The 101,289-nt window shown below is 37.4% G+C and overlaps 1 protein-coding gene across 1 annotated transcript; it reads right to left on the bottom strand.

The window, feature by feature from the left end:
• Positions 1-38,780: 38,780 nt before the first annotated feature.
• TMPRSS11A (transmembrane serine protease 11A) lies at positions 38,781-101,056 on the bottom strand. Its single transcript, XM_060090534.1, has 10 exons — positions 101,013-101,056; positions 71,804-71,922; positions 69,674-69,792; positions 56,825-56,892; positions 54,410-54,570; positions 50,069-50,107; positions 47,973-48,144; positions 44,905-45,164; positions 40,725-40,867; positions 38,781-38,942 (listed from the first exon to the last, which is right to left on the bottom strand). Exons 1-10 carry the CDS (start codon positions 101,021-101,023, stop codon positions 38,781-38,783), a joined length of 1,254 nt encoding a protein of 417 aa, XP_059946517.1. The 5' UTR covers positions 101,024-101,056.
• Positions 101,057-101,289: the final 233 nt, after the last annotated feature.

Below are 101,289 nucleotides of genomic sequence, written 5' to 3'. Positions count from 1 at the left end.
AGTGTAAGACTTTATATATGCTTATTGCCTATCTTCATAATAGTCTTGTAAGAAGGGTATTATGATCCCTATTTGGAAGATAGGAAAACTGAGGTTCAGAAAGTAACTAACTCAGGAATGACAGAGCTGGAAATGGAATCCAGGGTGGTTAGAATAAAAGAACATTGACTTCCTCTGATGTAGACTTCCTCCCTCACACTAAAAGAGAACGGAAAAAATTTTGGGACTCCTATCTCTTGTGACATCACTTGGAGGAAGCAAAGGGAATCAACATCTATTGAGTGCTTATTAAATTGAGTGCTAGGATTTTGTTCTTACACATAGTAAATGTGCAATAAAATAATTGTTGATTTAATTTTAATTTGAAAGTGCACCTTACATTAATATATCAGATTTATGTAGGAGTACTAGTTAACTTCTGCCATTGACACATAGATAGAAGCAATATATGGTTGTGGATTAATAGAATCACTTGGCAATAACTTTCCATTATTTGTAAGAATAGAGGAAAACAGCAACAGGGTAATTGCAAATTCAGATATACATAGTATGTCTGTAGAGGACTTTTAGACAATTTTGTGTCCATTTAAATAAGATTTCAGGTATGATAGTAACAAAGATTTGGTCCACGGTTGTTTTCTCCTGATGTATATTCTTCCTCAGTGATCCCATCCTATGCCCTGGTTTCAGCAAACATATAATCAGGTAATATTTTCTAAGATAGATCTTCAGCCCAGACTTCTGTCTTTGAGCTCTACATCATTATTTTCAATTAGGCACTGGACATCTTATGGATGTTTTAGAACCTCCTTAAATATAACAGTTCAGTTCAAAACTGAACTTGTTATCTTTTTCTCCAGCCTGCACTCACGTCCCACTATTTCTAATATTTGTGAATGTCACTACCATCTATCTGGTACCGTTAAAGATCCAGGAATTAGCTGTACCTGTTCCCTCTTGGTAAGTTCCCACATTCGAGAGGTCATTGGTGCTTATACCTACTGCCTAAATCTTTCTGTCCATCACCTCTATCTCTTTCTTAATTCTGGCTGCTATTATTTTGTATTATGTGAAATACCTCTTAAATGTTCTCCCTTCTTCCATTATCAAGAGACATTTGGTGAGTGCCTGCAATGTTCTAGGCAAAATGTAATTTCTGGGAATACAATGAAAAGAATCATAGCGCTCCTAATAATGGGGGGAGAGAAATGAGTAAGATAAATAAATAAAATAAAGGGAAAAAAAAGCAAAGGAGTAGGAAGAAGTATAAGTACGGGGTGCTGAAAATTTAGATAGAGTGGCCAGGAAAGACTTTGCTGAGGAGTTGACATTTGAGTAAAGATCAGAAGGAGGTGAGTGAGCAAGCCATGAAGATACCAGGGGGAGAATTATCTAGGCTGATAAACAGCAGTTTGAAGGCCCTGAGCAAGGAGCTCATGTGGTAAATTTGAGGACCAGCAAGAGAGACAGCTGAACTGGAGTGGAGTGAGAAAGTTAGGGGTGGCGGATACTAGAGGAAAATAAAGTCAGAAAGATAATGATCAGGCAGTCAGTGGTTTGGGGAAGATCACTTAAGGCTTTGAAAATAAGGACTTTGGTCTTTATTCTCAGTGAGACAAAGTCTTTGCGGGTTTTGAGCAAAGACTGACCTCAGATCTATTTCTTCAATAGGATCACTCTGGGTACTTTATGGGGAATAGTGGGCCTGGATGGTGTGGGAGACCACTTAGGAGGTCATTAAATAATCAAAGTGAGAGACGATGGTAGTTTAGACAAGGGTGGTAGCAGTGGATGTGGTAAGATGTAGTCAGAGTGTGGATATACTTCGAATTTAGATCCTAGAGGATTTGCTGATGATTCACTTATGAGATGTGGGAAAAAGAAAAATCCAGATCGAATTCAAGATTTTTGCCTCTTTCCAATGAATTCAAGACTTCTGCCTCTTTCCAATCAACACTTTAAAATCCTTCAAGGGATTTTAAAAAATGTAGATCTTAGGGTCTGACATCCTCCCCTTCCAATACCTCATTTGAAATTTTTCTATAGCTCATGAAAATCCTCAGATGGCATTCAGATCTTCCATGGCATTTAAGGCCAATCATACAACCCCTGCAGCTTCATCATCTGCCACATCCTCACCTGCCCACTTGACCCCAGCCAGATCAAATGTCACAGCCCCTTCTTTATGTGATGTATTTTGCGTGGAAAATGTCATACCTGGTTAATTCTCATTTTATCCTTAAAATAATTTAAACGTCTTTCATTTCCCTACAGGTAGTTACCTTTTTCTCCTCATCTGATCTCATAATGCTCAATGAATTTCTCTGTTGCAGTCCCTTATCCCCTCATGTGCCTGCATCCATATCTAGGCTGTAACTCATGAAAGGTAGTGATGCATCTTGTCTGCCAGGATATGCCCCATTCCTACATAATACCCATTACAGAGTCCACACAGGCATTGCTATGGAAAAATTTATGACCAACTGTGCAAAGAGGGTTTTAAAAAATAATTTTATTGTAGTTTGGAGGGACTTTATGTAAGATTGTATGCTGTGCATTCTTATTTTAAATACTGACAAAAACATAGATCAGAGAATAATCTCTGCCATCTGTTGAGTGCTTACCATGTACTGGCTGAACTTTTCTACATCACTTAATTTAATCCCTATTAAAAACCCTTGTTTACAGGTAAGAAACAGAAGCTTACTCAGCTCGTAAGAGAGCTGGAATGCAAATACAGGTCTGTCAGGCTCAAACTACAAATGGCCACTTCAGATGGGAGGAAGTTTTCTGTTAATCATCACGTTGTTGTTATTAATTTCTGTCACACTTACTACCTTATTGTTGATACTAAGAAATGGAAAGTTCAAAAATATTTCTATAGCCCTTATATTACAGGATATACAAACACATATATTTGAGTGTGTGTATTTACATTTTATGTTGGGGTTATGAAGAATATGAGAAATGGTTCCAAAGTAGAAGAACTTACTCTATTTTAGTCCCTTTCATTAACTTTGGATGGTGTCACGAGGCAGGCAATAGAGACTATCCAATTCAATGATTTAATTTTTTAAGTTGAGACATACTTTGTTCAAACAAGGTCTTGAAAGGCTTGGAAGCTTAATGATTAAAACAGATGAAAATGGAGTAGCTTCTCTGTTTGATTTTGAGTTATGGGAAAAGGACCCCTTCCTATTTCCAGCAAATCACTGATCTAGTACAACACTTTTATTTATTTATTTCTTAACTTTTTTTTTGATTAATCTTGATAACCTTAGGTGTGCTCCGAAAGAAGAGACACAGGATTATTCAGGATTGCACAACTGGATGATGGTAGAGTAAGTGCCATAATTTTAAGACTTCTTGAATATGTTTGTTTTATTAAAACATGATGCATTCTGAAAACTCTGGGTTCATATGGAAGATAAGTTTCCTGTCCTTGAATCACAAATCCACAACATTTTATGTGCATGTACCTTTGGAATGCACTACATTACTTTCATTTAATTCAAAGGTTTACCTTCCAACTTAACTTTATCTTGGGTAACGTTTAAATAAGTTTATATTCCTTGAGGATATACAGCACTTTATACCAGTTGAGGATACAGAGACTGTGCAAGTGGTAACGGACCTGAGCAAGTCTATACAATGCTTTTGTGAGAATTTGGAAAAGGCAACTTCTCTGGGAAACAGAGACAGTGGTGTTTCTTGGTCTGCATGCAGCTCTACTCTGGGGTAGACAGCTTGTCAGGGAGCATAGGCACCATCTAGGCTTCCAGTCTCTCCCTGAACCAGCATTTCTGTGCATTGCACAAACTGCACAGCTGTGTACAAAAGACCTGAAATGATGTGTCAAAGCTTTGGAATCTGCTGCTAGTGGGAAAAGCCAATCTAGGATTCATTTTTTTCTCATAAAGTTTGCAAATTGATATGGAAAAATGACTAATAGGTATTATGTAAGCATATGCCTATGTTTGCATGTATGTAGTAGTTGAGTTAGGGGGTTGATGATGGTTCAGGGAAACCTGCTGCCAATGAAGCTAAGAGTGTGGGCTCAATAGCTTCACAGGCTAGTTAAGTTCTTTCTTTCTTAGGACTCAGGCTGTATCCTGGAACTCAGGCTCTTTTTAACAGATCCAGGCCACAGAATCACCCCCATGAGAGAGTGTGGCTATAATAAGGCAAATCCATCCTTATTGCTGGGGGAAAAATTAATTCCTTCCCTATGATGCTCTATTCATACTTTGTCTAATTGGTTCTAAACTTGAAGGAATCAATTTTTCATATACTCAAAGTTCATGGACATTCCTTTTTCTTGGAGCAGGAAAAGGTTTATTTCAGGGCCAAGCAAGGAAAATGGGCAGCTCATGTTCAAAAGCCCAGAACTCCCATGGACATTCTTTCCCCAGTTCATTATTATTATATCATTGGAATATATTTTAAGATGTTTTATAGCAATTGTTACTTGATTAAAAAAATTCACTGAGTTCTAGTGTTTGAGGATAGATCTTGGGCTGCATTAAACAATTATTGGAGAAGGGAAAAATTATAGATTATACTTCAGCGTAGTATATCAAGTTTTAATTTACTTGGACCCAGCTACATTGAAAAATAGTTCCAGTTTTGTAATACATTCTTTGTTAATAACGTTCACTTTACATTTCTGCAATAAGTAATGAAATTAAAAATTAATTCTTTTTGAGATTTCCTTCATTCTAATATCAGTCATGTTTTTGAAATGAAAGACCTGAGATATAAAAGATTCCTTTCATTGACTTTAAACTTCTGAGCATAGTGTTTAATTCCTGCATTGTAAAAGACTTCTAAGGTGATGTAGAAAGAGAACTGGAGTTAGGAGATGTGGATTCAGGTTCTCTTTCTGTCAAATCTAAGCTATAAGGTCTCATGTAAATCATAATTTTTTCAAACTTCAGCTGTCTTATTTTAAAAATTGATAAAACAATACCTTCCCTAACCAAAGAGAACAAAATAAAATGTATGTGACAATTATTTGTAAAATTCTGAAAAAGTTTTTCAGAATATAAGGCATTATTATAGGGACAACTGAAGTATACTAGAAAGATCTCAAGAACTGAAGATTGTTATTCCAGTAACTGTTGAGTGATCCTGAATGAGTTCTTCTAACATGGTGGAGTCTCAGTTGCCCCAGCTGTACCATGGTGATAACAATACCCACCACACAGTATTTTGTGAGAATTAAAGCAGATAATATGCATGCTATATAAACTATAAAGTGCTAAAGAAGCACAAGGCACCTTTGGAGTAAGAAGAAATTGTTTTCATTAATCAATTTAATCTTATTTATTACCCTCTGTTCATATTTAATTTATACTATCAAGAGAAGAAAATGTATTTCATTTAAAATATTCAGTTTTACCTATTTACCTATTCTACTCTATCTCCACTTTTTTCAAGCTTACTTTATACACATTCTTTTTCAGAGATGACTTCTAATTTATATCTTTAGTTGTAATGTTTTTCATGAGCTCCAATTTCTTCCAACTGACACCTGGGTGTTATCACATATATATATACCTTAGACCAAAGGAAAAGAACATGTCCAGAGCTGCCTCTACTGAAGTCCTTTTTGTAGTAGAAGAAATTTAATATTAGTTTTCTACTCTTCTTATATAGTCATTAATTCCTTTATTCAGAAATATTTATTGGTTTTACATGCCTGTTATTTTGCCAGACATGTAAAAATGAATAAAATTCCTTAAATAACTAGAGTGATAGGTAAAAAGTGGTACATAAGCACTCCAAATGCTATAGAAATTGAGAGGTCAGAGAAGTAACTTTTGGTTAAAGGAAAGATAAATTGTTTCCAGTCTTCATGGGAGATATGGCATGTGAGCTATGCTTTGCAAGATGGGCAGGACTTCTGAGTAGATGAAGAAACAAGAACAAAGAAAGTGCAAAGTGTGCTTGGGGAATAGTAATTGGCCCTGTATTGTACTTATAGATTAGTAAATGGAAAATAATCTGGAAAACTAAGTCAGTCAAGATTATAGAAGACACTAAGTGTGATGGATTTGGAGTCTTTGCTTGCTTTAGGACATCACTGAGGTTTATGAAATGAGTAGTTACAGAAAAACAGTAGTGTTGTAGAAACGCTAATCTGGTGGCCTGATTGGGCCACAATGGGAGGGAGTTGGGAGGCAGGAGGTCTTACTGGGGAGACTAACTCATTAGTCTGTGAACGGGATAGGATGGGCCTAGGGCCTTGCAGAGACTGTGGGATGGAAAGGGAGGGATGGAGGGAAATATGGAAGATGGAAAACTAGGATCAGTCCCTGCTAGAGAATTCAGTGCCAGAGGCAAGAGGAGCAGCCCAAGATGAGGCTGAAGGCTCAGCCTGAGTAACTTAGGAATTAGTTATACTAGTTATATGAATAGACAATTTGAGTTTTTTCAGGTATTTTAATAATATTTAATTTTAGTAACTAGCAGTACTTGTATGATATTGCCCAGCAGTTAGCTGGAAAGGTATGTCTAACCTAAGAAAAGATCTTGGGACTGGAGGTATCCTTTCTGAAGCCATTATCTGAGAGAGAGTAATTTAAAGCTCTGAAAAAGAGAGCGTGAAACAACTCATTTCATTAAATTTGGATTAAAAAAAAATACAATGTAAATGTCTAGGCAGATATGAATTTGATTTCATAAAGAACTTCCCAGTACTACAGCCTTAGGTATGCAGTAATAAGTGAAAGCACTTGGCATTATGAAAATCAGTATGTGTATATAATTTAGGCAGCCATCAATTAATATTTACTAAATACATATAACTACACCATTGACCAAAGTGAAATAATTTTTACATATGAGACTAAAAATACAATGAACCATGACCCAGGGAAAATGAACTTTTATTGTGGCTTAAAAATAGAACAGAAAGAAATACAAAATTTTGTCTGTACTTCTTTAACTAGCCTACACTTTATTTATTTAGATTTTTTGTTTTTGGCTGCACCGCATGGCATATGGGCTCTTAGTTCCCCAACCAGGGATCGAACCCACACCCCCTGCAGTGGAAGCATGGAGTCTTAACCACTGGACTGCCAGGGAAGTCCTAGCTAGTCTAAAGAGGCACGAATAGTCAAATGAATTAAACAACATAAATGACTACTCATGCTGGGTGCTTGGGTGTATGGTTATTTAAACAGTTGATTGATGGTTTAATGAAGTCGGAATTGTCCTTCAGTAGCTGATTATTTTGTGTACTTATGGCATGATATAATGAGACCAAGGTCAAAGGTTTCATCGCAGATAGATTTTCCCAACCAGTTCAGAGCTATAGGTTGAGCTTTTGTTCCTATTTGCTATTTTGCTGGTGTGTTCCTTTTGTAGTACAGAGCTGGCCCCCTCACCCCTTAAAGAGTAAGGAATTGGAGCATCTAATTAAACAAAATGGTCTTGGCACAAGCTATACCACCAAGGTGGCACATTGATCACCCCAATAAGGGCTTCATGCTGAATGCTATGTGCTTTTCTTGTGTGGGCAATACTGTTTTTGTATTTTTAATACTTTCTTACATCTTCAAGATTAAGAATGCTGATGCTGAAATGTTTATCAGACATCCAAGATAACCCTGGATATTTATCTTGTAATATTTTGTCTCAATTTCTTGGTGCTGCATGGTGATGCTACTTCCATGTATTTCTAATGTGATTCCATGTTTCTTTATATTTTTGACCTTATCTCTTACTTCTTTCTACCTCCGTGTTGTGCTCCAAACATCCTGGCACTCTCCATCTCAAGGATTTTGTGCTTGCTGTTCCCTCTCCTTGGAACACTTTTCTTAGGTTTCCCCAGGGCTCCCTCCCTCCCTCCCTTCCTTCCTTCAAGTCTTTGCTAAATTGACACCTTCTCAGTGAGGCTTCCCTACTTAAAATTGCTCCTCCTCCCCTAGTAATCTCTACCCTCTTTTCTTGCCTTATTATTTTGCAGAGCACTTAGAGTCTTCTGATATACCATATTACTTATTTAGTTTGTTGTCTGTCTCCCCTCATTGATTTAGAAGCTCCAGGAGGGTGGGGATTTTCCCTTCCTTCCTTCCTTCCCTCCTTCCTTCTCATGAGTAATGTATTTATTTTAAGAAGGCTGGTCCCATTACTCTGGTTTCTCTATATTCAACATATTCAAGAACTGTTCCAAGAAAGACATTTACTAGAAGCAGGAATTAATTCTGATATTGAAAAGACTGTAAAGGAATGTGACATATACCAAAAACAAGAGTCTTTGTTCATGAGTCAGGCTGATTTCATAGGCCTTTTCAGGGGAAGAAATTCTTGACTGTGGAAGACTTATCCAAAGAAAATCAAAGTTCTTCCTTTTCAAATCATAGCCCTAATACAGCCTTGCACCCATTGTTTTAAAGTAAGCATTTCCAGATACTTGTTTCTGATCTTTCTTTGATATTTATCTTATTTTAGACTAAGGCAGGAGATGGTACATCTGAATTGTCCCACTCATGCTCATTTTCCTCAAGCAGATGGTCTGGTTAAGAGAATAGAATGTACTGCTGAGGAGGGTTTGAGGAATGCTGCTGGACATAGATCAGTAAAGCTTGCCAGGTTTCGTTTACTCAGTATATACCTCCAAATTCAATAAAAGGGTTAGCCTTGCATAATTATTAATAGAGGATATTTGAAGACTCCTAACTGACATAGAGTCAGTTAAAGACTTAAAGGCATATTCTGGTTACTGCTCTGCTAAACTTAATATACACTTGCTTTTATAAGGAAGGCCAACTTTGCTGGAACTATATAGCTGCCTAAAGGTGGGTCCTGATTCTGTAACTGAGATTATGGAGTCTTTTCCATGTGCAAATAGGCACAGTGGCACTATGGTACATGGTGGCACTGTCTGCAAAGGTGAACCTGCGTGGGTGATCTGAAAACTACAGAACAGTTGAAATACTTCTGGAACTTGACAATGCTGATATTTTAAGAATATTTCTTAGGAATCACCAAGTCCACAAAGTCATGGGAGCAATGCTCTCTTGACTCTACCACTGTCAAAAAATGTGTACCTAGTGTTTCAATACCAACAACTGTAACAGAGAAAGTCCTCACAGAGGTTACCTATCTCCTTGCTGATTAATGTTAGGGAGAGCTTAGCATGTACTCTAGAACAGGGGTCCCCAACCTCTCGGCTGCAGACCAGTACCAGTCTGAGGCCTGTTGGGAACTGGACCACACAGCAGGAGGTGAGCAGTGGGCAAGCGAAGCTTCATCTGCTGCTCCCCATCACTCTCCATTGCTTGTATTACCACCTGAACCTTCCCCTCCCCTCCACAATGTTCATGGAAAAATTGTCTTCCACAAAACCAGTCCCTGGTGCAAAAAAGGTTGGGGACTGCTGTTCTAGAGGGCACTGCTCTTCTATGTTAGTTTTCCACCTGAGTTCTAGAAAGTGTAGCTAGCTATTGACAGAACCATTGAGCCCAGACTAATTTCAGAGCAAGAAATAACTATTTAGTTGAACATTTTCTTCCTTGTCTGTTTTCCTCCAAATAGTATGTTTTTCCTATATAGATTTAGTTTTCAAAAACTAAATTTTTTGTTTTTTTTTTTCAAAAACTAAAGAGATTTTTTTCCTCTTTCCTTAAAAAAAATTTTTTAAACTAAAGATAGTGTTTAACCTTTATCGGCACCAACATTATTTTGCCATCTTTCTGCACATTACAAAGGCATATTCTTGACACTATAAACATGTGATAGTTTATTGTCAAAACACTCTTTTAAAAATGTGTATTTGAAATTAATTTTTAAAATTAAATATATCTATTGGGATGATGAAAATGTTCTGAAAGTAGGTTTTGGTGATGTAGAAATCTATAAAAATACTAGAAACCACTGAACTGTACACTTAAACAGGTAAACTTTATGATACATAGTTACATTTCAATAAAGCTGTTAAAATTGTTTATCTTTTAATGATTCTTAACTTACTGCAATAACAAAATTACCAAACTTTCAAAGAGTAATTGACAGTGAGGGTGGACTTGAACTCACAGAGACAGAAAAGGATTCAATAACCCGTTCAGTTCAAGTTTCAGTGTCATTTCCTTAAAGCAATTCTCATCTAGGTATTGGAATACAGTGGTGTGTTATTGTTAATAACAACAACAATAGCAAACACCTTGTTACAAATAATAGTTAAAGCATCAGAGTTTTGAAATGATTTACTTCTTACACAATTTAGAGCAGATAATTCTAGCATAACATTCCTCTCACTCATTTGTATTTTCTTCCTTCCCTTTTTTTTTTTTTTTGAGTGGAGTTACAAGGAGTGCATTAGGAATTGCTTATAAGCCTGGTTAGATCCAGGGGGGTGTGTCACACATATTACTGTTACTTGTCAGGGTGGAAAAAAATAACAAGAAGTCCTAGAGAAAGACTTATATTTAAATTTCAGCTGCTAAATGACAAAAAAGCGATTCATTTTCTGTGCATTCCTCAATTCTCTTGGGGAATTCTCAATTCCCCAATTTCTTCCTTTCTTAAGCAGCCTGACCTGCCGAGATAGCAGTGTCTCCCAAACTTATTTGAGCTCAGAAACATTTATTTCCAAAATACCTAACATTCTGAGGAGCACAGTGTTCCTGGAACTCAGGTAGGAAAATGCTCCTCTGTGAGTTGTGACTTGCCCAAGGCACTAAAGTGTTTCTGCAGGAGAGGAATGGGAAATCTATTGCACACGCAGGTTAGAGGGCATGCTCATTCATATTTAAACACACAAAGATACTTCTTGCTGTACCTCTCTCTCCATTTCGAATACTTGGGAGACTACCTTGTAGCTGTTTAGTTTAGTTGAAGTTGTTTTGTTTAGTACTTCTTATATTTTAATGTATGTATCAGTTGCCTATTATGTAAACTTAAACTTAATGAATCTGGGGTTGGGCCCAAGATTCTGCATTTCCAACAAGCTCCCAGGTGATGCTGATGCTATTGGTCGCAGTACCACACTTTGTGGAACAAAGGTTTTGGATACATTTAAATCAGAGTAGCTCCAAGACAGAACAGAGTGATTTCTACTGAAGACATCCTAGTTTCTTCTCTGTTTCCTAAAGTCCAAGTACGGAGACAATCCTTTTCTGCTATAAGATCATTATGAAATGTCCAAAACCTTAACTTACTGCTTTGTCAAAATAAAACTAGATACATATTTGCTTTCTATAGAAAATAAATGGGTGAAATATTTGGGGGCCCTTACTCCTAGCTCATTGTGACCTGATTTGTAATACTAAATTGAAAGTATCAGGATATTCCCTGTTGTACTGTTTCTACAAAGTGTGTCCCAATGAGGTGAGAAATTTGGTACATCACACTCTGGAGAAGCACAAGGCAGCATTTTTTGCCCCAAATGTGCTCATCTTCTAATATTTGATTTGATTGTTATATATAGACCCAAATATTAAAAAATTCTAACAATTACCAAGGAGACAATCCTGTTTAATTTGTATAGAGAGATATATACCAGATTTTTAACATTGTTTACTTGGGGTGGGTGGGGCAGGGAAGCAAGAAAGGAGGTACAATGAAAAATGGGGTTGAAGAAAGAAAAAAGAAATGTACAAGTTAAGTAAAAATGTATTAGTTAAGGGTCTAAAGCAAGAAAGACATTTCAGCACAAACTAGATGAAATGTTAGTAGGAATGATAGAATAGAGAATCTAGAAATTTACTGAACTATTCTCTCAGAGCTACTAGTTAAGGGTTATTACCAGTAACTGGGAAGAAGTGGAGACTGAAACCAGAACCCCATATGTATTTATCATGGTTAGTTCTATTTAACTATATCCAGTAAATGATGATTGTTCTCATAGAAAAAAAGTAGCTTCTAATGAATCATGGACCAAACCCAAGATTAGTTGTTTCAAATGCTCTTGAGTAACATTTAGTTGTATCAGTATATTTTTAAAAACAATATCTTGTACTCAAACCCATCTGAACTTAATCCTAGTGGCTTCTTGCCCAGATTTTCTAAAGAAGCAGGGGAAAGAATTGAGATTCTCAGTATCATTTTCCCAGGATGATTTTATGTCATAATGAAATTAGCAGAGTTCCAAGGTCTGTGACACTAGTATTTCTGGAGCCTACGTAATAAAATATATTCCTCAGAACTTAGTAAAAATGCTGCAGATATATCTCTCACCTTGGGAAGCAGTATACAGAATGGGGTGGAAACACTGTTGAAGAGATCAGAAAAGCTACTTGACATTAGGCAAATCCCTTCTCTGGACTTCAGTTTTCTCCTTTTTCATTGAATGAGGAATCACTGAGTTTCCTTATCACCTTCACAGTGTTCTTTCCTTTTCCCTGCTTCACATGGATGGTTCCTTCCCTCTCCATGACCACTCTATTAGATAGATTCTCTCATGTCTACTACACACTCTCAATTTTTGCAAACACTTTATTCCCTTAAGAATGTCTGCTTACATGTTCCTTATCTATCTCCCCATCCCCACATCACCTCTCTCCCCTCCCCAGTAGACTAAGCTCTGTGAAAGAGGCTGCAGTTGAGAACACAGATTCTAAAGTGGACTCCATGGGTTCAAGTTCCACTTTTGCCATCTACTTGCTGTGCGAACCTGGGAAGTTACCTTACTTCTCCTCATTTCCTTATCTGCAAAATAGATGTGACAATAGTACCTACCTCAAGGTTGCTGTGAGGATAAATAAATTAAAAATTTGACATTTGACCCTATATCGGTGTGTGGTCAATCAAATAAATGAAGGGAGGGACTGATTGTGATTGGTTCTCCATTGTATCTCCTGAAGTTTTTGATGGTCTGTGTGTAAGTGTATCTGCACAGAGAGAGGGTGGATTAGGTGATGGAAGTGAGACCCTGTCTACTCTGTGAGCATTGCCATGGCTTCTAACATGGGCATGAAGAGCCATACATATAAGAGATTCCTTTCTGTCTCGTGAACAAATGTATCTATTTATTCAGGTTTTTAAAAAATTTTTTTACAAGTAATATAGAAAGATAATATAGTACAATAATGACAGTCACAAGTTTTGTATTCAGACAGACACAATGTGACCATGCAAGCAACAAAAGCCGTAGTTTCCTCATTCATAAAATGGGGATAATCACATGCTTCAGAGGGTTGTGAGAATTAAATGGGGTCTTATTTGTAAAGTATTTAGAACTCTGGCCTGTATTCAGTAAGTGGTAAATTCTACATTCCTCTTTTAGGTAGAACCCAGCTTTGGCTGCAAATAGTATCATTTTTTGTAATGGCATTTTATAAGAGTAATAACATTCTTCAGAATCACAGAGTGTTAGCAGTAGAAGGGAACTTCAGGAATATCCACTCCATCTTATCCATTATCTAGATGAATCGACTGATCTAAAGAGAGATTAAGTGGTGGTACAGAGATGCCTCTTCATTTTTTTAATCTGTGGTTTTTTTCTGAAGTCTTATTTATTTATTTTTCAACCCAGACATGGTGGGCACTGTATTAACACAGTGTTTATTGAATGAGTGGTGGAAAAATCAATAGATATTGGGTACTTATTATGCCATTCTGCTAGACACTGGGGACTTTAAAACAATGGCCAATTGTCCTTGCTTTAAGGCACTCATGACTTTCTGAGGGAAGATAAGATATAGCCTATTAACAGGATTTCACACCCTTGACCACTCCTTTTTATTGAAACACTCTCTTTCTATTAATTTCCATGATTCTACACTCTTTTTATCCTTTTGACTCTTCTTTTAAATGTCTTTTGCTGGTTGCTTCTCCTCTATTCCACCTTAAGAGTCTAGTGTTGCTCCATGCTCTATCTTTGGGTGTTCACTTTTCTCTGTAGTTGATCTCATTCAGTCAACTTCAATTACCATCTTAGCTAACAGTTCTCAAGTTTTTGTGTGTGTAAAAATGAGTTGAGAAGTTTGTAAAAACCATGGAACTGGATGAAATCACACAGAAAGTAAGCAGAGCTACAGAAGAAAAGAAGTTATACCTCAAATTACTTAGAATTTGGACAACAGTAAAATGAGAAGGATCCAGTAACATAAACTCAGAAAGTTTGACCAGTGGGATAGGAGAAAAATCAAGAGAGAATGATGTTTTGGAAGCTTTGTGAAGACTGTGTTTCAAGGAGGGAATGATCTGTTGTGAAGCTGTTAAGTAAAATGAACTCTGAGATCTGACCACTGGATTTTGCATGATCACTGGAGAGCTAGACAAGAGCAATTTGAGAGCTGTGGAGATGAGAATCTGTTTGTAATGGGAAAAGAGAGAATAGGTAAAGATAAACATGCATACACTCTATGGTCCAGAAAATTCATTTGCAGGAACATACACAAGAGAAACTCTTGCACATTTGTACCATTGGACCCATTCAAGAATGTTCAGAGCTGTGTTATTTGTAATGGTAAAATCCCCAAACAGTGGATATGTAGGTTATATTATACTCCTACAATGGGATATCATATAGCTGTGAACATGAATAAGTTATTACCATACATCTTATAAAACCTAATTTTGATCCCATGTAATGAATTTAAAATATAGGTAGAACTAAGCAGTATGTTCTTTAGGGAGATACACACACACACACACACACACACACACACACACACACACACACATATATATACACATATATGTATACATATGTTTTTATATATATATATATATATATATATATATATATATATATATATGTATCATAAAGATAATCAAGGAAATTTAGATACCACAACAGATAACAGTTACAAGGGCAGTGTTGGGAGAGGGCAGTTTAGTGAACAAGATGTAATTGGGGAGGGGCCCAGAGGGTCTTCTAAAGTACAGTGATACTATTTTTCTTAATAAATGCTGAGTACTCAGAGATTCATTTTTAAATAAGGCTTTGTGTGTGATATATTTCATAATTAAAAAAATTTAAGTAAAAAAAGTGAATGGGAGAAGAAAACAGAAATGGTGGCAGTGGGTCTAAACAAACTTTTACAAGAGTTTTGCTGTTAAGGGGAGAAGATGAGAAATGAGGCAATAGCTAGAGAAGAGTTGTGGATCAGGGAGGAATTTTTTTTTTAAAACTGAAGATAGCATGGTATGTCTTTATACTGATAGAAATATTCCAGCAGAGAAGGAAACTATATGTTTTAATTTGTTTAATTCAGAATAAAAAAATATCCAGGTTAGAAAAATGTTCGATGGATCTATTTATCCACTGACTTGAAATTTGATATCACATATCCTTTTTTTTTTTTTTTTTTGCGGTATGCGGGCCTCTCACTGTTGTGGCCTCCCCCGTTGCGGAGCACAGGCTCCGGACACGCAGGCTCCGGACGCGCAGGCTCAGCGGCCACGGCTCACGGGCCCAGCCGCTCCGCGGCATATGGGATCCTCCCAGACCGGGGCACGAACCCGTATCCCCTGCATCGGCAGGCGGACTCTCAACCACTTGCGCCACCAGGGAGGCCCCACATATCCTTTTATTAATCATTGATACACTTTTTTATACTTCTGGCACATAGATATTGAAAATATTATATTGAATCTGCCATTTCTTTCTGCTAAGTTATTCATCAGTGTAAACTTTTCCAAAGTCAGTTTTATTTTCAATGATCTTAGTTACCCAGTGAATGGTTTTAGACTTGGGATGGTACTTTAATTTTATATATCATGAGCACATGCTAAATTTAGACTTAAAGAATACTATGAAAAACTGAAATTATGGCAAGTTTTCTTTGCTCAGGAGAATGAGATCCTTCAAGCTGGAGCAATACCTTTTAAGGAATTGGATTGGGTATCTTTAGGTTCCCGTACAACAACAGATACAGATTCTTGTCCTCATGACTTATTTTAGGGGTGTCAACCGTAGCAAACCCTATGGTGGCATGCAGTGGCATAAGTCAGATAAGTAACAAATTTCTGAGGAAGTAACTTGAGTTCCTTCTGGAGGACAAATTGGCAGTGGATATAAGAGAATTTGCTAGAAAATACATGATTCTAGGGGACTGATTGCAGTCACCATGTATTATAATGCCATCACCACTCCCCAGCCTGTACCAACATTAGAAAAACAGTCTGGCCAAATGGGCAACTGGTTTAGCATGTGGCTTGAGGCTTTTATGGGTAATACCTTATGCTTTAAATGTACCATTTTGGGCTCCATGACTGTAAAGGTAAGTTGGTATCCACTTGTCTAATTTCTATTAAGAAATATGTCCTTTGCCTACTGATTTACAATTTTAAGCATGGTTTTTGAAAATTAAAATAGCAATTCATAACCCAGAATTGAAGCAATAGGAAGAATTTGGAATACATTTTTGACAGTTACATCCTTTTTTTTCCCATGGCATTTGATTGGCTTTGGCATGTCTCTCTGGTCAGTTAATCATATCAAGAGCACAAACAAAGAGGAAGAAAATGGAAATAAGATTTGTTATGGTGGAAAAAAAATTTAAAAAAAAGAAAAAAGATTTGTTATGGTGGGAGGAGTCCTGCTAAGACCTGTCTGTTCCTGAGCTGAGATATGCTCATTTGCCTTAAATCTTTCCTTAAATTACATTCTGAATTCCAGCTTTTAATCTTCATCCTGTTTTCCAAACTTCATCTCATACTTTTTATGTAATCCAGTGCAAAAGGCACTCTCTTAGAGGACCTAAGAACATCTGGAATACTTAAGGATTTGAAATGAATAATAATTATATCACAATAACAGAGCTACCCGGGTTCCTGGGTCCTCTGATAGGATTTCCCTCTTCAGAGAGGGGTGAACAGATAGGTAAAGAAAGAAACACACCATCTTTGCAAGCTTCAGGAGAAGACAACCTAAAAGAGGTCTGGAAGTTTAATTTATACATAAAAGTAATTAAACCATTCAAGAGACCCCATTCTCAACAAAAGGTATCACAGAATTACCTGGAGATTTACCTAAAATTACCTAAAAATGACATAGAATTACCTAAAAACATATTACTTTCATTTCCCTTCCCCTACCCAATTTGGATACCCTGCTCCCTCAGAGCATATGGAGGAACTGGAAAACAGTGACATTTGAGTTTTTTTCTTTTAAATTGAAGATAGTGAGGTGTGTCTTTATGCTGATGGGAATATTCAAGTAGAGTAGGAAACTATGTTTTAATTCATTTCTTGCACTATTAAACTCAGGCATGTGTCCTGTCAAAATAAAAATTTGGGACTTCCCTGGCAGTCCAGTGGTTAAGACTCTGCACTTCCAGTGCAGGGGGTGCGGGTTTGATCCCTGGACAGGGAACTAAGATCCCACGTGCCTCGAAGTGCGGCCAAAAAATAAAAAATAAAATAAAATAAAAATTTGTCTATTTTTAAATTACGCAAGCCATTTGAGTATACTCTCCTCTTACCACTAAAAATTCTACTCTTTACTCATGTTGACAGAAGGCATTGTTTTCTAGTCATGGGTCCTCAAATTGATGAACAAGGTCCATAAGTTATTTTCAAAATTTCACCAATTTGGCACAGTGACTCTGATTATCTTGTTCCGATAAAAATCAACCAACCAACCAACCAATGAACAAACCTAATTGTGAGTTATATATTTTTAGGTTAATAAAAAAGGAAAAACTGATTATATGTAGATGCAGCTTATTTTTAAGAGATAAAATATTTCAAAGTGTGATCCATAGAAACCAAATTGCAAAGAAGAGTTCTTTGTAATTATAAAATTTGGTTCTGATTGAGTGTAAGGATGGATCAATTTAGAAATTAGATTGATTCAAGGCATTCTGAAATTGTACATCACTTTCATTATTTCCATTATTTCCATGTTTCCCTTTATTGTCCTTTGATTGACATTTAGCTGTTTATGAGATTCAATTTCTTTAAAAAAATCAGAGAAATTTCTTTGCAAAATTAAAAATGTTTCAGCAAAATACATTTCAAACTCTATTGTGTTTACCGAAACAATACCAGATTGTTATAGGAGGTTTAGGAATAATGGGAAAAGTATAATTCATAAGCTCACCACTATAATACAACAATCACGATTAGTGTTTTATATTTCTCATAGACTTTTTCACATATATAGTTTTACAAAGTGTTAATCAATGAGTGAATAAAATTTTCTGATTTATTTTCACTTAAAATGAGAATACATAATATATAAATTATTTCATAGATTTTAACCTATTTTAATGGGTTATTAAACCTATCCTTTCTATGAATATGAAATAATTTATTTTTATTATTTTCTTATATTATTACTTGTTAATTATCATTTATTTTTGGAAAAATAGATTGCTATCCATTTTTTATTCTTTTATATATATTCAAATGCACATAATTGTACATATATTTTATTAAAATTATTTGAATTTTGATTGAGTTTTCTAAAGTTCAGGAGATTTAAAATAAACACAACTACACTTAACATGGCCAATAGATTGTCCATATTTTATTTATTCCTCTTTTAAAATGACTTACCAATATCATACTTTTCTTTGTTCATGGGAAAACAAAATGAACAATATACTCATAGATGCAGACACAAACACATCAAATTATGTAATTTTGAGATTGCACCATCTAACTCTAGATTGTGCTACAATTTGTTGCTTTTTTTATGTTAAAGTGTATGATCATAAGTAGCTATTAATTGAAAAGAAAACTAGGCAAATACTATTTTTTTCTTAAGTATCAGCAAGAACTTGAAATTAATGATATCATAGTATATAATAGGTAGACAAATATAGTCTTTGCTTTCCTAAAGAGGACTTCAGGATTCACTGCATATTTACTAGCTAGTAATAATATTGCAACAGGAGTAAAAATAGAAAATCCTTAAAAAACTTTAAACAACAGAGGAATTTTTTACTGATTACATTTTAAAAGCCACACATCAGCTTTTTGAAAAATTAAATATGAGAAAACAAAAACACTTACTTATTCAAACATGTTTTCATAACGCTAAGCCATCTTTTTAGGTTTATTCATTTTGTTAAAAATTCAGTCAAGCAGTCAAGCACCTTATTTAAATGATATCAAGCATGTTATCTAAACAATATCTAAGAGTTTCAATGAAGTTTTGAGAAAAGTAACTAAAAGATTGCTAGACACAGCCAAAATTTCTTAAGCTTCTGTACATTTTTCAAATGCTTTATGATCTAGTCAAAATTTCAGAACTACAGTGGCAAAAATAGGACTTACCTAAACATTTTAATCCTGAGTAATAAAGAGGTCCTTTTTTCTGCCTGTCCAACTGCTCTGAGATTTCCACTCAAATGAATGACTCTTGTGTGTTATATGTGATCTATGAAAGAACTGAAGACAAAGGAGGAAATCCCACACAATTAAAACCTAACTTGTTAAACAAGTCTGAAGGAGTCAACTTGAACCAATCATGTGACTTGTGGAATGGAATCAGAAGTAGACAGGAAATTTTACAAATCAGTAAAAATTTTATTTATACTGGTAAATTGTGATTACACATCATAACAGGTGATAGGTATTTTGTGAAAGCTTGAAACTACTCCACAGGCTGTAGTGTCATAGTTTTTCATTTAAAAAGGATGTGACACTCGCCCATATTATCATGTTGTCATACAACTTATTCTTTGCCACAGCAAGCCAAAGACTATCAGAAAATACTTTCCAGATATTAATTGGTAGTACTACCTTTGAATTCTCCCTTCTCTGTAATAAAATTCTGTTTTTCTCATAGCACTTGAAACAGAGATTCAGAGAAGTAATTGATTACATATACAAAATTGTGGGATAAGCAAGTAGAACAGTTGGAACTAAAATTCACTTTGTCTTTTTCACTATGCCTTTTTAAAAAAATATTCTAACTCAATACTGCTAGTGGATGAGTGGACAGCAGAGTGTAGTACGAATATTCCATGTAGAATAGCATGGAAGTGAGAAAGGACATTCCTGTTTATTGTGTTGGGAAGGACAGGAGATAAATTTGGAAGGTTATGCTGAGGTTACTTTGGGAGAAATAATGAATGCTAAATAATTGGAATGTGTAACAGAATTAGGAAATTTGAATTTTGGTATCAACTTTTTCATCAACTAGTTGCAAAGCCTAAGCAAAAAATCACTTATTACTCTATGAGTCTCATTTACTTACTGAGACAATGAGAAGGTGAATCACGTGGTTTTAGAGGACATTTTTATTTCTAAAATTCTATGACTTTATCTTGTAAATCAGTGATAGCTAATGTCTAATGGATTCACTCCAGTACTTCAACTCCAGAAGTGTTCAATTACTTATGCATTTTTTATATAATGTGCATACCATACAACAGGAAAAGGAATGCATGGGCTTCTCCCTGCCCTTCCCCCCTATATATTTTCATCATATCCTGTATCTCATGCCTGATATTCTGACCTTTTTTTTTTTTTTAGTAAAAAGAATAAAACAATATATTAAAAACATGTGAACAAAGTTACCTAAACAAACCATTTTCATTTTATATGTTAACCTTTAAGTACTTTTCAGATGTACAGCTCTTTTTCACACGTTATATCATAATATATAGCTTTGTATTGTGCTTTTTATTATGCTCAATGTTATTTGATAAGCATATTCTTGTGTTACTAATTTTTATTTCTAGTAGCTGTATATATTATTTCTGGTAGCTGTGTATCTGTCTAATGGCTGCATAAAAAGTATAACTTTTTATTTTGATATAATTTCAAACTTACAGAAAACTTGCAAATATAGTACCTAGATTCATCAATTATTAAGAATTTTAACAGCTGCATTTTAAAGGGTGAATCCTATCACACTGAACAGATTCATCATAAAATACTGAAACCACCTCCTAATGTGAAGTATTTTGACCACCTTCACGAACGTAGTCTTTTTTTTTTTTTTAACCTGCTGCTGAATTTTTCCTTGAAATAAATGAAAAAGAAAAAATAGCGTACTGGGGCAAATTATTTAAATATTTTAATGACCTTTAAAAATTTGCTTTTATTTTAATAATTTTTTTAAAGATGAGAAGTATATTGTCTTCTGGTTTTTGTTGACAGTACTTTCCCCCAACTATGTGTGCTCTTTCTTCTCCATCTTTGTATTTCCTGGAGCAATCAGCAAAGCCCTTTTTAATGAGAAGGTACTTAGCACACATTATTTGAATGTCCAGTAACTGAATGAATTAATGCAGTTCCTGGTTTTGCAACACTGTTCACAGCAGAACTTGGGAATGAGTCAGGGGAGAGGCATGGGGTAAACTGCATTCAGTCTGAAAGCAACTTCCTGCTCTCCTGTGATGAGCTCAACACAGGAAGAGAGGTGGGGCATGAAATTATGGTTTGTGAAAGCAGAAATAGAGTCACAGATGTAGAGAACAAACTTATGGTTACCAAAGGGGAAAAGGGGGCGGGTAGGATGAATTGGGAGATTGGGATTGACATATATACACTACTATGTATAAAATAGGTAACTAATGAGAACCTGCTCTATAGCACAGGGAATCTACTCAATGCTCTGTGGTGACTTAGATGGGGAGGAAATCCAAAAAAGAGGGGATATATGTATATATGTATAGCTGCTTCAGTTTTCTGCACAGCAGAAATTAACACATTTTAAAGCAACTATATTCCAATAAAAATTAATAAAAAACAAAAAAAAAGTATGGTTTGTGAGGCAAAGGAATTGCTCTTAACAAGGACTTATTCAGAAGATGTTGACTCTTAATTTTCAGATCCTCAGGGAGTGGCAGGATAGGCCTTGACCTTTTCTATTCTATAGGGGAAGCCATTGCAAGAATAAGGAATGTAGAATGACATTGTACAAAAAAATATCAGAATCCTCTTCTTCCCTGCCATAGGCTTGATTTTATTCCTCCAGCTGTACATTCACAAACCAAGACAATGTGACCTAAGACTGACAGGAACAAGCTTCAGGGAAATATCAATAGAAGAGATCATTTGTTTTGATGGAGGATAAATCATGTAGTGTAAACACTATCAAGATTGGTTCTTTTGCCTGCCTAGACTGAGTGGGGAGATCATGGTAAAGACAGTATCTCCAAATACACAAATGTCTGAAAATAGACCTAGCTTTAAAAGAAGTATGAGTCATTCAGTGGAACCCGTCACAACAATATGAGCAGAAGAAAACAACCAAAAGGCAGATGATGTAAGAAGGCGTGGGCCAGAGTGTTTTCTTTGAATTTGGAGATTGTTTAGTCATCATGTCCAGGGCAGCACTGTCGTATGGCTATGGCTGGTAATGAATTTGTCATGATCTCCTTCACAGAGTTATTATATAGATAGAAAAAGAAAGATAATGGATGTGCCCACCATTTGAAAGTTGTAAATGTTGTTTAAATAGAAGTGTTTACATTTAGTATAAGTGTAAATTTAAAAGTGGGGTAGTAATTGGATTTCCTAAGTGTGGCCAAGTCTATTTTATTTTATTTCTTACTATGTGCAGGTTCTTTTTTTTAAATTAATTTTTATTGGAGTATAGTTGCTTTACAATGTTGTGTTTCTGCTGTGCAGAAAAGTGAATCAGCTATACATATATACATATATCCCCACTTTTTGGATTTCCTCCCCATTTATGTCACCACAGAGCATTGAGTAGAGTTCCCTGTGCTATACAGTAGGTTCTCATTAGTTATCTATTTTATATATGGTAGTGTATATATGTCAATCCCAATCTCCCAATTCACCCCATCCTTCTTTCCCCGCCTGGTATCCGTACACTTGTTCTCTATATCTGTGTCTCTATTTCTGGTTTGCAAATAAGTTTATCATTTTTCTAGATTCCACATATAAGCAATATTATATGATATTTGCTTTTCTCTTTCTGACTTACTTCACTCTGTATGACAGTCTCTAGTTCCATCCATGTCTCTGCAAATGGCACAGGTTCATTCCTTTTTATGGCTGAATCGTATTCTATTGCATATAGGTACCACATCTTCTTTATCCATTCTTCTGTTGATAAACATTTAGGTTGCTTCCATGTCCTGGCTACTGTAAATAGTGCTGCAATGAACATTTCAAGTGTCCTTTTGCATTATGGTTTTCCCAGGGTATATGCCCAGGACTGGGATTGCTGGGTCATATGGTAGTTCTATTTTTAGTTTTTTAAGGAATCTCCATACTGTTCTCCATAGTGGCTGTATCAATTTACATTCCCACCAACAGTGCAAGAGAGTTCCCTTTTCTCCACACCCTCTCCAGCATTTATTGTTTCTAGATTTTTTGATGATGAACATTCTCACCAGTGTGAGTTGATACCTCATTGTAGTTGTGATTTGCATTTCTCTAATGGTTAGTGATGTTGAGCATTCTTTCATGTGTTTGTTGCCAATCTGTACGTCTTCTTTGGAGAAATGCCTATTTAAGTCTTCTGCCCATTTTTGGATTGGGTTGTTTGGTTTTTTGATATTGAGCTGCATGAGCTGTTTGTACAGTTTAGAGATTAATCACTTGTCAGTTGCATGATTTGCAAATATTTTCTCCCATTCTGAGTGTTGTCTTTGGTCTTGTTTATGGTTTCCTTTGCTGTCCAAAAGCTTTTAAATTTCATTAGATCCCATTTGTTTATTTTTGTTTTTATTTTCATTACTCTAGGAGGTGGGTCAAAAAATATCTTGCTGTGATATATGTCAAAGAATGTTCTGCCTATGTTTTCCTTTAAGAGCTTAATAGTGTCCGGCCTTACATTTAGGTCTTTAATCCATTTTGAGTTTATTTTTGTGTACGGTGTTAAGGAGTGTCCTAATTTCATTCTTTTACATGGAGCTGTCCAGTTTTCCCAGCACCACTTATTGAAGAGACTGTCTTTTCTCCATTGTATATTCTTGCCTCCTTTGTCATAGATTAGGTAACCAGAGGTGCGTGGGCTTATTTCTGGGCTTTCTATCCTGTTCCATTGATCTATATTTCTGTTTTTGTGCCAGTACCATATCGTCTTGATTACTGTAGCTTTGTAGTATAGTGTGAAGTCAGGGAGCCTGATCACTCCAGCTCTATTTTTCTTTCTCAAGATTAGTTTGGCTATTCAGGGTCTTTTGTGTTTCCATACAAATTGTAAAATTTTTAGTTCTAGTTCTGTGAAAAAGGCCATTGGTAGTTTGATAAGGATTACATTGAATCTGTAGATTGATTTGGGTAGTATAGTCATTTTCACAATATTGATTCTTCCAATCCAAGAACATGTTATATTTCTCCATCTGTGAATGTCATCTTTGATTTCTTCTGTCAGTATATTATAATTTTCTGCATACAGGTCTTTTGCCTCCTTAGGTAGGTTAATCCCTGGTATTTTATTCTTTTTGTTGCAGTGGCAAGTGGGATTGTTTCTTTAATTTCTCTTTCTGATCTTTCATTGTTATTGTATTGGAATGTAAGGGATTTCTGTGTATTAATTTTGTATCTTGCAACTTTACCAAATTCACTGATTAGCACTAGTAGTTTTCTGGTGGCATCTTTAGAATTTTCTATATATAGTATCATGTCATCTGCAGTGACAGTTTTACTTCTTTTCCAATTTGGATTCCTTTTATTTATTTTTCTTCTCTGATTGCTGTGGCTAGGACTTCCAAAACTGTTGAATAATAGTGTTGAGAGTGGACATCCTTGTCTTGTTCCTGATCTTAGTGGAAATGCTTTCAGTTTTTCACCATTGAGAATGATGTTGGCTGTGGGCTTGTCATATATGGCCTTTATCATGTTGAAGTAGGTTCCCTCTATGCCCACTTTCTGGAGAGTGTTTATCATAAATGGGTGTTGAATTTTGTCAAAAGCTTTTTCTGCATCTATTAAGATGATCATACAGTTTTTATTCTTCAGTTTGTTAATGTGGTGTATCACATTGATTGATTTGTATATATTGAAGAATCCTTGCATCCCTAGGATAAATCGCACTTGATCATGGGGTATGATCCTTTTAATGTGCTGTTGGATTCTGTTTGCTAGTATTTTGTTGAGGATTTTTGCCTCTCTGTTCATCAGTGATATTGGCCTGTAATTTTCTTTTTCTTTTTTTTTTTTTTGCTATCTTTGTCTGTTTTGGTAGAATCTTTGAGCATCTTTTTATGTGTTTCTTGGCCATCTGTATATCTTCTTTGGAGAGATGTCTATTTAGGTCTTCTGCCCATTTTTTTGATTGGGGTGTTCGGTTTTTTTTTATTTTGAGGTGCATGAGCTGTTTATATATTTTGTGGATTATGACTTGTAGGCAGCGGGAGGTAAGGGAATAAGTATGTCCTACTATGTTTCAAAGGCTTTTATCTATTCAGAAGGCATGTAGTAGAAACAGTACACTCTTTGGAATTAGAATACACCTGGAATCAAATTTTGGTTCTTCTATTGGGTGCACCAAAACGTTCATTTTTTTTCCATAAGATGGCTCTAGTAGCACTTAGTGTGTTTAATGTCATTCGAAACAATTTTGTTAGGTTGTATGTGACAGCTGTCATATCAACATGCATTAAAAAAAAGACATCAAAATTGGTGAATTTTTGTGTAGCCATTTTAATATTGAAGATGAAAAAAAGCAACATTCTTGGCATATTACTCTATATTATTTCAAGAAAGGTAAAAATGCAACTGAAATGCAAAAAAAGATTTGTACAGTGTATGGATAAGGTGCTGTGACTGATAAAATGTGTCAAAAGTGGTTTGCGAAGTTTTGTGCTGGAGATTTCTCACTGGACAGTGTTCCACGGTCAGGTAGACCAGTTGAAGTTGATAGCAATCAAATCAAAATATTAATTCAGAACAATCAATGTTATACCATGAGGGAGATAGCCTACATACTCAAAATATCCAGAGCAAGCATTGAAAATCATTTGCACCAGCTTGGTTATGTGAATTGCTTTGATGTTTGTGTTCCACATAAGTTAAGTGAAAAAAACCTTCTTGACCTTATTTCCACATGCAATTCTCTACTGCAACGTAATGAAAACGTTCCGTTTTTAAAACAAATTGTGACGGGTGATGAAAAGTGGATACTGTACAACAATGTGGAATGGAAGAGATTGTGGGGCAAAGGAAATGAACTACCACCAACCACACCAAATGCTGGTCTTCATCCAAAGAAGGTGATGTTGTATATATGGTAGGATTGGAAGGGAGTCCTGTATTATGAGCTCCTTCCAGGAAACCAAACGATTAATTCCAACAAGTACTGCTCCCACTGAGACCAACTGAAAGCAGCACCCAACGAAAAGCATCTAGATTAGTCAACAGAATACGTATAATCTTCCATCAGGATAACGCAAGACCACATGTTTCTTTGATGACCAGGGAAAAACTGTTAACAGCTTGGGTCGGAAGTTCTGATTCATCTGCTGTATTCACCAGACATTGCACCTTTGGATTTTCATTTATTTTGGCCTTTACAAAATTCTCTTAATGGAAAAAATTTCAATTCCCTGGAAGACTGTAAAAGGCACCTGTAACAGTTCTTTGCTCAGAAAGACAAAAAATTTTGGGAAGATGGAATTATGAAGTTGCCTGAAAAATGGCAGAAGGTAGTGGAACAAAAGGGTGAATATGTTGTTCAATAAAGTTCTTGGTGAAAATGAAAAATGTGTCTTTTATTTTTACTTAAAAAGCCAAAGGCACTTTTTGGCCCACCCAATATTTACTACCAAGTGGGGTCCAACAAAATTGTTTATCTGTGTATGCCTCAGTTTTCTTATACATACAAATGAAGTTAAAACACTATTCTCATGGAAAAATGAAAATTCAGTCAAATCCAATCAAATGAACTAACAAATGTAAAGCACCTGGCAATGCAACAATTTATAATGTGGTCACTCTTTCAACACTGATTCTCGAGGCAGTGTGTGTGTACATGTGTAGAAGTCACAATTGCTGAGAGGTGGAAAGCACATACAGTTTGAAAATGTCCCTGGGTGTTTCTAAAATACCCCCTCCCTAGATTCACATATGTGACCATGCTTCTCCAAAGTAATCTTATTCCTACAGCATTCCTTCAAACATGGTTTAAGAAATCCAAAGAAGCTTATTACAATCTGTGATGGCTTTTATGTTGAGAGCCAACTATTTTCTTGTGCTTTCCACGTGTAAAGTTTTTTAAGCCAGTTTCTAATACTAAGAGGTCAAAGAAGCATCTTGGTTATAGATACCTTTTTATCTTGTTAGAGGAGGAAGCATGTATCCTTTACCCCTCTCCTAAGTTCTCCACATCAGTCTCCCTTGAGCTGCGTAGAGTCATTTTCTCCTATAAAGGGTAATTCCTATATACATATGAAAGTTTGACTCTTGCTCTTTTCCCTCCACATTCAGAGAGGCAATCAGGGCAAATAAATATAGTACATATTAATATACAACATGAGTCATCTGATCAATTGAAAGGTCTGGCTGGTAAATTCAAATTAAAATTACCCAATATATCCACAAAAGGCTTTAAGTGATCTTTTATTTGGTCGATAATGAGAACAGTATGAATATACATAACTGTTGTAAGTATCTATTTTAAGATTGATCCCATTATCAATTTATAACTGCTGGTCTTATCTGGCTCTTCACTACTGCCCAGCAATATAGTTAGGTTTCCATGGTCGGTGTTTAGTGTTTACAAAAACCGTTTCATATCTTATCTACTCTTCCCCAAATGTTTATTTTCTATCCCTTACTCTCTGCATTTGCTTTCAACAGATGACTTACAGTTCTACTGTTGGAGAAAAAGATAGAACTTTTTCTATCAACAGGTGAAGATAGAACCACCTTCAGATGGACACTCCCTCAACTACTTGTTATTGTATCTGTAAATTTTATGCATCTGCCTATATCCTTCTTATTATAGTGGAAGATGTTTTTGTCCTCCCTTGGGAGGCTAATCTTTTTACTTGTTCTTTACATGCACATCTTTATGCTTCCTCTTCCTAATATGCTTCTCCAGTATTTCCTATCTCTATAAGTCACCTTCCATTCACCCAGTTTCTCACACCAGAAATCTGAGTGTCATCCTTGACTCCATCTCTTTTCTTAATGTTTTATGTGCATAAATATTTATTGAACCCATTTCCCCCTTGTCCTAATACCCACTGCCACTATATGACTCCAGGCCACTCTGAACTTCTAGCTGGATTACTGCCCCAGTCTTCTGATTAGCTTTTCTGCCCATATTTTTTTTTCCACTCTAGTCTTTTTTTCATACAACAAGAGTGATCATTACACATTGAGTTATGTCACTACCCTCTTAAAAACTCTTCAGTAGCTTCCCTTGCATTTAAGAGAGTTCACTCTCCTTAACATGGGTGGCAGAGCCCTGCAGCATCTAGACTTTGCCTACCTTTTCACCCTCCTTTCCCACCCTGCTTCTAGAACTCTACACTATACACTGAATTTCCTTTAGTTACTTGAATATACTGCCCTCTCTGTCTCCTCCAGCTCTGTTCCCTCAGCTTTCCTATTGTTTCATACCTCTTTCAACAAATTTCTTTTTAGTGTCCAAATCTGAATAGTCTTTCAGGAATGCTTATATGCTTTTCCATCCATGAGGGCTTCTTCACACTTAGGAGAGGTTGGTTCCTCTTCATTGTGATCCCACATCTGTTTGCTTCTCCTCTCATACTCATTACAGTGTTCAGCACACCTTTTGAAATTATTCTACAGTAGACCATAGGGCCCATGGGGGAAAGGACTGCTATGTTTTCAGAGCCAGTCATCCCTAACTGGTATGTGGTTAATTTAAAAAAGTAGTGAATGAAATAGTGAATAAAAATTCACTGCTTTCTGAAGTATTACAGCTATGATTGATCCACTTTAAAAAAATCGCTCCTGTAGGACACATGGAGGTAGCCTTCAGATCATCCTTCAAGACAAACTGCTCAACTGCAAAGAGTATGAGTACCTATATTTTAAAACATAGATTTCATTTTTATTTAGGTAAGGTGAGACTAGCAGATCAGGAGATGATTGCCATTGATTGAAAAGATAGTTTATTATTTACTGTTCCCAAGAAGGGGACATGTCACACCATGCAGGGTCACATGGGGAAGCAGAGTCAGGAGGCAGAGGGAAAAAGAAGGAACTATGTGCAAGAGCCTTTGTTGTGATTTCCATCAGAAGGACAGATGAGTCAGGGTAAGCAGGCTGATTATTGGCTGGTTGAAATAATTTCAGTGGGCTCTGGGGCATAGGGGCTGTCGCCAGTTGTCTGGTACCTGGCCCTGGTGTGGGTACACTATAATACTGCATACACTATTCCCTGGCAGAGGAATGATGGCCCAAAGTATAAGAGCTCAAAAAAAGGAGATGGTTGGGTTATAAACTCTGGGTTGGTTGGTTTGCATATCGAGGACATGCTCACAGTGGAGTCATTTGCCATCTCTGGGAATTAGCTGGCCCTGGAAGAGGCATTCCCTCCAGGGTCAGCAAGACCTCAGATATCAAAGTGTCAGAGTAAAAATATATGCTTAATACAACCTGACAGACTGTAGCTGTTAGCTTTGTCAAGGTTTGCCTCAGTTTTCAAGCTCAGGGCATTTTCTTCTCTGGGTAGCCCTCAGCCAATGACTGAGCAAGGTGGTGGTATAAAGGTTTAGTCATTTCCACCCAGTGTGGATTTCTCTAACACATTATTTACTCCATAGTTCCTAGTTGGTCTGGAAGAGACTTTTGTCAGATTGGCGTTGCTGTCTGATAGCTTTCCCTGCCAGATCCTGCTTCCTCTCTTTTCCTTTAACAAGTGTTACTTCTCAATAAACCTTTGCACATTTACTTTGTTTAAGTGTCTGACACCCAGAAAGCCCAATTTGCAGTAGGTAGTAGGTAGTACTGAAAGAGCTCCAAGAAAACTGATGTCAAGATGAGATTTGGGGGCTGGATCAGTCACCACTCAGCTGGTGCTTGTAATGAGAACTTGGTGGTAGGTGGTATGCTGACAGCTTCTAGCTCAGGCAGTGGTGTGATTGTTAAAACTTTCACCACTGGCACTGGTAGTAGAGGTGAGTGCACAGGTCAGTGCCAATTCATACATTTTAGGGTTAGAGGTGATAAACATAAGGACAGTGGAATTGCATGGTTGCTACTAGTTTGCAATTATGTGCAAGAGGTGGATAATGAAAAGTGGAGGGCAATTAACATAATTGAAAGCTGAGTTTGAGATCCAGAGATTCTCTTTGGTAGACTATTAAAAAGCTCTCATCTCATGCAGTGGGTGAGCAGGAAAAGCTGAATACCAAACACAGGACTGGATAGAGTGGTTGAACTGCATTGATGGTTGGATGCTCAACATAGATCTGGTGATACAAAGTCAGAGCCCTAGTTGATAAAACTTGGGACCTGACACATGGGATGTGGCTATTGGGCTAGATAACCTGAAATTTTTGACTCTGCAAACTTTTTTTGTTTGAGCCTTCTGAGTTTGCAGAAGTGGGTTCTCTCTCTCCGTTGAGCTAGCATTGTGCAGGGATATTGCAGAAGCTTCTTCCCCACAAGGCAATAGCTGTCCTCTCCAGGAGCTGCATGCCTTTTCTCTCCTGGCTGCCAAGCCTATTAACAAAGTTAAATCACAATAGCGGGGAATTCACTGGAGAGCTAGGACAAGTAGGGGTGTTTTGGGAGATAAAATTACATAAAGTATTAGTATAAAACATTTTTTTCATTTTTGTTTTTAGATGCTTTAAAGGAAACAAAGCATATTTGTCTAAAACAGAATGATTAGACTATTATGAATAAGATGTAGAAAATCTCCCACCAAGGGAGGGAAGTACCTAGAAGTATTTACTGAGGTCTTTATTGCTCTGGGGATGGGTGTGTGTTTGGGGAATAAAATAAAGATAATGAAGAAATTAGTCATAAGAAACATAAGAAATAAATGGTAGAAAGAAAGGTGACAGAGTTATACCAAACATAAAACTTATGCTAATATACATGAGTAGTTTTAACAGATGGAGTAAAAGGCAAAGACTCTTTGATGGTTTTAAAAAGAAAATCCAGTTTTCAGAAGCCTGTACATTGTCAGATATACAACTAAAACAAAAAGTTAAGGAGAAGGAACAAAGATAGCAAGCAAATATACGGAGATAGTAAGGATAGAGGTCCAAAGCAATAACAGTAACCAGGATAAAGAGGGTTATTTATATTGATTAAAACACACAAATATATAATACAGCAATTTAAAAACAATAATAAGGTAACAGCTGATGTAGAAGAGATAAGAATATGTGAAACTCTACCAAAAATATTTAGTCTCAAGAAAATAAATTTCTGAAAAAAATAAAAATTATTGAAATTGACTCAAGAACTAGGAAACTTGGACAGAAAGATAACTAACTGTGGAAGAAATAGAAAAGATTATATAAATTTTTTTTCCTAAAAGCATCAGGACTCATAATGTTTTCAAGAAACTGTTATTTCCTATGCTCTCTTAACTGCTCCCAAGGACAGAACATGCTGAAAACTTTTCCGTGAATTTTACACTGCTGACATTATCTTGGTTAATAAAATTCTTGATAAGACACTAAGAAATGTATCAGTCTACCCCTGAAGAATTATTAACATATTTGAATTAATAAACCCCTGGCTCTATCTTTTCTAGATAAGCTACATAGGGTTGCCTATGTAGACTACACACCAAACACGTGTAATTTAGAGTGTTTGCCCTTATGATCTTCGATTTGGGGTGGGTATTTGAAAATCCCGTATACATTTTTGGTTTTACTTGCAATATACATGACATGTCCTACTAGATCTTCAGTTACATAGACCTTTTTTTTTTTAACATGTATCCGTAATAGACTTATTTATTCTATTTTATTTTTTAACATCTTTATTGGAGTATAATTGCTTTACAATGGTGTGTTAGTTTCTGCTTTATAACAAAGTGAATGAGTTATATATATACATATATCCCCATATCTCTTCCCTCTTGCATCTCCCTCCCTCCCACCCTCCCTATCCAACCCCTCTAGGTGGTCACAAAGCACCAAGCTGAACTCCCTGTGCTATGCGGCTGCTTCCCATTAGTATTTTACATCTGGTAATGTATATATGTCCATGCCACTCTCTCACTTTGTCCCAGCTTACCCTTCCGCCTCCCCGTATCCTCAAGTCCATTCTCTAGTAGGTCTGGGTCATTTTATTTTTTTACATCTTTTTTGGAGTATAATTGCTTTACAATGGTGTGTTAGTTTCTGCTTTATAACAAAGTGAATCAGTTATACATAAACATATGTTCCCATATCTCTTCCCTCTTGCATCTCCCTCCCTCCCACCCTCCCTATCCCACCCCTCTAGGTGGTCACAAAGCACCGAGCTGATCTCCCTGTGCTATGCGGCTACTTCCCACTAGCTATCTATTTTACGTTTGGTAGTGTATATATGTCCATGCCACTCTCTCACTTTTTCACAGCTTACCCTTCCCCCTCCCCATATCCTCAAGTCCATTCTCTAGTAGGTCTGTGTCTTTATTCCTGTCTTACCCCTAGGTTCTTCATGACTTTTTTTTTTTGGCGGTACATGGGCCTCTCACTGTTGTGGCCTCTCCCATTGCGGAGCACAGGCTCCGGACGCGCAGGCTCAGCGACCATGGCTCACGGGCCTAGCCGCTCCGCGGCATGTGGAATCTTCCCGGACCAGGGCATGAACCCGCCTCCCCTGCATCGGCAGGCGGACTCTCAATGACTGCGCCACCAGGGAAGCCCCATGACTTTTTTTTTTTCTTAAATTCCATATATATGTGTTAGCATATGGTATTTGTCTTTCTCTTTCTGACTTACTTCACTCTGTATGACAGACTCTAGGTCCATCCACCTCATTACAAATAGCTCAATTTTGTATTTTTTATGGCTGAGTAACATTCCATTGTATATATGTGCCACATCTTCTTTATCCATTCATCCAATGATGGACACTTAGGTTGTTTACATCTCCTGGCTATTGTAAATAGAGCTGGAATGAATATTTTGGTACATGGCTCTTTTTGAATTATGGTTTTCTCAGGGTATATGCCCAGTAGTGGGATTGCTGGGTCATATGGTAGTTCTATTTGTATTTTTAAGGAACCTTCATACTGTTCTCCATAGTGGCTGTACCAATTCAGATTCCTGCCAGCAGTGCAAGAGTGTTCCCTTTTCTCCACACCCTCTCCAGCATTTATTGTTTGTAGATTTTTTGATGATGGCCATTCTGACCGGTGTGAGATGATATCTCATTGTAGTTTTGATTTGCATTTCTCTAATGATTAATGATGTTGACCATTCTTTCATGTGTCTGTTGGCAGTCTGTATATCTTCTTTGGTGAAATGTCTGTTTAGGTCTTCTGCCCATTTTTGGATTGGGTTATTTGTTTTTTTGTTATTGAGCAGCATGAGCTGTTTATAAATTTTGGAGATTAATCCTTTGTCAGTTGCTTCATTTGCAAATATTTTTTCCCATTCTGAGGGTTGTCTTTTAGTCTTGTTTAGGTTTCCTTTGCTGTCCAAAAGCTTTGAAGTTTCATTAGGTCCCATTTGTTTATTTTTGTTTTTATTTCCATTTTTCTAGGAGATGGATCAAAAAGGATCCTGCTGTGATTTATGTCATAGAGTGTTCTGCCTATGTTTTCCTCTAAGAGTTTGATAGTTTCTGGCCTTACATTTAGGTCTTTAATCCATTTTGAGCTTATTTTTTTGTCTGGAGTTAGGGAGTGTTCTAATCTCATACTTTTACATGTACCTGTCCAGTTTTTCCAGCACCACTTATTGAAGAGGCTGTCCTTTCTTCTCTGTACATTCTTGCCTCCTTTATCAAAGATATGGTGACCATATGTGCCTGGGTTTATCTCTGGGCTTTCTATCCTGTTCCATTGATCTATATTTCTGTTTTTGTGTCAGTACCATACTGTCTTGATTACTGTAGCTTTGTAGTATAGTCTGATGTCAGGGAGCCTGATTCCTCCAGCTCTATTTTTCGTTCTCAAGATTGCTTTGGCTATTTGGGGTCTTTTTGTTTCCATATAAATTGTGAATTTTTTTGTTCTAGTTCTGTGAAAAATGCCTGTGGTAGTTTGATAGGGATTGCATTGAATCTGTAGGTTGCTTTGGGTAGTAGAGTCATTTTCACAATGTTGATTCTTCCAATCCAAGAACATGGTATATCTCTCCATCTCTTTGTATCATCTTTAATTTCTTTCATCAGTGTCTTATAATTTTCTGCATACAGGTCTTTTATTTCCTTAGGTAGGTGTATTCCTAGATATTTTATTCTTTTTGTTGTAATGGTAATAAATAGGAGTGTTTTCTTGATTTCACTTTCAGGTTTTTCATCATTAATGTATAGGAATGCAAGGGATTTCTGTACATTAATTTTGTATCCTGCTACTTTACCAAATTCATTGATTAACTCTAGTAGTTTTCTGGTAGCATCTTTAAGATTCTCTATGTATAGTATCATGTCATCTGCAAACAGTGACAGCTTTACTTCTTTTCCAATTTGGATTCCCTTTATTTCCTTTTCTCTGATTGCTGTGGCTAAAACTTCCAAAACTATGTTGAATAAGAGTGGTGAGAGTGGGCAACTTTGTCTTGTTCCTGATCTTAGTGGAAATGCTTTCAGTTTTTCACCATTGAGGACGATGTTGGCTGTGGGTTTGTCATATATGGCCTTTATGATGTTGAGGAAAGTTCCCTCTATGCCTACTTTCTGGAGGGTTTTTATCATAAGTGGGTGTCGAATTTTGTTGAAAGCTTTCTCTGCATCTATTGAGATGACCATATGGTTTTTCTCCTCCAATTTGTTAATATGGTGTATCACATTGATTGATTTGCATATATTGAAGAATCCTTGCATTCCTGGAATAAACCCCACTTGATCATGGGGTATGATCCTTTTATTGTGCTGTTGGATTCTGTTTGCTAGTATTTTGTTGAGGATTTTTGCATCTGTGTTCATCAGTGATATTGGACTGTAGTTTTCTTTCAAAAAAGGGCTTTGATCAGAAAAATATAACTATGGATATCTAACAAGGCTTTTTGGAAGTACCCAGACCTCTTTTGTGAGGTCCATGAACGAAAAAGGAGGAAAGTCTTTGTAGATCAAATAAAAACAAAAAAAAAGGAAATGGGAGATTTGCTTTTTGGCCTTATTTCCAAATATACCTATGGGTTTGGAATGTGCTCATTTAAGGGATACAGGGAAAAGTTTTTTTTTAGAGGGGGTCCTGAAATGTCAGAGACTTGCCTTACTGTATTTTCATTGCTTCTGGTGTAGGCAGACAGCAGGAGATCTTTAGAAACATTCAAGAATGTGCAAAGCAGGACCAGCACAGATTGTAAGGCAGTGTAAAAGAAGGTGACCCTGTGGAGGGAGTTAACAACTGAGAACTGAGGTGTCTTACCTTCATCGAAATCATAATTAACCTCTATTAATTTATTCTTTCACTAAACACAATATATACAGCATATTGTCCTAAATACTGTAGGGAATACAAAAATGAGCAAAGCAGTCTTTAATGGAACTTAAAATGTTTGCAGACATAATAAATTTACATATAAGCTGTAATACAGAGTAAAGTATGAGAAATGCTCTAGGGAAGAACAAACACATTCAAAAAGTGTAATTTTGTCTGGGATAATAAACGTATTCTCAGTAGAGGTGATATTTGAGCTAGATCTTGTAGAGTGAAGAGAACATTGCATGCCCCACTATATATGTGTTCAGGAAATAAAGAGTAACATTCACTGTTATAAGAGCACTGAGTACAAGTGAAACAGAAATTTTATTGGTTGTTGGCAGATTGTAAAGAACCTTACAAGTTATGGTGATGTGGATTTAGACTCTATTTGTCAGGCAAAGGGGAAATCAGTGAAGATTTGAGTGCATGAGAATAGCATTATTGAATAGCATTATAATCTAGCTACAATTTGCTAAATGTAGTAGAGAGAGGTTGAAGGTGGGGAACGCAGTGGGAAGAGGTGAGATCATAACAATATGGCGTTAATAATAGTGAATGATCATTCCAGAATGTGTTATAGGAACTGCAGATTCACAATCTAACTGACTTGTTATATTGTGAAATCAATTTAGTTGGTGGGGCAAGCATTTAAAAAAAATGAAATAGAATAGAATAGAAATATTAGATTTTATTGTATTTCATAAGGTAGGTATTGTTTTTTGAAACTTGTTTCATTTTTTCATACATAGAATTTTGTTACATATTTATGGAGCTGTGATGTAAAATATATTTCTTGCTGTGGATTGTGGTCAAGATAGAGAAACTCTACTAGAGGGTATATTCATAGAAAACCTATCTTCACAGCAGTGGTTGATGGTTCTCTATTATTATACTGTAGGCAGGAGTATGAGAGAAACCCTAGGCACATTGTGTGTGGGAAGATCACTCTGTATTTGAAATAGCCACTGACTAAAGCATCAGTCACTTATTCTGCTGTTTCTTTTAGGAACATGATAGTTAACATACAGTTTGACCCGGAGACTATAGTTTTTGAATGCTCAGTGTCATAATTTTGAGATATCACTGGCATTTCTGAAAATAATCAAATGTCTTTGGAACAGTAGTTCTCAAAAAGGAACAAGTTCACCCCTTAGGAGACATTTGCCAATGTCTGGAGACATTTTTGGTTATCATAATTTGGGGGGAAGGAGTGTATTTCAGGCACCTAGAAGGCAGAGGTCAGGGGTGCTGCTAAAATTCTACAACGCATGGAGTAGCCTCTTAAAACAAAGAACTATCCAGACCAGAAGGTCAAAAGTGCCAAAGTTGAGAAATTCTGCTTCAGAGTGACCCAAACTAGTTATTTAAAAGAAGTGTAATTTTTAACAGAAGTTGAAAGAAAGACTCATGTTATTGGCCTAACACAGATTCAATGATATTATTTGTAGAATGCTCTGATCACCAACTTTATTATTAGATTTTAAACAATATATCAGTATTTGTTTACATGTGACTCAGGATTAAGTGCTTCACAAAACAGTTTAGAAATATAAAGTTATAACTCTAAGATCATTTCTTGAACCTTAACACTAGAAATCAGAATTATATCTTGCCACCATAATATTGAATAATTTATATGCCTATGTATATTTTTATATAAGAAAAAGCAGCTTTATCTTGAAGTGAGTTCAGAGAATTGGCAGCCAGCCACCTAAGTGAATCACATGGTTTAAAATTGAATTTAAAACAGATTCAATAGAACTCACTGAAATTTTTATACAGCTGATGATTCAATAAATATAGACAATCATAAAGATATTTTGTAAGAAAAGGGCCTGTGAAATTTGTACCTGGGTTTTAGGCCCCCTGGGGATACAAATTACCTACAGCTTTACAAAGTTATTTACTTTTCCTGGCTTCACTTCTCTGAACCCTAAGTGTACTGGCCCACATGACATGTAGTCTCTCCTAAGCTTTAAAATTCTGTGAGTCTAAGTTATGGATCAATTTTTATGATGAATAAATTTTAAATCTCTTTTAGATTATTTTAGGATTTAAAAAAATATATATTTACTTTATTTATTTTTGGCTGCGTTGGGTCTTCGTTGCTTTTAGGATCATTTTTATGCCTTATTAATAGCACATGGGGGAGATTGTTATAAAATCACTCAATTTTCTAACAGTTTGGCTTATATCTGGACTGCATGAGTAAACGACGCCCCACCTATAAACCCTGATGTTTAGTCAGCATTGTCACACAGAGTAAGTTTACACAAAATCTTCACTTAATTGTATCATGGAATACATGAGCCTGACTCACCTAATGTCTTCATGAGACACTTAGGGGGTTCATTTAATCACTTTGTTCATGTGTTCTGTATGCTTGGTCCTCAAATTTTATATTAAATTAAAACAAAAACTATTGTTTCATGGTTGCAATAGTCAGGCTGTTGATGCAAGCCTTAGGAGATAATTGGCTGCAGAAATACACAGGAATAAACTTTTTCTTTCTGTGTGGAAGGATAATGCTCATTAATTCTTCAACATATTAACAAATTCTCATTTTTTCTAGGCATTTAAGCTTACAACAATAATGTACAAAGCTGCCTCCTGGTGGTCCAAGCATGTAAACGCATCTATAAAATATCCAATTTTTGTGCCATTTTTTTCGGACTGCTCATGAAGTTACTATTACCTTCCCCCCAATTTTTGTAACAAAAATACATCTTTGATTAGCTAATTACTGTATATATTCATTAAGCAGGCTTTTTCTAGGTATATCTGAAGGTAGGGATATTCTCTGTGTGTGTGTGTGTGTGTGCGTTTGCGTGTGTGTGTGTGTGTGTGTGTATGTTAAAGAATCACTGAAAAATTAGGGAGATTTTGCAGCAGACAAAGGTTATAAGATCTCTGGCTTGATTTATCACCATACTTTGTTTCCTAGATATAACTTTTAAAAAAATTAGGATCCCTCCAATGGATTTATAAATTGAAAGTATGGAAAATTTCTTTGGAAAATCTGTAAGAACTAGAAAAATGTATTTGTGACCTCTGGAGAAATGATAGAAATTATGTAAGGGTTTCCTAAACTCAGAGTTCAAAAAGTTTCTCACTTGAGGGAAAAAGACATTCTAAAAATCTTACAGATTATCCTCAAAAATTTGCATTGCTCCTCTTTTATACTCTAGCTTGCTGATTTAAAGAGCTCAGTATCTCTGCTGTATTTTTCAAGCCAGGCTAAACTGACCCACTACCTTATAAATTTAAATCCTTTACAAATTGGCTATGGGGTTTTGATTGATTAAAGTGATTCTGAAATAAATCATATCATTTAATCTCACTTCATTGTACTACAACCACAGAATATATGGATTCTCATACATGTATGACCTGCATACAGCTCTCAATGTTTAACTTGTATAGTGAATTAGAGGCCTGTTCTTGAAGTAATCCAGTTTCGGTAATAAGCCACTTTTGTGTAGACTCCAGGTTTGTTCTTTTGCCCACAGTTATCTCCCCAGCTCACAATTCCAATGAGATACCAGGTATCTTTAAGATCCTTTCCAACTAAAGGTCCCCCAGAATCACCCTGAAAAGAAAAAAAGAAAAAAGAGAAAGAAAATTAGCTAAATGTAAAACTTATTACTTAAGATATTTTGATGAACCACATATTTTATTATTAGACAGTATATGTATAGATTACCAATTCTAGGATAATTAGTTGAAACATGGGTTTCAAAAGTTATAAAAGCCTTAAAGTTCAATTTCCACATTTTATTTTTTTTATTTTTTCAACTTTATAGATGTATAATTCACAAATAAACATATATATTTAAAGTGTACATCATGATAATTTGACATATATACTTTGTGAAATGATTACCACAATCAGGTTAATTAACACATCCATCACCTCACAATACTTTGTGTGTGGGTGGATGTATGTGTGTAGTAAGAATGCTTAAGGTCTACTCTTAGCAAATTTCAAGTACACAACACAGAAAGTCAATCTGATGTTAGTTTTTTCTGACTTCAACTAAGGTGCCTGGGCTTCTGTTTTATCAGACAGATGAAGCACCTCCTGATGTACCCCAGTAGCAATCCCTGTATTCCTGCTTAGACCCCTATGCCTGAGTCACTTCCTCGATAACTTCCCCAATTTTTCTATGACTAGAGCTTTGCCTTATTATGCACTGAACAGTCATGGGGAAGGAATCTTACCTCTGCTCCCCTGTCCATGAAAGCTCTTTATGACCACCAATCTTTCCAGAGGCGTATCACTGATCTCACTGTTCATCTAGATTCCCATTTTCAGTGTGTTCCTGTCACCACCTCCCACTTGCCTGTCATGGCATGAACCTCTCTTTGGCTTCCCTGAATTCTAGATGCCTCCTCCACATTCTCAGCAACCAGGGCTAGATTCTGCTCTTGCCCAGCGTATATGCTGCAAAACTCCCTGCTATTTTTCTGACAGAGGTTGTCTATGTTGTGTAATTTGTGGGACTCTGGGCAGGGCTTTCTGCCACCTGATAACAATACAATTCCCATCATTTTAGCATGTGGAATCACCTCCTTGGAGTTTTCAAGAATCTCACATTATAAAGCAAGTGCCTCCAGGAAGAAACACACTTTACTCCTTTGTCCAAAAATATACATGCAGGATAGATGCTAGACAACAGAGTAGGCCACTGGAAAGGGGACTAGATATTCACACCTTGGCCTAATCCACCTTCTCAGCATCAACAGCTTCTCATCTCTCATCCTCCTTAGGCTGAGACCCAATAGATTACTTGGAGTTGCCTCAAATATGAATTATAATTTCACACCTTCAGAATTTTAGCTATGCTTTTTCTCTTTTCTATAATATTCTCCTCTTATTCTGTAGAGTAAGTGCTTTTATCCTTCAGGCCTCATTGAAGTATCATCTCTCTAATACTTGTTCCAGAAATGTTCCTTCAAGCTAAAAATGTTTGTTCTCCACACTTGAAACTAACACAATATTGTAAATCAACTATACTTTAATAAAAAATTTTGTTCTCTGTTATATAATTTATAACATTACATCATAGTTCATTGTTCATAATTGTTTCCTTTCTAAATGTGAGCTTTTTAAGGAAAGAGACTCTGCTTTATGAACCGGTGGATTTCTGGTATTAGAAAATTTAATTTTGTTGGTTGTTTGATAGCATCAAAGAAACTCTTTGCTTATTTTGTATTGCTTAATAAAACATTTAAAAATATGTTTGTGTTTGAGATTTGCATTTATAAAGTTTTGAACAGACAAGATCTCGTATTTTACTAAAATAAAGAGCATTTTGAGCCAGATAAATTTTTTGAGTTCATGATATCAAAATAATCTCTCTCCACCTACCATACAGGCATCATAAATTCCTTCCAGATAGCCAGCACAAAACATTCCAAATTTTATATCTCTGCCATACATATGTGGCTGCTTGCACACATCATCACTTATGATTTTCAGTCTGGCTTCTTGAAGATCATTTTGGGATTCCCCTTAAGGAAAAACAAAGTACTTTTAGTGTTTACAATAAACATCCTTAGCTAGAATGTAGTATGGACATTTTCCCGATTTTTTTTTCATACTAAAATTGTTGATACAGAATGAGGTTAATGTAAGCAGTTCCTAAAGAAAAAAATTCTGTTTAATATCTGGCATATGTAAATGATAATCATCCTTATCTCATTTTTATAAATACCTATACTAGCAAGGAAAACATTTTGTTTCTTTTTCTGGAAAACCTTTGTACCTTAAAAAACAATCAGTTAATGTATTTAGAAAGACATTTAAAAAAAATAAAGTTTGTATTTGTAGATTCCAGACTGTTCCCAGAAACTTTTCAGGCCCAGTTTGCTCCCCTGGCTTGATAAAATAACTATATGCATTTATTTTATCCTTTACATTTTATGAAGAACTTTCACATACATAATGACATTTAAAGGCAATGATTTCATTACCTCTTACAATTTTGGGACTCCAGATCATAAACTAGATGCTGAGTTATAGAAACCAGTATTAATGCAGAAGACAACTATTTATGATGGAAAACAATAATATCACAAGCATTCAGGGTTTCGTTATATCAACCATATGCTGATTGGGAAACTGACCATGTAGTAGACAGAATTCTACTATGATCCCCAAGATTCCTATGTGATCTCCTTTCTCTGAGGTATGGGTGGGATCTGTGAATATTATGGATGTCATTCTTATGATTAGGTTATGTTCTGTGGCACAGGAGAGGGAATTTTGAAGCTTAATTAAGATGTAGTCAGCCTGACAGTGAGTTCACACAAAGGGAGATTTTCCAAGGTGGGCCTGACCTAATCCTGTAAGCCCTTTTAAAAAGGGCTTAGGCCTTCCCTAAGTTCAGAGAGTTTTTCCTAATGGTTTTGGAGAAGCAAGATGCCATGAGCTCTGCAGCTGCAAGAAACTGAGTTCCATCAGCAACCAGCTTGGAAGAGAACTCAGAGCTGTAGATGAGACCACAACCCCAGCCAGCACTTTGATTGCTGTTTTGTGAGACCCTGAGAAGAGAACCCAACTAAGCTATGTCTGAACTTCTGACCCATGGAAACTGTGAGATAATAAATGTGTGCTCTTTTAAGTTGTTAAATTTGTGGTAATTTGTTACACAGCAGTAGAAAACTAATATAGACACTAATTTCTGTAGAATGCCAATTCAGGATTCATTTCTGTACAGGTGTGTTTGCTAAAATGTTTAAAAAATGCTCAAATTATTCTGTTCTTTGAATATAAATGGTGTAAATTTTTTTGCCTACTACATTATCAATTAAAAATAATTCATGTCGGGCTTCCCTGGTGGCGCAGTGGTTGAGAGTCCGCCTGCCGATGCAGGGGACACGGGTTCGTGCCCTGGTCCAGGAAGATCCCACATGCCGTGAAGCAGCTAGGCCCGTGAGCCACGGCCACTGAGCCTGGGCGTCTGGAGCCTGTGCTCCGCAACAGGAGAGGCCACAACAGTGAGAGGCCCGAGTACCGCAAAAAAAAAAATAAATAAATAAATAAATAAATAAATTAATTAATTACTTCATGTCCAGTGCCGGGAAGGGTAAGATGAAATGCATATTGTAGGTGACAGAGTAAATTCATAAATCTTTCATAAAACTAGTTGGCAAAAAGTTATAAAAAGTATAGTCTAACACAACATTGTAAATCAACTATACACCAATAAAAGTTAATTAAATTAAAAAAAAACCCATAAGAAACAAACAAACAAAAAGTATAGTCTATAAGTCCTATACATCCCTGAACTGTTTCTCAACTATTGTGGGAATGCTTAATGACATTTCTCAGAAAGTATTGATTTTTTTCAAAGAATCAGCTTTTTATTTCATTAATTTTCTCTATTTTTTGCTTTTGATTGAATTCACTTTCACTCCTATCTTTATTATTTCCTTCTTCCTGTTTATTTTAGGTTTATTTTGCTCCTCTTTTCTAGTTTCTTGAAATGAGAACTTATGTTATTGATTTGAGACCTTTCTTGTTTTCTAATGTATGCATTTGCTATGTTTCCCTCTCTCTTTACTGTCTTAGATGCATCCTGCATGTATTGATATTTTTTCATTTTCATTTTATTCTATGTATGCTTACAAATTTCTTCAAGATTTTCTCTTTGACCTATGAATTATTTAGAAGTGTATTGCTTAATTTTTAAGCATTTAGAGATTTTCCTGTTATCTGTTACTGGTATCTAGTTTGATTCCATTATCATCAGAGAACATACTATGTGTGATTTCCATTCTTTTAAGTTTGTTGAAGATTGTTTTATGGACCTAGATATAGTCTATCTTGGCGAATGTTCCATGGGTGCTTAAAAAAAGTAGGTATTCTGTTGCTCATTATAGTGTTCTACACAAGTTAGATTCTGTTGCTACTCAAAAACTATTATGGCAGGTGTATTTCTACGCCAACCTCAAACTCCAGGCCAGAAGTGATTCTTTCCATCAAGCCAAAGGGAATCTGAGGTGCCCTTCCCATCAAGCAAAGAATGCAACTCTATCTTAGGAGAAAATCCATCAGAGAGAGTGAACACATGGTGGTGTCAGGCTCACAGCTCTACTAAGTTAACCCTAGGATTATTAAGCTATGGATAATAATTTCTGTGGTTGGTAATATGACCTTAAAGAAAGCAATACATATCTCAGCTTGTATAATATGGAGTGAAACCAAATGGGACATCTGGAGAAAATCTAGAGACCATCAAGCCCATTCTCAGCCACATTAGTGAAAGGTATTCCTGGTTCCTTAGTGGAGAATGAGAATTAAAGGCTTATTCTTTAGAGTTTATTGTATATAAATTGTATAGAGCTCTGTGAATGAATTTTTTCATTCTCAAAAAGTCCTTTCTTACCTTCTCAAGCCCAGAGTTAAAGAAACCCTCTCGCTGTTGTTATATGTATGCCCCTGGACCAGATTTTAGAATCCAGAGTATATCTGACTAAATATGCCCCTAAAACATTAAAACATGAAGTCATTTTTATTTCTTAGGAGATTAAGTTAGTATATCAAGTTAAATCATCTTAGAGAGGTCAATGGAAGCTTTATTATGAGAGACGACTTATCTCTATACAGTATTCTTATCCCTGATAACACCTAATTAGCCGCTTTAGTTCTGAAGCAGATTTTGCTGCAACTGAAGATCGTAGCTGAGCAAAGAAAACATTTTTGAGGTGATTGAGGAAACTGAAAAAGTGATGGAGCAAACTAAGGGGAAGAGGAGATGAAAAAAAGGAGAGGAGGCTGACAGAGGTGGGGCTCAAAGTGAAAGAGTCTTGGAGTGAAGGTGGGCATGAGGGTTATAGCATATCTAGTATATACCTGGCATTGCATAGAGAATGGTACATAGAGATAGATTTTAGTGTTGCTGAAGGAATCTTCTTTTCCTTTATCTTCCTTGAAGCTTTCCCTTTTGGAGCTGTCTTTCCCTTGTTCCATGTGATTCTGACTAGGCTGCCAATCACACACCTACCTTTCTTGCTATAGGCGTAGGAGTGAGTATTTGAGTCAGCCAGTCAATCTGGTACTCCTGGACACAAGCTGGGCCAAAAGAGACCTTTTCAGGGATTAATGTAGTTCTGACAAAGAGAAGGCACATGCTCTTTCCTGGCATCGACTAAGTGAAGACGTACACCCTGAGCTGCTGTTGGCTACCTTTACCACTAGGGAGCTAGAATCCCTCTATATGAAGGTGACCTGGGGAAAACAGAACCAAGTAATGGAAAGACTCAGAGATTCAGAGCCTGATGACATCATACAAACTCCTGAATCCAACTGTATCTGAAGCCAGACTCATCTCTTGAGTTCCAAATGACAAGGGCCAAATTTACTATTTTATTATTATTTTTTACTTTAGTTAATTTGAGTTGAGTGTCTGTCACTTGCAAAATAAGAGCCCTAACTAATCCAACCAAACTGTGTGGAAAAGTCTGACAGAATAGTATTGATGGACATTAAATCACACTGCCATAAATAGGGCTTAGTGCTCCATGATTCATTTTGGGATACCCACCACCATGAAAAAGTGCTCCAAATCCTGTGACATAGACAGTTGAATTTGGTTGGAAGGACACAGAGGCTTCTGGCAAACAAACTCTTCGGATCTCATCAGTAAAGGTGACGCTGGATGATAATTGCACAACAGCAATGTCATATTCTCTTGCTGGGAAGTGGTACCCCTCATGGACAATAATTCTTTTGATATTTCTTTTCATTAATGGAGGGTTGATTGTTGTTCCAAAGCTAACAGTCCATTGATGTGGATTTTCTTTACTGGAAAAGGTTAGAAATGAACAGAATATATGAACTGTATTACAATAATTGCATGCAGGCTAATAAAGGAGAAAATTCCACCCTAAAACACTTGGTTGCAATGATAGTTTTCTTTGGCCATATAGTCTTTTGCTACTGTTTTGAAAGATAAAATATATACAAATGGCATCTTTGAGCTGAAATTCAGTATAGAATTATTGAATTTTAGAACTGTAAGGCACATTAAATATTATTCATTTATTTCTTCAGCAAATATTTATTAAACATCTACATGTTGAACCTTATTTGAAATGCAGGGGATAAAGTGGCAAACAAGATAGAAAGGTCCCTGCTGGTGGGTGTATTTGATTTCAGTGGAGGAAAAAGAGCAAAACAAATTAATGAATAGATAAATAATTTCCCACAGTGATAAGGACTATGAATAAAATAGGGCAATGGAATAGAGTACAAGGGGGTAGTTAGATAAGTCTCTTGAGATCATGGCATTTGGGTTGAGACATGGTTGATGAGGAGTCAGCTGTGAGAAGATGGGGTGACAAGTTTTCAGGCAAACATCTCAAGGACTTAGACCAGACAGGCTGCAGTTCAGGACACAAGGGAATTAGGATGAGGTCGGCGAGGTAGGCAGGGGCCAGATTTTAGAGTGTCTTATAGGTCATGAATAAAGTGATTAGATTTTATTCAAGTGATATGGCAATTCACTGGATGATTTTAAGCCAAGCATAATGTAGTCTCATGTTAAAAAAAAAATCACGTTGGTTCTTTCCAGAGAATAGATTGTTAGAGGGCAAGAGTGAATGAGGCAAAGCTGTCATAAGTCCTATGAGAGATGACCAAGTGTGGGTGACTTCTAGCTTATGGGCTTGAGCAGCTGGTAGATCATGGCACATACAGGGACTGGGAAGGTCATCTAGTAATGAAAGGTCCTCTAGTAAAGGCTTTGTTTTATACTTAAGGAAAATAGGGCCTATATGGTTTAAATTATATGCCTAGTATCACATGGCTGCTTGTCTCTCTTTGTTCTTTATAGGATACCATCTCCCACCAAAATGTATTATTAATAATGAGATTAATTTTCCTTAACTAATTAATTGAACTAACATCATCCAAGAGGGGTAAGCAAAGAGACAGGTACTGCCGATATAGATACTTGTTTCTGAACCCAATTATTTCTTTTTTTTAAAAATTGAAGTATAGTTGATTTATAATGTTTCAGGTATACAGCAAAGTGATTCATTATATATATATATATATTCTTTTTCAGATTCTTTTTCATTAGCGTTAATTACAAGATATTGATTATAGTTCCCTGTGCTATACATAGTTTCTTGTTGTTTATCTATTTTACATATAGTAGTGTGTATCTGTTAATACCAAATTCCTAGTTTATCCCTCCTCCCTTTCCCCTTTGGTAACAATAAGTTTGTTTTCTATGTCTGTGAGTCCATTTCTGTTTTGTAAATAAGTTCATTTGTATCTTTTTTTTTAGATTCCACATATTAGTGATATAATATGATACTTGTCTTTCACTGTCTGACTTACTTAGTATGATAATCTCTAGGTCCATCCATGTTGCTGCATATGACATTATTTCATTCTTTTTTATGGCTGAGTAATAGTCCATTGTACATATATACCACATCTTCTTTATCCATTCACCTGTTGATGGACATTTAGGTTGTTTCCATGTCTTGGCTACTGTAAATAGTGCTGCTATGAACATTGGGGTGCATCTTTCCGAATTAGAGTTTTCTCTGGATATATGCCCAGGGGTGGGATTGCTGGATCATATGGTAGCTCTATTTTTAGTTTTTTAAGGAACCTCCATACTGTTTTCCATAGTGGCTGCACCAATTTACATTCCCACCAACAGTGTAGGAGGGTTCCCTTTTCTCCACACTCTGTTCAGCCACAGTTTCTTTATTTAAAACCTTAAGGACCTGATACTAGGATAATGACTACTACCCCTACTGACTTTCCAAATAAGTGTAAGTGTAACACAATTTTAGAAAAGAAACTGACATTTTTTTTCTTAAATTCGATATATATGTGTCAGCATACAGTATTTGTCTTTCTCTTTCTGACTTACTTCACTCTGTATGACAGACTCTAGGTCCATCCACCTCATTACAAATAGCTCAATTTCATTTCTTTTTATGGCTGAGTAATATTCCATTGTATATATGTGCCACATCTTCTTTACCCATTCATCTAATGATGGACACTTAGGTTGTTTCCATCTCTGGGCTATTGTAAATAGGGCTGCTATGAACATTTTGGTACATGAAAAAAAATGTCATGAAGAACATAGGGGTAAGACAGGAATAAAGACACAGACCTACTAGAGAATGGACTTGAGGATATGGGGAGGGGGAAGGGTAAGCTGTGACAAAGTGAAAGAGCGGCATGGACATATATACACTACCAAACGTAAGGTAGATAGCTAGTGGGAAGCAGCCGCATAGCACAGGGAGATCAGCTCGGTTCTTTGTGACTGCCTGGAGGGGTGGGATAGGGAGGGTGGGAGGGAGAAGCAAAAGGGAGGGGATATGGGAACATATGTATATGTATAACTGATTAAATTTGTTATAAAGCAAAAAAAATAAAAATAATAAACATATCTTAAATAAAAAAAAAGAAAGGTAAAAAAAAAGAAAAAAAAAGAAAAGAAACTGAAAGAAGTTTTTCTCATTTTACCTCAGTAATATTTGGGGACATTGATTATTACTCAGAAGATAATAAAACTCAGAGGTTTTTTTTTTAAGCAGTAGTAGTAGCAGTAGTCGTAAGTTAACGTCAATCACTTACTTCCTAAAGCAGTGCGCTGCGGTAACAAGCCACGTATTACTAATCAAGGTGGCCCCACATTGATGTATGTTATTATGCTGAAGGGAAGCTTGCCAAGGCCAGTCAGACTTGCCCACAATCTCTCCGGACATTATCCTGTTCACTATTAATGGAACAACTCGTTTACCACAACCTGAAAAAGATGAGATCATTAAGTTGTAATAAACATCTCTATAATCCCTGATACAGAGAAACTAGTAGAGTACTGCAGTGCAATATTTGCATGTCATTATATAAACATGTACAATATTAATATCCATCCTCTGTATTTCCTGATAGTTGATGTTTTGCTCACTCCCTCCCTTTATAGATGTGGATATATATTGCCTACTGAAGCTATGTAAGGCTGTAAAGTGTTGACACACCACAAAGTGTATGTCCTGAGGACCTGCAGTGTCAATTATCCAGATGTTCTGGGAGCTCCTACTAAGATTATTGTTTCCCAGTTTTAGATGCTCCCACCATGTTACTTTGACATGAAGCCCTCACCAAAAGAACTAGTCAGAGAAGTAATTGCTAATTCCTTGGAACTCCTACCCCCATACATTTTTCTGAGTGACTAGTTCCTAAAGTGAGCACGGGTTAATGTATCATGACCAGTCTCTTACTCTTTGGGATGGAGGGTTCTGTGTTTCCACATAAACATCACATTCACTATTGGTAGGAATAAATATGTACTTTATTATGTGCATCAGATCAGAGATTAGTTTGATGCTTAGGGTTCCTGCTAAGAATTAAGCCTGTTTAAAGCATGGTGCTCATAAAGAAAACATGGTAGGTTCAATTCTTGTTCCAACAAATTATGTATCAAAAAGGAAATTCACTTTACTGGTACTGATTACACTCCTTCTGTGGCCAGTCATTTTAGAAATCCCCATCACTCTGCCATCTCTAGTTTAGACTACCATTTTTCTCACCTGAAGGACTGCAATAGCTTGCCTGTTCATCTCCCTGCCTCCAGCTTTGCTCTTCCAGTCCGTTCTCCACACTGAAAACTGAGTGACCTTTCTGATGTGTGTAAAACCCTTCAGTGACTTCTCGTTGCCCTCCAAATAAAGTCGAAATGTTTCAGCATGGTTCTGGTCCTTGATCATTATTAATCACACCCCTTTCCCATGCCCACCCCATTCTATATTACAGCCACACTGACATTCTTCAATGACAAGAAATGACCGTGTTCTTGCTTTTCTGAAGACATTTTTACATTCTGCTCCCCCTGTCCGAGACACTCATTCCACCTGTCACTTGATTTTCTGTCCTTCCTTTCTCGTCAAGGATCACTTTCTGACCCCACAAAACCAGGTTAGCTGGCTCTGATTGACTCTCATAGCACTGTGCTCTGTCTCTGTCATAGCGTTTATCACACTGTTTTAACATTTCCTGACTTATTTATGTCTTCTCCTACCTTCAAACTCCTAACTTTAGAGGAAGATCATGTCTTATTGACACTTGTATTCACTTTCTGGCACTTGGTAGATGTTAAAAAATTATTTATTGAATGAATGAATAAAATGTATAGTGTGTTTGCAAGAAACAGATGAAAATGAAAGAACAACTTTCCTATAATTCATCACTGCTATTATAAAATCTTTCAAAATTTAGGTCACAGTGATATAAAGTGAGTGAGTGGAGCTGCTGTCAACCATCAGGATGGGTATAATAAGTAAATTTTATAGGTCAGTCACAAATTATGGGGTCTATCTCTTTCCCATTTATCACTTTCTCATTTTATTTCTCAGTAGAAAGTGGTTTGCAAAGTTTTGTGCTGGAGATTTCATAACAGTCAAAAAATTAGCTAGGCAAGTTCATTTATTCCAAACCAGAAATATATAATTTCTTCAAACTGCCCCCAAATTCCCACCATGTAAAATATTTTTCTTGAACATTACAAAAAGATTGGTCTTAGGGAAAAAAAAATGTTTTCATCTCTTACTCAATTGTTATTCTCTCCCAAAGAAAATGTGGGACATGGGTGGGAGATTATGAGCTAATATTTGAAGATATTATCCTCCCTGATATGGAACTTGAACTTGTTTTTATAAGCTAACCAGACTTACATGATTGGACAGTTAGTTTCCCTGTCGATGAGCTCATTGCTGAAAAACAAAACAGAGCAAAGAATGATAATTTGATATTCTTCTGGTTGGTCTCAATGACCAGAAATTATCAGAGGATACTGACCGCATATGGATTCTAGAAACTTGAGCATATAGATCAGTCAGGAAAATGGTTATCCAATATAACAGAATATGTGTACAGTTCTTGTAGAGATTTATAGGCAACCACTAATTAGCTGGGTAATACAAGCAGTAGGTGATTAAGGCACAAATAATGGATGATCAAAACCCACAAATCATTTGTATTAATACAGAACAGTGGTTTTCCAATGGTGCAGGATAAAGCTTCTTTGGATTTTATTTAAGGAAATAGAGAAAGTGGGGAAAGAGGGAGCAACTAGATGGGGTCTTCAGGTCAAACCCAGGCTCAACCAGAACAGGTCTGCTTTTATCTCTTCTCTTTATTTAAGATTTCACATAAGCCTTTCTTTGGTCAAAGGGTTTGGGAATGGAAAAAAAAAAACTTTGAAAACTACCACATAAACTATATTTAAAATATTTCTAAAACACTGTTCCTAAATTATTAAAATGATTTTTTTCTGAGGAATAAACTACTGTATATTCTTATCAAACACCAGCTGGATATTGGTAAAGGCCAATTATTGGACAGAATCTAAGATTAAATTCTGTCATTTCCAACAAAGTTAGGGATCTGATAAAGGAAATACAAACATTTAAACTTAAGCTGATGGATGGTTGCATGAAAACTGTGATGGTTTTCAAAATAAAAGGGCTTAATGAGTAGAATGAGGGTAGATTGGTTTTACTTATTTCTACCAATGCCATGTTTCTCAGACTCATATTCTTTGTATCTAATTTCTCATTATACACAATAAGAATGTTTCTTTCTACTTATCTTCTATAAATTTCACTTGGGAAACTAGTGATGATGAACTCTACAAAGTGGGATCTCTTGAGAATATCCAATTCAGGGATACCCTTAAAGGCATACCTAAATCATTATATGGTGAAGAATAAATTTCTCAAGTAGATTCTCAGTATTTACTTATGAAAGGAACTCAATTTTCAGTCAAATATAGTTTTAAGGTAATAAATTTCTTATTTTATGTTTGTAAATGTAGGCATACCTTGGAGATATTGTGGGTTCGGTTCCAGACCACTGCAATAAGGTGAATATTGCAATAAAGCAAGTCACAAATTTTTTGATTTCCCAGTGCATATAAATGTTTACTTTTACACTATACTGTAGTCCATTAAGTGTGCAATAGCATTATGTCTTGAAAAAAACTATATATATATATATATATATATATAAAATTAAAAAAACTTCATTGCTAAAACATGCTAAAGATTATCAGACACTACAGGTTTGCCACAAACCTTCAATTTATAAAAACACAACATCTCTGAAGTGCAATAAAGGGAAGTGAAATAAAAAGAGGTATTTTAATATGCCACATGTTAGTAATAAATTAAAATGGAAAATAGTATAATGTTAGACTTCTTCAGTTAAAACTTCTTCAGCTTAGTTTGAGCAAGATGCAAATCACCCCTTTCCAGGAATGATACCAGGGTGAGTATAATAGTTGGGAGTGTAATTGGATTTTTAAGGAAAGAGTTTTAGAGAGAATGATTACACCTGAAACTAAACTACCCATACACAAGTAACTAGCTGTTTCACATTTCTAGTTTTGACCAAACACTTTTACTTTCCACATCTAGAAGTGAAAAGAAACATTAAACCTTAGTTTTGAAAGTGACCCTCTAACACACTTCTGAGTTGGGAGTAATCATATTCAGGTCAGTACATGCTACAAGTAACATGATGATAACTGGAACCCACATCAACAACATGTAGGCGGTGAGCCGCTCTTCCACAGCCACGGTGTTTGCAATTCAAAGGAGCTGATTTTAATTTTGCTGTGACACATTACATCACGTGAAAAACCCACACCACACACTTATTTGTCAAGCCAAAACACAGATTCTTGACAAATTATGGATAAATCTTGGGCTGCAGGGCTGTTTCTAGACTTGGTCTAGAATTTCTGCAGTTCTCCATTCATTTGAAGTCCACCAAATTAAGTTTTGCTGGAGAGCAATGTTTTTGTCTGTAAGAATTGCCTTGAGGATTCTACTGAGCTTTCTACTAAATGGGCCTTTGCTAAGTGCTAGTAAACACTGCTCTTTTTATATTTGGAAATTTGGAAAACTTCAAGGTTATAGCTTTTTCTACCACCAGTTACTCGCATTAATGCTTTCAGGTTTCCAACATATATGCACAATTTGCTAGCTTTCTAAGAGGTAATGACCTATATGTTCCATATTCTATTTTCTATTTCCTTGTGTATCTTCATGGTATTTCTGTGACTTCAGGAATAACAAACATTATCATTGCAAGTTTATAGTTGAGAAGATGGAGGCAAAGGCATGGGCCAATTACTTGGGTGTTCCTGCAGTGACTCAGTGGAGTTAGAATTAGGTAACTCTCAAATCAGGTTCTCCAGCAGCACATCCTGCCCTTTAATCTACTATAGTCATTAAAATAAGCTGCAGGTCACAAACTGAACCTATAAGAAACAAAGAGCCCAGAAAACTGATGACCATTTCATACTTCATTTCTGGTTTCAGATAGCTCAGGCTTTTAAGTTCCTGGCAAATTAACTGGCTGTTGGAAATTACATAGAACACATCATGTAATTTATCAGAGCTTCCACTATTTCACAACCTCGATTCATTTGTTTCCCCACAAACAAGAAAACAATGAAGGTGGATTAAGCCCTTGACAGGTTCTTCCCTCTTGGGTTGGGAGAGGTCCCCAGGTTTATTCCCTGACTAGCTGACTCTTTGTCTCATCAGCAAACTCCTGCCCATCCCATTCCTGCAGATTTTCACTTCCTGGTCAGGTTTCCTCTTAAAGGGTCAACCAGACACTTGCAAGGACAGGGCCTTCTGTTTCACATCTGATATTAATCACACTTACTCTGAATCTCTTCTGTGACTCATAAGTCTGGTGTCCCCTGGAATTTGTATGGGAAATCTTCACTTGTCTTCCAGAAATAGATGCTTGTGGAAGCAGCTTAATGTACAGGGTTAAACAGGTTTCTGTCTAGCTGGTCTCCTCAGAGTCTTTAGTATGCTAATATAAGGGATGAATTTCCAAGAGGTGAATATCATAGACTGAATTTCTGAAGTGCGTTTGACCAGACCCTTTTTTCACAAGCTTCTCAAGAAAGTAGTAATCTAGATTTGAATGTTTGCTCCTTTTTAAAAAAAAAAGTTATTTATTTATTTTTGGCTGCACTGGGTCTTCGTTGCTACACCTGGGCTTTCTCTAGTTGCAGCGAGTGGGGTTTACTCTTCGTTGTGGTGCACGGGCTTCTCATTGCAGTGGCTTCTCGTTGCTGAACACGGGATCTAGGTGCACGGGCTTCAGTAGTTGTGGCATGCGGGCTCAGTAGTTGTGGCTCGAGAGCTCTAGAGAACAGGCTCAGTAGTTTGTGGTGCACAAGCTTAGTTGCTCTGCGGCATGTGGGGCCTTCCCGGACAAGGGCTCAAACCCATGTTCCCTGCATTGGCAGGCGGATTCTTAACCACTGCACCACCACGGAAGTCCCGAATGTTTGCTCCTTTTAATTATTGGAATCCTTAGCCTTTTTTGCGCCTCTTTCACATCTATAAAGGTGAGTTTGCCTAATTCATAAGAATATAGAAATTAGATGCTGCATGTAAATGATATAGAGAAGGGCCTTGATAAAGATTACCTCTCTTTTTAGAGAAGCAATAATGGTATAATTATTCCTATGATTTCTTTTCTAGTTTAGTGATTTTTAAAGCATTACTTACAAGAAGGCTTTAGTGGCTCCAAAATTGATTTACCATTTTCTCAAATGCCCATAGGAAAAAAAGTTAACATAAACTTCATAATTTCACTGTTTACAGAAATGATTCATATTTTAAAAAGGCAACAAATGAGTTTATGTTTTAGAAACAGAAAAACTGTTTTTGCTAAACACTTGGTATTTTCACTTGCTTAGACATGGAGGAAGTGGCTGGCTCAGATTGACTATGTTAGTGGTAAAGGTTTGATTTTATTTCTGGCAGTCAATTACTACAGAAAAAATCACTTGACAACTAACTTCAGACATGCTTTCATCAGAGAATAATAACACCTTTAAAAGTCACTTTTTTAACTTGAAATTTTTTCCATCTGAATTCTTGCTATAATTTGGAATGGAAATAATGGTAAATAAGTTTATGATTAGACATAAAATGGACTTAATAGAGAACTTCACATCACATAGAAAGATACCTACTTACCATTAACTTCAACTGACGAGGCATTTATTGACAAAGCTCTGGTGTTACTTATCTTCTCATTTAAGATGCTACGGATTTTCCTTTTTCTCACTGCCCTTGACTCAGCAGAGCGGAACTGGAACACCATAATGACATGTACTGTCACACCATCTTCCTCTGGACTGCAAGAGAAAGGTACTTGTTCAAAGAATACATCCAGTATTATCTAACTCTCTTTTCTGTATTGTCTTCTTCTGAATTATGCCTCAGTTGTTGAAAGTGTCAAGAGCTAATCATCTCACATTGATAACTCATATATGTCACTTTCTGACTCAAGATCATTTCATATGTTCCCTCTTCAAGTTTTCATTATGTTCTGGGTGGATTTTCCCCATTAATTTGAAGGCTTGTTATAACATTTGAGTTAGACACCAAAATTTTATCATCAAAATTATAAACCCTGAGGATTGGAAAAAACTTTAATGGTGTCTTTGGCCAGTCCCTTGTGTGATACCTTCATCAGCTCTACAGCCTCCATGATACATGGTCATCTAACTCCAGCACAGTAATTTAAAAGATTTACTTCTCTAAAGAGGGTATTCCTCTTTGGTCGGCTCTGACTTTAAGAGAGCTCTTCACTTGGAGTTGAAATATGTCTCCCTAAAGCTTACATTCTATAGGCTTAGGTCTACCATTTGGGACATACATAAAACATCAGTTCCCTCTTCCACATAAAATATTTGAAGACAGTGATATTCTTGGTGTCTGAGTCTTCTCCAGATTACACATGTCCAGTTCCTTGAACTTTTTTCATATACACAAGTTCAAGCCCCTTCACTTGTGGGGTTGAATTTTTCCATACTCTTTAAGTAGGAAAACCAAACAATTAAAGGGCTTTAAGAAAAATGGAAACCTATGTGTTGATCTGCCATGTGTTTTATTTTTACATTTCAAAAGATCCAAGCTCTGGGCTTCCCTGGTGGCACAGTGGTTGAGAATCTGCCTGCCAATGCAGGGGACACGGGTTCGAGCCCTTGTCTGGGAGGATCCCACATGCCACGGAGCAACTAGGCCCGTGAGCCACAATTGCTGAGCCTGCGCATCTGGAGCCTGTGCTCCGCAACAAGAGAGGCCGTGATAGTGAGAGGCCCGTGCACCGCGATGAAGAGTGGCCCCCACTTGCCGCAGCTAGAGAAAGCCCTCGCACAGAAACGAAGACCAAAACACAGCCATAAATAAATAAATAAATACATTTTAAAAAAGATCCAAGCTCTAAAAAGCACTGAAGCCCTATTTTCCTGAATTCTTCGATTTAAAAAAAGAGGGAATCATATCAGTTTGAAGGCATTTTATATATTGTGGTTCATTTAGGCTTTGGAATGTGAAGATATAAATAAATAGAATTTTATGTCAAATTGGTAAATATACAATCTAGTAATTTTCCCTCTTTTTAAATCAGAGGGAAAACATTGTTTACCAAGTGGGATTTCTCTGGACCCACACAAAAGCTTACAAAATGATAGTGGCTACAAATTCAAAGGAGTTCATAAGACTATGATAATTTTGCTAGGATGCTATGGCAAGTCAGAATTTAAAAATGGAGGGCATGAAATCTAGAAAGTTTCAGCAAATACATGCTTTTTGTCTCCTAAATATTATAAAATTTATCTAATATATATTGTAAAATCCTTCTGGAGGTCACTAGTTACTTGATAAAGGTCTAAGGAAATTGGGGTAAGTCTGCCAATAAAGCATTAGCCTATTGATGAGAAAACCGATTATTATTTCCTTCAGATAGATCTGACTATATTCATTTTCTTTAAGAAGATGAGTCACACAGGCCCATATGTTTGTATCTGTTATGTATATGTTCTGCTATGAGCTTTCCAAATAACACAATTGAAACCTCTGAGCAATTTCTGCAAATGACAGGAGTCTTCCCTCTCCACCACAACAAGCAGAAATTCATTAAAACAGTAACATCTTTTTGTTTGGGTATGGCTCCTGTAACTAGCTAGGCTTCATTACAGGTAAGACTTATGATCCCATTTTGTAGTCAACTTTGCCTTCTTAATACTTTTGAAATGACATGTGTATTGAAAGAATACAACTTGGTGCATGCAGTGGCATGCAGCTGGGTTTTCCCAAAGCTATGGTTTCTGGTAGTCCCAGGCCTTATAATCAGTTGATGGGATTTGAATCCTGGTTCTGTCACTTGAGGAATTTTGAACGTATCACTTAACCTCCCAGAGCCTTAGTTTTTGTGTTTACAAACTGGTGGTCGGCCCTGTATCTCGAGACTGTTGTCGAAATAATATTTATAAGAAATCCTAACCAAAAGCCAAGCTCATAGAGGCAACAGTATATGAGGGTTCCTATCTCTTTTGCCCTTTGTCATTCCAGGATGTGAATCCACCTTTGCCCAAACATACATACGTCAGTCTGACTACTTGGTTCTTGATATAATGCTTGTTCAAGGCCGAATCTATAAATATATCATCCACCTGTTATTACAATAAGAGAGAAACTATGTGTTAATATTTTACAAGAAGAATATACCCCTGATTAAATGTTAAAGCGATAGAAAAATGTTTTAACATGAGTAATATCATGATTTAAACCAGTGGTTCTCAATTCCAACTGTGCAACAGAATCATTTGCAGAATTAAAAAAAAAAAAAAAAAGACTTAAGATGCTGGGGCCCCTCTCCCAGAATTTTGGTTATAAATCGTCTGGACGGAACCTAAGCATTTGTATTTGTAAAAATCTCCCCAGGTGACTCTAATGTGCTGACATAGGTATCTGGGGTAAAGGTTATCTTCCTAAAACTCCACAGAAGGTGAAGCAGAAAGTTGCAGAGCAGAGATGGGACATGGAGGGAGGCCTTGAGAAGTGGTGGAGAGAACCACTCAGTGCTGGATTTGAAGCCTGCTTATCCTGCTGCTCATGAACTAGGTGACCTTGGAAAAGTTGCTGAACCAAGCTGAGCCTCAGTATCCTAACCTCTAAAACAAAGATATTGCTATGCTACTCATAGGGTGGTAAGGATTAAATACATATAAAATGCTGGGTATATTTTGGTAGTAGACTGCTGGTGGATCAGGTTAGCCCCCATCCTGGCATCACAGGTCTCAGATTTCTCTGCAGGTCTTTGGCTGTAAGTACAGGGAAGAGGCATTAGAGATTTAGGAATGAGCTAACAATTTTCTAATTGTTGTTGATTCTGAGCCCTAGGGTAGGCCAGGAAGGAAGAAAGAGTAAGGTGGTTTTACAGGTTTAGGTCAAAGTTGTGTTCCTCAGTTTATGTCAACAGGGGAGGAGAACAAAAACTACTGTTTGGGGTCCATTTGCACAGAATTTTAATTGCCTGCCAAGACATGATGCTGTGACTTATCACACCTAGATTTTTGCTTGCAGTATCCCCCAGTGACCACTTGGTGGCAACAGTGTCATCTGAATGCAGGTACTGCATTTCATATTTGATAGTAGATGAGCCAAATGTGCTCATCTATTTAGCACAAAAATTATGTCCTAAATCCTTAAGAAAGAGACAAGAAAACCACCTCTCATTTTGAAAAACCCAAAGAATGGAAATAAAAAAGAAGACTTTCAGAGATCAAGGAACAAGTTGTGACTTCCTTAGCAGTATCAGGCATTCGTAAAAAGCTTAATTGGGAAACAAAATATATATCCCCCTTACTCCTTATAATAACTGTATGAAATAAGAATTATTTTGATTCTTATTTCATTTGAAAAGGAAACTGACACTCGGAGACATCATTTGAATTTCCCTAGCATCATGTGGATTAACAAACTGGGTCTTAAATCTAGGTCTTCTGTCTCTAGGTCCATCTCTTATCAATCACACAACCTCCTTGTTAAATATGATGTACATTTTACTTCAATTTCTTTCATAGAACATACGACAATAAGTTATAACATAAACAGTCGATTGACTTAAAGTATAAAAGTTTTAAACATATATTTGGTAATATATTTTTAAACTTCAGATCAAAGACAGTATTTAGAAAATAGAGAAATTGCTTGTATCCAGAATATACACTTACTTGTATTTAAATAAGAAAAGCTTAAATGGACTGAAGAAATGTGGGGTTTATATGTTAGAAATGAAATTATTTTGTAAGATATTTTTTTGCAAGACCAATAATTGTTTTAATCATTTCTCTTCCGACATACACAGCCAGTCCTATTACTCAGTATCTGGGGGAAATCCAAAAGAAAAGAAAAGACTAATCAAAACAAAGGGAAGAAAAATGACCAGTATTAAAAGGAAAAAGGTAAATAGTGTTTGGGTATCTAAAGAAGTTTGGTTTGTAATTATCCTCTGAAATTCTACCTGCAATAGATCCCTTGGCTGTTTGTGACTTGTTGGTGAAGGTACTGGATTAAGTTTTTGACTCTGGATGACATCATTCATCTGGCAAAATGCCTGCTGAGAAGAATATCTAGCCCCAGCATCCATTCCATCTTTGAATAGTTCAGGTGTCTGGGAAGATAGGAGCTAAAAAAATAACATAAGAAGAATCTAGGTAGAAGAAACTTTGGTAATCACAGAAATATAGAAGTCTCTTCTCTATAATTCAAATTCCAGGACCGTGTCCCTATAAAACCTCATTGGTTGGGTCTGGGGTGAAGCCCAGGATCTTTATGTTATCCTAAAAAATGCTGGGGCACAGAAACTAGCTAACAGGGTTCCTACACTAAAGGAATTTAAAACGGGAAATCAGAGAAAACATGAACGTAAACTTTATTGCTGAATGGAGTTTATGTAAGAACTAGCTTTCTAGAGACCCCCCAAAAATGTTTCCTTTACAGATTAAGGCCTATTTCATCAGAAACATTCTGCCAGCACTTTGGCATTCTAATTTTAAATTCTCAGAAGTTTCAAAGGACACTTTTTTTTTTTTTTTTTTTTTTTTTCTTTTTGCGGTATGTGGGCCTCTCACTGTTGTGGCCTCTCCCGTTGCGGAGCACAGGCTCCGGATGCGCAGGCCCAGCGGCCATGGCTCACGGGCCCAGCCGCTCCGCGGCATATGGGATCCTCCCAGACCGGGGCACGAACCCGTATCCCCTGCATCGGCAGGCGGACTCTTAACCACTGCGCCACCAGGGAGGCCCGAGGACACTTTTTTTAAGCTGTGTGCCAGCTTGTTCTAAGTTTATTATTTACATATCTTAATAGAGTTAGTGATTTATAAATCTATCTTGCTCCCATTTGGAGCCAGTTGTAGAGTTTTGTAGTTGGAGTTAGTCCCTCATATTGAACAAAAGACCTTCTTTCAAGGTAGTACCTCTTTATGTTTGATGACTTTGAAATGCTGGAAGTTGCACTGAGACTAAGTTCTAAGAGGGCAATTGAAGGTTAGTTGGGTGTTTAATGGAAGAGTTAGGGAGAAGCCTTCAATTCAAACAAACAGACGGGCCCAGCCATTTAGCTCTCATTCCCAGACTACCTCTGTTCACACATGTAGCCCACCTTTCAGTTTAGATGCTTCCCAGCTTGCTCCTCTCACAGCAGTCTTTGTACTCACATAGGGGCGTTTCAGAGCTGAGACCACTAACTTCAGAGAGATATGCCACTGAAGACTAGCCAATGGAATATGAAGGCAGTTTCTACCAACATCACACCAGATGAGTGCCTGAGAACTAAAAGTTTAGAGCCAAAACATGCCAAGAAAAAAATTCAGATCCTGTTGCTTTCTCCTAGTTATAATACGAGTGGCACACAAAGGAGGGTATAAGAGATGCTTTTTAAAAAACACACCTTTAACCTTAAATAAGGTTTAATTGAAGTTGCTCTACTCCAGGGCTGAACTCAAGGTAGAAATAGAGATTAGAGCACAATTGCATTTGAGTCTCTGGTCACAGAGTCATATGTTCAAGGGCCTCACCATCTGTCATTCATCCCCATACCCACAACCCCCATCAACAACACCATTACCTTTCATGCTTGGTAGTGCTGTTTTCAGGCATGTCCTGTTTCCCTGTGTACTTGCCCTTCTCAGGCTATTCTTTTGGTCTGTAGTCCCCTCTCTGATTCTGCTGGCTCTGCTTTTCTGAATCACAACTCTCCTTCAAAGTCTATTTCAGATAAGACCTACTTTGGGTTTATTCCTTGAACCTCAGAGTAATCTTTCCTCTTCCTGTCCTAATTGTTCTTATTCCTCTTATATCTTCTACTCCTTAATATAGTTATTTATGAAAATATATTATATCCTCTACTAAACTGCAAACCTTTTATGGACAGGGACAATCATTCTTCTTTTCATACTCTACAATATGTAAGAATTCAGCATGCTTTTTTGAATGAATTAATAAAAGGAAGTGAAAATTTATTTATCAGAAAGCCTTGCATTTATCAGGAAGATTTTTATTAGTGTTTTTAATGAGATTTACATCAGATTGAGATCAGTGCTCCTAGAGAAAAAAGAAAACTGCACATGAAGTATTTGAGGGGAATTTTTTCTCCTTGTTGACATTTTCAGTAATTTGATTCCTATGGACTAAGAGCTCCTACCCACTGATATGTACAAGCAACATGTAATGGTTACCCCTCTCCAAAGGCAGCCTATATTCTTTGCCCTCTAAAAATAAAGACCATAATCTTGATCGTTCTTATTGCAATCCTTTAAAGTTGTTATTCTACCTATTTAAAATCCAGATTTTTGGCAAAACCCAAGATTTAAGAAGTCAGCTGTGGGCTTCCCTGGTGGCGCAGTGGTTGAGAGTCCGCCTGCCGATGCATGGGACACGGGTTCGTGCCCCGGTCCGGGAAGATACCACATGCCACCGAGTGGCTGGGCCCGTTAGCCATGGCCGCTGAGCCTGCACGTCCGGGGCCCATGCTCCGCAACGGGAGAGGCCACAACACTGAGAGGCCCGCGTACCGCAAAAAAAAAAAAAAAAAGAAAAAAAAGAAAAGAAGTCAGCTGTGAATCATTATCCTAAGCCTATGTAGAACATGACCAACCTGAGCACTGATGGTGCTCACAGGATTTTGAGGCTTACTGGACTTTTGATCTCGTTACTCCTCAAGGAACCAGAAAAAGAACAAACTAAGACCAAGGCTGGCAGAAGGAAAGAGGTAACAGAGATAAGAACATAAATAAATGAAATAAAGATCAGAAAAATGATAGAAAAGATCAACAAAACTAAGAGCTGTGTTTTTGAAAAGATTAACAAAGTTGACAAAACTTTAGTGAGACTATCTAAAAGAAAAAAGAGAGAAGACTCAAACAAAATCAGAAATGAAACAATAGACATTATAACACAAAAATACAAAGGATCTTAAGAAACTATGAACAATTATAAACCAACAAATTGGATAATCTAGAAGAAATGGATAAATTCCTAGAAAAATACAACCTACCAAGACTGAATCATGAAGAAATAGAAGATCTGAGACCAATAATGAATAAGGAGATTAAATCAGTAATCAAAACCCTCCTCAAAAGGAAAAGCCCAGGACAAGATGGTTTCACTGGTGAATGTTACCAAACATTTAAATAAGAATTAATGCCAATCCTTCTCGAACTCTTCCAAAAAATCAAAGAAGGAACACACCCAAACTTATTTTGTGAGGCCAGCATTACCTTTATACCAAAGCCAGATAAGGACACTACAAGAAAATAAAACTTCAGACCAATATTCCTGAAGCAAAAATTCTCAACAGTGTATTAGCAAACTAAATTCAACAGCACATTAAAAGGATCATATACCATGATCAAGTGAGATTTATCTCTGGGATGCAAGGATGGTTCAACATATGCAAATCAATAAATGTGACACAACACATCAATAGGATGAAAGCTAAAAATCATATGACCATCTCAATAGATGCAGAAAAAGCATTTGACAGAATACAAGCTTCTTTCATGATAAAAACACTCAACAAATCACGTGTAGTAGGAACATACCTCAACATAATAAACTCCATATAAGACAAATGCACAGCTTACAACAAAATTCAACAGTAAAAGATTGAAATCTTTCCCTCTAAGATCAGGAACAAGATAAGAAGGGTGCCCACTCTCACCACTCCTATTCACCATGTTACTGGGAGTTCTAGCTAGAGCAATCAGGCAAGAAAAAGAATAAAAGGCATCAAAATCAGACAGGAAGAAGTAAAATTGCCTTTTTTTGCAGATGATATAATTTTATATATAGAAAATCTTAAATATGCCACCAAAACACTGTTAGAACTGGCCAATGAATTCAGTAAAGTTGCATACATATCAACAGAGAAATCAAACATAGAATCAACATTCATAGTGTATAGAAATTAGTTGTGTTTCTATACAATAACAACAATATATCTGAAGAAGAAATAAAGAAAACAACCCGATTCATAATAGCATCAAAAACAATAAAATACTTTGGGATAAATTTAACTAAGGATGTGAAAGATCCTAACAATGAAACTTCAAGACTTTGGTGAAAGGAGCCCTTGTGCATGGTTGGTGGGAATGTAAATTGGCATAGCCACTGTGGAGAAAGTATGGGGAGTCCTCGAAAAACTAAAACTACCATCTGAGCCAGCAATCCCACTTCTGGGTATAGGTCCACAGGAAATTAAAACAGGAGCTCAGAGAGATATCTGCACTCTCATGTTCATCACAGTATTATCTACAATAGGCAAGATACGGAAACAACCTGTGTCTGTCAAAAAATAAATGGATAAAGAAGATGTATATACATATATATACAGTTGACCCTTGAACAACGTCGTGGCTAGAGGTGCTGCCCCCTGTGCTGTTGAAAATCCCCATATAGCATAACATCCCTCTGTATCCACAGTTCCCATATGGTTCTCTGTATTCATGGTTCTGCATCTGTGGATTCAATCAACCATGGATCAAATCATATAATCCTACTGTATTTACTAATGAAAAAAAAATCTGCATATAAGTTGACCCTTGCAATTCAAGCCCATAGTGTTCAAAGTTCAGCTGTATATTCCTCAGCCAGGAGAAAGAATGAAATTCTGCCAACATGGATGGATTTTGAGGGCATTACACTAACTGAAATAAGTCAGACAAAGACAAGTACTTTATTCCAGTTTTATGTGGAATCTAAAAAGTGGAATCCATAGAAACAGATAGTAGAATGGTACTTACTAAGGCGAGGGGATGGAAAAAATGGAGAAATATTGATCAAGGAGTACAAACTTCTGGTTACAAATTAATAAGTTCCGGTATCCCATGTACATTGTAATGATTATACTTAATGACACTGTGTTATATACTTGAAAGTTGCTAAGAGAGTAGATCTTGTGTTCTCACCACACAAAAAAATAGTAATTATGTGACATGATGGAGGTGTTATAGTGGTAATCATTTTGCAACATAAGTGTATCATATCATCACATTTTACACCTTAAAATTACACAATGTTATATGTCAATTATATTTTAATAAAGCTGAAAAAATTGATACAAGGAAATGTATAAACTAAGGATGAAGACATCTTTATATAATTAGTAATGTAATCCCAATGTATTGGCTAAGTAAAAGTGGTCTGACAGAGCATATAAATTTATAATCCTTATGGATTTAAAAATTAAATGGGAGAAGAATTGATGTAGAACTGAACTTCCTATTATAGCTTAGTCCCTTCCTGACAAATAGAATAATTTAGTGGAGATAGCACTTGTTGGAGTTAACCTATATGGCTTCAAATCTCCCCTCCTTGATTTACGAACTGTGGACCTTAACTTCAGAGGCTTAGTTCTCCTATCTATTTATAAAGTGTGAATAACAATGCCTCCTTTGCAGTGTTATATTGAAGATTAGACATGAAATATACAACAGTTAGCTTTTTCTTTCAGTATTCAAATTTAACACATTGAAGGCAGAGGTTGTGATACACATTTTCCTCTTTTAGTCATACCTAATCTTCAGTTATGAAATGAATGTGAGTTTGAGCTCCCAAGTAAGAACTCAGTCACATTCTACACACAATTTTTGTAACCTCTGAACACAAAGTTTTTTGTTTGTTTGTTTTTTTAATAATTGCTGCTTATTTTCTTCTCTAAGCTTCCAAATAAGCTTTCAAATTCATCTCTTTTCTAGGCATAGGACCATAGGCCTACACCAGGCATTGGGCCTCTTACTTCTCTTACATTATGCAACTCCAAACTTTAGGTAGTCTAATAGCTTTGCTAAGTTGTTTACCTTGACCCAGTTGCCTTTTCTCAAGAGAAGAGCTGCCTGCTTCAGAGAGCCACGTCTCTCACTGGTGTCTTCAAGGTCCTTTAGAGAGTGTTCCTAAACTACATTATCTCCTTACATCACTTCTGTTTCCAAGTCCTTTGTCTCTACAACTCTAGACATATAGTCCAAAGGATAGTTTGAGGATCATTTCAGGCACTGTTTCTGGTGTTCCTGGCACAAAGAAGATAAAATTTAGGAGTGCTTTGGGCACAGGAGAATTGGGTTTTTTTGGAGACAACACTAAGAAAATTCCTAACTGGTGCCATTGTTAATTCAGATGGTGGTCACTGGCACATGCTAATACTATACAGTATTCAATGACCATTGAACCATGTGGGGGGTTGGGTCAAAAATCTGGATATAACTTCATAGTTGGCCCTCTGTATCCCTGGTTCTGCATCTGTAAATTCAACCAACCACCAATCATGTAGTACTGTAGCACATATTTATTTATTTATAGCATGTATTTATTGAAAAGACTGCATGTAAGTGAACCTGTGCAGTTCAAACCCATGTTGTTCAATGGTCAACTGTAACTGAAAGGGAATAATGTACCAGGGATAACTACTTGATTTCTGGTGTTTTGTGGGATGGTAGATGGGAAGTAAAATCACACAGAAGATTCTTATGGATGACAAAAATGTATTAAGAAAATGTAATCTAAAACCCTAACTATATCGTTTACTAGCTGAATGATCTTGGGTAAATTAACTTTTCTGTACCTTGATTTTTCAATTTGTAAAACTGTGGTAATAATTATACTTACCTCATAAGTTTGTTTTTGAGGATTAACTAAAATAATACAGATACAGTGCTTAATGTGCTAAGCTAATTGAGTGCTTGGCATTCAGTATATGTTAACTAGTGTTATTGCCATAGTGTTACAAGTTTTTAACTTTCACATTTGTAATGATCCTATACTTTAAAAATATTTCTGAAATATATTTCTTCAAATAAAGTGCTCGCTCAGTCAGTGATCCTACTCAAACTTATAATAGTAATAAAAATGACCTACCTATTTAGGAACATCATGGTGTCTGGTTACTGGAATATTCTCTGAAGAATGGTATGAAAGATGAGATATGTCTGTGCTACTATCTCAAGGAACTGGAATGGGTTTTAGCAGTATCTAAGCATGAACTCATTTTATTTTTGCATCTCCGTTTCCATTCAAATCAGTAAATCCCCAATTATGAGGAAGAACAGGACCTACAACTTGTATTTCTTGGCTGTCTAATTAGCACACACATAGGTCAGAGAGAAGAATCTGGTTTCACTCATTGGCATTTAGCAACAATAAAAAGGAGTGGCTCAGGATGAGGCATGAACACTTCCTGTAATTCTCCTGAAGGTAAATTGGTGGGGATTGGAGGGAAAGGGACATTGTCTCACTTAAACAGGGCTAAAATAATACACAGCCTTTCCTGACCATGTGAACCCTAGTTGATCTTCCTTTTCTTTGAAGTTCTTCTGCACTTATAGTCCTCAACATACAATATAGTCCTTAATCATATCATGTCATGCTGTTCAGTTTCATGTGTGTTACTATCATCTCTCCAAGGAGATGGGAAGCAGTTTGAAGAGATGGATCATGGTTTTTTTCTGTAAGACTCAGGGGCTAAGAAGTGTCTTAAGCTGAATAATCATACCATATATTGGTGAGACAGATTGTTTAGTTAGTTACACTGGGAAAACTGGATCATTACCTGGGTTGCTACTTAATATCACATATAAAGGTGGACTTCAGATGCATTAAAAACCTTCTGTAGAAGGTAGAAGTATAGTTTTTTTGTTTGTTTGTTTGTTTGTTTTTTTTTTGCGATACGCAGGCTTCTCACTGTTGTGGCCTCTCCCGTTGCGGAGCACAGGCTCCGGACCCGCAGGCTCAGCGGCCATGGCTCACGGGCCCAGCCGCTCCGCGGCATGTGGGATCTTCCCGGACTGGGGCACGAACCCGTGTCCCCTGCATCGGCAGGCTGACTCTCAACCACTGCGCCACCAGGGAAGCCCAGAAGTATAGTTTAATAGAAGAAAATACAGTAAAATAATTTTATAACTTAAAAGAGGAAATAACTTTTTCTAAAAAACTTTAAAAACACAACCATAAGGCTGAGAAAACTGATAAATATGATTACTTTAAAATTATGGATTTTTGTTTTATGAAGGGCAATTTGGTCCAAATTAATAAAAGATGGAATGGATAAGTGCAATGTCTACTACCAACAAACTGTTCCTATCTAGAAATCATAAAAGTCAGAGCAGAAATAAATGAAATAGAGATGAAGAAAACAGAAAAGATCAATGAAACTAAAAACAGGTTCTTTGAAAAGATAAACAAAATTGATAAACCTTCAGCTAGACTCATCAAGAAAAAGAGGAAGAGGGCTCAAATCAATAAAATTAGAAATGGAAAAGGAGAAAGTTATTATACAATGGACACCACAGAAATACAAAAGATCTTAAGAGACTACTACAAGCAACTATATACCAATAAAATAAACACCTAGAAGAAATGGACAAATTCTTAGAAAGGTATAATCGCCCAAGACTGAACTAGGAAGAAATAGAACATATGAACAGACCAATCACCAGTACTAAAATTGAAACTGATTAAAAAACTCCCAACAGACAAAAGTCCAGGACTAGATGGCTTCACAGGCAAATTCTATCAAACATTTATAGAAGAGTTAACACCTATTTTTCTGAAACTCTTCCAAAAGAATTGCAGAGGAAGGAACACTCCCAAAGTCATTCTATGAGGCCAGCATCACCCAGATACCAAAACCAGACAAAGATACCACAAAAAAAGAAAATTATAGGTCAATATCACTGATAAATATAGATTCAAAGATCCTCAACAAAATACTAGCAAACTGAATCCAATAATACATTGAAGGGGTCATACCCCAAGATCAAGTGGGATTTTTCCCAGGGATGCAAGAATTTTTCAGTATCTGCAAATCAGTCAGTGTGATACCCCACATTAACAAACTGAAGAATAAAAACCATATGATCATCTCAATAGATGCAGAGAAAGCTTTTCACAAAATCCAACACTGATTTATGTTACAAACCCTCCAGAAAGTGGGCATTGAGGGAACCTGCTTTAACATAATGAAGGCCATATATGAAGAGGTGCGGCCTTTGGGAGGTGATTAGGTCATGAATGGGATTAGTACCTTATAAAAAAGACCCCAGAGAGCTCTTTAGCTCCCTGCTCTCCACCATGTAAGGATACACCAAGAAGTCTGAAGTCTGCAACATGAAAGAAGGTTCTTGCCAGAACCTGACCATGTTAGTGTCATGATTTCAGACTTCCAGCCTCCATTACTATGAGAAGTAAATTTTTGTTGTTTATAAGCCACTCAAGCTATGATACATTTTTATAGCAGCCCAAACTGACTAAAACAAGGGATTTATAACACAAAGAATAAATTAAAACCATGTGCTCTGCACAAAACAAGAAAGTGCATTTTTGCAAGAATGAATACTAATAAAAGAATATATGTGAAATACAGTATGGTTGTCTGCAGGGGGAGGAGAATGAGAGTGTGGTATGAAAATAAAAGAGAAGAAATAAATAATGACAACTAGAGAAAGGCCTTGTAGGTCCTTATGATGATAATGTTTCATCACGTAACTCAGCCTTTGTACCTGTGGTTCTTTCACACCTAAAAACGTGTGCTTTAGTGAAGCTTCAAAGTCCACCTTCAAACACATAATGTTATAGACGTACCTCTATAAGTGAATTTCTTTCACTTTTTTTTTAAAAGACCTACTTCATTCCTGTCCATTTACTTCAGTAGAAACAATGTCTTAGTTAACCTAAAACAATGCCAACAATGTTGGCTGTAAAGAAAACAAATTTTAAACTTTCCTGTTAAATTATAAATATTTTTTCAAAGTTCAAAAAATTGTATATCTTTTTAACTAAGATTAATTTATTATTAATATTTTTACACTGAGGAAGTTTTGTGGAGTCACTCAGGGTCAGAGGAATAAAAGAGGTACTAGGGTATGTATCCAAGTTTTTTCTGGCATTCCTCAAGAAATGATCACAAATGCTATTTTCTAAGGTGCTCTGAATATAAAAGAATGGAGGATATATATCAATCTATTAATGTAATTATTGATTTGAGGGGATGAGACTGCAAAATAAAAAACATTGCATAATTTAATGAGAATTGAAAATATAGATGAAAAACTCCATTTGTGATGTGGCTGTGAATATGTTGCAACTGGGTATGCATGTGGACAAGATCAAATAGTGGCATGAAAAAATTAAAATGGTTTGAGAAAGAAAGGAAATGTTTTGAGTAAAAAATGATTCTTTGACTAAAACAAACCAACACCTGACATTTCCACCCTTTTAAAATAATTTTATGCTCTGTGCTTCTTTGTCAAGGAAGTTAACTTGACCTTAGTTTTTGAGTGACGGTTCATACACATCGTGAGCAGAGCTGTTATGCAACTGAGTTTACTTTTTTTTGGGGGGGGGGACAGTCTTGTATTTCAGTTTTAACAAAATCGGTAGCAGTTCATTTGAATATTGCACAATAGGTCTGGGTATTTTATCTTAATTAGTGTGTTTTTGAGATAAAATGAACATTTATGATCCTCTTTCCTTTTTTCATGTATTTAAAAAATATTTTAAGTCTTAAAATGTGGTCTAACAAAAAAAGCATGTGGTTTTACAAATAACCACTTCTAGTATGTTTAAGCTTTTCAGTTGGGTAGTATTGTGGTGGAATGGGGGAGCAAAGGGCTGGGATACCTTGGCTTCCATTCTCTCACTTTTAAATCAGGTGGTTTAAAAAGTGGTTTATCAAAATCACCAATTTGCTAGAATGCAGATTCCCTTACTCCCCTCTCCCTACCCACCCACTCCATCAGACACTGATTCAGAAGATTTGGAGTGGGACCTGGGAATCTGCAAGATGATTCTGATGCAAATTATCTGAAAATCATGTTTTAAGAAATAGTGGGGAAAATGATTCACAAAATCCCTTCCTCCTGCAATATTTTATGATAGAAACCATCTTATCTGACTTACCAAGTTTTCAGTCATCTCCTGTAAGTCCTTAAGCTGGTATGGGCTGCTTTGTCCAGAATTACTTTTGACTCGTAGGTCTGAAATTTTAAAGGTGCCATGATAATACTCCATCTTCTGGCCTGTGATGAAAAGAAAAAGTAGGAAATTAAGTGGTTTGAGGGTAGATTTTGGGATCTAAGGCCCAACTATAATGGGACTAATATGAAGTCTTGAATATATCTCTGAGACTTTAGTTTAATAATATAATAAAAATAGGGCTTCCCTGGTGGCGCAGTGGTTGAGAGTCCGCCTGCCAATGCAGGGGACACGGGTTTGTGCCCCAGTCCGGGAGGACCCCACGTGCTGCGGAGTGGATGGGCCCATGAGCCATGGCCGCTGAGCCTGGGTGTCTGGAGCCTGTGCTCCGCAACGGGAGAGGCCACAACAGTGAGAGGCCCGTGTACCGCAAAAATAAATAAATAAAAAATAAAAAATAAAAATAATGATTAATGTATGTTAATAATAGTAGCTGGTATTTATTCAGTGCCTACTATGTGCCAAGCTCTGTTCTGGGCACTTTATATGTATTAATTCATTTGACTCTCACTAAGCTCTCTAAGATTGGCATAACCTTCATTTTACAGATGAAGAAAGTGAGGCAGGAGGCATTAAGTAACTTGCTCTGTGCTATACAACTAGTTAATGGCCTCTCCAAGTTTAAACCCAGACAAGTGTGGCTCTAGAGCTGGAAATATTTAATTACTGTATTGCTTCTTGCTGCGGTGAAATGTATACCACCTTGTACTCTACTGGAAGTAGAGGTAAATAAGTGTTCTTGTAAATTTTGGTTTTTAATGGGAGAGCCAGGCACACTAAGAAAGGTGTGAAAAAAAAGGCAGGGAAAAAACTGCCTGAGATTGGAGGTGAGAACAGTGTGTAAAAGGGATGAATCAATCAGATTTCTGCTCCTCTCTCAGGAAAGGTTATAAAAAACAGAGCAGTGGAGGAATGTAGTAATCTTAGGAGTATGGCCCTGGTGGGGCAAGAAATCTACAAAGAGTTAAAGATAGAAAATGGAGCAACCACAGAAGCACATCTCTCCTTGGGAAGCTGTGGATCTAGGGAAGAAAGAGGACCTCAGAATGGTCTATCTCCCAGGGACATCTCGGGACTCTGTGGTGCTTTTTTGGTCTCTCCAATTACTAATCTATATAGTCCATTTGTAATTGAACCCTCTACTCGTAGTAAAGGGGCTTCTATACATTAAATTAGTCGACCTGAGAATCTTTTGCCATTGGTGTAAGCTACAGATGGGGTCGTTATATGGGCCCCAGAGCTATGTTCTTAAGACCTTTAAAGCTCCTAAAAGAATCTTCACTCCCCCATCAAGTCTGAGGAAAGAGACAACAGATAAGTCCATTCAAGTCCCCTGAACTAGTTGTCTTATCACATACATCTCTGTGAGATTGACATTGTGGATGTTTGTCAAAAAGGTAAATGGTTTGCACTCTGCAGAGTGATGCAATATAAAAAGAGAATTCTGCAGTGAATTTTTGTGGGATTATAAATATATCAGGCAATAGAAAAATAATCTCTCAATATTGTTTTGGAAAGAGTAAAATTTTTTCTCTAAAAATAAGTAATAATATTGTATCATATTTATACTTCACCAATAATTTTAAAATTCATTATTTCATTGGACATGTGCTTTTCTTTCTTCCCTAGAAATGTTAGTGGGCAGAAAATGCTGAGTAAAAGAGCCAATTTTAATAACTAATTCATCATAATTTTTCACTTACATATACATGAGTGATTAGAGTTTATTGTGATTACTAGTAAGTTTTAGACAATTACTATTTTGGTCTTTTTTATAGATTCTGAAAAGAATACTAGATTGTGAGCTTCAAGGAGGTGGGAAATATATCTGCTTTGCTTAATGCTGTTTCTTGAGTGCCCTGAAAAGTACTTGGACATACTAAACATTCAGTAGTTATTTGTTGATGAAATGACTGAATAAATTTAAAAATTCAAAATGTGGACATTTACTGGTGAAAGTACATTATTTTTGGATGGAAATAAATTTACATTTATTCAAATGAAGCTTTATAGAAAACTGAAATCAAACTGAGCAAAATCCACAATTTTACCTACCAGAGACTAAGAAGTGAGCCAGAAGACCAGTGACCACAGTTACCACTGTCAGTAATAACACAATAAGGGCAATCATCCATGGTTTCAAACCTCTGCTTTGGGTGCCAAATCCTACCGATCTGCAAAAAGGAAAAGTTACTCTCATGTTGTAATGGTTACAGGCTTTCTGCTTCTTCTTGGATGAGTGCACGTTGCTTTAGCCCACCTTTCCCAGCAAGAAGACATTTGTCTTCTTTGGTCAAGGTCATCTCAGCATGAAGGGAGGTATTAAAAAGATCAGTATCTGGGAATCCATGCTATTGCTCCGGTTTCTATTTCTAGAGGCATTGGGTGGATCTCTGTGGTGGTCAGTCCTGACTTCTCTTAGCAGTGTGGTCCAAAGTAGCACATATGCTTGAAAAAGAGCCATTCCTTCTTTCTCCAACAATTTCTTAAAAAAAAAAATCTCTTTTACTTATCCTTTTAAAGTTTACAAAGTGATTTCAAATATATTGTCTCATTTATTCCTATCTTTCAATTTTAACTATTATGAAATTTTTCAGACACAGAAATTGAGAAAGAATGGTATAGTAGAACACCTCTATATTCATCACATCATTTTGTCAGTTGTAAACATTTTTGCTATAATGGCTTCATTCATTATTTTCTGCTGTATTTTAATGTAAAATAGGACTTCATGAGTTTTTACCAAATCATTATTATAAGCAATTAGGATATTTACAATATAACCACAATACCATAACACTCTTAAAAAATTAACAGTATTTCTCTAATCTTTTTATCTTCTAATATAAAATCCATCTTCAGATTTCCTTTATTGTCCCTATTTACAGATGGATTGTACAAATCAAGGACCTCATAGTACCTTGGTTGTTATGTCTTTTAAGTCTTTTTTAATATAAAAGAGTCCAGCTTGCTTTTTATTTTATTTTATTATTATTATTATTTTTTGTGGTACATGAGCCTCTCACTGCTGTGGCCTCTCCTGTTGCAAAGCACAGGCTCCGGACGCGCAGGTTCAGAGGCCATGGCTCACGGGCCCAGCCGCTCCGCGGCATGTGGGATCCTCCCGGACCGGGGCACGAACCCACGTCCCCTGCATCAGCAGGAGGACTCTCAACCACTGCGCCACCAGGGAAGCCCTGCTTTTTAATTTTTAATGGCATTGACTTGTTGAAGAGATCAAGCCAGTTTTTCTTTAGAATATCCACCTCCTGGACTTGTCTGAATGCTTTCTTGTGATCTCATTTAAGTTGTTCTATCCCCCTCATTTCTTATAAGCTTAAATTTAGATCTAAAGGTTTGATTAGATTTAAATTCATTTGGCAAAAATACTTCAAAAGTGATGCTATATACTTTATATTGCATCACCTCTGGATTAGAGGAAATTTCCACAGTTTAGGAGAAAAAAAGTAACTCTTTGCTCTTCCTCTAGTTATGCTCAACAATAGTGATAATCACAATGTAGTAACTGTTTATTTTCAAGTATATTAACCTATACTTAACAGTGAACTCAATGGGTTAAACTAGTCATGTTCATCTTTTTATCATTAAGACATAATAAGGTGCCTGGTACAGAGTAGGAATTTTATAAATCCATGAGAATCAGGTATTACACCAACCTTACATATGAAACAACAGAGGCTGAGAGAGAAGATGCCTTATTTGTTAGAGCCAGGAGACTTAAAAGGACCCAGGTCATCTAACTCATTTTCTAGTACTCCTCTGCAACTTGCCATTGTAGTCAACTTAATTTATCCCTTTCAATAGAATTTATCTTTTTGTGTGTCTATTGAAAAGCTAATTCTTTGGGGTCAGAGGTATTTTTCATGTTTCACAATATTTAATGCATTGATTTACTCTAAGTAGACTTTTAATAAATATTGATTGATTTACAGGAATTTTTTTTAATATAAAATACTTTTATACATAAATGCCAGCATGAAAGGTATAAATTGTTTGGACCTAAATAGTTAAGAAGGTAATAGTTTTGGCATAAGTAATACATTTAGCCAATAAACTACTTAATCCTATATGAATAAACTTTCAACTTAATATCAACTTTTATGAATGTGAACAAGCAATGCATGAAAGCAAATATGCATCATCAACCTCCCATTCTGGAGAGGTCCTATTAGTGATTTGCATAATATCACTTCAGATTTGATAGGAAATATACTTAGTAAAGCCTTTGGAATCTAGCCTGTTTGTAGGTAGAGATGCTCAAGTATTCTTTTCCTGTTTTACCTGCACCCATAAAACAAACACTGGTCTATTAATCTTCTGTTGCTTGCTGTGTAAAAATTACCAGTAGTGAAACTTGAGAGACCTGAATTCTGTTGTGTATGGAAAATACTGACAATGCACATTGACTGATTTAAAAGAATCTAGACAACTGGCTGTCGAAAGGCAGTTTTTGATGGACAAGACCAAAGGTTACAGAACATAAAAACAACAAACAGGAGGAGCTTCAAGATGGCGGAAGAGTAAGACACGGAGATCACATTCCTTCCCACAAATACATCAGAAATACATCTACACGTGGAACAACTCCTACAGAACACCTACTGAATGCTGGCAGAGGACCTCAGATCTCCCAAAAGGCAAGAAACTCCCCCACGTACCTGGGTAGGGCAAAAGAAAAAAGAATAAACAGAGACAAAAGAATAGGGAAGGGACCTGAAACAGTGGGAGGGAGCTGTGAAGGAGGAAAGGTTTCCACACACTAAGAAGCCCCTTCGCGGGCAGAGACTGTGGGTGGTGGAGGGGGGAAGCTGCAAAGCCACGGAGGAGAGTGCAGCAACAGGGGTGCGGAGGGCAAAGTGGAGAGATTCCCGCACAGAGGACCGGTGCCGACCAGCACTCACCAGCCCGAGAGGCTTGTCTGCTCAGCCACCAGGGTGGGGCGGGCGGGGGCTGGAGCTGAGACTCGGGCTTCGGTCGGAGCGCAGGGAGAGGACTGGAGTTGGCGGCGTGAACACAGCCTAAAAAGGTTAGTGCGCCACGGCTAGCCGGGAGGGAATCCGGGAAAAAGTCTAGAGCAGCCGAAGAGGCAAGGGACTTTTTCTTACCCCTTTGTTTCCTGGTGCGTGAGGAGAGGGGATTAAGAGCGCAGCTTAAAGGAGCTCCAGAGACAGGGGTGACCCGTGGCTATCAGTGTGGACCCCAGAGACGGGAGTGAGACGGTAAGGCTGCTGCTGTAGCCACCAAGAAGCCTGTGTGCAAGCACAAGTCACTATCCACACCTCCCCTCCTGGGAGCCTGTGCAGCCCGCCACTGCCAGGGTCCCGTGATCCAGGGACAACTTCCCCGGGAGAACGCATGGCGCGCCTCAGGCTGGTGCAACGTTAGCCAGCCTCTGCCGCCGCAGGCTTGCCCCGCACTCCATGCCCCTCCCTCCCCCCGGCCTGAGTGAGCCAGAGACCCCGAACCAGCTGCTCCTTTAACCCCATCCTGTGGGAACGAAGAACAGACGCCCTCAGGCGACCTACACGCAGAGGCGGGGCCAAATCCAAAGCTGAACCCCGGGAGCTGTGCGAACAAAGAAAAGGAAATTTCTCCCAGCAGCCGCAGGAGCAGCAGATTAAAGCTCCACAATAAACTTGATGTACCCTGCATCTGTGGAATACCTGAATAGACAACAAATCATCCCAAATTGAGGAGGTGGACTTTGGGAGCAACGATATATATACTTTTTCCCCTTTTTCTCTTTTTGTGAGTGTGTATGTGTATGCTTCTGTGTGTGATTTTGTCTGTATAGCTTTGCTTTTACCATTTATCCTAGGGTTCTGTCTGTCCGTTTTTTTTTTAAATTACTTAAAAAAGTTTTCTCCTAATTATTTTTTATTTTAATAATTTTATTTTATTTTACTTTATCTTCTTCTTTCTTTCTTTCTTTCTTCCCCCCCCCTTTTATTCTGAGCCCTGTGGAGGACAGATTTTTGGTGCTCCAGCCAGGAGTCAGTCCTGTGCCACTGAGGTGGGAGAGCCAAGTTCAGGACACTGGTCCACAAGAGAACTCCCAGCTTCACGTAATATCAAACGTCAAAAATCTCCCAGAGATCTCCATCTCAATGCCAAGACCCAGCTCCACTCAACGACCAGCAAGCTACAGTGCTGGACACCCTATGCCAAACAACTAGCAAGACAGGAACACAATCCCACCCATTAGCAGAGAGGCTACCTAAAATCATAGTAAGTCAACAGAAACCCCGTAACACACCACCAGATGTGGACCTGCCCACCAGAAAGACAAGATCCAGCCTTATCCAGCGGAACACAGGCACCATTCCCCTCCACCAGGAAGCCTACACAACTCACTGAATGAACTTTAGCCACTGCGGACAGACACCAAAAACAATGGGAACTACAAACCTGCAGCCTGTGACAAGGAGACCCCAAATACAGTAAGTTAAGCAAAATGAGGAGACAGAGAAACACATGGCAGATGAAGGAACAAGGCAAAACCCCACCAGACCTAACAAATGAAGAGGAAATAGGCAGTCTACCTGAAAAATAGTTCAGAATAATGATAGTAAATATGATCCAAAATCTTGGAAATAGAATGGAGGAAATACAAGAAATGTTTAACAAGAACCTGGAAGAACTAAAGAGCAAACAAACACTGATGAACAACACAATAAATGAAATTAAAAATTCTCTAGAAGGGATCAATGGCAGAATAACTGAAGCAGAAGAACGGAGAAATGACCAGGAAGATAAAATAGTGGAAATAACGACTGCAGAGCAGAATAAAGAAAAAAGAATGAAAAGAATTGAGGACAGTCTCACAGACCTCTGGGAAAACATTAAATGAACCAACATTCGAATTATAGGAGTTCCAGAAGAAGAAGAGAAAAAGAAAGGGACTGAGAAAATATTTGAAGAGATTATAGTTGAAAACTTCCCTAATATGGGAAAGAAAATACTTAATCAAGTCCAGGAACCACAGAGAGTCCCATACAGGATAAATCCAAGGAAAAACATGCCATGACACATATTAATCAAACTATCAAAAATTAAATACAAAGAACAAATATTAAAAGCAGCAAGGGAAAAACAAATAACACACAAGGGAATCCCCATAAGGTTAGCAGCTGATCTTTCAGCAGAAACTCTGCAAGCCAGAAGGGAGTGGCAGGACATATTTAAAGTGATGAAGGAGAAAAACCTACAACCAAGATTACTCTACCCAGCAAGGATCTCATTCAGATTTGATGGAGAAATTAAAACCTTTACAGAGAAGCAAAATCTAAGAGAATTCAGCACCACCAAACCAGCTTTACAACAAATGCTAAAGGAACTTCTCTAGGCAGGAAACACAAGAGAAGGAAAAGACCTACAATAATAAACCCAAAACAATTAAGAAAATGGTAATAGGAACATACATATCAATAATTACTTTAAATGTAAATGGATGAATTGCTCCCACCAAAAGACATAGACTGGCTGAATGGATACAAAAACACGATCTGTATATATGCTGTCTACAAGAGACCCACTTCAGACCTAGGGACACATACAGACTGAAAGTGAGGGAATAGAAAAAGATATTCCATGCAAATGGAAATCAAAAGAAAGCGGGAGTAACAATTCTCATACCAGACAAAATAGACTTTAGAACAAAGACTATTACAAGACACAAAGAAGGACACTACAGAATGATCAAGCGATCAATCCAAGAAAAAGATATAACAATTGTAAATATTTATGCACCCAACATAGGAATACCTCAATACATAAGGCAAATACTAACAGACATGAAAGGGTAAATTGACAGTAACACATTCATACCAGGGGACTTTAACACCCCATTTTCCCCAATGGACAGATCATCCATAATGAAAATAAATAAGGAAACACAAGCTTTAAAAGATACATTAAACAAGTTGGACTTAATTGATATTTATAGGTCATTCCATCCCCAAACAACAGAATACACATTCTTCTCAAGTGCTCATGGAACATTCTCCAGGATAGATCATATCTTGGGTCACAAATCAAGCCTTGGTAAATTTAAGAAAATTGAAATCGTATCAAGTATCTTTTCTGACCACAATGCTATGAGACTAGATATCAATTACAGGAAAAAATCTGTAAGAAATACAAGCACGGACCCCGGAGGAAGATGGCAGAAGAGTAAGGCGCGGAGATCACCTTCCTCCACACAGATACATCAGAAATTCATCTACACGTGGAACAACTCCTACAGAACACCTACTGAACGCTGACAGAAGACCTCAGACCCCCAAAAGGCAAGAAACTCCCCACATACCTGGGTAGGGCAAAAGAAAAAAAGAATAAACAGAGACAAAAGGATAGGGACGGGACCTGCACCAGTGGGAGGGAGCCATGAAGGAGGAAAGGTTTCCACACACTAGAAGCCCCTTCGCGGGCGGAGACTGCAGGTGGCGGAGGGGGAAAGCTTCGGAGTAGCGGAGGAGAGCACAGCAACAGGGGTGTGGAGGGCAAAGCGGAGAGATTCCGGCACAGAGGATCGGTGCCCTCAGGCACACACCAGCCCGAGAGGCTTGTCTGCTTGCCCTCCGGGGCGGGCGGGGCTGGGAGCTGAGGCTCGGGTATCGGCTTTCAGTCGGAGCGCAGGGAGAGGACTGGGGCTGGCGGCAGGAAGAGAGCCTGAGGGGGTTAGTGCACCACGGCTAGCCCGGAGGGAGTCCGGGAAAAGGGTCTGGAGCTGCCGAAGAGGCAAGAGACTTTTTTCCCTTTTGTTTACTGGTGCGCGAGGAGAGGGCATTAAGAGGGCTGCTTGGGGAAGCGCCAGAGACAGGCGCGGACCTCGGAGACGGGCGTGGGACGCTGGGGCTGCTGCTGCCGCCGCCGCCGCAGGGCCTGTGTGCGAGCACGGGTCACTGTCCACCCCGCCTTCCGGGGGGCCTGTGCACCCCACCACTGCCGGGGTCCCGGGACCTGGGGAAGGCTTTCCCAGGAAAGCGCACGGAGCGCCTCGGTCTGCTGCAACGTCACGCCGGCCTCTGCCGCCGCAGGCCCGCCCCACACTGCGCGCCCCTCCCTCCCCTCTGCCTGAGTGAGCCAGAGCCCCCGAATCAGCGGCTCCTTTAAACCCGTCCTGTCTGAGCGAAGAACGGACGCCCTCCGGCGACCTACGCGCAGAGGCGGGGCCAGGTCCAAGGCTGAGACCCGGGAGCTGTGAGAGCAGAGACAGGGAAATCTCTCTGTGCAGCCTCGGAGGCAGCGGATTAAAGCTCCAAGGTCCATTTGATGTGCCCTGCGTCTGTGGAGTGCATGAATGGACAGCGAATCATCCCAAATTGAGGAAGTGGACTTTGAGGACAAGATTTAAGACTTTCCTCCCTTTTCCTCTTTTTACAAGGTATTATCCCAAATTAAGGAGGTGGACTTAGAGAGCAAGATTTCAGACTTCTCGCCCTTTTCCTCTTTTTACAACGAATTATCCCAAATTGAGGAGGTGGACTTGGAGAGCAAGATTTTTGATTTTTTCCCCTGCTCTATTTTGTGAATGTGTATGTGTAATCTTCTGTGTAAGATTCTCTCTGTATAGCTTTGCTTCCACCATATGTCCCAGGGTTCTATCTGTCCGTTTTTTTTTCAATAATTACTTTTTAATTTTAATAACGCTACTATATGTCATACTTTATTCTATTTTACTTTACCTGCTCTTTCTTTTTTTCCTACCTTCCCTTCCTCCCTCCCTCCCTCCCTCCGCTCCTCCTTTCCTTCTTTCTTTTTCTTTCCTCCCTCCCTCTCTCCCACCCTTCTTCTTTCCACTTTCTTTTTCTTTCCTTCCTCCCTCCCTCCCTCCTGTCTTTCTTTCTTTCTTTCCTTCCTCCCTCCCTCCCTCCCTTCTTCCATTCACTCTTCCTTTTGCTTTCATTCCTCCCTCCATCCCTCCTTTCTTTCTTTCTTTCTTTCTTTCCATCCTTCCTCCCTCCCTCCTTTCTTTCTTTCTTTCTTTCTTTCTTCCTTCCTTCCTTCCTTCCTTTCTTCCCTTCCTCATTTCTTTCCCTCTCTCTTTCTTTCTTCTACTAATTCTTTCTTTCTACATTTTCTCCCTGTTATTCTGAGCCGGGTGGATGAAAGGCTCTTGGTGCTGCAGCCAGGAGTCAGTGCTGTGCGTCTGAAGTGGGAGAGCCAACTTCAGGACACAGGTCCACAAGAGACCTCCCAGCTCCACATAATATCAAGCAGCGAAAATCTCCCAGAGATCTCCATCTCAACACCAGCACCCAGCTTCAGCCAACGACCAGCAAGCTACAGTGCTGGTCACCCTATGCCAAGCAACTAGCAAGGCAGGAACACAACCCCACCCATTATCAGAGATGCTACCTAAAAACATAATAAGGCCACAGGCACCCCAAAACACACCACCAGACGTGGACCTGTCCACCAGAAAGACAAGATCGAGCCTCAACCACCAGAACACAGGCATTAGTCCCCCCCACCAGGAAGCCTACACAACCTACTGAAACAACCTTAGACACTGGGGACAGACACCAAAAACAACGGGAACTACGAATCTGCAGCCTGCAAAAAGGAGACCCCAAACACAGGAAGATAAGCAAAATGAGAAGACAGAAAAACACACAGCAGGTGAAGGAGCAAGATAAAAACCTACCAGACCTAACAAATGTAGAGGTAATAGGCAGTCTACCTGAAAAAGAATTCAGAATAATGATAGTAAAGCTGATCCAAGATTCTATTTCCAAGATCGAAAATCTTGGAAATAGAATAGACAAAATGCAAGAAAAAGTTAACAAGGACCTAGAAGAACTAAAGATGAAACAAGCATCGATTAAAAACACAATAAATGAAATGAAAAATACTCTAGATGGGATCAATAGCAGAATAACTGAGGCAGAAGAACGGATAAGTGAGGTGGAAGATAAAATAGTGGAAATAACTGCTGCAGAGCAAAATAAAGAAAAAAGAATGAAAAGAACAGAGGACAATCTCAGAGACCTCTGGGACAACATTAAACGCACCAACATTCGAATTATAGGGGTTCCAGAAGAGGAAGAGAAAAAGAAAAGGACTGAGAAAATATTTGAAGAGAATATAGTTGAAAACTTCCCTAATATGGGAAAGGAAATAGTTAATCAAGTCCAGGAGGCACAGAGAGTCCCATAGAGAATAAATGCAAGGAGAAATACGCCAAGACACATATTAATCAAACTGTCAAAAACTAAACACAAAGAAATCATATTAAAAGCAGCAAGGGAAAAAAAAAAACAAATAACACACAAGGGAATCCCCATCAGGTTAACAGCTGATCTCTCAGCAGAAACTCTACAAGCCAGAAGGGAGTGGCAGGACATAATTAAAGTGATGAAGGAGAGAAACCTGCAAGCAAGATTACTCTACCCAGCAAGGATCTCATTCAGATTTGATGGAGAAATTAAAACGTTTACAGACAACAAAAGCTGAGAGAGTTCAGCACCACCAAACCAGCTTTACAACAAATGGTAAAGGAACTTCTCTAGGCAAGAAACACAACAGAAGGAATATACCTACAATAACGAACCCAAAGCAATTAAGGAAATGGGAATAGAACATACATATCAATAATTACCTTAAATGTAAATGGACTAAATGCTCCCACCAAAAGACACAGACTGGCTGAATGGATACAAAAACAAGACCCATATATATGCTGTCTACAAGAGACCCACTTCAGAAAGAGAGACACATACAGATTGAAAGTAAGGGGATGGAAAAAGATATTCCATGCAAATGGAAATCAAAAGAAAGCGGGAGTAGCAATTCTTATTTCAGGCTAAATAGACTTTAAAATAAAGACTATTAGAAGAGACAAAGAAGGACACTACATAATGATAAAAGGATCAATCCAAGAAGAAGATATAACAATTGTAAATATGTATGCACCCAACATAGGAGCACCTCAATACATAAGGCAAATACTAACAGCCATAAAAGGGGAAATCGACAGTAACACATTCATAGTAGGGGACTTTAACACCCCACTTTCACCAATGGACAGATCATCCAAAATGAAAATAAATAAGGAAACACAAGCTTTAAATGATACATTAAACAAGATGGACTTAGTTGATATTTATAGGACATTCCATCCAAAAACAACAGAATACACATTTTTCTCAAGTGCTCATGGAACATTCTCCAGGATAGATCATATCTTGGGTCACAAATCAAGCCTTGGTAAATTTAGGGAAATTGAAATTGTATCAAGTATCTTTTCCGACCACAATGCTATGAGACTAGACATCAATTACAGGAAAAGATCTGTAAAAAATACAAACACCTGGAGGCTAAACAATACACTACTCAATAACGAAGTGATCACTGAAGAAATCAAAGAGGAAATTAAAAAATACCTAGAAACAAATGACAATGGAGACACGACGACCCAAAACATATGGGACGCAGCAAAAACAGTTCTAAGGGGGAAGTTTATAGCAATACAATCCCACCTTAAGAAACAGGAAACATCTCGAGTAAACAACATGACCCTGCACCTAAAGTAATTAGAGAAAGAAGAACAAAAATCCCCCAAAGTTAGCAGAATGAAAGAAATCATAAAGATCAGATCAGAAATAAATGAAAAAGAAATGAAGGAAACGATAGCAAAGATCAGCCAAACTAATAGCTGGTTCTTTGAGAAGATAAACAAAATTGACAAACCATTCGCCAGACTCATCAAGAAAAGAAGGGAGAAGACTCAAATCAATAGAATTAGAAATGAAAAAGGAGAAGTAACAACTGACACTGCAGAAATACAAAAGATCATGAGAGATTACTACAAGCAACTCTATGCCAATAAAATGGACAACCTGGAAGAAATGGACAAATTGTTAGAAATGCACAACCTCCCAAGACTGAATCAGGAAGAAATAGAAAATATGAATAGACCAATCACAAGCACTGAAATTGAAACTGTGATTAAAAATCTTCCAACAAACAAAAGCCCAGGACCAGATGGCTTCACAGGCGAATTCTATCAATCATTTAGAGAAGAGCTAACACCTATTCTTCTCAAACTCTTCCAAACAATATCAGAGGAAGGAATACTCCCAAACTCATTCTACGAGGCCACCATCACCTTGATACCAAAACCAGGGATGTCACAAAGAAAGAAAACTACAGGCCAATATCACTGATGAACATAGATGCAAAAATCCTCAACAAAATACTAGCAAAAGAATCCAACAGCACAATAAAAGGAGCATACACCATGATCAAGTGGGGTTTATTCAAGGAATGCAAGGATTCTTCAATATACGCAAATCAATCAATATGATACACCATATTAACAAGTTGAAGGCGAAAAACCATACGGTCGTCTCAATAGATGCAGAGAAAGCTTTCAACAAAATTCAACACCCATTTATGATGAAAACCCTGAAGAAAGTAGGCATAGAGGGAACTTTCCTCAAAATAATAAAGGCCATATATGACAAACACACAGCCAACATTGTCCTCAATGGTGAAAAACTGAAACCATTTCCACTAAGATCAGGAACAAGGCAAGGCTGCCCACTCTAACCACTCTTATTCATCATGGTTTTGGAAGTTTTAGCCACAGCAATCAGAGAAGAAAAGGAAATAAAAGGAATCCAAATTGGAATAGAAGAAGTAAAGCTGTCACTGTTTGCAGATGACATGATACTATACATCAAGAATCCTAAAGATGCTACCAGAAAACTACTAGATCTAATCAATGAATTTGGTAAAGTAGCAGGATACAAAATTAATGCACAGAAATCTCTGGCATTCCTGTACACTAATGATGAAAAATCTGAAAATGAAATCAAGAAAACACTCCCATTTACCATTGCAACAAAAAGAATAAAATATCTAGGAATAAACCTACCTAAGGAGACAAAAGACCTGTATGCAGAAAATTATAAGACACTGATGAAAGAAATTAAAGATGATACAAATAGATGGAGAGATATACCATGCTCCTGGATTGGAAGAATCAACATTGTGAAAATGACTCTACTACCCAAAGCAACCAACAGATTCAATGCAATCCCTATCAAACTACCACTGGTATTTTTCTTTTTTTTTTTTTTTTTTGCGGTATGCGGGCCTCTCACTGTTGTGGCCTCCCCCGTTGCGGAGCACAGGCTCCGGACGCGCAGGCTCCGGACGCGCAGGTTCAGCGGCCATGGCTCACGGGCCCAGCCGCTCCGCGGCATATGGGATCCTCCCAGACCGGGGCACGAACCCGTATCCCCTGCATCGGCAGGCAGACTCTCAACCACTTGCGCCACCAGGGAGGCCCTACCACTGGTATTTTTCAAAGAACTAGAACAAAAAATTTCAAAATTTGTTTGGAAAAACAAAAGACCCTGAATAGCCAAAGCAATCTTGAGAACGAAATATGGAGCTGGAGGAATCAGGCTCCCTGACTTCAGACTATACTACAAAGTTACAGTAATCGAGACAGTGTGGTACTGGCATAAAAACAGAAAGATAGATCAATGGAACAGTATAGAAAGCCCAGAGATAAACCCACGCACATATGGTCAACTTATCTTTGATAAAGGAGGCAGGAATGTACAGTGGAGAAAGGACAGCCTCTTCAATAAGTGGTGCTGGGAAAACTGGACAGGGACATGTAAAAGTATGAGATTAGATCATTCCCTAACACCATACACAAAAATAATCTCAAAATGGATTAAAGACCTAAATGTAAGACCAGAAACTATCAAACTCTTAGAGGAAAACATAGGCAGAACACTCTATGACATAAATCACAGCAAGATCCTTTTGGACACACCTCCTAGAGAAATGGAAATAAAAACAAAGATAAACAAATGGGACTTAATGAAACTTCAAAGCTTTTGCACAGCAAAGGAAACCATAAACAAGACCAAAAGGCAACCCTCAGAATGGGAGAAAATATTTGCAAATGAAGCAACTGACAAAGGATTAATCTCCAAAATTTATAAACAGCTCATGCAGCTCAATAGCAAAAAAACAAACAACCCAATCCAAAAATGGGCAGAAGACTTAAATAGGCATTTCTCCAAAGAAGATATACAGACTGCCAAGAAACACATGAAAGGATGCTCAACATCTTTACTCATTAGAGAAATGCAAATCAAAACTACAATGAGATATCATCTCACACCAGTCAGAATGGCCATCATCAAGAAATCTAGAAACAACAAATGCTGGAGAGGGTGTGGAGAAAAGGGAACACTCTTGCACTGTTGGTGGGAATGTGAATTGGTACAGCCACTATGGAGAACAGTATGGAGGTTCCTTAAAAAACTACAAATAGAACTACCATATGACCCAGCAATCCCACTACTAGGCATATACCCTGAGAAAACCATAATTCAAAAAGAGACATGTACCAAAATGTTCATTGCAGCTCTATTCACAATAGCCCGGAGCTGGAAACAACCTAAGTGTCCATCATCGGATGAATGGATAAAGAAGATGTGGCACATATATACAATGGAATATTACTCAGCCATAAAAAGAAACGAAACTGAGCTATTTGTAATGAGGTGGATAGACCTAGAGTCTGTCCTACAGAGTGAAGTAAGTCAGAAAGAGAAAGACAAATACCGTATGCTAACACATATATATGGAATATAAGAAAAAAAATGTCATGAAGAACCTAGGGGTAAAACGGGAATAAAGACACAGACCTACTTGAGAATCGACTTGAGGATATGGGGAGGGGAAAGGGTAAGCTGTGACAAAGCGAAAGAGAGGCATGGACATATATACACTACCAAACGTAAGGTAAATAGATAGTGGGAATCAGCCGTAGAGCACAGGGAGATCAGCTTGGTGCTTTGTGACTGCCTGGAGGGGTGGGATGGGGAGGTTTGGAGGGAGGGAGATGCATGAGGGAAGGGATGTGGGAACAGATGTATATGTATGACTGATTCACTTTGTTATAAAGCAGAAACTAATAAAAAAAAGAAATACAAACACATCTAGGCTAAACAACACACTACCTAATAACCAAGAATTCACTAAAGAAATCAAAGAGGAAATCAAAAATACGTAGAAACAAATGACAATGAAAACACAATGGCCCAAAACCTATGGGATGCAGCAAAAGCAGTTCTTAGAGGGAAGTTTATAGCAATACAAGCCTACCTTAAGAAGCAAGAAACATCTCAAATAAACAACCTAATCTTACACCTAAAGGAATTTGAGAGACAAGAACAAAAAAAAAACCCAAAGTTAGCAGAAGGAAGAAATCATCCAAGATCAGATCAGAAATAAATGAAAAAGAAATGAAGGAAATGATAGCAATGATCAATAAAACTAAAAGCTGGTTCTTTGAGAAGATAAACAAAATTGATAAACCATTAGCCAGGCTTATCAAGAAAAAAACGGAGAAGACCCAAATCAATAGAATTAGAAATGAAAAAGGAGAAGTAACCACTGACACTGCAGAAATAGAAAGGATCATGAGAGATTACTACAAGCAACTCTATGCCAATAAAATGGACAACCTGGCAGAAACTGACAAATTCTTAGAAATGCACAACCTTTTGAGACTGAACGAGGAAGAAATAGAAAATATGAACAGACCAATCACAAGCACTGAAATTGAAACTATGATTAAAAATATTCCAACAAACAAAAGCCCAGGACCAGATGGCTTCATAGGCGAATTCTATCAAACGTTTAGAGAAGAGCTAACACCTATCCTTCTCAAACTCTTCCAATATATAGCAGAGGGAGCAAAACTTCCAAACTCATTCTGCAAGGCCACCATCACCCTGATACCAAAACCAGACAAAGATTTCACAAAGAAAGAAAACTACAGGCCAATATCACTGATGAACATAGATGCAAAAATCCTCAATGAAATGCTAGCAAACAGAATCCAACAGCACAGTAAAAGGATCATACATCATGAGCAAGATGGGTTTATACCAGGAATGCAAGGATTCTTCAATATACGCAAATCAATCAATGTGATACACCATATTAGCAAATTGAAGGAGAAAAACCATATGATCATCTCAGTAGATGCAGAGAGAGCTTTCAACAAAATTCAACACCCATTTATGTTAAAAACCCTCCAGAAAGTAGGCATAGAGGGAACTTTCCTCAACATCATAAAGGCCATTTATGGCCTTTATATGGCCATAAAACCCACAGCCAACATCGTCCTCAATGGTGAAAAACTGAAACCATTTCCACTAAGGTCAGGAACAAGACAAGGTTGCCCACTCTCACCACTCCTATTCATCATAGTTTTGGAAGTTTTAGCCACAGCAATCAGAGAAGAAAAAGAAATAAAAGGAATCCAAATAGGAAAAGAAGTATAGCTGTCACTGTTTGCAGATGACATGATACTATACATAGAGAATCCTAATGATGCTACCAGAAAACTACTAGAGCTAATCAATGAATTTGGTAAAGTAGCAGGATACAAAATTAATGCACAGAAATCTCTTGCATCCCTATACACTAATGATGAAAAATCTGAAAGTGAATTTAAGAAAACACTCCCATTTACCATTGCAACAAAAAGAATAAAATATCTAGGAATACACCTACCTAAGGAGACAAAAGACCTGTATGCAGAAAATTATAAGACACTGATGAAAGAAATTAAAGATGATACAAATAGATGGAAAGATATACCATGTTCTTGGATTGGAAGAATCAACATTGTGAAAATGACTCTACTACCCAAAGAAATCTACAGATTCAATGCAATCCCTATCAAACTACCACTGGCATTTTTCACAGAACTAGAACAAAAATTTTCACAATTTGTATGGAAACACAAAAGACCCTGAATAGCCAAAGCAATCTTGAGAAAGAAAAACAGAGCTGGAGGAATCAGGCTCCCTGACTGCACACTATACTACAAAGCTACAGTAAGCAAGACAGTATGGCACCTGCAGAAAAACAGAAATATAGATCAATGGAACAGGATAGAAAACCCAGAGATAAACCCACGCACATAGGGTCACCTTATCTTTGATAAAGGAGGCAAGAATATACAGTGGATTAAAGACAGCCTTTTCAATAAATGGTGCTGGGAATACTGGACAGCTACATGTAAAAGAATGAAATTAGAACACTCCCTAACACCATACACAAAAATAAACTCAAAATGGATTAAAGACCTAATGTAAGGCCAGACACCATCAAATCTTAGAGGAAAACATAGGCAGAACACTCTATGACATAAATCACCACAAGATCCTTTTTGACCTACCTTCTAGAGAAATGGAAAGAAAAACAAAGATAAACAAATGGGACCTAATGAGACTTAAAAGCTTTTGCACAGCAAAGGAAACCATAAACAAGATGAAAAGAGAACCCTCAGAATGGGAGAAAATATTTGCAAATGAAGCAACTGACAAAGGATTAATCTCCAAAACATACAAGCAACTCATGCAGCCCAATAGCAAAATAACAAACAACACAATACACAAATGGGCAGAAGACCTAAATAGACATTTCTCCAAAGAAGGTATACAGATTGCCAGCAAACATATGAAAGAATGGTCAACATCATTAATCATTAGAGAAATGCATATCAAAACTACAATGAGATATCATCTCACACTGGTCAGAATGGCCATCATTAAAGAATCTAGAAACAATAAATGCTGGAGAGGGTGTGGAGAAAAGGGGATCCTCTTGCATTGTTGGTGGGAATGTAAACTGATACAGCCCCTATGGAGAACAGTATGGAGGTTCCTTAAAAAACTAAAAATAGAACTATCATACGACCCAGCTATCCCACTACTGGGCATACACACTGAGAAAACCATAATTCAAAAAGAGTCATGTACCAAAATGTTCATTGCAGCTCTATTACAATAGCCAGGACATGGAAGCAACCTAAGTGTCCCTCAACAGATGAATGGTAAAGAAGATGTGGCACATATATACAATGGAATATTACTCAGCCATAAAAAGGTATGAAACCTAATTATTTGTAGTGAGGTGGATGGACCTAGAGAGTATCATACAGAGTGAAATAAGTCACAAAGAGAAAAACAAATACTGTATGCTAACACATATATATGTAATCTAAAAAAAAATGATAATGATCAGAAGATCCTAGGGGCAAGATGGTAACATAGATGTGGATGTACTAGAGAATGGACTTGAGGATATGGGGAGTGGGAAGGGTAAGCTGGGACAAAGTGAGAGAGTGGCATGGACATATATACACTACCAAACGTAAAATAGATAGCTAGTGGGAAGCAGCCGCATAGCACAGGGAGATTAGCTCCGTGCTTTGTGACCACCTAGAGGGCTGAGATAGGGAGGGTGGGAGGGAGGGAGATGCAAGAAGGAAGAGACCTGGGGACATATGTATATGTATAACTGATTCACTTTGTTATAAAGCAGAAACTGACAGACCGTTGTAAAGCAATTCTACTCTAATAAAGATGTTAAAAAAAAAAGAAGCTTCATGGGATATGACATTATTTATCCTCTTAACTGGCTTAAAACCTAGATTCAGAAGTGAAGCATAATATACAGACTATTTAGTACAATGTAACACATTTTCCAGTTGGGGAAGTTGAGGCCTAGAGATGATTAAGTGCCTTCACCAGTATAATAAAGCTAGTAGTCATCTCAAACTCATATCTTCTAACTTCTAGTATGCTATTTTTTCTCAGTGCCAGAGTACCTCCCCATTGATTGTATTTTAATTCTTAACTAGATTTATTATTTATATATTCATCTCTTCACTTATTCATTCTTCATTTATTTGACCATTTATTTTCTTAGAGAATCTTATCAGTGTGTCTTCAAGTCATTCAAGACCAACAGTGGACCAAAGGAGAAAGGCTAGACCTTAAGCAGGTTTACAAGCTTTTAAATCTATCTTCCCATGATAACATAGTTCCTCTTTGTAGGACAAATGGAGAAAGTAGATGCAAGAAGATCACATCCCCGCCACCAAGATGCACACAAACTCACACTATTACAGGCTGTGAGACACTAGGCAGAAGAGTAGTTCAACACTCACTGATAAACTGCTTCAAGTGCCATGGAAGTCATGTCCACAAATGCAATACAAGAAGCTGTTAACATCTTGCAGGAAATGGTGGCCAACAAACGGGTGATCAGCTGTCAGAGTATTTCTCCTTTTGAGAAAACTTTTGGGGAATGTAACAGGTGTGCAAGGCCAAACTACAAAAGCTGCAGGAGCCATGGGTTAAAGCTGTAACTACTTAATCCTATATGAATAAACTTGCAACTTAATATCAACTTTTATGACTGTGAACAAGCAAGGCATGAAAACAAATATGCATCATCAACCTCCAATTCTGGAGAGGTCCTATTAGTGATTTGCATAATATCACTACAGATTTGAAAGGAAATATACTCAGTAAAGCCCTTGGAATCTAGCCTGTATGTAGGTAGAGATGCTCAAGCATTTTTTTCCTGCTTTACCTGCACCCATAAAACAAACACTGGTATATTAATTTTCTGTTGCTGTGTAACAATTACCACAAAGTTAGCAGCTTAAAACAACAGGCACTTCTTCACTCACAGTTCTGTATGTGGCATGGTTGAGTTCTCTGCTCAGGATCTCAGGAGGGTGAAATCAAGGGGTTGGTTGAGGCTGCAAACTCATCTGACATATGTGACCCTCTTCCAGGCTCACTTAGGTTTGAGGCAGAGCTCAGTTCCTTGAAGCTGAATTGGGGTTCCTGTTCCCTTGCTGGCTGTCAGTCAGAGTGCTCTCAGCTCCTAAATGTCACCCACATTCTTTGCCATGTAGCCCACTCCATCTTCAAAGCCAGCAATGGGGAATCTCCCTCCCATCAAATTTCTTTCACATTCTAAATCTCTTTCTCCAGGTAGAGCCTTGTTCTATTTTAAGGTGTCACCTGATTAGGTTAGGCCTACAAATTAGAATCTCTCCATTTAAAAGTCAACTGACTTGAGGCCTTCATTATATCTGCAGAATCCCCTCACAGCAGCGCCTAGATTAGTGTTTGAATAACTGGGTGAAGGAGTGTATACCCTAAGGGTTGGGAATCTTGGAGGATCTTAGAAGTTTTTCACAACTGAAAATATTATGACTTTCATAAAAAGGGACAGAAATCTATAGCTTTCAAAGAAAAACATGTGAGATTTAAAATCTTCTCTAATTTTTATGGAGTTGGGGCAGAACTATTTCATTAAAAGGGAATTCTGTTTTAAGCATAAAATTAGAAGACGACTGTTTTATTCAAGTAACAACTTGGGAATACAAAGTGAACTCTTCTAAATTAAAGTAGGAAAAAAGCTAAAAGTAATCCCTGATCATGACCTAATTAGCACTTTGCATTCCTTTAAGGAGAGGGCAAGTACAGAAGATATTTATTCAGAGTAACGTAACCTATAATCTGCATGAAATCCAATTTATCATATCCATTACACCTTCATTAACTATGATTATTCAGTCATTAGAAGGATGTATTTATGGCATGATTTTTCCAAAGATGTTATCAATAAAAACATATGATAATATGAATAATTTTGTGACTTTGCTTTCTGCAATCTTGAAGACTGAAAGATATACACCTTGAAGAAAATATAGAGCAGTATGAATTGTTAATGATCAGAGTTGGGATATTCATTTCCTTAGTAACAAAACTCTAAGCTGGGGACTTCCCTGGTGGTCCAGTGATTAAGACTCTGCGCTCCCAATGCAAGGGGATTGGGTTTGATCCCTGGTCAGGGAACTAGATCCCGCATGCCACAACTAAAGAGCCCACACGTGGCAATGAAGATTCCACATGCCGCAACTAAGACTTGGCACAGCCCAATGAATAAATAAATATTTTAAAAAAGAAACAAAAAAACCCCTCTGAGCTGATGACTTCTATATATGTGAGTTCAAAGATGACTTGAGTTAGCAGAAGACATCATGGACCCCCTATTCCACATGGATCTTCCTTTTCCTACAGAGACCTCCCTTGAAGGCAGTAACTTTGTCTCACTCCACAGTCAACTACATGCCCTTTATCATTTTTGCTCTAAGCTCCAAATCTTTCCTTTTCAGGATTATTTTTCTGCTTTCTTGTAGTTACATGTTACAATCATACAAATGTAGATACATGTGATTATTATAAAAATGCCAATTTACAGACAGGTTATGTTCCCATAAATCTTCATAGAGTTTTCTGGTGTTTAAGATGTACTATCTGATTTAAAAAGAAAGTATTGGTTAGTTTCCCAGGCCAACCTACAAGTCTACTGAACTAATATAAACTGTCAAAGGTGCTAAATGCATTGAATTCCTGGGAGACGGTGCAGAAAATTTGCTCCTCTTTTCCTAGCCTGGCTTCCATCCCTGGAGGAAAGTTCTTATAGAACTAAATTGCCAGACTCTCCTTCCACCAATGAAAATTATCATTCCCTTTTAGTGGCTGAACTCAGTCATTTGTTACAGAAAAGCAACTCTTTGTGGTGACCTAATATGCTCTGATATTCCTGTGACTATTTTCGAATGACCATTTAGTACTAAAAGTGATAAGAACAAGAGCTACTATTTAGTAAGTGCTGACTTCGTAGGATATGTTGATTTTATCCTTTAAATGCTCTTCTCAGTAGAATGATTTATCTTCATTTTACGGGTGAACAACTTGCTCAATTCATGCAGCCAAAAGCAGAGGCAGAACCTAGCTCTGGCCACTGTGACTCAGAAGCCCTTTTCTTCTGTAGTATCATATTTTCTTTTGAGAGTGATTTTTTCCCTTTTACAGAACAGGCTTCCTATTAATCCAAATGAATAATATGTGGAATATCAAGAAGCATAAGAGGCAGGTGAGGAGTTTTATGAAGTGAAAGCAGAGGTTGGTTTACTGACCAGAGGGACCACCCATGTCCATTGTGGTCAAGTCTTGAATTTGTTTTTGCTTTCACTTCTTCTTCCTTTCTACTGGCTTTAAATTCTTGTGAACTCTCAAGAAGTTAGTATTCCCTTATCCCTCTCCAGACAGTAGCAGAGGTCATCTAGAAGGAAGGAGGAGGAAGGAAAGAGAGCTGTGAAAGCAGGCATGTACAAGGAGAATTAATTACCATATTTGGGCTTGTCTGTAAACTTTGGAGGCTTTTATTTAATTTGACACTTTTTCCATGCTGCCACATGTTCCCTATAAGTTTTTATTTCTTGAGATATTATGTGTACACCTATCTTCTTGCCCCAAAGTGCAGAAGATCTTGAAGACAGTGAGTAAGTCATATACAGCATTGAGGCATTTCTCAAGAAGTGTTCCCAGGTAGTGGAGTAAAGGGAGGTTTCCCATATTTAAATATGTTTGGAAAAAAAAATGGGTTAAAGAAAGTTAAATAGGATTCTCACTTCTAGAAGTCTTAGAGCCTTTAATGGTTTTAAACGGGAGTAAGGGTGAGGCAGCATTTCTGCTTTGGTTTTTGCATATATCCTGTTCACTGACACAACCCCAGTACCAAATACATTATCTGACTCTTGGTAAATACTTGAATACTATTTAATGAATTGGACTGAAATAAAAGTTTTCCAAATGTGCTCATTAAAAATCATCCTATCTAGTGGTATCTCATGGGAGTCTGATGTTCCACAGAACACAGTTTTGAAAACATGGCTCTAGATGTATTTACACCAGTGTGCTGCTCCATGGAATGCTTTATTGTCAGGAGGTTAAAAAAAAAAAAAGACAAGAAGAAACAAAGAAAACTGCTGGTATTCCTTCTATATTTAACTCCCAGATATGAATGGCGTGAGGGCTGGGACAAAGAGAGAGGGGCAAAATTGAATAAAATACCACTGTGAGTCTAGACCAAAGAACATCTTCTGTAGAAAATAATGAAGAGTTTCAGGCTGAGCTGAATTCAGGGGACTCAGAAAAAGAAAATGAGGATGCCAGAAAAGACAAGACTCAACTTCTTCACGTATCTAGGGAAATGCCTTCACCCTGGTCCCAGGGGTGGAAATTAGGCACACTGGCAAAAAGGGAGCAAAACTGAGAATTTTGAGCTGGAAGAAGAAAACGTGACCTAAAGGGGATTGAGACTACCTCTCCTGGATTCCGCATAGATGTACTTCTTCCTCTTCGAGGGATACTCCCACCCCTGACAGTTCCTGACAAGAACACAATTACTCACTGCTTATCACATCTGACCTGCTGGGCTGGATTTACTACAAATCCTGGCAGCTCTGTCTTTCCTCTAGCATCTACCCAGCCCTAGTGAGTTAAATTAATTTCAGATTCTTATCCCTTCTAGGTTTCCCTGTCCTGGTTCAGTAAGGAGGCATTCTCTAGCCTTATTCTAAGAAGTGACTGGCATTTAATTCTCTCACCTTCATATATAGGCAAAATAGGGAGTTTTATTGTGCTAGTTTAGCACAAAGTCTTTCATTTTATTTTATATTTTAATTTTTTTTTGGCTGCGTTGGGTCTTAATTGCAGCATGTGGGCTCCTCTTTGCAGCATGTGGGATCTTTTTGTTGCGGGGCAGCGTCTTTATGTGGCACACGGGCTTCTCTCTAGTTGTGACGTGTGGGTTTTCTCTCTCTAGTTGTGGTGTGCGGGCTCCAGAGCGCATGGGCTCTGTAGTTTGCGGCACGTGGGCTCTCTCGTTAAGGCGTACGAGCTCAGTAGTTGTGGCACGCGGGCTTATTTGCCCCCGCAACATGTGGGATCTTAGTTCCCTGAGCAGGGATGGAATCCGCGTCCCCTGCATTGGAAGGCTGATTCTTTACCACTAGACCACCAGGGAGGTCCCACAAAGTCTTTCTTAAATGGTGTTTGTAAGGCCAACTGACCCGAGGCAGGAGAACACAATCAGATTCACAGGTTGCATCAGACCGAAACTCTCCGGACCACCCAGTTCCAGGAACTGACCTGGGGGAGCTTTCCACCCGGCCCAGCCTTCCCGCCTTTCAAGGGGCGGGACTAGCGGTGCCAAGACTGATGTAACCGGCACCAGATATCGCCACGATACCCGAAGAGGCCACCAAATAAGGAATACCCTGCACCCTCCCAGATTCACCACACCCCTTTCTCTTCTCCCCCTATAAAATCTCGCCCAACCCTTGCCCGGGTGCGACTTCTCTGGCCCTTTTCTCTCGGACCAGTGAACCTCGCCCGGGAGTGCCCCCTAACAAAGCTCACTTGAAGCTTTCCTCTGTTTCGCGGTGCTGTCTGTTAAGATCCGACCTTACAGTGTTGAACTTAGATTTTGCATTAGAGGTAGAGCATAGTCACATGTTAGTTTAAATTAATGCAACATGATTGAACTCACTTCTACTGGGGGTGGTATAGTATTAAGGATAAGAGCCCAATCTCTGGAGTTGAACTACCAGAATTCAAATCCTAGCCCTGGCACTTGCTAGCTCTGTAATAGATGGCAACATATTTGATCCTTTTTTTTGTTTTAGTTCGCCCATTTGTAAAATGGAGATGAAATTAATACCTACCTCACAGGATTTCCATGAAAATTAAGTGCATTAATTCATGTGAAATGACCAGCACATAGTAAATGCTATGTAAATATGAGCTATTATCAGCATTTTTGTTCTTCTTAATATTGCACACTTGTTAGAAATTCGCCATGCTGAGAAAGTGGGCATTTCACCCTGAGAATATTCATGGTAGATAATTTTTATACCAGTAGCATTTTGGAATTTAGGATCATCTTGGAGTGGCCCCACAAGAGAAAGCTTAGATAGGTAGTATATTAGGAAATCCCCCAAATATTTTAAATGCAATGTTAATCAACAAAAAATGTGTCCTGGGTGGCCCTGAGTGACACAATGAAATGGAAATCCTGTTTTACAAGTACACTATTAATAAGGGAAAAAGAGATTCAGTAACAAAACAAATTTATTACAGAATGTTCTAATTTACTAGAAAAGGTAGACAGCACCAGATGTTATGGAGTTGTGTGATGTGTGTGTTTGGTTTAGTCTAGCATGTTTTTGACACAAAGTGCAGTCCCACTTATTAAGGTTTGTAAAATATGTCTCAGGTTAGAGGTTAAGGTCTAGGCTAGGAGTCTATGCATGTGTGCAAAATGAGTTGTTTGTAGAGCCTTATATACCATAAATATGTCCTAGCAAACTACTGAGAATTAATCATATATTGCAATATTTCTTATTCCCCCTTTGTCATTTAATTTGTCCTTTTATGTATCCATTCAACTATTCATCCATCTGTCCATTTACCCAACTATTTTTCTTTTCCACAACGTTTCATTGAGACTTTATTATGTTTTAAGGAATCATGCAGGGCTTAGGGAGGGAAGGATGAATAAAATATGGTTTCTACCCTCATGTAACTCATGATACAACATATAATGCTTTTGTCTCAATCTCTGCCATATGGATGATAACAAGTATTGTAAACTTCTTTTCTATAAATATTTAAAATATCACAAATAATGAATTTCCATTAAGGTAACAAAAATGAGAGTTGGGCCTCCCTGGTGGCGCAGTGGTTGAGAGTCCGCCTGCCGATGCAGGGGATACGGGTTCGTGCCCCGGTCTGGGAGGGTCCCATATGCCGCGGAACGGCTGGGCCCGTGAGCCATGGCCGCTGGGCCTGCGCATCCGGAGCCTGTGCTCCGCAACGGGAGAGGCCACAACAGTGAGAGGCCCGCATACCGCAAAAAAAAAAATGAGAGTTAAAGATTATGAAATAATAGAATATATATATATATATATATATATATATATATATATATATATATATATATATATATATATATATATATATATATTGGTCTCTGCACCCAGTTCCTTCTAAAACCCTTGTAATTTCCCAAGTGATGAAGAGCACTAGGAACATCTTTTGTTCTAATATTTGGTCTTTGGCCCCAGTTCCTGAGATAGCGGTCTTAAAGCCCTTGGAGTTTCCTGGATGATAGCAGTGTCTTTTATTCCAGTTAGATACTCTTGATGGGCTCCTAGATGGCTTCAAGATGGGGGCTAGTCTTTCTGGGGGCCAGAAAGACAAAGCCATGATTAGAAGCTTGGAACTTTAAGCTCCACCACCCCCTTCTATTCTCTGGGAAGAGAAGGGGGCTGGAGATCGAGTTAATAATCATTCATACCTATGTGATGAAGCCTCCACAAAAATCCCAGTTGTATATGATGAAAGAGCTTCTGGGTTGGTGTACACAACTACGTGCTGGGAGGAGGGAGCATCTCAACTCTTTGAGGACAGAATCTCCTGCATTGTGGACCCTTCATATATATTGCCTCATCTGGCTGTTTATACATATCCTTTAATAACCTTTGTAATAAACTGGTAATCTAGTAGATAAATTGTTTTCCCGAGTTCTGCAGTCACTCTAGCAAATTAATCAAATCAGAGGAGGGGATTGTAGGAAGCTCCATTTTATAGCCCGCCAGTCAGGAACACAGGTAACAACTGGGACTTGGGATTGACATCTGAAGTGGCGGCACGGGCAGTCTTATGGGACTGATCCCTTAACCTGTGGGGCCTGCACTAACTCTGGTTAGTGTCATAATTGAATTGAATTGTAAGATTCCCAGCTGGTGTTGGAGAATTGCTTGGGGGAAAACCCTACCCAGCTGATGTCAGAAGTATTGTGTGTGGTAATCGTGTGATAGTAAAGAAAAACACAGTTTTTCCAAGACAAAGATTTTTTTTTTAATTCCTTTAAGTTTTTACCTGTCTGGACAAACCTTCTCTAGGCCTATTTGTATTGCAGATCTGCCCTACCTTTTAGAGTCAAAGGACTTTGGCTTCAGTCCATGCTTATAACTCTTTAACATGTATCTTGAGAAGTTAATGAAACCTCTCTGAATTTCAGTTTTCTCACTTGTACAATGGTGATAATAAATACTACCCAAGGATGTGAGGCAGTGAAATGAGTATATGAAGGACTCTAGCACATATCAAATTCCTACTCTGGGTCAGGAGTTTTCATAGGAGCTATTTTATGTATTTGTTGCCACAGCTTGGTGAGGTGTGTCTTATCACCATTCACTAATGAGGAACTGAGGATCAGAGAGGAAAATCAACACAGGTTACAAAGCTAAGGGGAGGCCTTATCTTTCTGACTTCAAGTCTATCAGTACCATCATAACCAGGCCACTCTGATAATGAATGTGAAAGCCTTTAGTAGTATGCTAATACTACAGTAATAATACTACAGTTGTTGCTTATATTATTTTTGTATCCGTAGTGGGTCAATTTCCTGTCGTTGCCCAGATGTTTCAGAGGCACAGTTATGAATGTATTGGGGGTAAGATAGTGTGTATAGCTTGGGTTTAAAGCTCAATAACTCTATGATCTAGGGCTGCTTTCTTTTTCTGTAAAATGGGATAATAATAGTTAACTTATATGAGGATTGTAAATAAATGAGATAATATATGGAAAATGATGAATATTTTGTAAATAGGTAATAAATGGTAGATGCTATTACAGTAATTACAAATAAACTACCACCTACTATAGATTCATATATGCTTATCTGAACATAAATTTCTATTATCTTGGTTTCCAAGTATTTTGTATACATATTTGCCAGCCTCCCTATTTTATCTACAAATACATTATTCTTTGTATGACAGACAATTGGAAAGAAGAAAAGCAAAAGAAAGAAAAGGATACTATAAACTAGCCTTTAAATTTCAATGATATGAATACATTTATAGATAAAGCTTTACTGCATAACTAACATTATGAATCTCTTACTCAAATGTTAAATTAAAATGGAAAAATTGATTTTTTTCTCTTGAGAAAGAAAAAAACAGGATATCCTAATAGTTAAGCTCAGGCTTGAGTTCTAGACTGCCTCAAATCCCAGCTTCCACTCATTAGCCTGTGATGTAGGGCTAGTTACTTTTTGATCTATAAAATGGAGATAATAATAGTACCTAATCATAGAATTGTTGTGAGAATTAAATGAGGTAATATAATATGCATATGTGGCACCCAGCAAGCACTATGTGTTTGCTAAAAACTAACAAAACAGTAACATTTAATTGATAATTTACACAAAGTTTAGTGATCAGTAAGTAACATGGAGGTTTTACCTTGTTATTTTGGCTTTAAGTCTGAAGATATAGTTTTTGAGTATATTAGAGAATGAACTTGGCAAATTAGCAAGTTGATTTAAATGAGTATTCAAAATGAAATTAAAATGTACAACATGAGTGCTTGCGAAGCATTTTCTCTAAATGAGGATAATGACAAGGAGAAATCTACTTTTTGCATTTATTAAGCAATGCTGAAAATAATGGCAATAGGAAGAGAGAGATGCCAGTCATCTGAGAACAGGACAGCAATCTCAGATGAAGAAGTCATTTGACATTTTATCTTTTAAAAGAGAAATAGTTGAGATTTTCAGTGATTATATCACCTAATCAATTTATAGGAAAGAGTAGGGGTATGGATATTGCTAAAGGCAAATGCAAATGGATATTCACAGCAAAGTTGGAACACTAAATACTATCTCTGAAAGGTAGAGAGGAGGGTCAAAAACCCATAGAAAACAGATCCAAGTTTCAACAGACCAGAAACAGCAAAGATATGAATCAAGTACATTTTGACACAGCTTCCACACTGAGTTTCTTGTTAGTGGAAAAGTAAGGATGGCCGACACGACTATAGAATGTACTGTCAAATTAGTGTAGGTGAGACATAGGGCGTCATAGTAATTATTAAGCATTTGCTTTCCCTCAATCCTTAAGACTGCCTGGCCATCTCCTGCAAATCCTCCAAATCCTGGATTAATGTTCCATTAGTTTATCTTAAAGAAACCATAAACATTCAGTGTTTCTCACTGTCCCCTTTCTTTGTCATGGATGTTCTGAACAATTGCACTGACCCCCAATATTACTCCTATAATTTACTTCCCTTAAACTGAAAACATTCCTCTAAACACATAAATATGCATTAGAAAAGAAGGCTTTTGGTGTCCATAATGATGAGACTTGATTTTTTAAAAGAATAATTTGGGGAATATGAAATACGAAAGGTTGGAACTACTGCTCTATAATATCATGATTTCCATAGACATGGAATATGCATTTTCAAATTCAATGAATTTTAATAAGCAAAACACTAATGCTAGATATTTACATTTGTTTATTCATTAATTTGTACAACAAATATGTGGAGTGCCAATTATGTGTGAAGCACTGTAGACCCTGCCTAAGGATGTCAGAGACCCTCTGGCAATTACTATTTGCTCACTAAAGGACTGATCCAAATGTGCATTTTATTAGTGGGGAAGGAAGCCCAGTGAAGTTCACTAATTTAGGGGCTGACCTAGTTTCAAGTTCTCATCTCTGAAAGGCCTCAGATGGAATCCTTGCCACCTAGAGAGGCTGCAAGAGTCCCGGAAGACTGGATTTAAGGAGTTGTGGGTTGCAGTGCTCTGATCTTGACATCACAGCTCTGTCGTTACAGAGAAGCCCCTTAAGATCTGTTTCTCTTAGATTCATCACTTTAAAATGGTAGTTGGTAACTGTTCTGCTGATCTTACAGGGGTGTCCTGACTATTAAATGAAATAAAATGTGTAAAAATGTTTTGAAAATGGCATACATCTAAACAATCTTGAAATATTATTGTCATTGATGTTTAAAATCTCTATTTTAATTGTATCAAAGGTTATGCCAAGAAATCTTATTTTTTTCCTCTCCTTTGCATGTGGCAAACCTTACTTTGAAAAAAAAAAACTTGAAATAATTTATAGTTTTCTTTTCTCTTTAATATTTAACAGGAAAAATTTTAGAGAGTAAACAGTTTCCCTAATCAGGATCTCGTCTCCTTTCTCCCCTCAAGAAGTCCTGAAATATCTATGAAGGCAGGTGTCTCGGCAGATTTTGACCTCCCAATCTGCATTAGTTCCCAATGACTGACTATAAGGTATGAGGAAAAGGAGCTGGAGAAAAGTGTTACAGAAGCTAAGTTTAGTCAGATTACTGAAAGGAGGCTTTTCTTAAAACAAATTAACACCTTTCTCCCCCACCCCCCTCCAAAATCAGAAGCAGTCAAAACAACAATATGATGTAGTTTTTCATTAACTTCCTCTAAAATCCCAACTATTGAACTTGGCGACATGAAATAATGTTAATAATGATTTTTAATACAAAAATATTGATTTTAACTACAGAGATTAACTAATCCAGCTGCTATAATAATTCCACAAATTTCATAACATCCAATGTAGGCAGTCCTCCGACATTCCGGGGATCTAGCCACTGACAGACAATAGAGCAAACAAGCCATTACTAAACAAAACTGAACTTACCGATACATCATCTGTGGGAGGAAGAATATGATCTTAGAGGTCTGTGCCCTCTCAACCTGACTTTCTAATCATTATATTACACCTCGATATATTAGAGGTCTATGGCTGGAAGACATAAGGAAACAAATTACAAGTACTTGAAATGAAACTAGTTTGACAAGTCTGAACAGAGAAGCCTCAACCCATAGAATAGCTCCAGAGGCAGCATAGTCCCAACAAGAAAGCAATATTTCTTTTTTTGGTATTGACTAATTTTGTTAAAGGAGAAGGAACTGGT

The sequence above is a fragment of the Mesoplodon densirostris genome, chromosome 1 (assembly GCF_025265405.1).
Source record: "Mesoplodon densirostris isolate mMesDen1 chromosome 1, mMesDen1 primary haplotype, whole genome shotgun sequence".
In the NCBI taxonomy this organism is placed as follows: Eukaryota; Metazoa; Chordata; class Mammalia; order Artiodactyla; family Ziphiidae; genus Mesoplodon; species Mesoplodon densirostris.
Note: the sequence above shows the minus strand (reverse complement) of the source record. Positions and strands in the feature narration are given on the sequence as shown.

What these genes read in the sequence shown, in the direction of transcription:
- TMPRSS11A (XM_060090534.1), bottom strand. An exon ending in AACCAAGTAGTCAGACTGAC is followed by an intron (nt 54,571 to 56,824) that starts GTATGTATGTTT and finishes TTTCTCTTGCAG; the next exon opens with TCCAGAGGAAGATGGTGTGA. An exon ending in GCAGCGCACTGCTTTAGGAA is followed by an intron (nt 45,165 to 47,972) that starts GTAAGTGATTGA and finishes AACCTTTTCCAG; the next exon opens with TAAAGAAAATCCACATCAAT.